At 41.6% G+C, this 144,179-nt stretch overlaps 1 protein-coding gene and 1 long non-coding RNA gene across 5 annotated transcripts; one reads left to right on the top strand and one right to left on the bottom strand.

Annotated features, from left to right (window-relative positions):
• Window positions 1-68,602: 68,602 nt before the first annotated feature.
• LOC105545788 lies at window positions 68,603-109,395 on the bottom strand. The gene is made up of 3 exons (XR_001006983.1): window positions 109,294-109,395; window positions 92,188-92,328; window positions 68,603-68,655 (listed from the first exon to the last, which is right to left on the bottom strand). It is a non-coding gene; the product is annotated as an uncharacterized LOC105545788 (long non-coding RNA).
• Window positions 109,396-109,490: 95 nt separating this feature from the next.
• ARHGAP36 (Rho GTPase activating protein 36) lies at window positions 109,491-141,080 on the top strand. Of its 4 annotated transcripts, none has more exons than XM_011988822.1 (12): window positions 109,491-109,693; window positions 132,938-133,096; window positions 134,337-134,402; window positions 134,909-135,144; window positions 135,390-135,582; window positions 135,804-135,859; window positions 136,093-136,243; window positions 136,784-136,932; window positions 137,109-137,285; window positions 137,525-137,622; window positions 137,755-137,861; window positions 139,821-141,080. In XM_011988822.1, the coding sequence occupies exons 1-12, from the start codon at window positions 109,636-109,638 to the stop codon at window positions 139,976-139,978; spliced, it is 1,608 nt and encodes a 535-aa protein (XP_011844212.1). In that variant the 5' UTR covers window positions 109,491-109,635; the 3' UTR covers window positions 139,979-141,080. The 4 variants fall into 4 exon arrangements, with proteins under 4 accessions (XP_011844212.1, XP_011844211.1, XP_011844214.1 ...); XM_011988821.1 differs by having other exon boundaries at window positions 132,702-133,096; XM_011988824.1 differs by lacking the exon at window positions 109,491-109,693 and adding an exon at window positions 129,917-130,078.
• Window positions 141,081-144,179: the final 3,099 nt, after the last annotated feature.

The raw sequence follows: 144,179 nt of genomic DNA, 5'->3' as shown, positions 1-144,179 counted from the left end.
TATACTATGTGTTAGGGTTCTTCAGAGAAACAGAACCAATAGGACGTGTATAGATACATTATGAGAATTGGCTTATGCGATTGTGGAGGCTAACAAAGCCCCACAATCTGCTATCTGCAAACTGTAGAATTAGGAAAGTAGGTGATGTAATTTAGTCTGAGGCTGAAGGCCTGAGAATAGTTGGGGGTGGGAGTGAAGAAGGGGTCTGCTGGTGTAAAGTCCAGAGTCCCAAAGCCTGAAAACTAGCAGCTCTAATGTCCCAGGGTAGGAGAAATGGATGTCCTAGTTCCAGAAGAGAGAGAAGAGGGAATTCACTCTTCTACCTTTATGTTCTATTTGGGCCCTAATTGACTGGATGATACCAGCCCGCACTGGTGAGAGTGGATCTTTTTTACTCAAGCTACTGATTCAAATGCTAATGTAATCTGGAAATACTTTCATATACATGCCCAGAAATAATGTTTAGTCAAATATCTGGGCAGTTTGTGATCTAGCCAAGTCGACGCATAAAATTAACCATCACATATATCTACCTTATAATCCAACAATTCTACTCCTAGATAATTATTAAAAGAAATAAAGACCATATATCTAGAAAAAGTCTTAAATAAACATGCTCATTGCAGCTTTGTTCAGAATAGCAAAACATTGGTAACAATTTGTGCATCAAAAGGAGAATGCATAAGTAAAGTGTGATACATTTACATGATTAAATAACACTCATAATAGTGGCTGCCTCTAGGTGAAAGGGGGATAGTTAACTTGAAAGTGGCATGGGGAGCTTTCTAAACTGCTAGCAATATTCTGTGCCTTTATATTGGTTTTAATTACACAGGTGTGTTCATTTGTTAAAACTCTGATCAACCTGCACACTTAAGATCTGTTCATTTTACCAACTGTAACTATATCTAAACAAAATTAATATTAAAATGCATGTTATTAAAGCAGTGTTTACAGAGAAATATATAGTTAAATATACAAATGTAAAATATATAGTATATATTTAAAGAAGAAAGATTTTAAAATCCTCAGGAGGCTGAGGCAGGAGAAGCGCTTGAACCCAGGAGATGGAGGCTGGGTTGCAGTGAGCCAAGATTGCACCACTGCACTCCAGCCTGGGCAACAGAGCAAGACTCTGTCTCAAAAAAAAAGTCAACAATCTACATGTCTAACTCAAGAAGATAAAGAATTGATAGATTCTGTGGCAAGACTGATCAAGCAAATAAAAGAGAAAAACCAGAATGTACCAATTTCATGAATTTCATTTAATATCCTACAGATACTAAAATGATAGTAAGTTATTATGAAGAACTTTATGCCAAAAACTTTAAACTTTGGATAAAGCAGACAAACTCATTTAAAATTTTTACCAAAACCAACACTAGAACAACTGAAAATGTGAAGAGCCCTGTATCTATTATACTAAAGAAATACAAAACCATGATTAAAAACCATGCCACAGGAAATAAAACAGCCAGTCCAGATGACAAGATTGGTGAATTCTTCTAAATATTTAAGGAGAATATCTCACACAAACTGCTTCTGAGGGAAGAAAAACAGGGTACATTTAGCAACTTGTTTTATAAGGCAAGCATAATTTTTAATTATAATATGACAAAAGACATTATTTTAAAAGGATAATTGTAGGTCAATATCTGTCCTGAACATAAATGCAAAAGTCTTAAAATTTTCAGCAAATTGTATCTAGCAATATGAGGAATTCTGTACTATATTATAAATATATAGTAAAATTTATTGTAGTAGGAGCAGTGTTTCAGTATTTACGAATTTAGGGTTTAAGGCAACTTTATAGACTATAACTACTTTGAATAATGAGAATTTACTGGAAATACATACAGCCATCCCTCAGTATCTATGCGGGGTTTGTTCCAGGATCCCCCTCAAATACCAAAATTCATGGATGCTCAAGTCCCTGATACACAATGGTGTAGTATTTGCATATCACTTATGCACATCCTCCCATATACTTTAAAGCATCTCTAGATTACTCGTAACACCTAATACAATGTAAATGTCATGTAAATAGTTGTTATACTGTATTGTTTAGGGAATAATGACAAGAAAAAAATCTGTACATGTAAGTACAGATACAACTGTCTTTTTTATCAAATATTTTTTATCTGTAGTTTGTTGAATCTACAAATGTGGAATCACAGATACCAAAGGTAAACAATATAATCATAATCCATAAGTGTTATTGTTTTATGGGTTCAGGTAAAGTGTAGAAACCCTACCTCCTTTTACGTTCCTGAGTCCTTCCCCATTTATGATATAATTGTCTTAAATATTTTTTACATATATTTAGAACCATAACAGTGTTATAATTTTACCTCCACATATCACATATAATTTAAAAACTCAAGAGAAGAATGAAAAGTTCTTGTCTTTACTCATTTTTTAAAAATTCTATGATCTTTCTTCCTTCCTGATGTCCCAAGATTTCTTTTTTGTCATTTCCTTTCTGTTTACAGACCCATTCTTAGAGGGTAGTTCTGCTGGTCACAAATTTTCTTAATTTTTCTTCATCTGAAAATATCTTGATTTCCCCTTCATTCTTAAAGGATATTTTTTCTGGATATAGAATTCTGAGCTGACAGTTATTTTGTTTTAGTTATTGAAAATGTTTTACCATTTTCTTTTGGTCTCTCTATTTTCTGACGAGAACTCTGATCTGATTTGAATAGTTTTTCTCCCATGGATAATGTGTCATTTCTCTCTCATTGCTCTCAAAATTTTTCTTATTTCTTTTTTAGTTTTCAGAAATTTGACTATGCTGTGTCTTAGTGTAGATTTCTTGGGGTGTACACTGCTTGGGGTTTGCCTAGGCTCTTAAATATGTAGGTTTGTGTCTTGTAACAAATGTGAAGAATTTCAGCTATTATTTCTTATAGTACTTTTCCAGCCCTTTCCTTTTTTTCCTCTTTTTTATAGGACTCCAGTGACATGTATATCATGTTGTTTATTATAGTTCTACAGGTTTTGGTGGCTCTATTCATCATTTTCAGGCTGTATTTTCTCTCTATTGGTTAATTTCCATTGTTATATTTTCCACTTTACTGATTTTTTCCTCTGTCTTCTCCATTCTGCTGTTGAGTCTGTGCAATGAATTTTAAAATAGTGTTATAGTGTATTTCAGCTCTAAAATTTTCATTTTTTCTTCTTTACATGTTCCATTTCTTTGTTGAGACATGCTCCCTTCCCTGAGTCTCTATTTTTCATTTGCTTCAAGTATGTTTGCAATTGTTCACTGAAACATATTCATGAAGGCTGCTTATAATCTTAGGTAATTCTAACAGTGGGAGTTGAACAATGAGAACACATGGACACAAGGAGGGGGACATCACACACCGGGGCCTGTCAGGAGGTGAGGGCCTAGGGGAAGGATAGCATTAGGAGAAATACCTAATATAGATGACGGGTTGATAGGTGCAGCAAACCACAATGGCACGTGTATACCTATGTAACAAACCTGCACATTCTGCACATGTACTCCAGAACTTAAAGTATAATAAAATATAGAAAATATATACATTTAGTGTGTACAACTTAGTGTTTTGATATATTTATACACTGTGATATGATCATTACAATCAAGGTAGTTAACATACCTATTACCTAACATAGTTACCACTATTTTAATGTTCAGAATATTTAGGATCCACCCTCTTAGCAAATTTCAAGTACTGTGTGCAATACAGTATTGTTAACTATAGACGCCATGTTGTAAATTAGATCTCCAGGACCAATTTGTCTTGCATAACGGACACTGTACCCTTTGACCAACAATTCCCTTTCTCTATACCACTCTATTCCCCTTTCTCTAAACCTCTGGCAACCCCATTCTACTCTGTGCTTTTATGAGTTTGACAATTTTAGAGCCCACATATAAGTGAGATCATGCAGTATTTGTTCTTCTGTGTTTGGCTTATTTCACTTAATGTAATGTCCTCCAAGTTTATTCATGTTGTCACAAATGACAGGATTTCCTTCCTTTTAAAGGCTGAATAATATCCCATTGCATATACATCACATTTTCTTTATCCATTTATCTGTTGGTAGACATTTAGGTTATTTCCACATCTTGGCTATTCTGAATAATGCTACAATAAACATGAGAGAGCAAATATCTCTTTGAAATACTTTTTTTATTTCTTTGGGATGTATATCCAGAAGAGAAATTCCTGGATCATATGGTAGTTATATTTTTAATTTTTGGAGGAACCGCCTCATTATTTTTCAAAATGGCTGTACTAATTTACATTTTCACCAATAGCGTACGAGGGTTCCCTTTTCTCTACATCCTCACCAACACTTGTTATCTTTTGTCTTTTTGTAATAATCATTTTAACAGGTGTGAGGTAATATCTCATTGTGGCTTTAATTTGCACTTCCTTGATGATGAGTGATATTGAGCACATTTTCATATACCTGCTAGTCATTTGTATGTTGTCTTCGGAGGAATGTCTGTTGAAGTCCTTTTCCATTTTTTAAATTGGAGATATATATATTTGCTATTGAGTTGTGGAAATCCCTTATATATTTCATTTGTGTTAATAAGAAGGAGTTGGCTCCCTAGCATCTCCCAAAGCTGACCAAATAAATGTGTTCTGGTTTTTTTTTTTTTTATTTAATTGTATTTTATTTATTTTAGAAATAGGGTTTTGTTCTGTCGCTCAGGTTGGAGTGCAATGGTGCAATCATAGCTCACTACAGCCTCAAACTCCTGGGCTCAAGCCATCTTTCTGTTTCAGCGTCCCAAGTAACTAATACTAGCAGCACACATCACCATGCCTGGCTAATTTTTTTATTTTTATTTTTTAAGAGACAGGTTCTCGCTCTGGACCTGGGCTGGACTGTAGTGGCACGATCATAGCTCACTGCAGCCTTGAGCTCCTGGGCTCAAGCGATCCTTCCACCTCAATTTCCTGAGTTGCTGCGACTATAGGCATGCACCACTGCACCTGCCTCCTTTACATTGTTTTAATATAATCATGAGTTCATATATCTAAACATTTTTATATGTTACAATGATTGCAGTTATTGTTCTTTTTAATGATCAAATTGTTCTATCTTCCACTGAAAACCATTCAGGCTGGCTTCTGTGTCCTTTTTGACAAAACCTAAATAGCATTTGTTAGTTTTCTTGCTTTCTGGCATGACAGAAACAAAGCTTTGAGTTATCGTTCTTGATATATAGAGCAATATTTGCATGATATGTAGAATCACCCATTATAATTCGGGGTTCATCATGTATATTTCCTGCCACAGACTCAGTATGAGCTATTTCTTCAATGAAATACTATTTAACGGGAAATAGTGTTTAGAGACCACAGTCTGAATGCTGTAGCAGTTAGTTTGCTACTATGGTTATATTTTCTAAGAGTTTTCTATGATCAGAGCTATTAAATAAATATTTGTTAAGAAGAATTACATCATGAGTTCATACTAACATTTCAAATTAAAGTATAGGATTATAAGGTTTTTATTTATTTTATTTCATTTTATATTCATATCTCTTTTCCCATGTGCTGAAAGCCTTAATTTGCTTTATTCTAAAATATTTATTATGGTGCTATGTATGGACTGAATGTTTGTGGTCCCCCTCGCTAAATTCCTATGTTAAAACACTAATCCCAATGTGTTGGTGTTTGGAGATGGAGCCTTTGGGAGATAATTAGATGTTGAAGGTAGGGACTTCCCAAATGGAATTAGTGCCCTTTTAAGAAGAGGCCAGCTAACTCTTGTTCTGCCATGTGAGGACACAGTGAGAAGGCAGCTGTCTACTAGACAGAAGAGGGCTCTCGCTGGAACCCAACCATGCTGGTACTCTGATCATGGACTTCCAGTCTCCAGAACTGTGAGAAATAAATATCTGGTGTTTATAAGCCACCTAGCTTATGGTGTTTTTATTATAGCAACCTGAACTGAATAAGACATATGGTTTCATAACCTTACCAATGTTATTACTAACCATATGGTTACTGAAAATGCTTTAAGATTTATTTGTAGCTGCTTTTGTTCCTAAGGTATATCCCACTATGGATGTATAGTTAAAGTACTATGTTTTACAATCACTTGAAATAATTCCTTTCTGTGTGATTAAGGTTATATGACCATCTCAATATAAGTTAAATTCATCAGTTTCATTTTGTGTTTTGATTTTTAGTGATTGCTTTGTCATTTTATTTCACTTTTTAATAATTTATAAAACAGCATTATGGTTCCAAAGACAAATATACAAAACACATTACATTTACATAGGTTTAGCTTCCTTTCTTGTTTTTTTCACCCTGGTCTCTCCCTCCTCATAAGTTGCCATTTTTATTATTTTTGGTTTATTCTTCCAGTATTGTTTTAAAATATGGACATAAATACACATTCCTATTCTCTCTCTTTATCACATTAAAGCTATCATACTGTATACATTATTCTGCACTTTGTTTTTATAACCTAACAGTAGATCCTGGAGATCACTTAATAGCAGTACATTTGAAGATTCCTCATTTCTTTATGTAGCTACATAAACTTTTTTTTTTTTTTTTTTTACTGTGTGGCTATGAGTAGGTTATTCAGTCTCTAAAGAGAGTACTTTCATAGGAACAGTGTCATGCAACAAGCCTGGGAACGTAGCAACCAGAGCACTAAGAAAAAGTGTCAATTCCAAGTTATGAGCAGTTACTGGCTTAAAGAGAAAACTGCTCAAATAGTGAAGGCAACATTTCAATACTGAGCTGTTTGTGGCAAAAAGGAATTGCATACTCAAACCAAAAGTGGGGTAAATTAATACAATGGGGGAAAATTACAACCATTGAAAGAGACTGATACCTTGGTTTATTAGGAAAAAAAATATTTGCTTTGGCAGGATGATTGCTACTTGTAGAACTGCCAAATTGGGGACTGAATGAAAAACACTCGGGTATAGTATAACTACCTCAGAGTCTTTTAATTCCACATACCAAGGTAGATATTAATAATAATATGTATGTTTTAATTCAGAAGATGTTTTCACACATAGCTGTGGACAACACAAAGCAATTGTAGAGGGAATTTGATGAAGTTGTCCTGACATTGTTTGTTCTCTCACTGGGTTTACCCTCTATTATTTCATTTCATCTTTACAACTACCTTTACAAGTATAGTGTTATTATTTTCTCTATTTGAGATGTGAGAATGTTCAGAGGTGTGAAATGACTTATCCAAGATCACTTAGGTGTCCAGTGAAAATAATTGTCATTCCTAGCCCAGCGTTTTTTCCTTGACATCAGAAATAGTACAGTAACAATCAAGTAAGCCCTAATCAAGTCGTCTAGTCAAATTTTGAAACATACTCACCCCATAAAAATGTTTGTGCTCACTCTAAGCTCAGCAGTTCCCTAAAGGGTCAAGGAATAGAGCAGAGAAAAGAGGGCTGATAATAATCATGTAAACCAACAAGATAATTTAGCAGCTGCAATAGTTATCTATTGTTGCGTAACAAATTACTCTGAAACTTGGCTTAAAACAACAAATATTTACTATATCAAGCAGTTTCTGAGGGTTAGGAATTCAGGAGCGGCTTAGCTGGATAGTCTGGCCTCAGATATTTTATGAGGTTGTAGTCAAGCTGTCAGCAAGGGGCGGAGAATTTGCTGGCAAGCTCAGTTATGGGGTTGAAAGAAGCCTCTATTTTTTGACATACCACGTGGACTTCTCTATGGGGCTGTTTGATATGGCAGCTAGCTTCCTTCCCCCAATGTGAGTGATCCAAGTGAGACAGAGAACACAAATGAGTGAGAGTGCCCACGGTGAAGTGGGCTCATCACTTTTGCCTTATAACATAGACCAAATCCAGTGTGAATACCAGGAAACAGGGATCATTGGAGGCCCATTTGGGAGGCTGGCACCACAATAGCTAATGCTGGGAGAAGTCTTACTGTGCATCAGACACTTTACTGAGCACTTTACATGTATTAATTTATCCATAGTCCTCACAGTGACACTAAGAGGCAGATACTATTATTATTCCTGTTTTACAGATGAGGAAAGTGAAGCTCCGAGGGGTTGTCTGAGTGAGTGAACTTGTCCAAAGTCACAGAGCTAGAAAGTGTTAGAGCCAGGAATCAAACCCAGGTAGTCTGGCACTATCTCACTAAGCTATATTGTCTCTATGTTCAGATATTAGTAAGTGCTATGAAGGAAATAAGATAATATGATAGAGTGACTGGAGTATGTAGCAGACCGGGATTTTTTGTTTTGTTTTGTTATGTTTTAAATTGTGTTGTCAGGGTAAACCACTCTGTAGAGGTGATACTTGAGTTTTGACCTAAATAGTGAGAGGAAAGCCACCCTCATGAATTGGTGAAGATACACTTTAGACAGAGGGAATATAATGTACAAAGACCCCAAGGCAGGAAAAATCTTGGTATATTGAAGGAACACAAAGAAATCAGTGTGGTTTGAGTGTATTGCACAAGAAGGGATGAGTTTAAGATCTCAGGTTTAGAGAAGACATTTATACAATCCCTTCTCTGTGAGGAGCTCAGAGAACCTTCTCCTCCAGATAGACATTTGTTACACTGGTCAAAATTATCAAAGAAAACCTTTAAAAGTCTCTGGAGATTGTCCAAATGGCTTACACAAAAGTGGGAGGGATTTATTCAACAAATTTGATCAAAACTTGTATGAACAATGGCAGGCCACAGCATCTGAGCTAGAGGCTGCACCCACCTCTCCTCCAGCTCTGTGTATGGAGGAACTATTCTGGGCAGGCAGAACAGATTCCACAGCTGCAACCAAGTAGGCAACTTGTGTTACCCCATTTCTCTGGTATTGAAGATCTATATTTGCAAGGCAGTATAAGCCGGTAAACAACAGATCCCATTTCCTGCCGTCTCTCCCATTTCTCCTATCTCCCCCATCTTCAGGCTGCAGAAATCTACATAGGGTGGTGGCAATCGCCAGGTGGTGTTGTCTGCTTCCTCAACCCACAGCACTCACTTCATTGGAAAGAGGTGGGTGGAGCAGTAAGTGAAGAACAGTGTCCTCCAATTCTCCTACAACTCTCATGCCATGGCATGGCACCCCTGGGAGAAGGGGTGAGGCAAACTGCAAAGACTGGAAGATATGGCTCCAGCAAAGAAGGAGATTTCATTTGGTTCAGAGAATGGTGGAATTCATGCCCTAGGGTGTGTTGTTGAAACTATAAAAATCAGTGTCTAGCAATGGAGGATAACAGCTTGGTAATAGCAAAAGAAGGAGACCAGCCAAGAGTTTAACAGGTAGATCCAGGAAAGAGACAGTCTAAGAAAACCCTGCTAAAATCACACTCATCTCTAGTGGTCAGGAAGACTTCCATGCTCAAGGCTGCACTTTCTCAGGTTGGCTAGAAAAGAGTACTTTCAAAATAATAGTCCTTGGATAGTTTCCCCCTTAACAGAGAAAGTAATCTCCAAGCCATACACAGATCCTGTGGTAAAGGGTGAAAACTACTGGACCTGGAAACTTATTTACAACTTTTGACCAGTCAGTGGCTAACTACCAAGCTATGCTGATCTAGAGGCAACCCCTAGGAAACTGGTCATTAAAATAAAAACAAGAGGGAAAAAATATTAGCAGGGACATCTGGGGCTACACACTGCAGGGGAAATAGACTTCACAGAATTAATCCAGTCATATCACCAAACAAATAAACAAATGAACAAACAACATGAACAACAAGCCCCAAAGGGAGATTAGTATCTAGAGTTGCTACAATATTTTATTCCAAAATGTCCAGATTTCAACAAAAAATATGAGACATACAAAGAAACAGGAAAGTATTGCCCTATACAAGAAAAAATAGCAGTCAGTAGAACCTGTCTCTGAGTGGACCCAGATGTTTGCTTAGCAGACAAAGACTTCAAAGAAACAATTGTAAACCTGTTCAAAGAACTAAAGGAAACCACATTTAAAGAACTAAATGAAGGTATGATGACAATTTCTTATCAAATAGAGAATATCAGTAAAGAGACAGATATTATAAGAATAGCACAGTAGAAATTCTGGAGTTGAAAAGTACAATAACAAATGAAAAATTCAATAAAAGGGCTTACTTAACAGCAGATTTGAGCAGGCAGAAGAAAGAACCAATAAACTTGAAGCTAGATCAATCAAGATTTTACAGTCTGAGGGACAAAAATAAGAATGAAAAAAAATGAACAGAGCCTCAGAGACCTGTGGAATGCCATCAAATGTACCACCATATGCATAATGGAGGTCCCAGGAGAGGAGAAAGGGGCAGAAAGAATATTTCAAGAGCTAATTGCTGAACACTTCCCAAATTTGACAAAATACATTAATCCACATATCCAAGAAGCTCAAGAAGACCTTCTCTAGTTTCTTCCTCCAAAGGCTTGGTGTCCTTCAGGGAGGAACTCCCTAGTTTCTCACCTCCCTGAGATTGGGTAACTTCTGGGTCTAGAGACCAGAAGAAGTGTTGGGCAGGGTGGTAAGAAGGTTTGCTCTGGAAAATTGAGCATGTTGGGCTCTGTACAAGAGTGTATGGCCAAGGGAGTTCAAAGGGGCTATAATCCAGTCCATTCTCCACTCCCCAAGTCATATACCTGATTCAAGGTTGCATCTACTGAGAAGAGCCGTGATTTTCTAATCTGCCTAACGTCTCAATGTGCTTTCCAAGCCCTGTGCCCATGGGGTTGCATGTATTAAAGGGACAACTTTTTCTAATTCTCTCAAGGCACTTTCTGAATTAGTGTAGGTCCTGATGTGGAAACAGTAGGGAAGTGGTGGGACTCAGGGAAGACAGAAAAGCCACTTCACAGAGGTGGATACCCATGCAATTAACCATGTGGGACTTGTGGTTTACTAAAACTTGGGCCATCCCTAAAACCTATGTTCAAATCTGCCTTAGCTTGAGAATCCAATCATGAGAGTGGCTCTGTTAGTTTTAATGATTCCAAAAGTCTTTTCTCAAAATACCTCTTTGTTACTTAGGTGAGGCAACCCAGACCTAGCATGGTAGTTAAGAGCTGTGTGATCTTGGGCAAGTTGCTTCCCTTTTCTGAGTCTCAGCCTTTTCTTCTATGAAATGGGAAAATAACAATCCCTACTTCATGCTTAGCAAAGTATTTGACACATAATAGATTCTCAATATATGTGAACTGTTATTCATGCTCAAAGTGTCACCAAAGGCAGGGGCAGTGTGTGACTCCTGACACAGTGCTCCTAACTGTACCCTCTCTTACCAGAAGGACTGGAGCCTCCAGGAATAGTCTTTTCCCTGGGGGCATTCATCCCCTTTTCCTTGGCTCTGCAAAGTAACTTCTGCACTCACTTCTCTTCAGGCTACATTGGCTGGCACTGGGGTTAGTGAGCACAGTCCTGGGCTCTTGGAGCTGGAAAGGGTTGCAAGGGGCCTCTGGTTTTCCAAAGACCACTGTGTGAACAGGCTTCAGATCAGAAGCAAAGGGGTCACTTAGTAAAATGCAGATTTCCCAAAGCCTTCCTACAGAGAATCTGTTTCTGGAAGCCTGTGTTGGACTTGGAAATCCGTACCTTGGACTAGTGTCCCAGATGATTCTTGTCCTCTTCTTCATACTCCATGCCTACAATTGTGGAATACACCCTGCAGGGCCCCAACCACCTATACCAGGGATAAGGAGACAGGTTGATGGGCAGGCAGGCTCTGGCTGTCAAAATGTTTGTCCCCATCTAAGCCCACTTCTTCTGCCTCCCATAACTTAGTGACATCACTAGGTTTGAGCTTCGAAGCCACAATATAGAAACCAGTTTTCTGCTTTATTCTCATGTCACCAACAGTGACAGCCATGCACCTCACAACTGAAAACAGCTCCTGTCTCCATCCGGCCCTCTTCATGCTTGGTTTCTCCAGACTGAGCAACCTTCCCACCCTCTGTGTAACTAATTGGCTTAGAGATATTACTGCCTCACCAGGGGGCTAGGAAACTGAGCTCTTGCCTTCAGCTTTCATTGCTTTTCCAGGCATGGCGGAGCAGTAGTAGGTGGCAGCTGTGCCCCAAAGTGTTTCCATTCTCTCTCCCTTCCTCCCTCCTTTCTTCTCTTCCTCTGATCCCGTCCAAGATTGACAGGCGTTATGGGAGCACTGTCAGTTTGCTGCTTTGAGTCCCCCAAAACCAACATGTTGAACATTGCTCTGTACACGTCATACAGAGGGCACATTAGTTTTGCTTGGTGAGCACACCCTAATTGGGTTCCCAGAGGGAAATTCTAATGCCAGTGCAGAGAATTAAGAACCAGCCAACAGATGGGGTGAGAAGCATGATGAGGAGGGTGGCAGCCAGGGCCACATCTTCTGGAGTCTATATCAACCATGAGACTGACAGGCTGGATCTGGGGGAAGCAGCTAAGTTCCCAATGGAAAGATTGGATCAGATGGCAGAATGAAGTCATTTTTCACAATATTTACAAAGTAAATATCTGCCCACTCAGGGATACCTTTGCAGAATATGAAAGCAGCCACTTTGGACCTGCTATTTTGTTTTGTTTTGTCACTTCTTGGGGGGTGGGGGAAGGAGGGTATTTTCCTCCTGGGTTCCTTGGACATAGACTCAAGTCTTGAGGCCCATAGCCCTATCCAAGATATCCCAGCCTAATAATCCCCAGCCTGTGGGTTGCAGACTCCTTACTGCAAGTAGTCCACAAATCCACATGCTTCAATGTTCCATACTTTTGTAATTGGGTAACTTTCTGAGGTAACTTTTTTATCTGAGAACCTTCTTTGAAGTCTCAGTTCTTAGTTTTTCTCTTTTCTCTAAGCAAGAATTATTCCCTTAATGATCTCATCCAGTCCCCAAGCTTTATTATCTTAATCCCTTCCCCTCAACTCTACTGCCAAACCCTCTCCACCTGCAGCCTTCACCATATTAACACCTTTATGTCATCCTTGACACTTCTCTTTCTCTCACATCCTACATGCATCTGTTAGAAAATTCTGTTAGTTCTACTTTCAAAACACTATGTATCCAGAATCCAACTGCTTCTCTCTACCTTTACGTTACTGCTATCATCCTAGTTGGAGCAGTTATCCATTTATTCCTGGATTTATGCAAAAGTTTCCTAACTGTTCTCCCTGCTGCCATCCTTGCCCTTTAAAGTTTGTTCTTAACAGCCAAGTGATGCTTGATTCTAGTTGAAATTTTTATTGAGGTAATTATAGATTCACATGCAGTTGTAAGACATAATTTAGACAGACCCATTGACACTTTGCAAAGCTCCCCAAATAGCAGCATTTTGCAACACAATAGTATAATATCACAACCAAGATACTGATACACTGATATACAAATCTCTAATTTGATTCTGATTTCTCGTTTTACTTTGTGCTTGTGTGTGTAGTAAGTTCTATACAATTTTATCACATGTAGATTCACATATTTGGCACCAGTCAAGATACAGAACATTTCCACAAGGATCCTTTGTGTTGATCTTTTATAGCCATGCACACAACCCTCCTGTGCACCCCACAGCCCCATCCCTAAACCCTGGCAACCACTAACCTGTCATCCATTTCTAATATTTGGCATTTCATAATGTTCTACGAATGGGATTATACAGTGGGTCACTTTTTGGGATTGGCCTTTTTAGAAATTTAGCATAATTCTCCAAGTTGTGTTTATCAATAATTCATTGCCTTTATTGCTGAGTAATATTCCATGGTGTATTAGTTTGATAGGGCTGTCATAACAAAGTACCAAAAACCACGTGGCTTAAAACAACAAGAATTTGTTGCTGTACAGCTCTGGAGGCTAACTGTCCCAAATCAAGTCAGCTCTCTCTGAAACTGTCTTGGTAGAATACTTCCTTGTCATTTCCTAGCTACTAGTAGTGGCTGGCAATCTTTGGCTTGCAGCTACCATCAGTCCAATCTTTGCCTACATTATCACATAACCATCTTCATGTCATCTTCCCTCTGTGCATGTTTGTCTCTGTGTCCAAATTTCCCCTCTTTATTTTATTAAGGAGAGGAGGGCAGGGAACTTCTGGGGGAAAGGGGGATCAAAGAGGAAGCTTAAGTGTCTAGGTTATATCACTGAGCAGCAGAGACTCTGAAGGGCAACAGTGGCCTGGAGTCTTTAGCCCTATGGTTTGTCTTATCTCTGGCTAACAGGTGTTGGATGCAGTTTTGTGGAGTATGCAAAGCAGGAAGGCTCTAAATGAGTAAATATCTGTTTATTTGAGCTACATTTATAACAAAAGAATGTGTGAAAATTTGAGCTTAGTACTGGTGGGCTTTTGAGCTAATAAGTCCCGGCTTGCTGTGAAAAAATAAACAAGATAGGGCTAACATACAGAGGACATCTTTGATTTATTTATATAACAGTGGGTGGTATGGAAACTATATTTAACATGTTGAAGATGTACCAAACTGTTTTTCAGAGTGGCTACATTCTCACCAGTAATGTATGAGTGATCCAGTTTCTCCTCATCCTTGCCAGCATCTGATGTTGTCACTATCTTTTATTTTAGCTAAGCTGATAGTAGTGTAGTGATGTATCATTTTGATTTTTTTCACATTTCTTTAATCACTAATAATGTTGAATATGTTTTCATGTACTTATTTGCCATCTGTATATCATCCTCAGTGAAATGTCTGTTTATGTCTTTTTTCTATTATTTAATTGCATTTTTTAAACTGTTGAATTTGGATTACTCCTATACTCTAAGTATTGTCCTTTTCTGGATATGTGGGTTGCAAATATTTTCTCCCACTCTGTAGCTTGTTGTTTCATCCTCTTAATAGGGTCCTTTGCAGATAAAAAGTTTTTTATTTTGATGAAGTCTTATCAATTTTTTCCTTTTATAAATTGTATTTTTAGTGTCAAGTTTAATAAATCATTGTCTAGCTTTAGACCCTGAAGATTTTCTTCTACTTAAAAAACTTTTTAAAACAGTTTTGTAGTTTTATGTTTTACATTAAAGTCCATGATCCATTTTGAACTTTTATAAGGTATGAAGTTTAAGTTAAGGGTCATTTGTTGTCTGTGAATGTCCAATACCTCTAGCACCATTTGTTACAAAGTTTATCCTTCCTCCATTGATATATTTTGACAACTTTGTCAAAAATTAGTTGGACACATTTGTGTGGATCCAATTTTGAGTTCTTTATTCAGTTCCGTTGAGCTATGTGCCTATCCCTCTGCCAATTCCACAATCTTGATTATTGCAGGCATATATTAAAACCTTCATATTATTTAATATATATTATTTATAATAATACTTAGTATTTAATATTTAATATTAAAGCTTTAATGTTGGGTAGAGTGATTATCCCTACTTTGTTTTTCTTTGTCAAGATCATTTTATATATTGTAGGGCCTGCACCCATCCATATAAATTTTAGAATAAGCTTTTCCGTGTCTACAAGGAAACTTTGCAGATATTTTTATAGGAATTGCATTAAACCTACAAATCATTTGGAGGGAGAATTGACATTTTTGCTATGTTGAATCTTCTATGCCATGAGCATGTTATTCCATTCCAATTATTTAGCTATTTTACAAATTACTTTCATTTTGTTATTTTCAGCTTACAGATCCTGTTCAAGTTTTGTTAAGTGCCTATGTCAGTATTTCATTTTATTTGGAGTGATTGCAAATGATATTTTGTTTTTAATTTCTGTGTATACATGCTCATTATTAGTATACAGAAATGGAATTTATTTTTGTGTGTTGATCTTATGAACTGAGACTTTGCTGAACTACCTATAAATTCTAGGAGTTTAAAAAATTCCCTCGGATTTGCTACTTAGGACATCATGTCATCTGTAAATAGGGAAAATAGGAATAATTTTGTTTTTTCCTTTCTAATCTCTAGGCCTTTTATTCATTTTGCTTGCCTTAATACAGAGGCCAGGATTTCCACTACTATGTTGAATGAGAAAGGCAAGAGTACGTATCCTGGCTTTGTTCTCAATTTTAGAGGAAAGCATTCAATCTTTCACCACTAAGCATTGTTAGCTATAGGTTTTTTTGTAAATGCTCTTTATCAAGTGCTCAATCATATAAAGAGACATACTGTGTTCATGGATTAGAAGACTTATTAGAAGAGTTAAGATAGTAAATATGTCAGTTCTCCCCCAAATGATCTATAAGTTAATTCCCCTCCTATTCCTATTTTTCTAAAACTTGTTATCATAAATGGGTTTTGAATTTTGTCAAATCTGTTTTCCACATTAATTGATATAATCATGATTTTTCTTCTTCAGCCTGTTGGCATGAGTTATAATATTTGATTTTCAATTATTCAACCAGTCGTGCATGCCTGGAATAAATCTCACTTGTTATGGGTGTATAATTCTTTTTTCACATTGTTAGATTCTGTTTACTAACATTTTGTTGAGGGTTTTTGCATCTAGTTCATCAGAGACCTTGTTCTGTAGTTGCTTTTTTGTATTATCTTTACATGTTTTTTTTTTTTTTTAATCAGGGTAATAATGGCCTCATAAAATGGGTTGGGAAGGGTTCATCCAGCTTCTATTTTTTGGAAGATATTTTGTAAATTCAGTATAAATACTTCTTTAAATGGGAGGTTTTCTGGGAGGTTTTAAATTATGAATTGTTTCTATGATAATTACAGGGATATTCAGATTGTGTATTTCATCTTGGTGGAGTTTTGATAGTTTGTGTTTTTTGAGGAGTTGGTCCATTTTGTCAAATTTGTGTGTATAGAGTTCTTTGTAGCATTCCTTTATTCTCTTTTGATGTTTTCAGGGTCTGTAATAATATCCTCTGTTTCATTCCTGATTTTGGTAATTTTTACATTATTTCTTTTTTCTGTCAATTTTGCTAGTGGTTTGTTAATTTTATTGGTCTTTTCAAAGAACCAGCTTTTTATTTCATTAATTTCATTTATTTTTCTGTTATTAATTTCATTGATTTCTATTCTTGTGTTTATTATTTAATTTCTCCTCCCTGCTTGAATTTATTATTTCATCCTCTTATTTCTTGAGATAGGAACTTACATTATTGATTTGAGATATTTCTTTCATTTCTAAATGATATAACACTAAATTTATAACACTAAATATATAAATATTTAGTGTTATAAATTTCCTTCTCAGTATCACTTTGGCTGCTTACCACAAATTTTGATATGTTGTATCTTCATTTTAATTCAGTTCAAGGTATTTTTTTATTTACCTTTAGACTTCCTCTTTGACCCATGGGCTATTTACAAAAGTATTGTTTAGTTTCCAAGGGTTTGTTTATCTTTCTGTTACTGATTTCTGGTTTGATTCCATTGTGGTCAGTGAACACATTCTGTATGATTTCAATTTTTTTAAATGTATTGAGTCTCATTTTACGTACCAGAACATGGTCTGCCTTGGCAACTGCTCCACAGTGTCTTGGAAAGAATGTGTATTCTGCGGTTGTTGGGTGAGGTTTTCCACACACATCAATTAGACCTTGTTGGTTGAGTGTGTTTTTCAGATATTCTATATCCTTGATGATGATTTTCTGTCTCATAATTGTGTCAGGTGTTAATAAGAGATTGTTGAATTCTTCAACCATAATTAAGGATTTATCTATTTCTCCTTTTATTTCTGTCCCTTTTTGTTTCATACACTTTGAGATTCTGTATTTTGGTGTACATAGGGCGATGCTTTAAAATCCTAAATTAGATTATGCTTTTCCTCACTACAAAACCTCACAATGATTCCCTATTTCATTTAGAACAATTGATCAAGTCCTTATAATATTCTATAGGGTTCTACAAGATCTGGCTCCCAGTAACCTCTCCAACTTCATTTCCCATTGTTTTCCCCCACACTTACTCTGCTGCTGCCACAATGGCTTCCTTGAACAGAACAGGCACACTGTCTCCTTAGGGCCTTTACTGTAACTCTTCGTTCTGCCAGGAATGCTCCTCCACCTTGGAATGGGGTGCTGGGGTACAGATATTGTAAAAATTGTTAGCTTTACATATTAGGGAAGCCAAAGCTTGGAGAGGGTAAACATCAATAACAAACAGTGTATAATTGGCAGAGCCAGGGTATTATGGAGATCAGAAGGTGAGCCTGAAGAAGAGCAGTGGGAGAAAACGAATGAAGCGGGATAAACAGCATCAGCTCTGGTTTTACATATAGGAAGAACTGATACCCCAAATTCCCTCATTTTAAAACCACTCTTCCAGCAGCCTGGCATTAGCTCTGAAATTCCAGCAGTATACTTCTTTGGGATAAGCATGTGAAGGCTCTTGTAAAGGAATCCTGCAGTATAAAACTTTGTATAACAGATTTCGTTTTAGAACAAACTTTGTAAAACTTAGATTTCACCAAGAGATTCACAAAATTATTTGACAATAGAACATCTCCCCAAACCCATGACTGTCTCACAAAATCCATTTCGGAAAACAATCATTGAAAGCTTTGTGTTTCCAGAAAATTCCTGCCAAAACATTAATATTATTAGAGATCCACCTAGTTATTAGTCTTTCCTCCTCTGTGATGAATTATTTTATCCAATTAACTTAGGAGATGCAAAGTATGGCAAAGGCCTCAGTCCTCCCCCGATTTTGTAAAATAAAGTTTGATTGGAACATAGCCATGTCCATTTGTTTCTGTATTGTCTGTAACTGCTTTTGCATTATCATGGCAGAGTTGAGTAGTTGTAACAGAGATTGCATGGTCAGGAAAGTCAAAAATATTTACTATCTAACCCTTTACACAAAAGTTTGTTGAGCCCCGGATTTACCCAATAGTAAGGCCCTGAGATTTATCCATTGCTGCTTAACAAATGACAACAAAAGTTTGTGGCTAAAACCAACACTTCATTATTATCTATAATGGTTCTGCGGATTGAGCGGGCTCAGCTGAGAAGTTCTCAATTTGCTTCTTTCATTCAGTGACCGTCAGATGGCAACTGGAGTTACAGTCATCTAGAGCTAAACTGGGCTAAACACTGAAAATGGCTCACTTACATAGCTGGCAGTTGATGTTAGAGTTCAGCTGGGAACTCATCAGGAGCTGTTGACTGGAGGACCTACATGTGCTTGCTCTTTTTAGGTTGGGTTTCTCACAGCATGGTAGGTATGTTCTCAGAGGGAGCGTTTCAAGAGTGTGAAGTAGATAATGCCAGTTGTGTTAAATCCTAGGCTTAGAACGAGTGATGAAACTTCTACCTTTTCCAGTTAGTCAAAGCACTCTCATGAGTTCAGACCCAAGAGGACTTGAGGAATAAACTCTACCTCTGCACAAGGAAAGGGCAACAGCATACATGGAAAGACATATTTACTTCTGATTATGTTGAAGACAAACTACCACCATCTTCAATGGAGAATCAGTATGAGGTACTTGAGGAACAGGGTGCAGCAGGTTTTCCTGGAAGAGATTTTCAGAGTGAATGAAGCCAACTGTGTTTTCACCCATGCCCATTTTATAGATAAATGTATTGAGGCTCAGAGCATTAGGAGAAGCTACTGAAAGTTGGTGTCTGTGTCACAGTGTTGGCAAGGAACTTGGTTAGCTTGCTGGAGGTGTGTGACTAAATCCAAAGAAGACAGGGGTCTAGAGCTGACAGACTGGTATGAGGGGGCTGATGGAACCTGAGCCTTTGAATAAAGCCCCTTCCTTTCCCTCACATTTCCTTACTCTCTACTGCTCACTCAGGTGCATTAGCTACTATGTAAATATCTAGGCCTTACAGACACCCTAGATTACTGCCACTATGCCTTGTAGGCTTCTGAAGTCTTTTTCATATCTAGACTCTGCACTCCAAATAAGCTGTGAACACCTTGAATATAGAGATCACATCTACAATTTGTTTCACTTCTGGCCTTGAGATGTCTCATATAGATGTGATATACACAGCAGGTAACTGAAATTGGGGGATTATTTGAATCCCAGCTAATTTCCCAGCATAGCCTGTGTAAGTAGTATTGTATGGTTTGGTCCCTGCACACTATACTAGCCTTATTTTTGAATGTCATCCATTTTCAGTAATTGTGTTTATGCCAGACATTCAGTCATACATATTCATTCTGTCTCTCTCTTTTCTCTCGATCTCTCTCTCTCTCTCTGTCACACACACACACACACACACACACACACTTCTGGCCTGATGAACATATTCTCAATGTTTGGAACACCCTTCCTTTCCACTCACCTACACCAGTCTACCTTTTTTGACATGCTTCAGAACTCAGCCTGAGTGTGTTAAAGAAAAAATGATTCGTGAAACCAGTTAAAGAATGGTAAGACAGACTTTATTCATGCGGACTGTAGTGATAGGCCTAGGTACTACCACAGAGAGGTTTTGCAGTAGGCGAAAGGAATTGAGCTTAACTCTGAATGCAACAAGGAAAAGTGGGGATTTATAGCCAAGCAGCAGCGGGATGGTCAGTGGATGGAAAATTACTAAGAGGAAACATCAGGGGTCAGGTGGGATCCTGGCTAATCTGACCTAATAGGATTCTTGCTGAAGATAGGCCAGGGTGATCAAACATCACCTGAGGGGTGATGGAGGTTGAAGAACTCAATAAGATGTTGAGGGTGATCAGATATTGAAGGTGGGGAGTTCTGGCTAAACCAATGAGCAGGATTCTTGCTAAAATTGTGCAATGCGTTGAAGTTCAAGAGTCAAGGCCTAGTTAGGAAGAGATTCATCAGAGCCTGACTAAAGTTGGATTAAGGAGAGGCTCTTTGTCGGGTGTTACTTCTTCAAAGAGATCCTTACTGATCTCCCAAGTACAGAGGAGATACCCCTCTTTTGTGTTCTCACAGCACCCTGTATTTCCCCCTCTTAATAGTTATTTTCTCACTGTTTTCTAAATATAATTACTTACTTGTCTAGCTCCTTGATTTGACTATGGTGCTGGAGGGCACATACTGTCTTTAACTTGTTTCTCTATGGATTTGCAAGAGGTCTGACACAACAAATGGATGCACTTTCTCTTCAGTGATCTCTACCTCATGTCTGCAGGAACCAGTTGTTTAGTGGGCAGACAGTGGGACAGTGGACAAGGAACATGTGTCCAAAATGTCATGCTGGATACCTGGAGCCCCTCTGAACAACTCTTAAGAGCTATTGCTGGTCTTGTCCCACAACCCTGATTGCAAAAACTAAAAGGCGTCTTTGTAAGTCTCCATGCATATACTACTCAATTTTCCCAGCCTCCTCCTGCCAACTCAGTGAGCGCTGCATGTGGATCACCTCTCCTTGCTTCAGATCCTCCAAATACACAAGAACTGTGGCAGAGCACTGGGAATGTTTGCCAACTTCTGAGCTTAGGCAGTCTGATCTGGGCTTTGTGACAAAAGGGGAGGGGTGCGGTAGCTCTGGGGTGCCACTCAATTGCAAGAGGACAGCTAATGTTCTTGGGAGATGACTGGGCCCCTAAGGCCATTTGTCAAGCAGGATGATTGTGATTAAATATAACTCACCAGTCTACAAGTGGCCCTCAGACAGCAGAAAGGATCCAGCAGGACATTGCATGTCACGAAGCAGCCCCAGGGTAGTGGACATCAACAGTTCTGTCCAATTAATCCTTGGAAACACAGTCAGAATTAATGGGGAACTTGTTGAAAGTTGATTGACACCTTTGGAAAGGTGAAATCCTTTTCTGTTCCCATTAAGTGTTGTTAAGGCCATTAGCAAAAATTGGAATAGAGAAATATGACCTTTCATGTGGTAGATTCAGAGACTGAGAAGATGGACGAGATGGAAATGTACTAGCAGCTTATAATAAGCACCTGGGTGGGGAGTGATAACTAAAGATTGAAAATTGACAAATGGGTTAAACTGACAGAGATCAAGACAGAGAGGGATGGGGTGCAGTTTGCATGCAGAGGTGGTGAGAGAAAGGAAGGAGAGCATCAATAATCCAGCAGGGTTGCCCACACGGAGGGTCCAGTATGGATTACTCAGAAGATAGGGAAAATTTGCTAGGTGGAAGAGAAGGGAGATTTTGTTACAAGATGAAGAGATCATTTTACAGCTGTTGAGAGGAGTAAATGATCTGGTCCTCCCCAGGGAGTTAGGATACCAAAGATAAATACTCCAGACTAAAAGTCAGGAGGTCTGAGACATCTGTTTATTCAGTTGCAAAGTGACTGAATGTCTCCAACCCTCCCCTTCCCACAGTTGGTTATGTCCTTCCAAATGACTAACGTGAAATTTCTTTGAAAGCTATCAAGCTATACAGATGTAAGGAATTATCATCATGATCATCCAACTGAATCAAGTGCAAAAGAATATTGCTATAAGGAAATATGTGAGATTTTAATTATTTCCTCTGATGGAGGTGAACATGTTTGCAGATAATCTTGAACAGCAACAGTGCCCAAATGATTTATCTTGGGCTTTACAGCCACACATCATGATATTTTGACGGAGGAAGGTCCGGGGTTGTGGGATATGCATCAACATGCAATTTTCCCTGACATTTTGCGTTGGCTCAGATTATGAAGCCCTGACAGTGGGAAGAAATGGACCACCAGAAAGTGTGCTTAAATTACCAGGAGCACTGTTTGCTGCAGAGACACTCCAGAATCTTCAAACTAGATGCAGCACGTGAGAATTGGCAGTTTTCCACCCACCGACCTGAGTTGCTGTGGTTAGATGAGGGCTTTCTTGCAGGATCCACCAGAGGCTGAGGCTTTGGGTCACAGTTATCATTTGAATGTAGACTCTTTGCCAGGTCCTATGCTAAGCATTTTACCTGCACCATCTCATTTAATCATCAAAACTACTCTGTGGAGTTAGATACTATGATTGTCTTTATTTTACAGAAAAGGGAACAGTATTAAAAAGATTAGTAACTTATCCAAGGTCACATCGCTAGCAAAAGACAGAACTTGGCATTAAACTCAGGCATTAGCTCCAGAGCCTGTGCATGAAACTGCCATACAATACTGCCACGCGCATACATGAATGAGCCTGAGAATCTGAGAAAGAAGGAGATGTGACCTACCTAAGGCCACTCAACTAGTTAGTTGTCCCATATACCATTTGTTTTTGCTGTTGGACCAGATCTAGTATGCTCACAGCAAATGAAGAATTTTAAAATTTCCATTTTATAGATGTAGCTCAGTTCTAGTAATAACGATGATGATGACAGTAACGACAACAGCAGTGGCAACTAATATTTACTAAACATCTGTTTTTGCTAAGCACCATAATAGCTACTTTATGTATATACTCATTTACTCAATTATTGAAAAAATGTTTATTGAGAGCTTGCTATCCACAAACTAGTGTGTTCACACAAAAGCTTGTGCACAAGTTGTTTACAGCAGTATTGTTCATAATAGCCAAAATGTGGAAAAAATCCAAATGCCCATCAACTAATGAATGAATACATGAAATCTGGTCTATTCATACACTAGAATATAATGCAGCCATAAAAAGGAATGAAATACTGATACATGCTACAACAAGGATGAACCCTGAAAACATTATGCTAAGTGAAAGAAGTCAGACACAAAAGGCCATATGTAGTATGATTCAATTTATATGAAATATCCAGAATAGGCAAATTTATATAGAGTCAATGAATAGATTAGTAATTGCCAGGATCTGGGGAGAAGGGGCAATGAGAGTGATTGCTAATGGGTAGGCGCTTCTTTTCAGATATGATGAAAATGTTCTAAAATTGATTGTGGTGATGACTACATGTTTCTGTGAATATACTAAAATCTATTAAATTTTAGACTTTAAAATTGTATGGTATATGAATTATATATCAATAAAACTGCTAAAAAAGAAGCCATTCCATATGTCATCTCCTTTGTCAAGCCTTTCCTGAGATCCTAGACAGGGTAGTCCCTTTTTCTGAATTTCTCCAGCACCATGTACATACCTCTACCCTAGCACTTATGCCCCTGTATGAAAATTGTCTACTTACTTGACTTTATACTTGACTCTAGAAGCTCCCCAAGGTCAAGGAACATGTTTTATCTATTTTCTACCTCTTACAATGTTTCCCTGTCCTGCCTCCACCCTGTTTTCCTCCCTTAATCTCTCTTTCCCTCCCTTCCTTCTTTTTTCAACCCAAATTTTTACTGAGCATCTACTGTGCTAGGTATTTGGGACTACAGCGGTGACTAAAGCATGGTCCTTGTCCTAGTGCACTTACAATCTAATAAGGAAGATAGACATTAAATGTGCATGATAAGTGTTAGGGAATAAAATCATTTAACTGGGAAGTCTGATCTAATCTGAAGAATTAGGGAAGAAATCTCTCACGATGTGTTATTTTACCTGAAACTTGAAAGACTAGTACAGATTAGTTGTCAGGGTAGAGAAACAGCATAGGGAATGCATTGAGGCTGGAAAAAGATTGACACCTTGGAACAAGTGAAGGAAGGGCAGTCTGGCTGAAATGATAGAAATGAAGGTATCAGGGGAGTGGAGTAGGTCATAGCTAACATAAGACTTGAGAGGAAGATAAAGGCTTTGTTGGCCAGACTAAAGAATTTACACTTTGTTCCACAGACTGTTTTTAAGTGTGTGTGTGTGTGTGTGTGTGTGTGTGTATTTTTCAAATGTTCATTGCAGCTGTTCACTTGGAGAATGTTTTGGAGAGAGCACAAGTATTACATTAGACTAATCCAGGCAAGTAATGATGGCGAGTAGGGTAATTGCAAGGGGTGTTGAGAAATGTGAATGAGAAGGGTTTGGGTCATAATATCAAAAGACACAATCCCCAAAGCCATAATCCCAATGTTGAAATCTTGAAAGACCACAATCTCTGAAGTCTGTAAAATGTCAAAAATCACATTGCCAAAAGATTGAAATCCTGACAAGATAATTCTGGGGAAAATAATTTTAAAATTATATTAAATACATGTATTTACATTTTAAAGGGTGATTTATTTGAGAACCACATGAAATCATGACAGAACACTTCATAGACTGGCCACTTTACACAATAAAATGGGTAAAAATAACATGGATATTTTTGCAAACGTAAGCACTCAGGTACACTAATGATAGTCACATGGGTATAAAAGTTATGAGAAGATGAAGCACATTCATAAAGAGAGCAAAAAGCAAAATATATAAATGCATATTACTATAGTTAGTAATTGTTTTCACCCAGCTTTATAACTGTGGTCTTCTGAAATACTATGAGGGACAGCACAAGTCTTGACAAGATGATTCAAAAACCGCCATGGGTCACCACCGCATATACAGTTACCCAAAGAGCTGAGATCTCAAGAAATTTTACCTTTCACAAATGCATATATACAAAAAGGACATCTCTTCATTTGTCGAGGGAGTTTCAATGTTTTTACATACATACACAATGCTTATACTCAAAGTCAGGGTTGTGACAATGCAATTTTGTGGAGTCAAATTTGCCAAAAAAAAAAAAAAAAAAAAACAAAAACAAAAAACATACAGCACATTAAAACTCTCTGAAATCTCTACACAATTATACTTTCAGTATTAGAAATGATGCAAATATGAAATACATAGCATAGTGAATTGGCACTGTGTGAGAAGGGACACAAGTCGTACATAATTGAATAATCTGACAAGGCAGATTTCTTGTATTTTTTGCCTGCATTTTCACTTCTATGATCTCTGAAACACTTGCTGCACTTGTATTTAGAGAGTGGTTGTGACCTACACATTTCCTAAGTATATGCTGTCCATTTAAAGCCTGATAATTGTTCAGCTGTTGCAATTAAATTATTTTCTGCTTTTGCAGCACCAATATTAATTAGCTTTTAAACTTTTATCTTTCACCATTAAGTAGCCTTGTATACTTCTCACAGCCTTTTTTACAAAGAAACATTTTTTTCAGGTCTCTTCTATTGTGTCATAAGAAGTACAACAAGAAGGAATGACATTTAGCTTCCCAATACTAAATCTGCATTAGTCAGGGTTCTCCAGAGGGACAGAACTGATGGGATACACATACAAATACTTGAGAGAGAATTTATTAGGGAAACTGGCACCCATGCGTATCTCCTTAAGTCACACTTAATTTCCAAATAAAACCAATAACAAGGTAATAGTTCCACCTAACACGATGCAAGTTATCCTATGTACAAACCAAAAATTCACTAATCTCTTCCCTAGAATTCAGCTTTCAGTGTTTCAGTATTTGGCATTTTAATCTTTCAGGATTATAATTTTCAGGCTTTTAGATGTTAGGGTTTTTAGACTTTAGGAATTTTGATCTTTTGGGATTCCAACATTTGGAATTATGGCATTTGGAATTGTGTCCTTCAGGATTATGATGATACTGTGTAATAGGTACAATCAATCAATTTAGTGTCTGACAGGATATGGGGAGTGAGCAAGGCCTCCAGAAAGATTCCTAGATATCTAGCTGGAGCAACTCAGTGAAAATGATGCCATTAATTTCAATAGACAATGCAGGGGAAGAGGTAGGTTTGGGAGTTATGTGGAAGTAAGGCTGTTTTTTGTTTTGTTTTGTTTTGTTTTTGATGTGGTGACATGGAGGTACCTATTGGCAATTCAGGTAGAGAGGTTCAACAAGAATCAGTTGATGTGTATGGAGCGCAGGAAAGATCATGTCTGAGCTGGAGTTATAGATTTCAGAGTTGTTAACAAGTAAAGAGTAATTGAAGCCATGGACCTAGCTTATTCACCTTTGTATTTCCCACAGTACCTGGGGTGGTGTCTGACACAAAGTATTTGTTGAATATGAAGTAAGAAGATGTCAACCATAACCCCCTTCAAAGGGATGGTATATATAGGACTCCAGGTTGGTGTGCACAGCAGATACACATTAAGAGCTAATGTTTCTTGAGCCCATATTATGCATCAGTTACTTTCTAAGCCTCATGTCTTAATTGTCTTAGTAACACTATGGGGTAAGTATTATCACTATCTCTATTGTTCAAAAGGGGAAATGGAGACACGAGGAGGTCACACAGCAAGTGGTAGAGTTAGGATTTGAATCCAGACAGTCTGAGTGTAGAACGTATTATTTTAACTACTGTTGTATATTTCCACTCTAACTAGTACTTGAGGCCTAAGTTATTGGTTTGTTAATTGGTCAGTGTAGGCTGCTGTTCATGGTTGAAAATTCCTTTTCATGTCTTTCTCCTTCTCTCTGGGTAGCACTTTTACCCCTATTCTAGACATTTTTGTGCTTGCCTCCCAATCCAGCCCATTGTTACTGGGATAACTAGATAACCACATTCAAAGGAATGAAATTAGACCTTGCAATGGTTTGAATGTGTCCCCCAAAAAGCATGTGTTGGAAACTTAATCCACAATGCAACAAAACTGGGAGGTGGAGCCTAATGGAAGATATTTAGATCATGAGGGTGGAGCCCTTATGAATGGATTAATGCTAATTATAAAAGGGGTTAAGGCTGTAGGTTTGATCTCTTGCTTTCTCTTGCCTTGTCTTGCCCTTCCACTTTCTGTCATGGGATGATATGGCAAGAAAGCTTTTGCCAGATGTCAGCCCCATGATCTTGGACTTCCTAGCTCTCAGATCTGTGAGGAAATAAATTTCTATTATTTATAAGTGATCCACTTTGCAGTATTCTGTTATAGCAGCACAAAATGGACCAGGACAGACCTCTACCACACACTATACACAAAAATTAACTCAAGATAAATTAAATGCTTTTATGCAATAGCTAAAAATATAAAACTCTTAGAAGAAAATGTAGATGTAATCATCATTCTTCTGAATGTCAAGTCCATTTTCCCCAGCACCATTTGTTGAAAGGACTATTATTTTATTTAGTTGTCTTGACATCCTTGTCAAAAGCTTTTCAAAGTCCCTATGAGTATCTCACTCCCTAGTTTTAACTTTCAGGATTTTTGGTCACTCTACAGTTTGCCTCAACTGTTGCTCGCCATCTTATGCAGCAGCAGAGTTAATAAACTGCTTGGAATTGTTTTTGATAAATGCCCTCAGGTGGAAGGCTTTTCACACTGGGAGAGTGCTGAATCAGGTTAAAAACACACAACCTTGCAAGTGGCATTTCCTGGGAACCACCAGACAGGTTAAATAATGTCAGTTCTCTGGGAATAATTCTTGGAAAGAGCTCCAGCTCCTTTCGGCTCTCTCTGGTGTCTGTCAGGCTGTTGGTTTTCACCATGAATGCAGATTATTATTCTTCAAGCCTACCGTTGTGCTAGAGTGTAGGGTATTGGACTAGGACAAGTAAAAACACCACAATCTCACTCTTCTTACTGAGATTCAGCCATTTTTCTTGAATAAATGCACCTCAGATTGCTGTAAACTCTTGGATAATTTCTAGAGTTGTGAAAAATTTGCTTCTGACAATTTTTGCTAGTTTTCTCATTACTTTTATGGAGAAGAGGAGTTTTGGAGATTCCTACTCCGCCATTTTTCCCCTTTACTTTATCAAACATGGTTTCCTTTAGTTCTTTAAACACATTTCTGATGGCAGCTTTAGAGTCTTTGTCAAATCCAACATCTGGGCCTACTCACAGATTGTTTCTGTTGCCTGCTTTTGTTCTATACATATGGTTGACTTTCTTCTGTTTCTTTAGTTGTCTCCTATTTTTTTGTTGAAAATTGGGCATTTTAGGTAACTTATTGCAGCAACTAGATATTGATTTCCCTTCTCTCTTTCCAAGGCTTCTTTTTGCCATTATTTGCTTGTTTAGTGACTTGATTAAACTATTTTAGTGAAATCAATTTCTTCTTCAGTGTGAAGACTTCAGTGTTGATCTTCAGAGAACACAGCCTTGGGCATGTGCACCATCACCCTGGGATGCCAGTGGTTTTATTGGACCTCTCTTTCTCCATCTCTCTGTCAAGCTATGTGCATTGTTTGGAATCATACCCAACTGTGAAGTTTCACTACTTGCTGGGTGATTGCTTTATTGTTTTTGACAAAGTCCTGGGATATAAATTGTTTCACAGATAAATCCAGTTGAATCTAGGACCCTTTTCACAGATAGTACTTGAGGCAAGTCTTTGAGGTTTGTTCAGATCTCAGAAGGGTTCATCTTTGCTGTCTCCTTCTCTGGTTCTCTCTGGTAAGCTAGTATGCCTATGTTTTAAGTTGTTGATCTTAATTAAGAGAATTCCCAGCCTCTCCTTAATTGCTTATCCCAAAATATCCATTGTTTTTGAAAGTGCCCTTAGGTTTGAACTTCTACAGTCTCTTTCAAACAAAGTTATTTACTTTAGGGAGAGCTTCAGAGCTGCTGTCCTTATGACCTGCCTCTGCTGCTGAGCCAAAATCTCTGAGCCACAACTCCAGAGCTGAGTGCAAGGACAGTGGCCCACTTTTCTTGGAATGATATTCATGCTTTATGATGAGGCTGTTTGGCAGGGGCAGTAGAGTCTGGTTTTCTCAACTTGCCTCTCTCAGTGTTGAACCTCTGCCCTATGAGTGAGATGGGGGCAAGAAAAATTGTGCCTCAGTATTCTTATCCTTTCATAGCTGGGGGTAGAGCCTCTGCCCTATGATTGTGTCTAGGTGGAGAAAGGAATACGTCAGCATTTTACTTGGCTACACTAATCTCTGCAACTCATGGTGAAGTGGTGGGGGTGATGATAAATACTGGTGGCTTGCCCTCCTGGTGAGATATTGAGTCACTTGACTGGGAGCTGAAGGGAGAGGAAGCCTTGCCTTCTTGACCTTATGCACCCAGAATGAAGTTTCTTTCATGCTTAGCTGGGGAGGGGAGATGGAAGGAATGGGTTATGGCTGAAGTGCAGCAAACTCCTGCTGTTATTGTCAAGATTTAGTAGATTTTCTTAAATAAATATTTCTTCACTTGCCGTCTTGCCTTAGGACAATTTTGAAAGACTTTTAAATGGTTGTTTGTTTTAAAAATAACTTTTATCAGTTATACTTGTTTTACTTGCAGGTGAATATCTTCATTGTCATATACTTTTTTGATGCCTGCTTTTCTCTATAACCTGAGGAAGATTCTGAATTCCAGAAAAACACCATTTGCAGTTGTCAACGCTATAATACATTGTGCCTGTATAATATCATCCCTAGACAATGTTCCCAAATAGATATTAAGTTCTTAGAGGAGAAGGACTGGATTTAATACAAACATGACACCCTGTATACTTAATGGACCCAAAGAATTCATCTAAAGAATGATGCACAAACAGTTAGCTGTATCTTCTATTTAAAAATGACTTCAACAATGGAGCATAACTCCCATCACTTAAGTCTAGGCGCTGTGTAGTAACTTTCCGTACATTATGGAAAGAGGAGAAAGAGCAACCTTACAATGGACAAACTTTAAAAAATTTTTATTTATTTTTTATTATACTTTATGTTCTAGGGCACATGTGCATGACGTGCAGGTTTGTTACATATGTATACATGGGCCATGTTGGTGTGCTGCACCCATTAACTCGTCATTTACATTACGTATAACTCTTAATGGTATCCCTCCCCCCTCCCACCACCCCACAACAGGCTCCGGTGTGTGATGTTCCCCTTCCTGTGTCCAAGTGATCTCATTGTTCAATTCCCACCTATGAGTGAGAACACGTGGTGTTTGGTTTTCTGTTCTGGTGATAGTTTGCTGAGAATGATGGTTTCCAGCTGCATCCATGTCCCTACAAAGGATACGAACTCATCCTTTTTATGACTGCATAATATTTCATGGTGTATATGTGCCACATTTTCTTAATCCAGTCTGTCATTGATGGACATTTGGGTTGGTTCCAAGTCTTTGCTATTGTGAATAGTGCCGCAATAAACATACATGTGCATGTGTCTTTATAGCAGCATGGTTTATAATGCTTTGGGTATATACCCAGTAATGGGATGGCTGGGTCAAATGGTATTTCTAGTTCTAGATCCTTGAGGAATCGCCACACTGTCTTCCACAATGGTTAAACTAGTTTACAGTCCCACCAACAGTGTAAAAGTGTTCGTATTTCTCCACATCCTCTCCAGCACATGTTGTTTCCTGACTTTTTAATGATCGCCACTCTAACTGGTGTGAGATGGTATCTCACTGTGGTTTTGATTTGCATTTCTCTGATGGCGAGTGATGATGAGCATTTTTTCATGTGTCTGTTGGCTGCGTAAATGTCTTCTTCTGAGAAGTGTCTGTTCACAATGGACAAACTTGACAAACATCTCAAGCTAGTTGATCAAGGTTAACAGCAATAGTGACACGTTATATTAATAGTGTATACTCTTGATATGATGTGAATGAGAATGGCACTTGACCTCTGAGGTCCTCCTGCCAAAAACACATTACCCCAGTTTGGTCATGAAAAAAAATATCAGACAAGTCTCAATTGATGGACATTCTGCAAAATACCTAGCCATCACTACTCAAAACTTTTAAGGCCATCAAAAACAAGAAGCAACTAAAAAAACCATCACAGCCAAGAGGAACTTGAGGAAATATTATAGTCAAATGCAATGTAGTATCCTGGAGTGGATCCTGAAACTGAAAAAGGACATTAGGTAAAAACTAAGGAAATATAAATAAAGCATGGACTTTAGTTAATTATAATGTATTATTAATATCAGTTCACTAACTATGACAAATGTACCATACTAATGTAAGATGTTAATATTAGGGGAAACAGGGTGTTGGGTATATGGGAACTCCTTGTACTATCTTACCAGCTTTTACCAAAAACAGTTCCAGAATAAAAACAGTTTATTTGAAAAAACAGAAAACAAAACAACAAACCTCTACTACAAGGAGGCAGGTTTTGTACTGAGCAGAAAAATACTCAGTCGACCTGAGATTGTGTTTTTCTTGAGATCCCTTGTGGAGTGGGGCCCATGGAGACCCAGAGAAAAAGGTAGCTAGGGTAGAATCAGACCTCTTGTTTTTTTGGCCCAATCGTTTCTTTCCTATGAATCTCTCTTAAGGAAACAGCCAGATAAATACACAAAAATGTCCATGCAAATATGGTTACTGCAGAGTGAAATACTGCAACGTCCTAAATGTCCACACTGGGGCGGTATCTCACTATGTTTGTTCTAGAGAGCATCAGTCCAATAAAATGCTCCACATACACAAACAGGAAACGCTGCGTACCATATTCCTTTCGAGAGTCCAATATACATTAGTGTAATAAGGCTCTGAGATGAGTCATGCTAAAAAAAAAATGTAAAGTTCTGTTAGAAATAGGGTTGGAAACTCATAACTATGGATCATTTTTTATACTTTTTTTTAAACAAACGCTGCTAATGTCTTCGCACTTTGTAAATTGTTACACTAAAGGTTGGGTTATATAGATTATGAAATATGTTTCTATTGGAATATTATATAGCAATTAGTGAAATCATGCTTTTATGAGACTAACGAATTGAGAAAATAGTCACAATTTTAAATAAGGAAAACAAGATACACATTTGTATATACAATATAATCTTAATTATTTAATGTTTTCTGTACATAAGAAAAGGACAATTAAAAACTACAAATTATTGTCGCTGGGTTGTGTAGTTATAGGTGATTTTAAATTTCTTCTTTATAGTCCTTTAATTTCATAATGGTTTACAAAGTAAATATATTATTTAAATAATCAGAAAACACATCATAAAGCAATATTTTGTAAGCGAAATCATTCCTACCCCTCATGCACTCTAAACTTATTTACTTTTTGTTATAAATAAGTATTTGTCAGAATTTCTTTGAAAAAGCCAGATTATATAAGCTCAGGAAAGGGAATGACAGAATGTCTTGGACAGGCTTGATTTAACTAGTGGAGCATTATAAAAATAGAGCATTTCTCTCTTATGGCCCGCAAGGATATGGCCACAGTAACCTGAAGGAACGAGCAGTCCAGGCTGCTAAGCTGATGCTATTTTTCGGCTAATGCTGGACCGTGATGCCCTTCTTTGGCTAAAGCTGTACTGTACCATCTGAGATGGCATTTCCTTACAAATAAATGTGTTTTTTCTTGAGAAAGAAATGAACACACAGGGCTTCAGCCTAATTCCCCATGTCAAAATGACCTCCAGAGGACAGATACTTTATCTTCTTGTTTGTGTGCAGGAATTGCTTCTAGGTTCCTCCTATGAGACTCCTACGCTAATGCAAAAATGCTCCTTCTCAGGTGGCTGGAAGGCGAAGGGCTGATCAGGCTGGCCACTTTCAGTGCCTCTCTGTGCAGAAACTCCGTGGCACTTACCAATGTCTGGCTGGCATGAGGCTGAGCACTAGCATGTACAGGATAGGAATTGCTGGATAAATGACCTGAAATGCATTTTCAGGTAATCAGTTTCATTCGTAGAAACTGCATTCAGTCAATTTGCAATGTTATCTGATATAATATGATATGACATGACATGTCTGAGAATAAAGTGCAAGATGCTGGAGAATGAGGGAAGCCCAGTAATAATCCTAGTTTTGCTACCAATTCTTTGTGTGATCTTGAACCATTGCTTCCCCTCGCTGGGCCTCAGTTCCCCCAAATATAAAACGAGTGGTTGGTCTATGAAATTGGTTCCCTGATCCAGCTACAATAAAACTTAAACTCCTTACATGAACCCCAGGGCCTTGCATGATCAGGCCTCTGTCTCCCTCTTTGCCTTCATCACCCACTAGTTTCTCCCTTACACTATTCCGACCATACAATAAGGACCTTTGCACTATCTCTTTCCTCTGCCCAGAAGACTATCTCCCAATATCTGTCCCTGGTTTTGTACCTGGGTGTTAGCTAAATGTCACCTCCTCATAAAGGCCTTCCCTGACTACCTGCTATGGTTATGGATTGTTTGTCCCCAGCAAAACTCATGTTGAAATTTGATACCCAAAGAGGCAGAGTTGAGAGGTGGGGTCTACTGGAAGGCGTGTGGGTCATGGGGGCAGATCTCTCATGAATGCCTTAGTGTTGTTCTCACAGTAGTGAGTGAGTTCTTGCTCTTGTAAGACTGTATTAGTTCCCACAGGAATGGATTAGTTCTCCCAAGAGTGGATTGTTGTAAAGCCTGGATGCCCCTCAGGTTTTCCCTCTCATGTCTGCTTCCACCTTGACCTTCCCAACCATGTTATGATGCAGCATGCAAGTTATTGCCAGAAGCCAGGGTCATGCCCTTGACTACCCAACCTGCAGAACTGTGAGATAACTGAATCTCTTTTCTTTATAAATTACCCAATCTAAGGTATTCTGGTACAGTAACACTAAATGGACTAAGACACCAGCTTATGGAATGGTGTCCTGTACCTTTTCCCCCATTACTCTCTTTCATATTACCTTGTTTCATTTCCTTCCTGAAAATCCTTACTTTAATATTTGTCTTATTTATTTTATTGCTGGCCTATTTATTGTTTGTCTTCCCCCACTAGACTCTGTAGGGAATCTTGTTGATTTTACTCATTTCTACATCCTTTCTGACTAGAAAGATGACTGGCACACAGTAGGTAATTGATAGATATATGTGGAATGATTGAGGAGGCACCTGACACTTGCTTATTTAACAAACACTCTGTGCCAGTCTTTCTATAGTGCTTTGCAAATTTCAATTTATTTAATTCTCATAACATTCCTATATATGAGGTAGACACTACTATTTTCCCACCTTAGAGATAAGGAAACTGAGGCAGAGAGAAGCTAAGTAATTTGCCCATGGTTATACTAATTATTACATTAGCTATGTCTAAACTAATTTGACTAAATTAATTTGGTTACATTAATTGTGTCTTCTAATATTACCAGCAATCCTACAAAATACATACTACTTTTACTTCATTTTATAGACAAGAAAATCAAGACTTAGAAAAATGAAGCAACTGAGTAGGTGACAAAGAAGTTGCTTGAATCCAGAGTGTCTGACTCCAGAACCCTGCTTACTCATGACTGTCTCATAACTGGCCTATGTGATCTTTCTTTTTAAAAATTTGTTTTTATTTCAATAGCTTTTGTGGCACAAGTGGTTTTTGTTTGCATGAATTAGTTATATAATGGTGAATTGTGAGATTTTAGTTTACTCATCACCTGAGTAATGTACATTGTACCCAATATGTGTTTTTTTAATCCTCCCCCACTCTCCTCCTTCTGAGTCTCCAAAGTCCATTATACCACTCTGTGTGACCTTATGTATCCACAGCTCAGCTCCCACTTATAATGAGAACATGCAGTATTTGGCTTTCTATTCCTGAGTTACTTCACTTAAAATAATGGCCTCCAGCTCCATCCAAGTTGCTGCAAAAGATATTATTTTTGTTCCTTTTTAAGGCTGAGTAGTATTCCATGGTGTATATATACCACATTTTCTTTATCCACTCAGTGGTTGATGAGCACTTATGTTGGTTCCATATCTTTGCAATTGTGAATTAGGCTGCAATAAACATACATGTGCAGGTGTCTTTCTATACAAAGGCCTGAAGGTTAGATAGGGCAGATATTGGGTCCACAGAGGTCATGTAGCAGGCAGAGCTGTATTGAGGTGAAAGGCTGGTTTGCAGGGAAACTGTGGTTATGGAAGGGGGAGCCCTTTTGCCCAGCTCACCCAGAGTACATGCTGGAGTAGGCTGGGCTTCTTTCCAAAGCTGGCTACATCCTGCCTCCCACTGGAGACAGTTCCATTAAGGGGCCAGGCCAAAGGGACATTGCTAAGGCCGAAGGAGCCTAAGTTCCAGAAAGAATTGTTGAGACACCCTGAAACTTTCTCTGCTCCAGGGACAACCATGACCACTCTCAGGTTGTACACCCAGCTGGAGAAACATCATACAGGCCTAGGAAAGGTACAGGAGAGATCCAGAGGTAAGGCCAATGGCTGGGACTGCTGGACAAATAGTCTGCTCTAGACACACTGACAAACTGGAAAAACTTATAACTGCACAGATAACAAAAAGATAACTCCACCCACTGAGCAGACCCATGGAGTGGTCTGGATGGTCACGCTAGACCCTGGCCAGCCCAAACAAGCCACATAGTCTAGAGAATGTATTTTCTCTCTGTTTATCTTCCCTTTTCCCCCATTGTTCTGCACAAGACCACCACACTGCATAAATCCAGAGTATGTCATTTCATTTCACAGTATATATAAATGGTGCCCCTGGAGTGGTGAGTAATGTATATGGTGGCTCTGGTGCTACCATTCACTTGTGTGTCTTTCTGTGAGTCCATTCTTATTTATCATGTTCAGCTACAGTGGCTACATCCTTCAAACTAGTGGTGTGTAGTGGCAAACAGGTATATGAAAAGTTGCTCAATATCAGCTGGGTGTGGTGGCTCACGCCTGTAATCCCAGCACTTTGGGAAGACGAGGCAAGCAGATCACTTGAGGTCAGGAGTTCGAGACCAGCCTCGCCAACATGGTGAAACCGTATCTCTACTAAAAATACAAAAATTAGCCTGCCATGGTGGCAGGTGCCTGTGAACCCAGCTACTTGAGAGGCTGAGGCAGGAGAATCACATGAACCTGGGAGGCAGAGGTTGCAGTGAGCCAAGATCGTACCACTGCTCAACATCATTGATCACTGGAGCAATTAAAATCAAAACTACAATGAGATATCATCTCACCCCAGTTAAAATGGCTTATATCCAAAAGACAGGCAATAACAAATGCTGACGAGGATGTGGAGAAAACGGAACCTTTGTACACTTTGGTGGGAATGAAAATTAGCACAACCACTATGTAGAACAGTTTGGAGGTTCCTAAGAAAACTAAGCATAGAACGACCATATGATTCAGCAATTTCACTGCTGGGTGTACACCCAAAAGAAAGGAAACCAGTATGTTGAAGAGATATCTGCACTCCTATGTTTGTTGTAGCACTGTTTACAATAGCTAATATTTGGAAGAACCTAAGTGTCCACCAACAGATGAATGGATAAAGAAAATGTGGCACGTATACACAATAAAGTACTATTCAGCCATAAAAAATTGAGATCTTATCATTTGCAACAACATGGATAGAACTGGAGATCATAATGTTAAGTGAAATAAGCCAAGCACAGAAAGACAAACATCACATGTTCTCACTTATTTGTGGGATCTAAAAATCAAAAACAATGGAATTCATGGAAAGAGTAGAAGGATGGTTATCAGAGGCTGGGAAGGGTAGTGAGAGGGTAACGGGAGGTGGGGATGGTTAATAAGTACAAAAAAATAGAAAGAATCAATAAGACCTACTATTGCATTGCACAACAGGGTGACTATAGTCAATATTAATTGTACATTTTAAAATAATGGAAATAGTGTAATTGGATTGTTTGTAACTCAAAGGATAAACGCTTGAGGGGATGGAATACCTCATTCTCCATGATGTGTGCTTATTTCACATTGCATGCCTGTATCACAACATCTCATGTACCCCATAAATACGTACACCCACAAAAATTAAAAATTAAAACATTTAAATGTGGTCTCTAATATTTAACTAGGTTGAATAATGAGGTTTTTTTCTGTTTTTTCAGCCAATATGTGTGCCAAGCATCCAGTGATCATGAGAAAACAAAGCCTTTTAATTTATAAATGTTGATACTGACAGATTGTAGGTATGAGACTGTAAGCCTTTCTGATCGTTTATTTTCTTATTGTTTGAAAAATTAATCACAGAACTTCCCTATTAGGTGTACTGTCAAGTATGTTTATTGGAAAATTAGTAAGTGCATAAAGACATTTATAGCCTTGTATGTGTTTCTGAGTCTACCACAGGTGCAGAACTTTCACAGAAAGTGCTTTCACATTCCCAAACCCATCTTTTGTCATGGAGAGACTGCTCTTTCAGGAATCTGATCGCTGAGAAGTTTGATCATCAGGCTCACTAGGGATTGCACCTGAAAAGAATAAGATTGTTAATTGTATGTACAATGAAATGTCTAAATAAATAAAGCCCTTTAACATTTGATTAATAACTATTAAGATCTGCTGAAACAGGATGTTATGCTGGATGCAGCTGGTTATGAATCACAGCAGTGCAAGAGTGTTTTATACATATTATCTCATATTTTCCCAATACCCCTGAAAGGAAGGAATGATGATTTCCATTCACAGATGAGAAACCCAAGGATCAGAGAAAGGAAGTGACTTGACTAAGATCCCAGAGTTGGTAAGTAGTAGAGCCAGCAGTTAAGTATTTCCAGTACACATCGATTTCATAACCTTAAAGACCATATAAGCCCAAATTAGAATGCTGTGCTAGAATAGATACTAAATTATCTTTAATTCAAATTCTTCTGATTTGTGGGTGGCATTTCTAAACTTTCTTTACTTTCCTGCCCTAGAGATACCAGGACAGAGGGGAGTCCCAGAGAGTAACCTTAACATTTTGAGACACTAGGGCATCCAGAACTTGCTGAAGATGAGAGGCAGAGTGAGAGGGGAAGGTAGCACAGGGATAGGTGCTGAGCCAGTGTGGAAGATCCCTGGAACACAACAGGTCATCTTGATACTACCGCCAGCTGTTCATCAGAGAAGGGAGTCCTGTGGCTTGGTGCTTTCCTTGGGCAGAACTGGCTTGGGCTTTGACTTCTGTTCTTCCTTCAAATTTCCCTGTAGAAACAAACTTGGGTCTAAGTCTTAGCTCTGCCATCCCCTCTGGCTGTGGAATCTCAAACAACTCACTTAACCACTCTGACCTTCAGTTCCTTGTCTGGGCTGATGTGAAGATTAAGCTAGCATCCAGTACAGTGCCTTGCTCACACTAAGCTCTCCATAATGAATATACTTATTCCTACTGGGGTCTTTCATTTCCACCCCAGACACCCCAACACTTTTCTCAGCATTCATTTTCTACTTGAAATGAGCATGGATCCTTGAGGAATGTCTGTGTATCTTCCAGATGGTGCTAGCCCCCACTCCCATCTCTACTGCCTTCAGGCTTCAGGGCAGCATGTCTGTATCGATCCATAGCTTGCTCTATTTTACCAGGTCTAGACCTGCCTGTCTCTTTGCTTTGATCCCTCCATACACACGTATATACCTATACCATACCCAGGTCAAGGTGGCATTGACATGGAAAAGAGTGAAGACCCCATCTCAATCAGACTAGAATCCTGACCCTGAATTAAACACCGACACAGCCCCTTACCTAAAAAAGGGGAAGGATTTCACTGAAGGACCCAAGCAAAGATATACAAAAGTCTACTTTAGAGCTCTCCTGCCCTATTTCATACCTGTACCATTTCTCATCCTGTTGGTATAGCATTTTTATCACTGCCAAACTGTACAAAATCTCAGTTATAAAATGAATAAGTTCTGGGAACTGAATATGCAGCATGATTATGATAGTTAACAATACTGTATTGTACACTTGAAAGTTGCTGAGATAGGAGATCGTAAATGCTCTCACCACACACAAAAAGGTAACTTTGTGAGGTGATGAATGTGTTAACCAATTTGATTATAGTAAACATTTTGCAATATGCAGTCAGCCCTTCATTATCTGTGGATTCCTTATCTATGGATTCAGTCAAATGTGGATTTAAATATTATTTTAAAAATATATGGTTGCAACTGTACTAAACATGTACAGACTTTTTGTCTTGTCATTATTTCCTAAACAGTGTGGTATAACAACTATTTATGTAGCATTTATGCTGGATTAGGTATTACAAGTAATCTAGAGATGATTTAATGTATCCACCAGGATGTTCATAGGCTATGTGCAAATACCACACCATTTTATAACAGGGACTTCGGCATCCATGAATTTTAGTATCCATGGGGAGTCATGAATTTTGGCATCTATGACGAGTCCTGGAACCAATCCCCCATGGACACTGAGGGACAAGTGTATATGTACATCAAATCATCATGTTCTGTACCTTACATTTATACATCTTTATTTGTCAGTTATATATAAAGCTGGGGGGGGGGGAAGCATCAACTCTGGAATCAGACAAATATCAGTTCAAATCCTGGCTTGGCTGTTCATCTGTGTGACTCTGGGAATGTTATTTAACTTCTCTGAGTCTCGAGTGGCTTCCCAGTTAATGGAAATAATACTTAGCCCTAGTTCATTCATCTATTCAACAATGTTTATCAAGCCCCTGACTACATGACAGGCACTGTGCTAGGCATTGGGAATATGATGATGAGAGGGGAGATAAACATGAATAATAACACCCATAAATGTAAAATTGCGACCGTTCAAAGTAGTGACAAAGGTACATGATATTATGAGCTGGTATCTGGCCTAAACAGAGAGGTAAAATTGACAGGACTTGCTTGGTGATGGATTGAACTTGGAAAACAAGATGGAGGAATGAGTCAGGAACCATTCTTTGCTTTCTGGTTGGCAACAGGTGCCATTCACCAGGACCAGCGGCAGTGGAACAGGGCCAGGTTTGGGGAATAGTTATGGCAGGTGGGGGATACACATGTGTGTATTGACTAAAAGTCCTTACTAGGTGTCAGGGACAGTTTCCCATTTGTCTCATTTAATTAAATCATGAGGGCAGCTTCATTAGGAGAATGACTATTCGCATTTTCCAGGAGTGGAAACAGACTCAGAGGATTGAAGTGACTTGTCCTGGATCTTACAGCTAGTTAGTGGCAGATCCGGGATTAACTTTCATTCTGTAGCCCAAACATGTGCTTTTTCCAATACTTCACCCTATGGGGCCCAGCAAAGCCTGCAGGGGAAGGGAAGGCTGGCAGGCCAAGGGGAGGGACTCCAAGAAGGCAGAAAGGGAGGTGGGAGTAGACTGAAGGAAAGGGGAAGAGGAGGAAAAAGAATTGTGGCAAAGGCAGGAGGAATTATCTCCAGTGACTTGATTAAGATTTATTATTTGGAGACAGATTGAGCAGGCCAAACTGAGGTTCATATTTCATAGGCCTACCACCACCTCCTTCTACCAAATTTTGGCCCTGAACCCTGAGGAGGTGGTGGGGAAGGAAACAAATGAGGAGGCAGTTTATGAAGTGGCTTAAGGCCCAAGGCTAATTTGAAATTAACATGGAGATTTCAGTCAGAGGAGTCAAGTTTCCAGGGCCGTGGCTATGCCCAGCAGCTGGGGCCCCAGGAGGGATAGAAAGCTGACCGTTTCTGGCTAGTGCTTTGGCCCCAACCTTCCTGTCACCTCCTCCATGCTCCTGATGTTCTAGGAAGCAATGAGAGTCACTCTTTTGGCTGTGGCTTCTCATGCCATCAGAAGCAGGCTTCTGGGCAGCGATGTGGGACAAGGACAAAGGAAGCTGTGTCTAAGAAATGGCTGGGAAGTAGGTTTAGGCAGATGGAGCTGATGTCTGCTTCCTCCTCCAGTTGTTGCTTGGCTTCCCCAAACCAATGTCCTCCTCACCTGAGCTTCTCACTTAGCCCTGTTCTAGTTTCTTTCCTTTGGGGCCTGCCTGAGATAGATACAAGTGCAAAGGCAGGAGATCACCAATATAACTTCATGGTGTATACATCGTCACCAGAGTACTAGGGTTCCTATATCCTTTCTGGGTGATACATTAGGAATCCACTAAGTCAGAGTTTCCTCTGGTTCTGACAACCTCTGGGAGTATGGAATATTCTTAGAGGTTAGAGAGTTTTCTGTGATAATTTTAAAATTGTGAGATGTTTTTCCTGTGGTTTCTCTTGGATATATTTAAGGTATACAACACAAGGTTTTGACATACATCTACATAGTGCAATTGTTACTATTGTGAAGCAAATTAACATATCTAATATTTTACAGTTTTTTTTGTAGTAAGAATACCTAACATCTAGTCTGTTAGCAAATTTCCAGTATACAATACAATATTACTAACTATAGTCCTCATGCTGTACATTAGCTCGCTAGACTTCTTCATCCTACATTACTGCAACTTTGTGCCCTCTAACCTACATCTCCCCATCTCCTCTTTCTGCTGCCCATGGTAACTATTGTACTACTCTATTTCTATATATTCAACTTTTTTTTGGTCCCACATATAAGTGCAGTCATGCAATATTTTTATATCTGTTTCTGGCCCATTTCACTTAGCATAATGTCCTCCAGGTTCATCCATGTTGTTCCAAATGACAGTATCTCCTTATTTTTTAAGGCTGAATAATATTCCATTATACACACACACACACACACACACACACACACACACACATATGCACACACACACCCCACAATTTTTTTTTCCTTTTTTTGAGTTATAATTATTTTTAACTTTTATTTTAAGTTCAGGGGTACATGTGCAGGTTCTTTACAGAGGTAAACTTGTGTCGTGGGGGTTTGGGAGTTTGTCATACAGATTATTTTGTCACCCAGTTGTTAAGCCTGATACCCATTAGTTATTTTTCTAATCCTCTCCCTCCTCCAACCCTCCACCCTCTGAAAAGCCCCAGTGTGTGTTGTTCCCTTCTATGTGTCCATGTGTTCTCATCATTTAGCTCCCAATTATAAGTGAGAACATGCAGTATTTGGTTTGCTATTCCAATGTCTTTATTAATCTGTTGATGGTCACTTAGGTTGATTCCATATCTTGGCTATTGTGAATAATGCTACAAAGAACATAGGAGTGCAGATATCTCTTCAATATACATATTTCATTTACTTTGGGTTTATACCCAGTAATGGGATTGCTGGATCATATGGTAGTTCTATTTTCAATTTTTTTGAGGAATGCCTGTACTGCTTTCCATAATGGCTGCACCAGTTAAAATTGTGTTTTTATCACAATTAATGTCTAAACCGAATAATAGAAGCCTATTCTGTATCATCCATCTGCATGGTCACCTTATAGCTAAAGGGCAGCCATAGGATTTCTGGACTCTCATTTACATCTGCCTCGATGTATTAGAATCAATTAGGCTGCATGTAACAGAAAAAATTCCAAAATAATAGTGGTATAAACAAGATAGAAGATGAATTCTGTATCATGTCCAAAAAGTTCAAAGATAAGATGTGCAGGTTTGGTGTGGCAGCTCCATGTTGCTAGGTACCACAAATTCTCCCAGATCTCCACTATGCTGTTCTGAAGCCGTGGCCATCATTCTCGTGATCCAAGTTGCTTGCCATAGCTCCAACTAATACTTGCTCATTCCAAGCAGTAAGATGAGGGAAAAGGAAAGGAAGGACCAGCCGCCTTCCCTTTTAGAAGATCCCCAAGAAATCACAAATAACACTTCCACTTGTATCTCATTGGCCGGAACTTGGTGGTATGGCTGTAATGGAGGCCATGGAATATAGTATGTGTTTTAGTTGAGCACATTAGGAGAGAAAGGGGTGAGTAGTGGGATGGATAACTAGCAGTCTCTGCCACATTTTTGTGTAAAAGAACTCATTACCTTCACAATGTCCTACTTGCATTGTCAAGGACTAATGAGGAAAGAATATAGGAGGACTTAATACATAAATGATGGCTTAGTCCCAGTGAAGGCCAAATGATATCCCTCAGGGCTGCAGGAATGACAGTTTAGCAGTAGATCTGATGGGGAAAAAAGTGGTGCGAGAGCTGAGTCATCGCCTGGCTCACAGTAATATAGCACGACGAACTCAAAAGAACCTGTATTGCAGTCAGCACCATAGTCACGATCTGAACAGCAATTTAATTTTAGCAAAACAACATCATCCACCTTGTTAAAAAGAACTGTTGTTCATTTGATTTTTATTGGTTTTGTGGTTTTGTTTACATTTCATTTGGAACTTTGTTTCAGCTTTATAATTGTATATCAACCATAAGCATAGGGAGTTTGCAGCTTATTTTCTCTTTGTACACAGTTTAACACTGTAATGAAGATGATTCAATAATTGGGATCTATACATATATATATATAATATATATATAGATCTATTATTATATATATAGATTCTATTATTTGATTTAGACATTAATTGTGATAAAAACACAATTTTAACTGATGCAGCCATTATGGAAAGCAGTACAGCCATTCCTCAAAAAAACTGAAAGTAGAACTACCATATGATCCCACTACTGGGTATAAACCCAAAGTAAATATGTATATATATACACACTTCTTTTGAAAGGTTGAAAGGAGCTGGCAACTCAGCTGGGAAATGCTTCCTGAAACCACTGGGGACCACTGTAACAAACAGGAGGACTGTGGGAGTTAGAACCCCAAACTAAGGCAAGGTTCTTTTCACACCACCACCCTAGTGCTGGTGAGGAGGAGGTAGAATTGTGCTGCAAAACAGGTGTTGAACCTAAACATAGCATGTGATCAGAGGAGTCTAACATTGGAAGTGCTCATAAAAGTCACATGGCATGCTTCCTGATGGAAGCTTGAGCCTCTCTATAAGCCAAGTGCCTGGGTCAGTGGGTGAGGATGAGGTTGGTGGTTTAGGATGACATAATGGAACATTTTGAGGGGAAGGTTGATTCAAGAATTATGTCCCTGAAACCAAGATTCCTTGGGATATTTTTTGAATATATTCATGTGAACATTTGATAAGCAGAAAGGATCCTGGGGTCAAACATGAAAATGTATACCCTCCCTTGGTAACCTCATTCTACCCCCCCGACCATCTGCCACCACCTGACTTGGCCTGGATGATGCCCATCCAGTCTCCTTTCACTGCATTGCAACCTAGAGGGCAACCTGTTTATCATGGGGGAGAGGGGCTGCAAGGGACGGTAGGGCCTCTTTTGACACTGGAGAATTGGGGTGTGGGAGTTGTTTCCAAAAGACTTGTTTTAGGCCACTTAGAGACACAGGGAACAAAAGCTCTTTCTCTCTCCTTCTGCGGCAGCAGTAAATCTTTCTAGCCCTGGCCACTGCCACCATCCTCAAGCACTTTCTTGGATTCTCCACCTGTTGTGAGGGAATTCCATAGGGCTCAAGATATCCTGAAAACCAAATACCACATGTTCTCACTTATAAGTGGGAGCTAAACATTGGATGCACATGGACATAAAGATGGCAACAGTAGACACTAGGGACTACTAGAGGTGGGAGAGAGGGAGGGGAGCAAGGGCTGAAAACCTATTAGGTACTATGCTCACTACCTAGATGATGGGTTCAATCAAACCCCAACCCTCAGCACCACGTAATACGCCCATGTAACAAAGCTCCACAGGTACCCACTGAATCTAAAATAAATGTTGGAAAAAATTTTTTGAGAAAGGTTCTTTTATCAGGATGAAAGAAGAATCAGTGCATACAATATAGAGAGCAAGACAGACTAAAAGACAGAGAAAGTTATTTATAGAAAGAGATGGCATATATATGTATACATTTGTATATATGTATATATACACATATATGTATATATACATATACATATATACACAGAGATAGAGATGGAGAGAGGGGGAAATATTTATTAAGAGAGAAATGGAGAAACATGGAAAAAAGAACCAAAGAGAAAAAAGAGGAAGAAGTAGAAGGGGAGAAAAGAGGAGAGAGAATAAAGGGTAAGAGAAAAAAATTAAAAGACACATTTAAATGCATAGAAAAGTCAAGTATAAGGCAAGAAGGGGCTTTGGGCCTCTGTGTTGCCTCAAGTATCAGAAAAAAGGACGACAAGAGGAAATGCTGTCATCGAGTCTGCTATGCCTACTGCTTGGGGAGAATTTCACCAGCCTGATGCTCTGTTCAGGAAGTTTCCAGTCCAAAAGGACCTGTTGATGAGCCAATGAATTTACAGGCAGCAGGACAGTGGAAGAGAAGAATTCATAACAAGCCACAGCATACAAGGTATCTGGAAGAGCTCAGAAAAGGGCTAAAGTTACCTTTGAGACAAGATGGTTGCAAAGAATAGCCAGTACATGCACAGACAATGTCTGTCGTGGAGAATCCATGCTGTGACTAAACCAAGGAGGAGTTTCTGGAGCAGAGGGTAATTTCTAGAGCTATGGGAATGGGATGTTAGGCCACTGGGGTGGGCCAACAGCCACGAACAATCAACCGTGCAGAAATTCTTGCTGAAGACTGATTCCCAGATTTCTCCAGCCTCCTGCCCACCCCTACTCCCTCAGACTCAGTAGCTGGCCTTTCTCCCAGCATCCTCTACTCACACCTATATCTCCTTTTTTTTAAAAAAATTCACAAATAATAATAGTACATATAATACATATGGGGTACAATATGATGTGATGATACATGCATACATTGTAGAATGATTAAGTCAAACTATTTTTTCGCAATATAGAAACAATCTAAGTGCACATGAATGAATAAATGGATTAAAAAATGTCACACACACACACACAGACACACACACACGAGTATTTTTCAGTCTTAGAAAAGAAGGAAATCTTGTCACTTGCAACAACGTGGATAAATGTGAAGGGCATTATGCTAAGTGAAATAAGCCAGGCACAGAAAGACAAAACCATATGATTTTACTTATATGTGGAATCTAAAAAAGTTGAACTCATAGAAGTAGAGAGTAGAATGGGAGCTACCAGGGGCTGGAGGAGGGGGTGGACAGGGAAAGGGAAGATGTGAATAAGAGGGTACAAAGTTTCAGTTAGACAGGAGGAAGAAGTTCTAGTGATCTACTGCACAGCATGCTCACTATAGTTAGTAATAACGTATTATACATTTCAAAATTGCTGGAAGAGTGGATTTTAAGTGTTCTCACCATAAAGAAAGGAGAAGTATGTGAGATGATGGATGTTAATTAGCCTGACTTAATCATTCTACATCTCCTTTTATTCTCTTTTCCCTCCAGGCTCTACACACTGTCCCCTAGCTATCCTTTATTCACCGTTATATGCTGAATATTCCAGACTTAGATGGGGTAGTCTCTGAAAAGGGCGTATTAACACATGCCATACCATTTTATCTTCACAGCAATTTTCTGAGTTGGGTATCATAATACCAATTTTAAAGATGAAGAAACTGAAACTCAGAGAGGTTAGGCAACTTAGCCAAGATCACACAGCAAGGCTGAGGTTTAAACTTAGACATCCCTGGCTACTCAGCCCATTCTCCTTCACTGTGCCAGACAGGATCCCAGGTACATTGAAGAAAATATTTCATAAATGAAATTCTACCCGTTTGAGACCCACTAGAGCCAGGGTGAGGGGGCTGCACAATGTAGTTCTGAGGAAAGAATCTTTGTGGGAACAAGATTAAAATGTCAGGCTGATGTGCCCACTGGCTGAGCTATCAGAGGTGAGGAGAGAACAAGCAATAAAAATTAATAGTGCAAGGACAAGTTAATTAAAAAACCCCTGCACATGTAGAGGGAAATATTGCACGTCATCACTTCCTCTCATAATGTACAATTGTCGAGCTTGGCAGGCGAGTAGCTGGATCTACACCTGACACAGGGTCCCTTCCAACCCTTTCACCAGGGCACAGGGCATCTGCAGGTACAGTTGAGGGGTCAATGAAAATTTTTTTCTGAGACCTGTTCCCCCCTCTTCTGGGTTCTCCGCTCACTGGTGACTACTCCAGCTCTGTGCCCAACCATCAGCTGCCAGTCACCCCATCTCTACTCTGGTTGAGTCCAGTTGAGGTGTAGTATCTTTTGGATGCATTTATCTCCAATAGGAAGCATCTGGGGAACTTAACTGAGGGTATGAGTCTGCACTCATGGAATTTTAGGCACCATTGAAGAGAGGCTTTGGGGTAAAGGGGATTTGTTGGCCTCCCTGCTCCTTGATTTCTCACCTGCATGGTGGAGCTGTCACCTTACTTATCATGCCAGCCATTGGACTAGATTAAATATATATCTATATGATTATATGTGATCTCATTTTATTCTCAGTGCAATCTTGTGAGGTATATTGTTACTATTTGATACATGACAAAACTGAAGCTCAGAAAAGCTAAGTAACTTGCCCAAGGTCACAGAGCAGGTAAGTGGCAGAGCTGGAATTTGAACCCAGGTAGTCTGGCTGCAGAGACCACACTCATAGCAATTATCCTCCACGGCCTCCCTACAAACAAACAAAACAAAAACAACAATGAAACTGAATGGAAAAGCATGCTGTTTCTGTCCCACTGCTGAAGAGATATGAAAATCCTGGTTCTATGGCCCATGGAGATCCTGACCTAAGGCTACTTCCTCCCTAATGACAGTGTATCTGAACTGCAAAGTACCATGGAGCATGTATGTTATTATACTTCTAGAAAGCTGACTTGGGAATACCAAAGTGGGATTCTAATCTAGGTTTTTTTGACCTCTAATCTCATTATTTCGAACCTTTAGACTAGCTCAACTTTTCACACTGGGAGCCCTGATAGGACACAAGTGGGTACTGGGAGATAAACCTGGGCTGTGGTCAGAGTTTTTGCACATTAGATAATATTTTCCTTTGTGAACACGTTTTCAATATATGAACATACTCATAGTCTTTTGTATTCCTTTTTGGATTATTTCTGTATCCTTGTAGGTTAAAAATAATGGCCAATAGGCATCAGGCTCTTACTCTGTGCTACGCACTGTGTTCACTGCTTTATATGGATGATCTTTTACTCCTCCACAATCCTATGAGGTAGGTACTATTATTAACTCTATTGTACAGGTGATGCAACAGAGACTCTGGGAGGTTGAATGACTACCTCAAAGTTACACAGCTACTAAGTGGCAAAGCTGGGATTTGCCCCTTGGCCTGCGTGACTCCAGATCTGAGGCTGCTATCCACTCCTCGGGGCAGAATTTTTGGAGCAGCTAAATGAGGTTTTTATTAAATAATAGAGAGATCTGTCTAGCAACTGTTCCATTGCAAAGATGGGGGAATTGATGCTGAGAAATATCCAGTGACTGGCTGAAATCACAGCCTGTCGGGGAGTTGAGCAGTGACTTGAAGCCTCCACAGTTCTTGTCCAGTCCCCAGATACTGTGAAGTCTTTGAGGGCAGGGCTGGGTCTGATCCACTTATCTCCCCAGTGTCTAGCACATAATAGGAATTCAGTTAACACATTTTTGGTGATGAAACGAATGTTTCTAATGACAATTTTTCATCTGGCCTGACTTCAATCTCCTTTTAATGCCAAGTCTTGCCGTGTTCTAGGTCGACAACAACCTCCCTCTAACAAATATGGAATATAGATGAGGGTCTGAGCCATCTGTGCTGTTTTGTTTGATTTAAGGTCATTGGTGGCTTCACCATCCAGATTTCACCACTGGCATCTCAAACATTCATTTCCTGCAGTTCCGCTTCTTACAGAAGAAAACATATGAAGGGATAGTCATAGTCATGAGGAAGCCAAGGCTACAGCTACCAAAACAAAAACCCAGGAAACAAACTGACGTAATAAAAATAGCACCTCATGGGTACTGAGGACTTTCCATATATGAGGCACTGTTCTAAGACATTTGTATGTACTAAATCATTGAATCCTCACAATAATCTAATGAGATAGATGCCATTATTATCCCTATTTAACAGATGAGGAAACAGACTCAGAGAGGACTGGCTACACAGGTAATAAGTGGTAGAATTAGAATTTTCACTATATTTGGCCATGTTTGACTCCAGTGTCTCTGTTATTAACCATAATGCTAAACTATTTACACTTATTATTAGGGGGTTTGTTGATGAATAGGCTATGGGGACTGAGCCAAGGAAGGGGCAATAACAATTCCTAGGACAGGGATTGTGTTTGATGAGGGTGGGGGTGGTCATGAGTTTGGCTTTTGAATATATCAAGTTTGAGGTGTCTTTGAGATACCCAGCTGGAGATGTAAAGAAGACAGGTGGATATGTAGTCTGAAATCCAGAGGAGACATTGGGGACTCTTCACCATATACATAAAAATAACTGACATTTATTACACACTCACTAAGTGCCAGCACTGTCCCAAGAGATTTATATGGATGAACGATTCTAATTTAATTCCCATGGCAGCTCTATAAAATGGGTGCTTTATTATCCTCATTTTAAAGATAAGGAAACTGAGATACAGAGAGGATAATGATTTACCCAGGGTCATACAACTGGTAAATTCTAGAGGCACGATTCAAACCCAGGGAGTCTGAATCATCTGAGGTTCAGCTTCCTTAACTGTAAAATGGAAAAAATAATTTCCAGCATGCAAAGTTGTTATGAAGATTATATATGTCAAAACCCTGGCACATAGTAAGACTTCTACAAATTAGAGCTACTACTATTAATGCATCTAATATTATGTAATACTTATGATTGTTTTACAATAACACAATTATTATTGTAACAGGTAGGACCTAAGGGTTCTCTCATTTTCTTCATTTTCTCAGTTTCCATGAGAAAATGAGCCTGATCTCTTGGGGCTACAATAGATACTGTTAGTAACTATCTCAGGAAGATTCTGAGGAACGAATGGGCCAATGTTTGTAAAGAATTTAACACAGTTCCTGGCACCTGGTACATGCTCAAAAAATGTTAGCTATTTCTGAGCCTTCGTCCTGGCCACAAAGTGAATGAGGTCACACACTGAGCTCCAAATTCCAGCTACTGACTATCTTTCAACTCTCTTTTAGCATCTTTGGTTTTAAAGCACATTAGATGCCCCAGCTGAACTTGTCTTCAGCTCACTTTAAGTCCTTTTTCTCAGTACTTTTGTGGCAACTCTGTCCTTTCCACTGGCAAGCCCTCCTGGGACTACAAGCACCCTAGGCCCCACCAACCACTCTGGACCCAACGACGCACTGAGAATCCATAAAAAAAAAAAAAAAAAATCTTCAAAATCTCTGATTTATTTGGTACCACCACTCTACCCACAAGGGGGCGCTACCTCACATATAATCCTTTGTTTTTGCTGCAGCGATGACTCAAAACCTAAGCCAGTGGCAGAATATGAACTCCATGTAAACAGACCCCCAAATTTGTCTGGAGACCAAGCCCCTAATGTTGGCCACAGCCTGAGACTCGTACCCTAGCCTTGAGATGAGTCGTATTCTGAGGACCATACAGCCTAATGGTTAAGGCCATGGCTTCTGGAGTCAACCTGTTTATTTTCTGATTCTGGCTCTATCATTTCCTAGTGCGTGCACTCTGAGCCTGAGATTTTAAGTGGAAAGAGGAATACTATTAGTAACTATCTCAGGAAGATCCTAAGGAACAAACAGGTCCATGTTTGTAAAGAGTTCAACACAGTGCCTGGCACCTGGTACCTGCTCAAAAAATGTTAGCTATTTCTGAGCCCCCGTCCTGGCCACCAACTGAATGAGGCCACACACTGAGCTCCAAATTCCAGCTATTGACTGTCTTTCAACTGGCTGTCTCATTTAGCATGGTCCTGGGATAGTGGCTGGTGGCTCCATGAACCTGCATTCCCACTAAGGGTGACACAATTTGAGGTTCTCTGATGCCTCTCTCCCATGTCCACCCTGGCCAGCTTCCGGCCATGTGCACCCTTATGCATTCAGGCCAAGGCTTCAGGTCAGTGTGCTAATTTTGGATTTCAGCTCCCCTGCTGACCTTGGCCTTGGAAGCAGGCGTAGATTACATGTTCCTGCCCTGGAGAGCAACCCCACCCTCCCCAAACAAACAGGTACATGTATGCTACACAGTGAAACAGACACACAAACTTACATTCTTTCTCACACACACACACATATACACACATACACACTCACCCAAACTCCGGGAGCAAATCCCTGCCCAGTGGGGAGAGAGTGAAAGGTAACTGAGCCCTGAAAGACAGCTGGGCAGCCAGCTCAGCCCTGGCCAGGCACTTTTCCTAGTAAGGGCATCCTTAGTGTGACAATATCCAGTTGAAGACACAGTCAATAGGGAGCTCCATGACTGTTTCCCTTAGCCCTGCTAGCAATGCCCTCAGAACTTTTTGGGTTCTGTATTTAGAGAGCTGCTGGTACTCAGTGACCCGGTCAGCCCGCAGCTGATGCCTGCCTACCTGCCTCTTCTCCCTCTTCCCATCCCAGTGGCTGTATCTGTGCCCATAAAGATAAGTGATTCGAATTTCTCCAGTCTGTGGTCTTCCTTAGTGCTGTGTGTGGCCCAGGAATGCCCTTTCCCAGTGTTGTTTGTAAATTTTGACCCTGCATGCTTCAATCCCTCCCTTGCCATTTCAGTTGTTTCCCCAAAGGGCTGGATGAATTCTAGCTTCTCCCCTGGAGGAATGTGTGGATAAGTCCTCCAGGGTCCCATCAGTTTATGAAGATGGGCTTCCCCTGGGTATGATTCCAAAACACCCGTGAATTCATTTCACAAATATTTAATGAGTCCCTATTAAGTGCCAAACATTGTTCTCAGTGTAAGATACACAGTTTTTAAAAAATGAAAGAATTCTCAAAGGAGCTCAAGAATAAGTGGGCTAACATGCCAATATGTGCTTACTACATGTTAGGCACTGTTCTGAATGTTTTACCATCTATTAACTTCAAAACCATCTGTTGGTCTTCAAAACCTCATGATATAAGGAATATTATTATGCCCATTTTACACATGAGTAAGCTAAGGATCAGAGAGGTTTCATCACTGTAGTGATTTGAATAGCATCCTCCAGATTCACATCCACCCAGAACCTCAGAATGTGACCTTATTTGTAAAAAAAAGAAAGAAAGAAAGAAAGAAAAATTAAAAAAAAAAAAGCCTTTGCAGACATAATTAAGAATTTTGAGATGAAATCATCTTAGATTTGGAGTGGGTCCTCAGTTCAATGACTGGTGTCCTTTTAAGAACAGGAGAGGACATAACACAAAGAGATACGGAGAAGAAGGCGGTGTGACAATGGAGGCATAGATTGGAATGATGTGTCTATTAGTCAGGGATCACCAAAGGCTGCCGACAATCATCAGAAGCTAGGAGAGAGGCGTAAGACAGTTTGTCTCTCAGAGCCTCTAGAAGGATCCAACCCTGCAGATCCCATGAACTGTGAGAGAATGCATTTCTGTTGTTTTAAGCCATCCGGTTTGTGATACTTTGTTACGCTAGCCCCAGGAAACAAATGCAGAGACTTACAGAGCTGAGATTTGAACTTAAACAATCAGTCTCCTGATTCTGTACCCTCAACCCCTCCTGTCTACTATCTCTCACTCCCAGGTAGGGAAGGTGGTTAGGGGGCCTCCACTGAAGAAGCTAGAAAAGTAATGCCCATGGTGACCCCAGATGAGTAATAGCCTGGCCCCTTCTGAACCTCGATTTTCTCATCTGTATCATCAGGAATTGGGGCTAGATGGCCTTTAAGTCCTCTTCCAGTTGTGGCATTTTTATGAGTCTATGATTCATAGTTTTGGGGGAGAGGTGGCACAGTGGCAGTCATGAGAGCAGGTTGTGGACGAGGGGATAGAGAATACACATTATATGTAATTGACTGATTTTCAAAAGGCCTGTGGATAAAATCCCATTATGGAAAATTTTTCATTATCTTTCCCTGTTGTTCTCTTTATGTCTGTTTTTCTCTGACTCCCCCGCCTTGCCTCTCTTGCACATGCATATGCATCCCTACACCCACACACATGCCCAGAGACTCCTCTCCAACCCTGGAGAGCAAGTTCATATTTATGAATTTTAAACTGGTGCAGAAGGAAGGGGCCAGTGTGTGAGTGTCCAGCAGTTCCTGGCAAGGGGAAAGGCATTGTGGGGAGGGGTGGGGAGGGCTCTAGAGATTTGGGACTGGAAACAGTGTTATTAAGTATGTTCATTAATGAGCCTAAGAAGGAAATGACTAATACATTGATGGAAGGAGGCTGATGGCACCAAACCACTTGGTTAATTAAAACCACAGAGGTCTTAGAGTGACTCTGAAAAGCCCCTGAGGATGGAAGTGGTCGATAGAAGGAAAATAAATAATAAAACCAAGAAAGACCTTTCAGGAGGTAATCATTGAAGGAATGTCTTGCACAGAGAGGTATCTAAGACTGGGAAAAGAGAAAAAGGACAAAATACCACAATTCTAGTCCCCTGTGAGCACTAAAAGCTCCCTAACACTTGCATGATATTTTTATAAATGTTGTGATGCCTGACCATAGATGTATGCCTAGCAGCCAATGGGAAAGGGTCTGGGCCTAGGTCCAGAGCAAATGAGAGGAGCTATGGCACCCCATGAAAGGCTCTAAATATTGGTCAGGTGGAAGGGCATCTGAGGGTCTTTTCCGTTGTCAACAGCCAAGTGGCAAAGAGCCTCCCAGGTTAGATATAGCTTTCTCCAGATTAGCTCCCAGAAGGTGTTTCAAACAAAATGACAAGACATGACTGCAAATTGCCACAGCAATAATTTAGGTTCTGGGTGGTCATTTGTGGAGCAATGATTGCTACCTCACAGTTTGTATACAAAGACCTTTGCCATAGAGACTGTCCTTAAGGTTTTGTCTCTTGGAAGAGTGGTAAAGTACAAACACTTAGAAGTCTGGACTTAGACGAGACTCAGCATGTTGTCCAACCTTGGTTTCTTCACTCATAAAATGGGAATAATTATAGTGTCTACTCATAGGGTTGTTTTAAGGCTCAAGTTAGAAAACATAGAAAATGTACCATGCTTGGCATATAAGAAATACATAGCAACCTTTGTCATTTCTACCTAGGAGTCTTTCCTGTATCTCAAATTTGACATAACTCATTACTTTCTCACCCTATGTCCCTTATCTCAGTTAATGGCATCACCATTTACTCAGTTTCTTAAACTATAAACTTCAGAGTCATCCTGTCTCCCTTTTTTCCTTCAACCCCCACATTCAATTGACCACCAAGGCCTAGTTCCTCTTCTTGATCCCTCTTGCCCCACATTGCCTCCCCCTAGTACAGGTCCTCATCATTTCTTGCCTGAATGACTGCAACAGTCTCCTAACTGGTTTCTATGCTACCATCTCTCCCCTCTGCAGCCCATTATCCACAATGTGCCCAGATAAGCTTTTAAAAATATGAGTCTGATTAGGGAACTGTGCCTTAGCTTAAAACTTTTTCGGGACTCCTACTTTCCTTAAAGATTAAGTCCACTTTCCTCACTTTTTCCTACAAGGAAATTCACATTCTCTTCCTATCCAGCCTCCTATCTACTCCTCATATATTTCAGCCTCTTTGAATCTCTTTTCCAAATATGTCATGCTGTCTCACTGTTCCATGCCTTTGCAAACGCTGTTTCCTCTACTCTTACCTGTTGAATCCGTACTCATCCAAAGCCAGGTTCAAATGTGCTCTCCTTTGGGATGCCCTTCCTGTCCCTCCCAAGTGGATATTTTGCTCTCCTCCTTGTAATCCCATAGCACTTATCCAGGACCTCTGTCCAGTACTTCTTTTGTTAGTTAAAGATGGTTTAAAGATGTACCTATTTATCCCACTGGTCTGAGTACTCCCTGTTCCCATGCAGTAGTGAGAATAAGCTGTCATAGTCCAAGGACTAGAATCAGGGCATCTGGCTATGGCCAGTCTGTGTCCTGGACTCTGCTTTTCTTATTTCTCTGCTGAGTCCAAGACAAACACTGTAACGGTCCCCCAGGGAACTTGAGAAACAGAGAAATCCAGGTGACAGGAACTGATGTTGAACAAGCTGGTGCTACTGGATAAAATCTCATAACAATCCCTGATCAGCTTCCTGTCATTAAGATAAATGACCCAGTGCTGGTGGCTCTGCAATTACCAGCTCTTCTAATTGAATGTTGAGACCCCTGCTTTTGGAAAACCAGTGGCTTCAGCCCTCCCTGCCCAACCCTAGGTGTATGTTCTCTTTGGTCTGTATTTAAATTCAACAGACAGGTGTTGAGTGCCTACCATGTGCCAGGCATTGTGCAAGGCATTTTAGAAACATATCTTCATTTAATCATCATAACAATCCTATCAGGAGGATATTATCATCTCCATTTGAAATATGATAAGAAACCTGATGGCTCCAGAGATGAAAGGATTTGCTTGAGATTACTTAGCTAATAAAGATGACAGATATCATTTAGTGAGTTCCTACTGTGTGTCTGGCACTGTGTAAAATACTCTATGGCCATTATTTTATCTATACAACTCTGAAAAGTAGATATTATAATCTCCATTGTATAGTTGGGGAAAACAGGGCTCAAAAATGAAATGATTTGACCAGTATCTCATGATTAGCAAGTGGCAGAGCTTGGACTATGAATCCATGTCTCTCTATCTTTAGATTCAGTAGTCTTTCTACCACACCACATGGTCTCTTTGACCCCCATCACACTAGAGTTCTCCAAGTAGAAGGGCTGTATTATCCATGGCAAAGAGAATCTGTTCACAGTGGTGCTGAGCATGTGGCACGGACATATTAACGAATGAAAGCCAGGATGCTCCAACCCAAATTTTAGGGACAGGTACTGCCCTGAAAACAGTCCTAGGGAGGGCCAGCCCATTTTGCACCACACTGCCCTGCCTCTTCAGGTCCCTAGGATAAGCATCTTTAATTCTCAGGGTTCTGGAGGAAAGCTATTTTCCTGGGCATGAAACGAGTTTTCAATGAGGAAACATATTCTTGAGCCCATTGCTCGAGAGACAATCTTTGTTGACAAAAATTGAATAGAAATAGGAGCTGAAGCTGAAGCCACAAATTTTTCCATATGGTCCTCTTTTGGGAGACACATGCATGATATAGCCGTCACGTCTACTAAGCATCCTTCCTGGGAGCCACTAGTTTCCTGTGTGGTCCTGGACTTCATTTCCACCACAAATCCAATGAGGTGATACACCAGAAGCCCTCTAAGGTTCTTCTAGTTTAAACCTATAGTTCTGGGTCCTCAAGAAGCCAACATTGATTGGCTGGTAACCTGTTGAGCGCTGGGAGTTTCTCGGGCCAGCTCCCAGGTCAGTGTCAGGAGCGCCATATACCTAAGTGGCCAGTTTTGGACATAGCATCAACTTGGGTGCTTCATCATCTTCCTGACAGGCTCTTAAAGTAAGTGGACTGATGGAGTGGACAGGAAAACGATGACTCTGGCAGACTCAGCAGGATCCTTTAGTCTCCCCACCACCAGCCAGAGCCACAGCCAAATGAAATGGCCTTTGGAACAGAACTGGCTCATTCCATTAAGGAGATGAGAGGTCTATTAATTGGAAAGAAAGTTTCAAAGGCAGGCAGGTCAGCAACCAAGGCCCATGGCTAAGCTCTACTCTCTGGGTAGGATAAATGGGGGCATTCTCCAGGCTTTGTAGTAGAGGTTGGAGAGCAAGAAGGCAGCTTAGCTCAAATGGAGAGCACCAGCCTGGCAAATGCAATTAGAACCAGTCAGGGCTGCCCTTTCCCACTCCCTATCCCTGCCACTTCAAATTCCCTCACATCGACAGAATTCCATGTCCTGTTTTCAAACCCCAGCCCATTCCCCATTACTTTCTGAATTTGTCTTCCCTGCTTATATTATAACTCCCTGATACTGTGGAACATTTCAAGCACGATAGAAGGCTCTCTCGTGCCTCTTCCCAGTTAATAGTCCTCTAAGAGGTAACCACTAATCCAGAATCATCTGGAGGGCTTGTTGCACGGATAACTGAGCCCCACCTTCAGAGATTCTCATTAAATAGATCTGGATGTGGCTCAAGAATCTGTATTTATAAAAAGTTCTGAGGTGCTGCTGCTGTTGCTTTGAGATGCGCTGTACTAGTCTGACTTCTATCAGCAATGTTCAGCTTGCTTGTTCTTCAATGTACTCTTTCCTGTCTGCCTCCTTTTATTCATCCTTACGTCTGTAAAAATAATCCATGTTGTTGAATGCACCAATAGTTTATTTTTACTGTATTTGTAGCATTTCATTGTGTGAACATACGGCATTTTATTTATCATTCTACTGCTGAGTGGACATTTGAGTGATTTCTAATTGGGGACTATTATGTATGATGTTGTTGCTATGAACATTCTTTTTTTGTCCTTTTTAGGTGTTTCTAAAAATTTTTATTTTATTTTAATTTTAAGTTCCTGGATACATGTGCAGAATGTGCAGGTTTGTTACATAGGTAAACGTGTGTGAACCCATGGTGGTTTTCTGCACCTATCAACCCATCACCTAGGTATTAAGTTTCACATGCATTAGCTATTTATTCTGATGCTCTCCCTCCCCGCACCCCCTGACAGTCCCCAGTGTATGCCAGTGTGTCTTGTTCCCCTCCCTGTGTCCATGTGTTCTCATTGGCTATAAACACTCTTGTACATGTTTTTAGGTGGCCATATGCACTTATTTCTCAATATACCTAAGTACAGATGCTAGATCATAGGTTAGGTTAGATCAAGTATGTATTTTACTTTGTTAGATACTGTCAAACAATTTTCTGAAGTGATTGTTCCTATTTGTACTCCTACCAGGAGAGTATATGAATTATTGGTGCTCCTTATCCTCCCCAAAACTTGTACTGATATCTTTTAAAAGAATTTAGGCATTTTGGGGTGTGTGTGTGTGTGATCATGGTTTTAATTTGCATTTAGGATTTAACTAGATTTCATAGTGTAAAATTGTTTGTAGTGATGGAAATGTCCAGTATAGGGCCTTCAAACAAATGACAGCTGGTATGGACACTGCACATACCAGCTCAGATGGTATGGAGGAGCACTGGATGAAGAAGGGATGGGGAAATGCTCAAGGTAAAATCCAGACTTCTTCACTTTTTTGGTTCACTATTCTCCCTTATATAGACAAGGCAATTCTCCCCTTGGAATGGAGTTGAGGCCTCAAAGTTGGCTTTTGAGCTTGGGGATACTGAGACTGTTAATGCCAATCCTCCAGATAGAAATGAACTTGGCATATTAGGGGTATAGAAGAAGGGTAATATGGTTTAAGTATAAGAATAAAAGGGAAGGATATAGATAATATCAGAGAGATCAGCAGGGACCATCTTTTAGAGGGCCTTGTTGGTTTTGGAAAAGAGCTGGGAGTTCATTCCAAGCACAATGAGAATCCAACAAAGGGTTTTTGAAGGGAGAGTGACAGAATATGATTTATATTTTGAAAATATCACTGTGTTTAATGTGTAGGGCAATGGTTCTCATCCTTGGCTGCACCTTGGACTCATCTGGAGAGCTTTAAAAAATACTGATTCCTGTGTTTCACCTCCTTAGATTCTGGTTCAATTGGCCTGGAGAACAGCCTGGAAATTTCAAGTTAAGACAGAGAGAAGGGGACATATTTGAGACATATTTTGGATGTGGGATATACTGGGTCTGTGGAGTCTCTGTGGACTATAGGGAGAAAAAGGGGTGAAAGATGTGACCCAGTATCTTACTTGGGACTTATAACAGATAGTGGTGCCATTCACTACAATAGGGAGCACTGAGGGAAAAGGAGCAGATTGGGGGTGGGGCCATGAGTTCAGTGTTGGCTATGTCAAGTTTAAGATACATGATCTGTTCAGGGAGGTAGACAGGACTCCATAATAGACTGGATTTGGAAAGGGCAAAGGGAGAGGAAGAGCCATGGAGGATTTCCTCTGCTTATGTCCTATATTTCAGTCTTTCCATAATCCTCATCTTGGTCATTTCCACTTCTCTGATTGGGATCCTATCTTTGTTCTCTGGGTACTAATAGCCTAATCAGGTAAAATTCTTCCTGCAAATGTGTTAACTCCATTTTATATCCCCTTGTGATGCCTTTCCCCAACTAAAATACACAAGTCCTAAGCCCTTCAAAGAGTAGCTCTTCTGATAGAAATTTGAAACCTCTGTGGATGATTGGTGGGGAAAGGTTGAGATAAACTGTGCTAGAATTTTGCCCCTTCAATTTCAGTGAGAATGAGATGGACTTATCAAGATAAAACAGGGTGTGCCCTGACTTCCTTTGGGAAAATTCAAACCCTGAGCTAGAAGTTTTATATCTATTATCTCATTCAGTATCTCAGATCACTTGAGTTGTTATTATTACTATTTTACAATTAAAGAAACCAAGGCCAAGGAAGGTTAAGCAACTCATTCAGAGTCATACAACTAGTCAGATATAGAACCTAGAAGCATATTTCTGCCATGAGGGCTGAGAGATTTTTATTTATTAATTCATTCTCATTGTGCACTAGAGTACGTGCCTCTGGGAATTCAGAGGATCCTGCATAGAGCCCTTCTGAGGAGTATCAAGGGAGTAAAGAGTTCCTTTAGATAGAAACTAGGTTGGCTGGTGGGCTGGAGTAGGGTCACCATTGGTGAGCTCCATCTCCTGGGTCCTGTCTTATAGTAATCTGTCACCACTTCTGCTCCTGAAACAGAGATCCCAAGAGCAGCAAGAGCCTTTAAAGAGCAAAGAGACTCATTCTAAAGGTAGGGAAACGGGGCAGGGAGAGACAAAGTAGTTTGCTCAAAGTCACAGAGCCAATTAGAGGCAGAATCAGGGAAAACCTTTTGGTGGGAGGTTCCCAAGAGCATATATCTCCAGAAGGATGCAGCTTTCTAAAAGAAGTAAGTGGGGGAAAGAGCAGAAAGAATCCTGGGGCTATAGCAGAGAACTCTACCCAGAACCACTGCAGTCATGTCCCACTCACTGCTTGTTCCCCGTGCCAGCCAACCCCACAGCCCTCGCTCAGGGCTGGAAAAAGACAGGACAGGGCTCCTTAATGAGAACATTTGGGAACCTGGGAAAGGTTAATGATCTGCAGCCTCGACCATCCGTCAGCTGCCCAGCCAGAGACAGTAAACACCGTTACTCATCTAATTAGCCAGGAAAGGCTGGGCAGGGGCTGAAGATGGGGCCTTGGAGATTACAAACTAAGTGTCCACTTGCTTAAGGTTGCTGAGAGAGGCTACCAGAGGGCACAGGCTGCCATTCCTGGAGGTGTTTGTAAGGGGGCTCACTCTTAACTGGTCACCCTGCAGCTCTGGCTGCAGGCATGTGGTGAAAGGCATGGACATTTACTGAGGGCCTCTTCTGTGTCAGGCACTGTACTGGTGAGTTCTACGTGTGTCATTTTATTGTGTCCCCCCCAACAACACTGCAAAGTTCTTACATTTACTGAGCACCTGCTGTATGCCAGTCACTATATATATATACACACACACACATATATATACATACACACACATATATATACACACACTATATATACACACACATATATGTATGTATATACACACATACATACATATATATATATATAACAAATAGTTGCTGCATCATAAAAAATAGTTTTTGTTTTCACCAGAAATGAGTCCAATCTTGTGGGCTACTAAAGGGAGTGATTGTGCATATTGAATGTGTGCCTGGGTGCTTGCATTTGTGTGTGTGGAGTGGACAGAAACCACCACATAGGCACGTGTATACTTCTTCCTCACGCTCTCACCCACACAAGCACAGCTTCTTGCAAAACTGAATGTAACCCAACCCACTGTGTATATATGTAATACCAGTTACTACATATGTACATATATATGTCTATATAGAGAGAGAGTCATATTTTAATCCTTCCAAGAATCCTAGGAAGTAGTTAGTATTGTCCTCATGATATGGTTTGGCTCTGTGTCCCCACCCAAATCTCATCTCAAATTGTAATCTCCAAGTGTCAGGGGAGGGACCTGGGGGAAGGTGATTGAATCGTGGGGTCAGACTTCCCTCTTGCTGTTCTCATGATAGTGAATGATTTCTCATGAGATTCCATTGTTTAAAAGTGTGTGGCACTTCCGCCTTCCCTCTCTCTCTCTCCTGCTCCACCATGGGAAGATGTGCCTTGCTCCCCCTTCATATTCCACCACGACCGTAAGTTTCCTGAGGCTTCCCAGTCATGCTTCCTGTTAAGCCTGCAGAACTGTGAGTCAACTAAACCTCTTTTCTTCATAAATTACCCAGTGTCAGGCAGTTCTTTATAGCAGTGTGAAAATGGACAAATACATCCCATTTTACAGGAGAGAAAACTGAGTGTGATTGGTTAATTTGCTGATCTATTCAGCAAATATGTATTCATTCTTACTCTGTGCCAGGCACTGTGCTGGTCCTAGGGATATAATGGTAAAAAGACACACATTTTGCGCTTGTGGGGTACCTACTGTCTAATGGTGGGGACAAACGTTAAACATGAGTTCCACAACTAGAAAACAGCAAAACTAGATAGGGATCTAGTGTAGGGAAAAGCTGTAGGAAGGATGATGAGGGGCCTGAGGTGACAGGTGCTGTGGCAATCAGACCAGTATACCCTTGCTCATAACTGGCCTAGTCTGGCTCCAGGAGACTAGGCCCTGGGGCAAATGATGTATTTCTGCTTGGGGAAGTGGGAGATACCTCTCTAGACATACGTGCTCACTGGACTCTGTACCAATGAGTGGGAGAGAATTCTCTAGACACATGTGCACATCGGACACATGTGCTCAAAGGTTCTTTGCTCTCCCAGCTGTCATGAATGATTCCAGCTCCAGAGAGGAGATATTGGGGTTAGGGATAACTTTATGATTGCTGAACAGTCAATGGAGTGGGCCGCAGCTGGGGAATGAGTATTCTTTGAGCACCTGGTGTGTGCCAAACACTGTGCGAAGTCCTGTGAAGAGGTAGCTGGGAGCAGTCAAAGACTGTTTTTTTCCAGGGAGGCTTTTAATATAGGTTGCAAATGGGACTTATTTTTGTGGAAATATTAAGGAAGATAGCCAGTTAAGAGCTGAATAGGGCAGTTCTGACTCATCAGCTCAGAAGCCTGGGACTCTTTGAGGGCTTCTTGGAAGAGAGAGAGGAAGAGAAGCAGAGCAACACACAGAGAGTGTGAAGGTGGGTAAGCAGAAAAGTGTGATGGAGAGGGAGAGAGAAAATAGGAGACAGCAAAAGATAGAGGAAAGAGACAGAGACAAAGTGTGATAGAGACTAAAGCAACAGAGAGACTGACAGACAAAATGAGACAGTAGAGGGAGTGAGAGAGAAAGAGAAAGGCTGGGGCCTGCAGTTGGACAGGAGGAAGCTCAAATGATGAGGTCACTCCTCACCCACTTTGAGGCCCTACAGACCACTGAGGAATCAGGTTTCAAATGGCTGCTGCATCATAAAAAATATAGTTTTTTTTTTTTTTTTTTCAACCAGAGATGGCTCCAATCTTCTGGGCAACTAAAGGGAGTGAATGTGCATATAAGTGTGTGCCTTGGTGCTTGCATTTGTATGTGTGGAGTTGACAGAAACCACCACATAGGCATGTGTATACTTCCCCACACTCTCACCCTTACAAGTATAGCTTTTTGCAAAGTTGAATGCAACCCAAGTTGTGAAGGGAATCCTCTTTTTCCAGTAAATGATATTTTCACTCCATTTAGGAAAGGTCTCCACTGGAAGGTGAGCTCTTATCATTTGAACCATAAGAAAATGTCATCCCTGAACCAGGGATATCAAAAGACCTGGACTCACATCTATACCCAATCAGGATTTAGCCACTTATTAGCTCTGTCATCTTGAGCCATGTGGTCAACTTCTCTGGGTCTCAATTTTCTCCCCAACAACGAGGTAGTTGTATTCAGTCCTTGGACACTTTCCCACTTGAGCATGTGCAAGAAACAGGTGTAGCCTGGGTCCCCAAGGAAATCTATCCTAATGACCTTAATTTGAAAGGGTGGATGGGGGAAGGGGATCAACAGATGAGATCAGAAGGCAGCGTGGAATGAAGCAGGGGTATAAATAAAGTAATGCCTAAATAAGTCGACTGAAATGGAATGGGCCCCTGGAAACGCAGCCCTTGGTCTAACTCTCTTTGCCCAGTTGGCTGGCTCAAGGGAGGAGCCTTCCACCTCTCACACCCCTCTTGGCTCCCATCTGCCTTCAGCCTGTCTTTCACTTGCTGCTTAGTAGGGTTAATATAGTCTGCTTTGCAGTAGGGGAAATGCCTTCACACCCCATTTTTACTTCCAGGGGTAAATTTCAGTTGTGTGCAATAGAATATGCCAGTGTCAGGAAGGATTAATGGGGACTCCCAACTGAGAACCCAGCATGCATAATGGTGGGAGCAGAGATAGAGTGAAAAGCCTGATATGGGGTTCTTCAGGCCAGTTAAGGGTGCTTTGGGGAAAAGTGGTCATATCTTACTTTATTAGTTATGGGCAAAGTTAATCTCCTCCTCTGCATCCCCAAACCCTCTGTCCCAGACCAGCTTGTCTTACTTTCTGACTGGATTATTGCAACAGCCTCTTCCCAGGCCTCTTTGCCTCTAGCTTCTTGGCTCTATTCCATTCACCACTCTTCACCTTTATCTTTCTATATCCCGACATTGATCATGTATCCCATCTACTTGACTATGCGCTATGCAAGAGAAGAGATTGAGTCATCTTGTTAATTGCCTAATTTCCTTTGCCAAGCACCATGTTTTTCATAAAGGAGATGCTTAATAAATGTTCGACAGATGATTCAATGAATAAATAAATATCATGGGCCAGTCACTATGCTCATCACTGTAGGATGGTCCTCTCATGTGCTCCCACAGTCGACAATGTTTGCCCCATCAAAGAACTTATGCTATAGTTTGTAATTGTTTGTTTATGAGACTGAGAATTCTGTGAGGACAAGGACCACATCTGTCAGGTCTACCTTCCCAGACATACATTATGCTCAGCACCCTGCACGGTGTTGAATGAATGCATAAATCAGTGTTCCACTGGAAATATATTTTACCTCGATTTCTAACTGTACATTCAGCAGTTACTGATAGGACACCTACTATGTGCAAGGCCATAGTCTAGGCATTAGAAATTTTTCAGTGAACAAGACAGACAAAAGCCTCTGCTTTGATGGAGTTTATATTTTAGTGAGGAAGACAGTCAATAAATCAATGGACACATATTTATATAAGAAAATGTCAAGTAGTGATAAGAGCTATGAAGAAAAATGATGTAGGGCAAAGGGGTAGAGAATGGTGGAGAGGATTCCTATTTTAGCTTGGGACTTCAGGGAGGATCTCTCTGAGGAGAGAACATATAAAAGACCTGAATGAGGTGAGTGATGAGGCATTCCAAGCAGAGAGGACAAGAGTGCCAATGCCCTGATGCAGGAATGTGTTTGGCAAGTTTCAGGAATAGTAAGGAGGCCAGTGTGCCTAATGTACAGTGAGCAAGGAGATGGGCAGACGAGATCAGAGAGCTAGGCAGAGGCCAGATCATGTAGGGCTGTGGAAGTCATAATACAGTCAAGAGACTGCTCTAAGTAAAATTAAAAGCCAACAAAAGAATTCAATGCAGGCAATCAACAACAATTTATGTATTTGTTATTAAATAGTAGATCTGTGAACCCTGGTGAGGAAAATCCTGGAGGCAAGAGGAGACAACCCAGTTAGAAAGCTAGTGCAATAGACCAGGTGACGCATGATGATAGCTTGTCCAAGTGGTTGGATCAGGATATGTTTTGAATACAGAGCCAACATGTCTGGATAGTTTGGATGTATGGTAGGAGAGAACCAGAAGATTCAGGGATGATCCTGAAGATTTAATCCAGTTCAAGTCCCATTCTTCATGGTTCGGTTCAAAGCCACCTCCTCTGGGAAGGCTTCCCTGACATTCCTTACCTTCCTACCATGGAAATCAATGTCTCTCCCTAGATACTCATGTCACTTTGCAGCTCTATAATGTTAATAACAGCATTCCATCTTCCGGCAGAGCTGAGATACCTGTTCACATCTACCACTCCCACTCGACTTAGACCTCCTCAGGGACCCTGTCATGATCATCTTTGTAGTCTTTACCAGACCCTGTAGAATGACTTATGCAGAACAGTTGACCAATAAATACTGGTGAGATTGGATAGATTAACTAAATTGAAGCTGTTTATTATTGCTTCCAGTGTATGGTTGCAAAACTCTCTAATCGTAGAATGTAAGCAGAAGAATTATTTCAACATCACCAGCTTTTAATTACTAAAGTCCATTTGATGGATGTCTCTGCTTGAATTATTGACATCATGAGGATTAAAATGTGGTCCCTTGATTAAAAAGAAGTTCATGTGTTGAGTGAGGGGCGTGGAGACCGCCAGAGGGTGGGATATTTAATGAATCCTTTTCTCTCAGCTCGTGTTCAGCTAGTGAAGCTGTCAGGGAAAGTGAAAACTATCTAGAGGAGGATCAGGCTGATATTTATAAAAACGGCAGAAGTGAGAGGAGGCAGAGAATTTGAAGCCTAAAAGTTGGAGCACATGCACCTGGATTGAAATTTTAGCTCTCTCATTGACTACTTACGGCTCTCTGAGAAAGTGTTAAAAAAGTTGTTTCATTTGCTTTTAACTGAGATACAACTTGTATACAAAAATACGTAAATCTTAATTGTACAACCTAATGGATTTTTAGAGATGTATACACCCATGTACCCATCTCCTATAAAAATGTAGAACATTTCCAGCACCTCAGCAGGCTCCCATATGCTCCTTCTAGTTAGTATCCCCTGCAGAGGTAGCTATTATGATAACTTCTATTACCATGTAGCCATTTTGTCTATTTTTAATCTTCATATAAACAAAATTATACAGAATGTGCTCTAGTGTCTGGCTTCTTTCTGAGAAAATCATTTAAACTCTTTAGGCCTCAGTTTCCTCAGTCTTTATAACAGAAATACTAGTAGTAGCAGTTATATCAAAGAGGTGTGAAGATTTCATGAGATAAAACATATAAAATGCTTAGGATAGTGTGTGCTGAATAAATATTAGTCCTTTCCTTCCTTCCCTTCCTTGTAAGTTCCCACAGCTATGATAAGCACTATTGGGCTACAAGAGAAGTATAAAAGGCAGTTAATACCCTTAAGGAACTTACAAAATAGTTAGACGCAAGGATGTAAAGTGCTTGGTAAGCATAAAGGACAATATTAATATATTCTTAATATAATGAATATAATGATGTCAATTACTAATCCCACTGCTGAGTGAAGAGAAGGCAGGTGATACAGTGAAATGATCAAAAGATTTCAGGTTTTGAAATCTTTGGACTTGGGTTCTAGCACCAGTTTCCCCAATTACCAGCTGTGTAACTTTGGGGATGTCACATAATGTTGCTAAGCCTTAGTTTCTTTATATTTAAAATGGGAATAGCACTATTTTATCTACCTCATGGGATTGCTGACAACATTGAGTGCAACATGTTAAGCGCCTGGTACAGGACCTGAAATATAGTATACATTTAAACAATGGTATTTGCTGAGAGGTTTTTTTTTCTGCTTTGGGATACCAGGATTCATAAAGATCCAGAGCTTTCACCCTACCAGGGTTAGCTAAGTGGCTTGCAAGGCCTCATCTACTGCAGTTGAATAAGGTGACTGCTGAAGTTCAAAGGGCCACTTCTTCATTTACCCCTCTACACTTCTCCAGTAGACACTTGTGACAGTACCAGGGACCACTGAGCTAAGGACTCTTCCTTTGCCTTGGGGAGCCCCCAGACTTGCTCCTTTCTTGTTCATAAGGCTAAATATCTAATGATCTAGGCCTCTAGCTGGGACCCTTTGCAGCCCTCAGGCAGGAGCCATGGTTGGTTGGTCCCAGTGCAGCAATAGGGGGACTCATTGTGATGGGGGAGTAAATAAACTTTAAAAAATAAAGACAATGTTTTAGGGCAGTTTGAAGTTCACAGAAAAATTGACAGGAAGGTTCAGAGATCTTCCATATACCGTCTGCTCCCACACATGCACAGCCTCCCCTGTTATCAACATTTCCTCACCAAAGTGGTACATTTCCTACAATTGGTGAATCGCTACATTGACATATCATTATCCAAAGTCCACAGTTTATGCTAGGGTTCACTCATGGTGTCATACATTCTATGGCTTTGGGCACATGTATGATGACATGTAGTCAACATTATAGTGTCATACAGAGTAGTTTCACTACCCTCAAAATCTTCTGCACTCTACTTATTCATCCCACCTTCCCCTCAGTCCCTAGCAACCATTGATTCTTTTACTATTTCCATAGTTTTGCCTGAGGAATGCAATTTTCATAGCCATTTTGAAGCCAATATTTGAAAATCAAAATTCTTTAAGCACTGTTAAGCATCACAGTGTTTTGCGAAAATATTTTCAGAATGGTTATATGCAGTCTGCTTCCTACTGCTCAAAAGATTTTTTAGAAAAAAACTTAAAAATCAACATGTCTTAAAAATATTTTTCAAACCAAAACAAATGTCTCAAAAGCTATTTGCAGATACGATGATTAGTAAGATGATTCAGCCCTGAGGAATATTTTCTCTAGTGTTATTCTGATGCTTACACTTTGAGGATTTGATTTAGTCAGATTATTTTCTCAAAACTATGTTTATTTTCTATCTATCCTGAAACTCAGCTAACAGACCAAAGAAATTCAAACCTTAAAGCTACAACACAAAACATTTATCGAATAAACGAATCATTTTTTCCTTTTTTTCTTGGCTGCCAGGAAACTCAGAGTTATGTTAGGTAGAGGAAACTGTTTCACCCTTGGTTCTCCCTTTCTCCACATGATTTTCCTATCATTCCTTTGATCTTTATTTATCTGCCCTATTTCTCTGAATTTTTATGTTAATCTGTTTCAAATCCATTTTGGATGTAGATGGAACTACATCTACGGATGAATCTATGGAAAGATGCCCAGTTGCAGTAGTACTCATATAAATGCAAATTTTAAAATCCACAAAATATTGCTTAACACGCATTTGAATGGCAAAGTTATAAAGCCAGATAATATTATGAGCTGATGATGATATGATAAATCATATATTAAGTTCTGTTTGTTGGAGCGTGAAGTGGTAGAGCCACTCAGGAGAGCAATCTGAAGGTGTTTAATGAAATTAAATATGCATAAACTCTATGAATGAGTTTATAATTCTGTAACAGAACCATTAAGGGACATGTGCAAGGATGTTTATAAAATCATTGTTTGTGATAGCACTGAAAGCAATCTAGATTTCTATCACTAAAAGACTGAATAAGTAAAATGTGACATATGCACATGCTAAGGATACTATGTAAAGTCAGAACTCTAGTAAAGATACACATCTTAGCCCTAGCTACCATAATAAAATGCCATAGACTGGGTGGCTTAAATAACAGAAATTAATTTTCTCACAGTTCTGGGGGCTAGAAGTCCAAGATCAGAGTGCTAGCACGGTTGAGTTCCAATGAGGGCTCTCTTCCCAGCTTGCAGATGATTGCTTTCTCACTGTATCCACACATGGCGCAGAGAGAGAGAGAGAGAGAGAGAGAGAGAGAGAGAGAGAGAGAACTAGTTCTCTGATATTGCTTCTAGGGAGAGAGAGTTAGTTCTCTGATATCACTTCTTATAAGTGTACTAATCCCATCATGAGGGCTCTGTAATCATTACCTCATCTAACCCTCCCAAGATCCCGTTCTAACTACCAACACATTGGGAGTTATGGCTTCAACATATGAGTTCTGGGGGGACACATACTTTCATTCCATAACATTTTGCCCCTAGCCCCCCAAAATTCATGTCTTTCTCACATGCAAAATATATGCAGTCCATCTCAACAGACCCAAAAGTCTTAACTCAGTCCAACAACAACTCTAAAGTCTTAAGTGCAAAGTATCATCTAAATATCATCTAAATCGTGTATGGGTGAGACTCAAGGTACAATTTGTCCTGAGGCTAAATTTCTCTCTAGCTGTGAACCTGTGAAACCAGACAAGTTATGACTGAACTTGCTTTGTGTTTTTTTCACTGAGATTCTGGAAAGGAGATCCTTGGAGGATCGTGTATGAGTGAGACTCAAGGTACAATTTGTCCTGAGGCTAAATTTCTCTCTAGCTGTGAACCTGTGAAACCAGACAAGTTATGACTGAACTTGCTTTGTGTTTTTTTCACTGAGATTCTGGAAAGGAGATCCTTGGAGGAGCAGGGGAGAAATTGGGGATATTTTGCCTAGGGTTGAGAGATGTCTTGGCTGTCTTTAGATGTCAGAGGATTTGTCATTTGCAGAGACAGAACTGTGCCTTATAGCTCCAGAGAAAATCCCTAGGCTGTAGAAATAAGTCTTCAAAGAGATAACATTACTTAATGGGTAAAACAAATCAAAAGCACAGTAATATTAATAGCTGCTGCTTCCATTTACTGATCACTTACTAGGTGCCAGGCTCTGGGTTGAGCATTTTAAATTCATTATCTTAATTTGTTCTCTCAGAGATGCAATGAACTAAGTGTTCAAACTACCCCTTCAGAAAACTGGCATAGGAAAAAAAACCAAAATTGACTATATAGAAACTTTGTTCCTAGAATTTAATCAAATTAAAATGAATCTTTTCAGTAGTAGAACTGTTTTTTCCACTAGATTTCAGGGCATGAAATTCCATTAAGACATAGAGCATTGGCCGGGCGCGGTGGCTCAAGCCTGTAATCCCAGCACTTTGGGAGGCCGAGACGGGCGGATCACGAGGTCAGGAGATCGAGACCATCCTGGCTAACCCGGTGAAACCCCGTCTCTACTAAAAAATACAAAAAACTAGCTGGGCGAGGCGGCGGGCGCCTGTAGTCCCAGCTACTCGGGAGGCTGAGGCAGGAGAATGACGTAAAACCCAGGAGGCAGAGCTTGCAGTGAGCTGAGATCTGGCCACTGCACTCCAGCCTGGGCGACAGAGTGAGACTCCGTCTCAAAAAAAAAAAAAAAAAAAAAAAAAGACATAGAGCATCATACTATACCTGTATCTACCACCCATGTGATGATCATTTCCTGAACTCTGAGGACCAGCTCACAGACTTCCTTGACACTCCAAGTTCTGTCCTCATCCTGGGTGTCCTCAACAATATACACATGGAAGTCCCACCCCAAACACCCTGGCCTCATATCTCTCTGACCTTTAACTTCTGAGCGCCTCAACCACTCCCATTCACTTGGCATCACTGGGCGTGGCTTCAACTCCAATATCCCACTGAGGCCCAAATCTCCTAATGAAGGCTGAGTCCATGCCATTTGCTCTTTGGCTTCACTGAGGGGTCCAGCGCTCAAGACCTTCCTTTTCTCTTCACTTTTTTCCTTGTCCAGCCTAGATCTTGGAGCATATTGATTTAGTATTGACTGCCTCTTCGTCCCCTTGCCCTCCAATGACCACATCTGCACTGTTTAGCCTCGGTTTTGAGTCTCTCCAAACCAGTGACTTCTCTGATGTCATAATGGCCACTGTGGGAGAAAGGAGCAGCACCCCAAGTATTGTTGCCTCTAACAGAATTTCCAACCTCAGTTGGTCCTGCTGGCCACCCTGCAATCCTTTCACGTGCCTCAGGTCACCTCTTTCTCCAATTTTCCTCCTATCTGTACTCCAGGTTTTTTCATCACTCCTCTCAAACAACAGCCCCTTTCACTCTACTGTCACCACACCCCATACAATGGCTCAGACTCCTACTTCATAAAGGAGATCGAGGCTAACTTCAGCTCCTTGCCCCCATACCTACAAAGGTCTCTTTGGCTTCACTAGCTCTCACTTCACATTTCTCTTTTACTTTCAGAAGAACTGGCCCTCATCCTCTAGTTTCTTCACCTTTGCTCTGTACACCCTCCTCTAATTTTCCTTCTCCTATCTCCCCTAGAACCTTGCTTACACTATTATCCATTCTCTTTCCTGACTCTTTATTCCCTCTCTCCCTACCAGTTTCCTAACCTCAGGTTATTCATATGCTCAACTGTCCCTCTTCTTTAGAAATCTTTTCTTGGCACCACTGCCCCCTTCATCTACTATTAAAGCTCCTCTCATCTTTTAAGCCTAAAAAAACAGTAGTCTATACCCAATCTCAGCTTTATCACTTCCTATTCTTTTTTCAATTCAGTGTAATCAATCATACCACTCCACTGTGCTACATTTACCATGATTGCTCTTTAGTCTTGCTCTTACTTTTTATTACAGTTGTATTGAAGCATATAATAAATTGCACATATTTAAAATATATATTTTGATGAGTTTTGACACATGTATACACCCATGAAACTATCACCTCAATCAAGATAATGAACATATCTATCACCAACAAAAGTTTCGAGATACCCTTTGGTAAACCAAACAGCCCACACACAGTCCCTAAGCAGCCATTGATCTGCTTTTATCAACACAGGTTAATTTGCATTTTTTAGAATTTTATATAAATGGATTCAGACAGGATGTACTCTCTTTTGTCTGGCTTATTTCACTCAAAATAATTATTTTGAGACTCATCCATGTTGTGCATGCATCAACAGTTTGCTCTTTTAAATTGCTGAGTAGCATCCCACTGTACAAATATGCCACAATTAATTTATCCATTCTCCTGTTGATGAACATTTGGGTTGTTTACAGTTTGGGGCTGTTTTTAATAAAGCTGCAATGAGCATTTGTGGGTTAGTATATATGCTTTCATTTCTCTTGGGTAAATAGCTAGGAGAAGAATGAGTGGGTTGTAAGGTAGGTATATGTTTAACTTTTTAAGAAACTGCCAGATTGTTTTCCAAAGTGAACATACCATTTCATATTCCCATGAGGAATGAATGAAAATTGCAGTTGTTCTACATCCTCACCAACATTGGTATGGTCAGTCTTTTCATTTCAGACGTCCTAATGGATGTGTAATGATATCTCACTGTGGTTTTCATTCACATTTCTTTAATGACTAATGGTGTTGAACATCTTTTCATGTGTATATTTGCCATTTGTATTTCTTCTTTTGCGAAGTGTCCATTCTAATCTATTGCCTATTTTTAGTGTATTGCCTATCTTCTTATTACTGAGTTATAAAAGTTCTTTACATATTCTAGACACAATTCCTTTATTGGATATGTGATTTGTAAATGCTGTCTCCCACCTGTGACTTACCTTTTTATTTTACTAATAGTGCTTTTTAGGAAACAATAGTTTCTAATTTTGATGAAGTCCAATTATCAATTTTGCTTAAGTTCTCATGCTTACTGTATTCTATTTAGAAAATATTTGCCAGATGTAAAGTCACTTAGAGTTTCTATTAAGTGTTGTGCTGGAAGTTTTATAGTTTTAGCCCTTACTTTTAAGTCTTTGATCCATTTTGAGTTAAATTTTGTACATAGCATGAGATAAGGGCTGAGGCCCTATTTTTTTGTATGTGATAATTCCATTGTTTCAGCATTGTTTGTTGAAAAAGATTTCCCCATTAAATTGCCTTGCCATCTTTGTGAAAAATTAAATGACCTTATATGTGTAGGTCTATTTTGGACTCTCTATTCTGTTCTATTGATATATAAGTTTGTTTTTACACCAATACTATACTGTCTTGATTATTATACCTTTACTATAAATCTTAAAACCAGACAGTTATTTGTTTTTTGTGAAAGTTGTTTTTGACACATCTAGATCCTTTGAATTCCTATGTAAATTTTAGAATCAACTTGTCAATATCTATAAAGAAGCCTCCTGGGATTTTGAATGAGATTATGATGAATCTCTAGATCAATTTGGAGAGAACTGAAATCTTACCATTATTGAGCTTTCTGATCCATAAACATATCTTTCCACTTATTTGGGTCTTTGAAAATTTCTTTCAGCAATATTATGTACATGTTTTCCATGTTGTTTGTCAAATTTATTCCTAAGTATTTTATATTATTTGATGGTATTGAAAATAATATTTAAAAATTTTCAATTTTCTTTTGTTTGTTGCTAGGGTAAAAAAAAATTGATTTTTTATATTGACCTTGTATCCTGCAACCTTGCTAAACTCACTTATTACTTTTAGTAGCTTTTTTGTAGATCCCTTTCGATTTTCTACAGGAGATGATCCTGTAGTCTGGGAATAAAATATCTTTGTTCCAAATACATATGTCTTTTATGTATTTTCACACCTTATTGTATTCAGTATGGTCTCCAGTAAAATGTTGAACAGAAGTGGTGAAAGTAGACACCCTTACCTTACTCCTGATCTTTGGGCAAAAACATTCAGTCTTTCAGCATTCAGTGTGATATTAGCAGTAGGCTTTCCATTTAGCAGTTTGAAGATGCTCTCTTCTATGGCAGGTTTGCATAGAAGTTTCTATCTTTAACACCAGGAGTGGACATTGAATATTGTAGAATGTGTTTTTGCTACATTACTAAGATAATTATATGGATCTTCTTTGTTAATATGGTGAATTATTACATATTGACATTTTCAAATATTAATCCAACTTTGCAATCCTTGAATAAATTTCACTTAACTATGATGTAGTATCTTCTAAATGTATTACTGGGTTTGATTTCATAAAACTAGTTAAACATTTTAATGCATATGCTTGTAACAGATATTGATATATAGTTTTCTTTACTTGTATTGATTATGACTGGTTTTGGTCTCAGGGTAATGCTGGCTCATAGACTGAGTTGTAAAGTATCCCCTCATCTTTATATTTCTGGAAATGTTTGTGTAGGGTTGGTATTATTTCTTTCTTCAATGTTGGGTAAAAATGACCAGAAAAGCTATCTGATCCTATAATTTTTTATGCAGAAAGGTTTTCAACTACAAATTCTTTCTTCTTGAGTGAGCTTTGGTAGCTTACATCTTTTAAGAAACTTGCTGATTTCATCTAAGTTGTTGAAACTATTAGCCTAAAATTGTCTATAATATCCTTTCATTATCTGTAAAATCTGCAGTGGTATCACCCCTCTCATTCCTGATATTAGTAAATTGTGTCTTCTTTGTGTGTTTTTTTTTTTTTCCTGAACAGTCTGGCTAGAGGTTTAACAATTTTATTGATCTACTCAAAAAATTAGCTTTTGGTTTTATTGATTTTCTCTATTGTTTTTCTGTTTTGCATAATATTTTATTGATTTCGACCCTTATGTTTATGTCCCTCTTTCTCCTTACTTTGAGCTTAATTTGCTTTTACTTTATAGTTTCTTAAAGTAGAAGTTTAGATTATTGATATGAGCCCTTTCTTCTTTTCTAATATAGCCTTTCATAGTATAAATTGTCCTCTGAGCACTACTACTTCAGCTGCAATCTGCAAAATTGGTATTTTGCATTATCATTTTTATTCACTTCAAAGTATTTTCCATTTCTTATGAGTTCCTATTTGACCCATGGGTAACTTAAGTGTATTGTTCAGGATTTTTTTTTTAATAGTTGGGAACTTTTCAGATGTCTTTCTGTTACTGGTTTCTAATTCAATTCCATATTGATCAGAATATATTTGTATAATTTTACTATTTTTAAAAAGTATTCAGGTTTGTTTTATGAGCCAGAATATGGTCTATCATGATAAATGTTCTATCTGTACTTGGAAAAATATTTATTCCAATACTTTGGATGAAGTGCTCTATAAATGTCACTTAGGTCAATTTCATTGAAAGTGCTTTTTAAGTCTTTTCTAATCTCACTAACCTTCTACTTTTCTATAATTTGTTGCTACTATAGTTTGGATACACCTCCAAGCCTCAGGTTGAAATTTAATCCCCAACGTTGGAAGTGGAACCTAATGAGAGGTGTTTGGGTCACGGGGGCTGATACCTCATGAATAGATTAGTGTCCTCCCTGAGATGAGGGAAAGTGAGTTCTTGCTCTCTTAGTTCCCGCAAAAGCTGGTTGTTAAAAAGAGCCTGGAACTTCCCCACACCTTGTTTTCTCTCTTGCCATGCAATCTTTGTACTTGCTGGCTCCCTTTTGCCTTCTGCCATGAGTGGAAGCTCCCTGAAGCCCTCATCAGAAGCAAATGCTAGCTCCATGCTTCTTGTATAACCTGAACAACTATGAGCCAAGTAAAACTATTTTCTTTAAAAATTACCCAACCTTAGATATTCCTTTATAGCAACACAAAATAGACTAAGACAGAAGGGTAGTGAAATCTCCAACTATAATCGTGGATTTGTCTAAGCTCTATCAGTGTTTGCATCATGTATTTTTGAACCTCATTATATAAGATTATTATGTATTTTTAATGAATTAACTTCGTTAACATTATGAAAAGACCCTCACTGGTCTGAAATCTACTTTGCATGTATTGATATAGCCAGTTTAGCTTTCCTGTGTCCATTGTTAGCATGGTTAACAGGTTTCTTTCAGTGCTTTTAAAGATATTGTTTTCTGATGTCTTAAAACTTGCATCGTTTCCAACAAGAAATCTGCTGTCTTTCTTATAATTGTTCCTCTTTAGGTAATGTGTCTTCCATCACCTGCCTAACCTACCCCACTCCCTGTCCCCTTGTAAATAAAGCTTCTTTTAAGATTTATCTTAAAGATAACATTTTATCTTTATCACTGATTTTAAGCAATTGGGTTATGATGTCCCTTTGTGTAGTTTTTCACAATTTTTATGCTTGGGATTTGTTGAGATTCTTAGATATGTGGGTTCATAATTTTTATCCAATTTGAAAAATATTCAGCCATTATTTCTTAAAATATTTTTTTTGTCCTCCCTCCTCCTTTGATGACTCTGATTATGTCTATGAGGCTGATTTCAATGGTCTCACAGCTCACTAACACTATGTTGATATTTTTTACTTTTCCTCTCTTTGTTTAATTTTCAAGTTTCTAATGCTATGTCTTCAAATCCAGTAATCTTTTCTCTGCAAGTTCCTTTTTCACCATTTATCCCTTAAACACTGATGTTTTATTAGGGATCATTTTTATGCCACCTTTTCTTCTCGCTCTGCACACTCACACACTTCTAGGGCTTCAGTTACCATTTTTATTTTGATCACTGCCAAAACTGCATCTTTAGACCAGACCATTCAGTATTCTAGTATTTCTGACTGCCTATTTGACATCTTCCCCTGCTTAACCCTGCACTTTAGCTTATACAGAAACTATTATCTCCTCCTGTAGGTTTTATCACAGTAAATAGCAACACAAAACAACTGGTTACCCAGACATGAAACATGGGTCTCATTCAAGACCCTTTTTGAAGGCTTATATATTGTTTTAGGCATTTATGTATACCTATGTTTCTAGCACAATGATAGCATATTAAAATGCTTAGTAAATGTTTATTGATGTATAAAGTTATTTTTCCATGGGTTTAAAATTTGTAAAAGTCATGATAGGATTTGAATCTAGATTTTTACGAATTTAAATCCTTGTTTCATCCACTACATGATATTATCTTCAAGGTAAATAGTCCAATTCCTTAAATCTTTATTTCTTGAAACTTCTCTATTCTTGTACAGTCTTTCCATGTGTATTTTAAAGTATGAGACTTTTAAGTCTGGAAATCTATAGAAAGTATGGAAGTTTGTATTTTCTAAAGATCGCTATAACAATGTCATATTCCATGTGCTGTTTTGCAGTGCCACTACCTCATCAAGAAGTAGAGTCTATTTTTCTACCTTTTTGAGTCTGAATGGGACCTGTGACTGCTTTTGCCAATACAATATGATAGAAGTGATGCTGTTACAGTACTTGGAATAGCTCTTAACTGCTCTGGAAATTTTCACTGATTTCTTGAACGCCAGCCAACATGTGATTACCCTAAGACCACCAATGCTATGAAAAGCTCAAGTCATATGGAGTGGGCCTGGAGGATGAGATGTCATATTGAGGTGGGGCACAAGGTTCCAGACCTTGAGGTGACTGACATGTAGGTGCAGAAGCTATCTTGAAAGTGGAGTGTCCAGTCCCAGCTCTCCAGCCAGCTCCACATGAATGAGAAACAAACCACTAGGCAAGGCCGTCTCAAATTTCTAATCCATGAAATAATGAATAACATAAATTTGTTGCTTAAGGCCACTAAATTTCAGATGGTTTGGTACACAAGAACAGACAAGCAAAATGGAAGAGAAGGAAATATGACTAACATGCCTATAATCATGGAAGGTTTAGACCAAAATCTTTTTTTCCTAAGCCCCAAAATACCAAGAAAAGGAAGTCAACCTAGAGGGTAAGAAGATTGAATAAGGATATATAAGAGGCTTCCTTAATACCCTCATCAGGAAATAAATACATAGAGCTTGAGACACCTACACCTTTAAAATGGTGAAGAAAAAATATATATGACTTCCAAACAGGCAAAAAGTAAAATAAAATAAAATAGGATTGCTTTTCAATAGTACAGATGGCAAAGAGCAAGAAGAAGATGCAGCTATTTTGGAGGGCAGAAAGAGTATTCCCCAAAGTCATGACTAGCTTGAATAATGGGTTAAATATAAAAGAATTTAGCAGTCATTAGTGAAAAGTGATGCAATTGAGTTCAACCTGCATATGTATACAAATAATTAAAATGACCAGTGAGAAAATAATTTAGGTGCCAGTAACTGCTTAGAGATAATAACTTCTTAAACCACATTATTAGAAGTGGAAAATTCCAAATGAAGAAGGCTGATCAGCTTTTTTTACTCTGAAAAAACACCTGGAAGATTGTCCTCAGTTATGTGAGCAATTGGGAGAATTCGAGGACACAAAGCCATACCACGTGGAGAAACTGTTGACTTTTTAGGTCTGTGTCAACCAGGAAAGTCTTTGAAACTATATATTTAGATGCATTCTTGAAATTCTGAACATCTCACACAATTCCTTAATACCTAGTCCCAGCCTAGATCCACTGTAATGGTGTTCTTCAAATCTAACTGCATAATACTCTAAAGGGGTCTGGAAAGGCAGAGCCCAGAGGCAGAATTGCTTCTGGGCTTTCTCATTGCAAGATTTGATTAAGGCAGGCTTTCCCGTAAGACTTCTGAGGTAGACTGGGGTGGGTCTTGTTTGGATGTCCCTGTTATCTCACAAACAGGAAGGATTTCCAATTTCCCACTTAGAAAGAACCAGCAGGCCTGGGGTCAAGGTCAGTTGGACGTGACTTCACCAGAGTTTTGCCCCTGTGTGCTTGCTTTGTGATGTATGACTCATCATAATTAAATTTTGAGCTAGATTAACTATAATTCCTGCACTTATTAGGCGATCAGTGTTTAAAGCCCTTGTAAAAGAGGATGAGCTGTTCATTCTGATAATGCAATTAACTACCCAACAGAGCTAATATTTTATTTTAGGGAAGAGTAATTTTTGATTAATGATGCATTTTATTTCCCAAATCCCTGCAGCAGTGGGTCACATCTTCGGTGAGAAAGCCAAAGAAAAAGGGTAAAATTAGAAAACTTGGCGTGTTTGGAGGCAGATAAGTGTGGATTCTACAGAGCTGGCTGCTCCCTTGGAGCCCACTCCCAATTCCTGAACTTCTGCTCTCTTGGGCACACATGTACCCCAGGATTGTCCACAGCAGAATACACCTCAAGAGTATTTTTGGGGAGCGTAAATCTCCCTTGTCCCAATTTCTTCTTACAGAAACAGGATATAACATCAGCATTTCTGAAGTTCTTTGGCTATGGGACGCTATTTAATTCCATTATTCCCAGAGCAAGATCTATGTGAAGAGAGGACTGGTTGGGAGGGATCCAGAAATGCTTCCTGGAAGAAGTGATATTTGAAAAAAGTGCTGATTAATGGCTTGTGTGAGAATTGGGGTGCACTATTTGGGGTCAAGGACATCAGTTAGAAGGTTATTTTAGGAATCCAGTTGAGGTATCAGCAGGGAGATAAAGAGAAGCAGACATATTCAGCCAATATTAAAGAAGTAGAAATTTCAAGACTTGCCGGTTGATTGGATATTTAGAGGACAGTGAGTGGAGAGTGTCAAGAAAAAGGTCTAGGTGCCTAATTTGCATGATGAAGCATATGATAGTAGATTAGGTGGAAAAGCATGTTTGTGTGGGAAGTTTATTTCTTCTGGAATGGTGGAAGAGATTTCGAGTTGGAGTTAACTGTGGTACATCAAACTAGAGATGTACAATGGGGCAACTGGATTTCTGGGACATGGACTCAGAAAAGAGAAGATACAGATTTAGAGGTTATTGGTGAAGTGATTGCAACCAGGAGTGTAGACCATATTGCTCAGGAATGGCATCTTCAAATTAGACTATGAGAAGAGGACCAGGAACTAAACTAAAAAAGACTAAGTCCAAAGGAGTAAGCCAAGGAGGAGCCAGGAAGGAGACTGAGCAGAAACAGGTATCAGTGGCTTTAACTTTGGGGAACTGAGGACCACTGAAGCAAAGGGCAGGAAAAATACCTTGAACAAAATGAATCTGCATCCTCAACAAGTGGAATTCATGGGAGATAGGCTGGGGATGACACCACATGTTTAAAGTTTAGCACAGGTAAGGGCATAGAAGGTGAACTGGGAAAGGTGCCAAGGCCAAAATTTCAGTGAACAAACTTGAGCATTTTCAAGTACGGAGATTTCTCAAAGAACTAAAAATAGAACTACCATTTGATTCAGCAATCCTACTACTGGGTTTATCCTGAAATGAAAATAAATCATTATTTTTTTAAATGCCTGCACTCACATGTTTATCACAGCACTAGTTACAATAGCAAAGTCACAGAATCAACCTATATGTCCATCAACGGATGACTGGATAAAGAAAATGTGGTGTATGTATACACCATCGAATACTACTCAGCCATAAAAAGAATGAAGTCGTGTTTTTTTCCACGAAGATGGATTGAACTGGGGGCTATTATCTTAAGTGAAATAGCTCAGTACCAGAAAGATAAATACCACATGTTCTCACTTAGAAGTGGAACCCAAACAATGGATACACATGAACATACAGAGGGAAATAACAGACATTGGAGACTCCAAAAGGTGGGAGAGTGGGAGACGGCTAAGGATTGAAAAATTACATATTGACTACAATGTTCACTCTTTGAGGGGATGGGTACACTAAAAGCCCAGACTTCACCACTAGGCAATATATGCATGTAAGAAATCTGGACTTGTACCCCCTAAATATATAAAAATAATTTTTAAAAATTGAGCACATTTTCTCTGAAAGCAACTTGCCACTATTTGCTAACCTGCCAAAAAGACTTAGTGTGGCCTTCCCTCTTTTGGAACCAATGTAGGCATCACTATTTTTTCCCTTGGCCTCTGGATCCGAGAGAGCAGCGTCCATCCTTTGTGCCTTCCTCAAATCCTTCCTGCACAGCCACTGCTGCTGGCCTCTGAGAAGGATGGAAACTGATGCTGGGCCCACAGTACTCCAAACTTACCATGATCTGGCCCAAACATATATTCCCATCTTATCTTTTTCTTTTTGTATCCAATCCCAGCTCCATCAGAATAGAATTATTCACTGATTCCCATCTAATCCGTCTGGTTTCTTACCACTGTGCCTACATCATGCTGTTCTCTTCCTGGCAGTGCCTACACCCACCCAGTTCCTATTTCTTCAAATTCTGCTCGTCCTTCCTTGGTCGGTTTCATATACCATGAAGTTATCCCACATCCCCCAAACAGCAAACAGATCTGAATCTTTTCTCTAGGCTACCAGAGCATTTTACTCTTTCATGGCACGAATGCTACTTTGCTATGTATTTGGAATTAGCCAAATCTGTTTTAAATTCCTCCCTGTAGACCATGAGGCTCTGGACCATATCCTGCCTTTCTTTACATCTTATCCATCAGCACTAAGTACAGTGCCTGGTACATATGAAATATTTAATAAATGATTATATAATGAATAAGTGAATGCACAAATGAACGAAGAAATGATTCGTGGAAGAGCCCAGTGCTAATCTCAGAGAGAGAACTTTCTCTTATCTGGCTTCCAGATTCCAAATGGAGTCTTATTACAAGTCTTGGATGTTGTCTTATTCCAGTAAGAAAAAGGTTTTGCAACCATGTCATGTTGAATCTCTCAATGGTCATGTGCATAGTTACTCATTTTCTGTATTTTCCTTTCTCCATATCCAACTGTAAGCGAATGCTATGGTATAGGAGAAAGAGCCTGGCTTGGGTATGGGATGAAGTTGGATTTGAATTCTGACACTGTCTTTTACTCACTCTCTGTGATTCTATAACAGGTCATTGCACTCTCTGTGTTCTGTAAACAGGAGTGTCCATCTCTGACCTGCCTCCCTTCCAGTACTGCTGTGAGGCCCCAGAAAGATACAGAATATACAGCTTCTTTGCAAAGCATAGACTCTGGGCATAGGTGAGGAATTATCATTAATGAGGTAATTAATCTGGCTTGAAATAAGGAAATGTAGATCCTGTCCTGGTTGGACCAGGCTGCATTTTTAGTCACTATGCTGGCTCTTGCAGAGCTCTGGGATATGGCTTTGGGTTATGTAGATGACACTTGTTAATGACAGAACAGTCTATAAGGGGAAAAATCTCAGATATGCTGGGGAATCCAAGGTAGCTAGATTGGCTAGTGACAAGCAGAGAACAGACTCTGCCTGGAATTGGTAATGAGGTCGCCGAAATGGAAGAGAAAATTGAGCCAAAGTGTAAATGTTCAAGCAGTTTAGGGAAGGGGTGTGTGTGTGTGTGTGTGTGTGTGTGAGTGTATGCATGCACCCATATGTATGATGGGGAGCAGGGGTCTTTAAGAACAATGAGTCTTGTCATTTGCATAATAGCTCTTCACAATTTGCAAAGCATTATCATAGCCACCATCTCTAAGGTCAGAGAACAGTATCTCCTTTTCCAAGATAACCTCAACTAGACCACCATCTCAGTCTTGACCTTTCCTTCCCTTCCTTTTTCTTCTCTTCCCTTTTCCTTCCCTTTCTTTTCTTTCTCTTCCCTTTCCTTCCATTTCTTTTCTTTCCCTTTCTTTTCCTTTCTCTCAGTCAATATCTCCACCCAACCTTAGTTCCCTGAGGACGGTTGTACAAACTGAGTCTCAGAGAGTGAGAGGAGCAGAGATGGAACTTCAATTTTAGGCTTATGCCCTATTTTTATTTGGTATTTACCTTTTTATTATATATAAAAACAACAAAGCCCATTGCAAAATGTTTGAGGGGAGAGGAAAACCCAGACACGTATGAAGAAGAAAACGTCATTCATCCTTAACGATCAATATTGGATCCATATTTCCTTCCAGCTTTTTTCTATGCAATTTGACATGCTTGAGATTCTGCTAAATGTAAATTTATAAATTCCAGTATACTTTCCAGTGCATCATGATCTGTGTAGTTTCCTTTTCTACACTAGACATTGCCTCTTCCAAACCACTGTTGCCTTTAAAGCCCCACTTGTCAAATAAGGTGTGTAGTAATGCCCCTTTGGCCTCTTGCAGCTGAAGTGAGAATCCTTTGAGATTCTAAGGGTAAGGGTATTTTGGAAATCTCAGTATGTGATTTGTGGAGGGAGTCTCAAGTGCAGGGTTTGGGGTTGAATAGCAATAGGCTACTCTGGCTCCTTCTCAAGTAAGCTCCCCTGTCCACTCACTGGAGATGAATGTTTCCAGGAGCCTCCCTCCTAAGCACTCCTTTGAGCATTCTGGATATGTCTTCACCCTCTCATCCTTTCCCCCTTTATCCTTTCTCTCCTGTCTCCACTTTGACCTCAGGTGACCCTTAAGCAATAACCTGCAATGGTGAGTGGGATTTGATATTAAATATCACTTGAGAGCACAAGCAGGACATCTTGTACTTTTCCAAACTCACAGTTTAAAAAACACATAATAACATTTATTCTCTCATATTTGTTTTTGTCCCTATTGGGTTAATTCTTGTTCTGCAGATATTTGTGTTACAAACTGACTATTCTTAGGCCAGGTGCGGTGGCTCAGCACTTTGGGAGGCCGAGGCGGGTGGATCACCTGAGGTCTGGAGTTCAAGACCAGCCTGACTAACATGGAGAAACCCCGTCTCTACTAAAAATACAAAATTAGCCGGGCATGGTGGTGCATGCCTGTAATCCCAGCTACTCAGGGGGCTGAGGCAAGAGAATTGCTTGAACCCAGGAGGCAGAGGTTGCGGTGAGCTGAGATCGCGCACCATTGCACTCCAGTCTGGGCAACAAGAGTGAAACTCTGTCTCAGAAAAAAAAAAAAAAGAAAGAAAGAAAGAAAAAGAAAGAAAGGAAGGAAGGAAGGAAGGAAGGAAGGAAGGAAGGAAGGAAAGAAGGAAGGAAACGAAACTGACTATTCTTAATGTATCTGTAGATGATAGAAACTGAAAAGAAGAGGTCCCAATAGTAAGAGTTAGCATATGCATGGAATATTAACTTATTGATTAATTGATTTTAATCTATTATTATCTTATACTTTCAGTAGTGGCAGAGTTCTTCGTTGAGGGAGGTGGAGAGGTGTGATGGTCACTGGTGGCTTAGTCTCCTGGGAACTTAGCTCATTGGGATGCCAGATTAATGCATCCTTGATGTGGGTTTCTTGCATTGGAGTGAATAAGGTTCTGATGATTAGGTGACCTGAGGAGGGAAGGGAAAAGAGTGTTTCTGTCTCCCAGCTAGTCATGTCTTTGATCGATAAAACTGTGGTTATGTAGCCACTCATATTCATTTTACACATCAGATATTAATCCCACAGCACACAGCAGTATTTCTCAATGTGTGGTCTATAAATTATCCATATCAGAAGCACTTTAGTCGAGGCCTGGGGATCTGCATTTGAAAAGCATCCCAGATGATGCAGATGCACACCAAAATCTGATCCCCAAAGCTCCAGTCTCTCAAGTACTCTGTGAGAGAAAAGGATGCCATGGTTAAGGAAGTTTTGGACACGCTGCCTACTATATCCACCTCTTAAGAGGTTCATAATGCACATTAGCGTATTAAAAGCTCTGAAAAATCTTTCAGTAACAGAACAATCTTATGTCCACTAACATAAGATTAATTAAATTATGATACAGATACAATAAACTCCTATGCTGTATTTTTTTTTTTTTTAATGAGGCTGCCCTCAAAGAACTAAGAGGCAGCTTGGTGTAGATGTTAAGAGCATAGGTTCTGGAACCAGACAGACCTGAACTCAAATCCAACCTCTGCCATTAAATAACTGTAATCTTAGGAAAGTCCTCTGAACTGTTTTCTTTTCTCTACAGTGGGAATAATAATAATATTCTTCATCTCATGGAAGTTATTGTGAGTTTTAACTGAATGAAAATATGAAGTATTTATAGAATTGTATTTGGTACATGGAAAATGAACAGTAATTATTAGCTCTTATGATCACTGACATGGGAAAATGCTCATGATATGTTGTTAAATCAAAAGCAAGGCCAAGAACAATATATATAGCATGCTTTCATTTGTGTTAATAAACTGTACATCATAAATAATTTCATAGATAAGTGTGGAAGGATAATCAGTACTCTGTTAATAGTAATTACCTTTGGCCTTAGGTACTGGGAGGGAGGAACGCTGTCAATTTTCACTTTACGCACTTTGGTAAGTTTTTTTGTTTTTGTTTTTGTTTTGTATTTTTCTCCCCAGCTTTATTAAGATGTAATTGACAAATAGAAATTGTATATATTTACAATGTACAATGTGACATTTTGATATATGTATACATTGTGAAATGATTGAATCAAGCTATTTAACATATCCATTACCTCACATACTTAGTGTGTGTGTAGTGAGAATATTTAAGATATACTCTCTTAGCAATTTTCAAGTATACATTATTATTAACTGTAGTCACTATGCTGTACAATAGATCTCCAGAATTTCTTCTTCCTAACTGAAACTTTATATCCTTTGACCAACATCTCTCCATTTCCCCTCCACCTTTTGTTTTTATTTATTTTTTTAAAAATAATACATCTGGGAGATAAAAGGAATTTTGCCCAGAACTGAACCCAGTATGGCCCGGATAATGGAAAATAATCAAGTGTTAGCACGGTTCTCTCTTGTTTCCAGAGAAGCAAATTCAGCTACGTTTAGCTTTTATTGTTTAAATTTTTTTTATTTTTGCCAGCCTCACCATTCTTCTGACTCATCCAACTGTGTGCCTACTGATCTCCTCTGCCTTCTCTATGCTGACGGCTGCTCTGTATATAAGCCTGTCTTTGTACATGTGAATTTTGAATTCCTAATGCTGGACATTGCATTTCACAGAGGTCAGCCCATGCTCCAGCCTACTGAGACTGTTTTGGATCCTGAGTCTCCCATCCAATCTGTTAGCTAGATCCTCTAGCTTCCCAGCATCCTCACTCTCAGAGAGCATGCCATCTGTCTGAGCTGTTGGATAAGAGTGGTGACTTGACTGACACTGATGTAAAGATCTGTGACTTATCACTAGAGACCCTGATCCACATATCAGCAGCCACCTGCTACCTCTGGAGTCTCACCTGCAGTCTGTATTTCTTCACTTTATCTATAAAGGGCTCATGAGAGTCTAAGTCAAAAGCCTTGTTAAAATCCAGATGCATCCTGTCTACAACATTCTCCGATCTACAAGCCTTGTAACCTTATCAGAAGAGTAAATTAAGTTAGTTCTGCCATGACTTGTTTTCCTAAAGGCCCTACTTAGTGTTATTACTAAAAAAGATTTGATTTGAGCCCAATAGTGGTTTCAATTTAGACATATTTACCGTATTTCCCTACCTGCTCAGTGTCCCTCCCTGTCCCCCCAAGGCCTGCCTGGTGGCTGGAGTTAATTGGATGCATAAATTCATGCAAAAGGACTAGTGGAAAACAAGGGCTTATGTGTACTGTTTGCAACGTAGTAACAAGAAAGAATTGCTCAAAAAGTAGAAATGTTGACATATATGTGTGAATTTTGGATTCCTAGTCCTTGACATTGCATCATGATAGATTGAGGGCCTATTTTGGCTAGAGAAGGATTTTGATGCTCTTTACAATACAACAGGAAGGTTGTTTATCATTCTACCTGTGACCTGGGCTTAGTAATGGAGGTCTATATTAGTTTCTTAGGGCTGCTGTAACAAATTACCACAAATTTTGTGGCTTAACACAATAGAAATTTATTATCTCAAAGTCTGGAGGCCAGAAGTCCGATATGTTTCCTGAGCCAAGATCAAGGTGCTGGCAGGGCTGAGCTCCCTTTGGAGGCTCTAGGGGAGATGCATCTTTTGCCCCTTCCCACTTCTGGTGGTTGCTGGCATTCTTTGGCTGGTGGCCACGCCACTCCAATCCTAGCCTCGATGGTCACGTTGCCTTCTCTTCTTCTTCTGTCTGCAATCTCTCTGACACATTTATAAGGGCACTTGTGATTGCATTTAGGGCCCAGCTGGCTAGTCCAAGGTAATCTCTCTATATCAAGATTCTTAATTTAATCACATCTGCAAAGTCTCATAGAAGATAGCATTCGCACATTCTGGGGAATAGAACATGGATTTTATGGGAGGGGGAGCATTATTCAGCCTATCACAAAGACTAATAACAAATTACTAATGCCTTCCCCTGCCATGCTCTCCTCAGCCCCTTGGTTTATCTAAGTATGAAGGAGACAGCTGGAATAAAGAAAAGCAAAATATTGCAGATGTCACTAGACTTTCTTTCCTCTTCTGGCCCCTGGTGGTATATCCAGTTGCAGATCTGTTCATGTACCTGTCCAGGTTCTGACCATACACACTCTGCTGGGAAATAGTGCAGTATAATCCACTCCTGAAATTCATCTTTGCCAGTTTTCACTCATTTGGGTGGCTTTCGACCTCCACAGCATAATTGCTGACACAAGTTGAAACTTTAACGGGGGGAAAGATTGATTGGCTCACCAATAACATTTGTCTCTTGGGCTGGCAGTGAGCACAGAGGAACCATTTATGCAATCTAATTATTACGTCAATTGGGGGATGGAGTAATGTTTCCCAGATGCCATTTGGCACCTGGAAAGCTGCAAATCAGCACTATCATATAAGAAACATTAATATAGACCATTGATTGGATTCATTGATCCCATCCCCTCCCCCATCCGCCTTTAGCTTCTTATTTTGGTTTGGAGTGAAACGCAAAAGCTTTGCTTTGCTTCTCTTAGCTGCCATGTTCAGACAGGGGATCGGATTGATTAGATGTATTTTACAATTAAATGTACTTAAGGAATGATGTGCATTTCTGAATCATTGTCCCTTTTCCTGACCTTGAATCATTCAAAATATCTACGGCCAGTAGGACTGAGATCCAGGCTCCAAAGGAAGCCAAAACAGACAGGAGGGAAGAGCAAGGGGCAAAGTGCTGTTGCAATTTCTGCATCCTGAGCCTGCATAATATGTGCTCAGAACTTTTCACTAGGCTTTGCCGGTTCATTGTTGCAACAGTTTCTTGGTGTTAGATCATTGTAAGCCCCCAATAAGGCTTAGTTTTTTATTTTTAATGATTCTTTTTGTTAGTAACTAAGTAATCTGTTGGGATTAACCTCAACAGAGTGCAGGAGAGCCCAAGGAAAGAGGATGTTAGGATATTGGGGAGGTTTATTATACCTCTTTAATCTTCATTTCCCTTCCACAAATGTAGGCAGATCCCTGCAAAATCTTTAAGTGACAAAGTCTTTCATTACACAATTGGAAACAAAGCTTAAAATATAGCTAATCCAGGGAAAAGGAACATAGCTACTTAAATTTATACTAATGAGTAAATGACTGCTACTATAGACTCCTAGAGGGTCTATTAGATTTGGAAAGGGCTTCACAGCCCCAAGCCTAAGCTTGTTATTTTAAGGAGGGGAGGATTGAGAATTGACTTGCCCAAGGTCTTACATAAATTTTGAAGTACATTTTTTTTTTTTTTTCTGAAAGAGAGTTTTAATATGGGAGCACCTTAAGGGGCATTGTAAACAGACATTTGTGATCAGTTTTACCAAGGGCCAGTTCTGGGGGATTCCAAAGCCAACTATAACCTCAGGTCAATTTTTAAAGGTAGTTGATCACTAGTGCTTAAAACACACTCTTCCCCCTGGCTCTGCCCTGGCGGGATTCACCAAAAGTTCATGTGTCTTATTCCTTTTTGTTATCTTAGCATCTAGTAGAGTGTCTGCCTCATAAAAGGCATTCAGTGAGTGTTTGATGTAAGACTGAATGTTTTCAGAAACAGGGAAGGCTTTTCACTGTATCCTCCATACTCTCTCATTCTGCCTCCTGTGTACACATTGCTTAAATAGCTGTTCAGGTTAGAGATTTTGCCCTTGGGTGGGACTAATAATTGTGTCAATGGTCAGAGACCAAAGTGAAGAAGGCTACCCAGCTCACCCAGGATTGAACCCACACCCCTAGCCTTCCTTAAAGCATATGAGGAGATAGTCAGACTATAATCTGAGATGTTAGAAGCAAATATTATGGAATCCATGTATCTCTGAAGGCCAGAGTCACCAAGTCTATATCTCTGACCATTGCGGGCATCCTAAGTCAGGGAATCCAGCCTGCAAGTGGGAGCCGGCACACCTTCTCCAATAAGCTTTTCTTACTTTCTTGGGAGGAACCCCTCCCTGGTTGTGGTTGGGGCTACAGAGAAAGAGTAAAGGGGGAACCATAGGATTGTGGATAAGTTACTCAGATACTCATGGCTTGTGGGAAGGAAGGAAGAGTTTGATCTGTCAAGACCTGCCCTTAGCTTTAATCTCACAGTGCCCATGCCCACCAATTCTACTTGTTTATTCTCTCCCTTTGCTGGTTCACCTACACTCACCTGCAAGGACTGGGCCCAGGCATGGCCCCTGGCCCCAAGCATGCCTACCTCTGAGCTGCCTTGATTAAGTCCCACTGCTCATGCCTTCTGTGTTCATGGCAAAAGTTTTCAGTCAGGGATGATAATGAGGAGACAAGGCAGCCCTTGGGGCAGGGTTACCCATCAGCCCTAGACAAAAACAAGATCCAGCAACAAAGCCCATTCCTGTTGGCTGATGGCTCGGCATTGGCTGAGAGTCCAGAGAGCCTTCAGTTGGTCTGAACCAATGAAAAGCAGCCAAAGATACACTCTCTCTGGCCATTAAAGAGATATTTCCACCTACGATTGGCCCCAGGGTACTTCACCTCAGGGTTCTCCTATTGGCCTGGAATAGCATGCTGGCAGCTAGGGCACCCTGTGGTGAGCAGGCACCTACGTAGGCATGCAGTAAAGCACAGCCTGCTGCTGGGCACTCAGGGGACAGGCAGATAGAGGAGGAGGTATCAAGATCCTCTCTCTGCTTAACTGGTGACATCTTGGGGTCCACCCACTTCTCCTTTTTGTGCCTCTCCCCTCGGGCTGGGCCTGCTCGCTCTCCTGGTCCCATTCCCCAAAGGACTTCGATTCCCAGGTATGGTGGTGACTGGCAACACAGGGTAAGATGTAGCCTTTTCTTAGGGTTATTTGCATTGTTGTAGGGGATCCTGAAATCTGAAAAGTGGTGGTGGTCCAAATACATTGTAGGTTCATAGAATTTTGGTGCCAAAAGGGAACTTTGAAATAGTTTCCATTTTACAGATGAGGAAGAAAACTGAGATGGACTCCAAGAAGTAATAGAATTTGGTCAAAATCATATAGCTAGTTAGTGGCAAGTCTCCTGACCATAGGCAAGGGCATTTCTGATGCATCACAAATGAATCTTAAACTGTGGTATTTCATGAACATTTCTACTGTTCTTCAAACCACTGTTTTTCTGTCCTTAGGAAACTCCTAGTTCCACTGGGGAGATCTTCAGATCACAAATTAATGACTTAATTAACATTTACAACAAGCTTTTGGCTGTGTCTTCAGTGTATGAAGAAGGGGGCTTGTGACATGGGCTTTCTCTCTGTTTACCCTCTTTTTGTGATTACCAACTCACAGTAGTGAATTGACTGTGACTAGGGCTCTGGAGTCATGTAATCAGCTATCTAGCTAGGAAGTTGTACAACTGGTGACTCTGGCCACTAGCACCGTGATGTTTGAGCCATCACTGTTCAAGATGCAGCAAAGAAACAAGTCAGTTACTAAGTGGAAAAAGGTCTGAGTCTAAGCTACTGCCATATCAATACCAGTGCTTCATTTTTCATGCATTTAGCCTCCAAATCCCCTTTAGGTTAGAGACCTGGGTTTATTTGTTCATATATTAGGTGGGACCCTGAACAGTCCTGAAATCCTGGCCCTGGGTAGCTCTGTATCATCAACAACAATGATAAGCATAAAGGGTTTGGGATTACTCAATCCAGCTTTCCCCCATTGTGTCTGTTTTCTTCATGCTTCTACCTTTCTCATTCTCCTTTTTCTTATCCTTTAAAGGCCAATTTAAGTCCTGCCTTCTCCAGGAGCCTCCACTTATAATGCTACCCACGTCAATCTTTCCCTCTTTTGGATTCTTACTGTCTTTCCAGCCTATCCCTCAAAGTGACATTTCATTATATTCCATTTGTATTTATCACTATTGGTTCCATGTATATCAGCCTCATCTTCTCAACAAGAGTATAAGTTCCATAAAGGCAGGCTACACATTTTATCCTTGCTAAGTGTGCCCACAATATCTGGTGGATGTTCAAATTAGACTAGAATGATAGCTTTTGTGGTGACATGGGAAATGCTCACAATATACTTAAGTGTCTAACTCAAAATACAAAAGTCTATCATCACAATTTTATAAAGACATGGAAAATAAAAGCAAGCAAGCAGAAAGGTAATACACTCAAATGTGTAAGAGGTGGGTGGGATGATAAGTGAATCTAAACATTTATATATTTACCTAACTTTTCAAAGTTTCAACAAGGAGCATGTATTACTCTTATGAGAAAAAAGACAAAGATTATTTAAAAGAGAATCATAGATTCATGAACTCTGGAAAGCAGAGCAGAAAAAGATGGAAGAGCTCATGTAAGTCCTGTCTTACTGTTTTAAGATGGAAAAGCCTGGGGCAGAGCTATGGGAGATGCCTACCTGGTGACTCAGTTTCCATATTCTAGGAGTAAACAACCCAGTTTTCTGGAGCTCTAAGGCTGAGCCTCCTAACCTCTCCTCAAATCCACCTTCCCCTGAGCTTCTCCTCTAGGCATCGGTCCTGGAAGTGGCTGCGTGGTTTTCTCCTGATGAGGTCTCCCATGATTCTTTGGTGTCTCCTGGGTGGGGGAGCCTGAGGGTTTGGCTTTGACTCATGCTCTAGTCCCTTGCTAGCCTCTCCTGGAACTCACTGCTTTGCCTCTGAAGCATCCCAGGACAATAAGCTGTAGTATCCACACTCCCAGGTGGCTGGAAGTAAAAAACACCTAACTGTACCCTTTCCTAGAAATATATACTTACTGCACTCTGAGTACTTGCTGGGAAGGGTGATCTTGAACTAATTCCACTCAATACCTTTGCAAAGCCTTGCTGAGAACAATACTATTTAAGGAGGGCCACATGAAATTGGTGCTTGAAGCCCATCCATTCCTTTCCAACTGGACCCAACAGCCCCAGGTACTTGCCATACCCATAACTTTCCCTTCTAGTTAGGCCTACCCCACTCATAGCCAGGAAAAGGGGCTGGATGGATGTTTTATGCAGAAGAGTGGCCCAGGGATGGCCACTTGACCCCAGGCAGGCCATCTATGTTCTGGTAGCAGACCTATGTGGTAGATTTTTCTACTAGTGTTCCTCTTGCCAGCGGTGGAATCTGATGTGCCCACAATTGGTTAAAGTGATGAAGACTCTTGTTAAATGCACATTTGTCACTTGGGATGATAAACACATGTAATTCATTGTGTCCTTCTATGCTTCCATCCTTCCATCCATCCACCAAATAAGCATTGGGCTCCTATTTTTTATTTTCACTTCCCAAACCACAAAGCTCTGAAAACCAAAAACTTTCTCATAAGTTTGACGTTAAAACTCATTTTAACTTATATTATGATAGTCTTTCTTTATCCCACTTAGTGTGAACATCCATATATTTCATGACAAAAATATTAATGTATTTGATTATGGGGAGCTATGCCGCAACCTGCGAGAGGTGTTATGTGATATTGGCAAATACACATGATTACCTTGATAAAATTCCCCAAATTCTGTATTTTGAAACATTTGGCGCCAAGGATTTGAGATAAGGCACTTTAACCCTATAAGATCTAAGGAGCGGGAGGTGGTAGATACCCTACCTGAGTTGGCCAGGAACAGAAGAAACCACTCAGTGAAGGGAGTAGGCATTCAAGTCTTTAGAGAGAGAGGGCTTGCTCAGGTTCAAGCCAAGGAAATCCAGTTGGGTCACTCAGCCATTAGTCCAAAAGGAAGGAACAGGGCTGCAAACAGAAGACAGAATAAAGACTCAAGAGAAAGATGGAACTGAAATGGAACAAGAATAGTTTGAGAATGGGGAAATGAGAGGAAACTAGAAAGCAGCTGGAACAAGGTGTCTTTAACTGCAGTCAGTTGGCTGGTGGCTGTTAGGTACCAATTGGAGTCAGGTTAGCTTTAAAGTTGGAAGATTTTGGCAGGCAGATACTGAGAGAAATGAGACACAGCCTCTGTCCTCTCTTTGCCGAGAGTCTAGAATCTGCAGGGTCCTGAGACAATGGACAGAAATTGGAGTCACATTAGTCTGAAACAAAGATTTGGCTTTGACTTTTTTCAATCTCTGTATTTTTAAAGCTTTATTTTTAAATTGTGAAATATACCACACATAAAGAAAAGTGCATAAATCATAAATGCACAACTTGTTCAACGAGACACCCGTGTTAATTGTTACCCAGTTAAAAATAGAATATTATCAGCATCCCTGATGCCCTACTTGTGTCCCTTCCCTAATCATAATTCCTTTCTCCCCGACTAAAAGGTAACAACTTTTTTGACTTTTCCAAAAATCACTTCCTTGCTTTTATTTATACTTGTACATCTTAGCATGCATTCCTAAACATTATAGTTTTGCCAGTTACTGACTTTTATGTAATAATTCAGTATGTATGCTTTTGTTTCTGGCTTCTTTCATTCAATATTATGTTTGTGAGATTCATCCATGTTGTTGCATAAAACTGATATTGTTCCTTCTCATTGCTGTATAATATTCCCTTTTGTGAATATGCCACAATTGAGTTTACCATTCTACTGCAGATGGGCATTTCCAGTTTGGGGCTGTTTGACTAACACTACTATGGTTATTTTTGTTTGACTTTTGGTGCACATGTGCCTGCATTTCTGTTAGTAGTGGAATCACTGAGTCATAAGCACACATTCCATTTGCTGAATGCTGCCAGTTTTTCAAAGTTTGTACCAATTTGCACTCTTTCATTGCGCCAAATCATTATTAACAGTAAGTATTGTCAGACTTTTACATTTTAATCACTCTGGTGGGTGTGCAGTGGTATCTCGTTGTGGTTTGATTTGCAATTCTCTGATGACTGAGGTTGAGCATCTTTTCATATGTTCATTGGCCTTTTGGATATACTCTTTTGTACAATTCCCATTTAAGTCCTTTGTCCATTTTATCCTACTAGATTGTCCTTTTCATATTCATTTCTAGGAGTTCTTTATGCATTCTAGATGCAAACTCTCTGTTATATGTGGTACAAATAAATTCTCCAGCACTGTGGCTTCCCATTTAATGCTTTTTGAATCTCATTTTATTCCTGTAATTTCCATCAAGCTTCCCAGGCTGAAATGTCCCCCATTTTGCTAAGGTCCTAACAAGCTCACCTGGGCCCTGAGGGATAGCTCACTAAGGCTGCAGGGCTGTTCTCTCCACCTTCCCTTCCTTCTTCCCTCCCACTTATCTGCCCTGTCTCGCTCTCCCTTTCCTCAAACTTTGCCCATTCTTGGGGGGCTGCTTATTATTCACAGATGGATAGAAACAACCTTCTTTTAACCATGGTGCCAAAACTGTCAGATTTGCCACATGCTATTAATACGTCAGAAAACCTTCACTCTGGAAAGCACTTGGAGATTATGTAGTTCTAATGACGAGGAATCGAAAGCTCAGAGAAATTAAGTGGCTTGCCCAAGATCATACTGCAAGTTAGTGGTCAACTTAGGACTAGAACTCAGGTCTCTTGCATGCATGCCCCAGCTTTTTCCACTCCATTATGCTAAGAAAGACCAGAGCACACAGCTGCACATTGACTGGAGCATTTTTTTTTCTTCTGAAAATAAGTGCTGTCTGTGTCTGTGTAACAACGTAATCGGTAGAGACTATGGCTCATGTCTGTCTGGACCCAGGTTGAGAGATCACATCACCTCTGCTACTTTCCCATCTCCTGGCTGTCAAAGCCTGAAGGACAACAAATGGCTTGAGTAATGAGATGAGTTAAGATAGTGTCTCCCACGCTGAATTATGTGCCAGTTCAGGACTACAGGATTCTGCCACAATCCATTTACACAAGAAATTAAATTGAAGATCGCAATGTAATATTCATATATTAAATCCTGGCGGACAATCAAAGTAATTAAGGCCAAATGTTCTGAATCATCCTGTGGCATCATGAACATTCTATTGCTGGGTTTTTAGAAGGACTTATTTCTACAACCAATTATCTTGGAAATCATTAAACCTCCTTTGGAATGTGAATAATTTGAAAGCTACCATGATACCCAGTGCTACTCAAACAACTTTGCCCCCATAAAAGAATAACTCTGCTAGATAGGAGTGCTGGGTAGGCAAGGAAAATCTGATTTTCAAGAAGCTAAGGTTAGGGGATAGGAGCCAGTCTCTGACCACCCACCTCTCTGCATTGCGTTTTTCAAAAGGAGTGGCTATATTTCATCCTAAATTGAAGCAGTTAAACTGATGCAGGCTACTGGGCTAATCCCAGCTACAGACTGATCTGCTTGCTGTGTAGTTCTGTGGCTCTCACAGATACATTCTACTGATTAAAACAAAGCAAAACAGAGTTTGGAGAAAGAGGATGGCTCCGTCTAGCCCCACAATGATGAATAGGGTCAATCTTCAGACCTTCTCCACCACACCCCACCATAGGCCACCTTGTCTCTTAAAGCTTCTCCACATACCCTCATCTCTTAGTCCCTGTTCTTCTCAGCTTCCCTTTGTCCACACCTCTGTTATGCCACTCATCATAAAGTCCTTGAGTTATTTGTTGGCTCCCCTTCTGGAGTAGAAGCCCTTCAAGGGCAGGGGCTATGCTCTAATCTTTCCAGTGTTCCCACACGTGGTCCAGTGCACGTGTCAGAGAAGGTGCTTTGTGTATGGTTGGTGCATGTGTGAAAGTCTAAATATATAACAGACAAATGACCAAGAGAACTCACAAACTTATATAAATGTATCTCTGTTTGGGAATGACAGGCTTAGTGTCATGGCAGCATCAAAGAGAGGAACCGATCTTCCTTTCTCTTCCAGTAAATGTTTCATTTCTCTCCAAAACACAATGCTCTCAAACCATCACCAACAAATAAAACCCAATCATGGATAATGTGTAACTAAAAGATAAACAAAAAGTATTAAATTAATCTGTGCTTTTTCAGAGTTGTACTTAGGAAACAATCAAGTTATTTTACCTGAGCTAATTATAAGACTTCTTTGCATCTTGAATATTGCATACAAAAAAAGGTCTCTGATTCATCAGTTTTGCCAGTGGGAATAATTAAAAGTGTGCATATATAGTAATATTCCTACCAAATTATTTCTTCTCATAAATATTTATCCATAGCCTAAGTTTGTTGATGCTGAGCAGCATCAGTATTCCTTGACTTTGGTTCACATACTGCCCCCTTGACTGTACCACAATTCTGATTCACAAATGAGATTTTTGGGAGATATTGGACTGTATCTTGTTCATGTCTCTATCCTTAGTTCTAGCACAGAGCTTGGCACAGAGCACGCACTCTCTGTAGAATGAATGAATGAATGAATGGAATACTAAGTGAGGCAGTAGCCTTCAGGGATGATTTGCATCAAAGTGAAGTTGTACAAAGCAAGCCCCATTCACTGCTATTCTCTTTGTGACCCGTTGGCTACAGCATCCCTGAGCTTTTAGGGCAACCCGATCCACCCACCCAACCAGCATGCCCCTTTCAAAGGCAGTTGTGCTACCCCTGCATGTGCCCAGCACTAGCCAGAGGGGTTGGTGCAGTCTGTGTGTCAGCCCAAGCCAGGTGGACACACCAACAACCACCTGTGGCTTTCCTGGGTGGGCATCTTGAGCCCACATGTTTCACATCATCATGCACCTACCTGTCAGTGCTGGAAACTGCACTAAGAAATATTGATACTGCACAAAATCATTAAACTGGGGCCATGGCTAAATACTTATTGGGGCAGACAGTGACGCCATGTTTGCTCAGAAAATTCAATCAAGTTCTGTGCAATTACTGCGGGTTTAGATTTGAACAAATTAGCTCTTAGTCATAGAATTTCAGAATGTCAGAGCTGGAAGGACCCTTAGAATTCATCCGGCCCTGTGTAACCCTGAGGTTTTCAAACTTCGCTTTTGCAAGAAACACTTTTTAACCAAGGAAATCTTATGACGCTCCTCTTATTCGAGTAGGGATCCTGATGCGTAGCCTCCCCTTCTCATCTGCTTCAAACTGCAGAGGTGAAAAGGAAAGTCCAGTGAAGTTAAGGAGGATCATGGCATACTGGGGGAAAAAGTTCTAGTCTTGGAGTAAGCATCAAGACAGACTCCAACTCTGTCTTAGCCAAGGGACTGATATTCAGCCGTTTACACTCATGCCTGAAAGGGGTCTTTTGGATATGATCATTTAAACTGGTGAGAGAAGTCTGTTCCCAGGAGGGGAGATACAGTAACTAACAGACCCTAGCAGGAGTGAGTTTATTTAAATGAAACACATTGCTACCAACCTTCATGAAGCCTAAAGAAAAATCCCAAGGGCGGGAGACCCAGAATGGTAAATGCCCATTATTAGAGTATTTCACAAAGGCAAAGAGAAGAGAGGAGGAAAGGAGCTAGGCCAAACCTCCTCCTCCCACCCTGGTGGATGTCTGCTTGTGTACCTGTCTATTCACATGTCCATCTTTTGAGGTGCCTTTGTGTCATCTTTCACAGTGGTATATCTAGTTCCTTGGCAGTTTCTGCCTGGAGCCCATCCTGTGTTCAGGTTGGCTCTCCCTTTCTGCTGTGAGTCTGTCGCTGCCTACATCTCAAATCTTTCAGCTCCTCTGTGTCCAGATGTGCTATTTTTCATGTGCTTATTTGATTCAGAATGTGTGTCTGTGTCTGACTGATTTTACACCACAAGAATGGCTAACAGTGAAAGTGGGAGGGAGGGAGAAAAAAAACCATTTCTGGTCCTCCTAAAGACTTCAATCTCCTCTTCTATGTTTCTTAACATTTTTCACCTATTGTTTTCCCAGTATTCTTATCTCCCTCATCCTTTTTTCTTTCACTGTGTTCCTTTATCTCTGGTTGTTCTATTTTTATATTTCTCTATATACTTTTCTTTTGTATTTTATTTATTTCTTCCCCTTTCTCTTCCCCTACTTGTTTTCTCTCTAGATTTATCTTTCCCCATATATTTTCCTTTTTTCTTATTTTTTTCTTTCTCTATATAACTTTTCCCATTTTTGGGGATTATTTCTGAGTCTGCTTTTGTTTATTTTTCTTCTTTTCTTTTCTTTTCTTTTCCCTCCCTCCCTTCCTCCCTCCCTCCCTTCTTTCTTTCTTCCTTTCTTTTCTTTTCTTTCTTTTCCTTTTTTTTCAGGGTTTCACTTTGTCACCCAGGCTGGAGCACAGTGGCATGATCATAGCTCGCTGCAACCTTGACCTCCTGGGCTCCAGTGATCCTCTTACCTCACCCTCCTGAGTAGCTGGAGCTATAGGTGCATGCCAAAACACCCTGTTAATTAAAAAAAAAAAATTCTATTGATGGGGTCTTGCTATGTTGCCCAGGCTGGTCTTGAACTCGTGGGCTCACCTCTGCCTTCCAAAGTGCTGGGATTACAGGCGTGAGCCACCGCACCCAGCTACTTCTTACTCTTTCTTCTTTTCCTCTTAGCTCCTATTTCTGGGTTTCTCTTTTAACTGTGTTCCTTTTCCTCCATGTGTCTCTTTTCTGTGATCCTTTATTTTATTCATTTTCTTTCCCTGTCTTTCTCCATGTCTTGTTTTTCTGTTTCTCTTTCTCTTGCCCATTCTTCTCATCTCTCTGTCAGTACCTCCTTGTGTATGAATCTGTCAGCCTCTTTTGTGCTTTGTTCTCCCCAAAGATGCTTCAAGCCTCAGGAGAGGGAAGGAGTTACCCTTTTCTGCCCTGGGCTAGGCTGTGGGTGGGTGGGGTTCATTATCTGTCTTTTCACTCAAGGATGGGTGGGGTCGTTTGCTGCTCCCTGGAACCTAACCAACACATCCTTGTTCCCCGCCCCCAGGACCCCATCTGCAGAGTCACACTGTGACTCCAGCTGCTGTGCTGCTTGCATTCCCTGCACGTCCCATGCGGAGTGATGAGCCCCCAGGTGCAATGGGAGAATTCATCAGCCACCTGACAGGGCTAACAATTTACTCCTGAGAAATAATCCATATCCAGATAATGGATCACCCCTGACTCCCTGAGACCATTTGTCTTTGCACTTAAATGGCACCAGAATCCAGGGGCAGAGCTAGGCACTGTATCCCAGGTTCATTGGTAGATGAATAGGCTGGAATAATAATGTTAAGGATTATGATAAGGAACACTTTGCATTCGCATGGTGCTTTTAAACGCTATAGATTTGGAGGAGATTAACCTTCCTTGGCTCATCTCTTTTGCATCTCACACACTGTGGACCCTGCTTGCAGATTCAGAAACAGGGGAATTTTAGTGACTCACCCAGTCTCATCTAGCCTGTTACTGGCAGAAATTGGAGGAAAACTATTTCCTGACTTCCTGAGACTCTTTCCTCTGAATGTTACATGGCCTTCCAATCTCTGGGTCCCACTGTTTTTATCCAAGAAATGGAAGCCGATACTAAAAGACAGTATACTGGAGGGGTTCATAGATCTGGCTTTGAATCCTGGCTCTGCATTAGCTAGCTGTGTGGCCTTGGGCAGGCTGCTTACTCACTAGAAACTACATCCTCCTCTTTAAAGTAGGGATCCAAATAAACCTTCCTCGTAGGACTATTATGAGGATGAAGAGAAATTATGCATGCAAAGTGCTTATTATAGTGCCTTCCTTATAGTAAAAGCTCCATGAATGTTAGCTATGATTATTACTACTGCCTGTCTCTTTGCAGGATGCTAAGTGAACTCATACAAATGCATGAGAAAATTGGTCTAGAGGAGGGGAAGAGATAATTGGTGGCTTCCACATAAGTGTCCCTGAGGCCATTGATGGGGGAAGGGATGAGGAAGAGTGAATTCTGATTGCGGGAGGAATTACAGATTCTGCTTGGGGTGGGAGGTCCTGCCAGCTCCGGGAACAGCCAAAGAGAAGGAAGGAGATTGGGGATCTGTGTTCAGGCTCCAAACATATTTCATTGCTCAGCAGGGTCAATTGTTGGCCTTTAGTCCCAGCCAGCTAAGGTTCCCGTTCTCAGGGTCTCAGCTGTTTCTGTTTCCCTGGGGTGGTTCTCTTTCCCAAAAACTGGACAGAGGAATATTTCTTTGGGGGAATATTGAAGCCCAAAAGGTTTTGTGGAAGGCCAGCACAAACGAAAAATAATGAATTCTTGTGCAGGAGCCTTTTGCGTAAATGGGAGTTCACAGTACAAATGTAAGAAATATTATTAATATTCCCAATAATAACAGTAATGATCACTCTTTAAAGCTTGTTCTATGGAGTGCCACTGCTAGAGGTTGACACATCATCTCGGATGGTGCGAAACATCCCCAGGGTCCATCTGCATTCAGAACCACAGCCCACATTCTTCTCCCCCTTTACGGAGACCTCGCTCTCCCAGAGTCACACACATAATTTAGCCTTCGGTGAAATGATTCTGACGCTATAGAGGCTCCCTGGAGAATGGATGCTGTGCGGAGGCGGGCAGTGTGGGCTCCTGACTTCAAGCTGCAGCAAGGCAAGGAATTGATACATCTCCTAAGCTCCAAGGGCTCAACTCCTTTGGAGATGAGAAGGGCTTTGTCAAAGTCTGATGGTTATTAATAATTCTCTCAACCGAAGAGAGCCCCGTGCTTATCAATTGACAAGTATTTAGTGAGAATCCTCTGTGGGGGATCTAAAGAGGTTTGGCAGAGCTGACAATGTGGTTGAGGAGACAGACCACAGACATAGAAAGATTATTGACAATAAAAGCAGTCCCTTCAACAAAGAGATGCTAGCAGCTGAAGCAAAGTGGAAAAAAATGTAGAGTCAGGAGACCTGACATTACAATCTCTCTGAAACTTGGTTTCCCTATCATCTTAGAAAGGCAGCCTGCTATCATTAAAAGAATGTTCACTTTGGAGTCAGACCAACCTGACTTAAAATTTCAATTACCTCAGAAACCAACTAGGGGTCATTGAACCAGTTACTTAACTCCTATGGGGCACAATTACCTTATGTATAAATTGAGATATAATAATAGCCCCCACCTCATAGTGTTGTGGTGAGAATTAAATGAAAGCACACATGTAAAATGCTAAACATAATGCCTGGCACACAGTAAACATTTAATAATCTGTTCTTCTTATTATAATATGCAAGGGGAAAGCAGAGAATGCTTGGAAATAGAAGGGTTTTATTTTCCTCTTCAGCTCTTTATGTGCGTGACATTAAATTTCATATGAATGCAAACCAAAAAATACTTATATGTAAACAATAATTATAATATCACTGTATGATACCTTTTATATGCCTCCCCAGTATTGCTCACTAAATTTGGTATGATCAAATTTACAGAACAGTGAAATAGCAGAGGAGACAAATTATATGCTCCTTGTGATCTTGAATTCCTTTCTGAGCTTCAGTTTTCCCATCTGTATAATGTGGCTAAGAACACCTACTTCACAGTGCGGTTGTGAAAATTAAATTAAAATGTGTATAATGCACTAGGCAGAAAACAAACATTAGCTCCCTCCTCTTCTCTCATCTATAAAAATGAGAATAAGAAAAAATCATCCTCACAGGGTTATGATGAGGATGAAGACAGGCAAATACACAGGAAATGCTTGTAAACTGTAAGATCTCCCATAATAGTCTTTACAGAACATTTGAAGTGTACCAGGCATTGTGCAATTAACAAATGTTAATCAATTAGGTAAACATTACTTAAGTGTCTACTATATGGAGGACACTATTTTAGGTATTGTGAGTGATCCAGAAAGATAAGGGCCATCAGAGTAGATGAGCCCCTCCACATAAGAATAGAGCATTGAGGACAGGACCTGAGCAATGCTCCCATTTAGGGTACCAAAGGAGAATGCAGAGCTAGAAGGAGAAATCAGAGGTAAGAACACCAGTATAGCACAGTGTCCTCAGAGCCAAGGGAAGAGTGAGTTTCAATAAATAGAGACTTATAATGTAGCATTGTGCAAAGAATGAAAATAAAAATAGGACAGAGATGTGTCCCCTTGGAGTAGGCCTCCAAAAAAACATTGGTAACAGTATTGAGAGGGGCTGTGTGTGTGTGCAAATATGGAGGGGGTAGGAGCTGTCTTGCGTGGATGGCAGGAGTGTTTCTCCAGCATGGCTGCTCTCTGGTCCTAGGCAGATGCATCTCTGATGGCACCTTCCTGCCTTACTGCTTAGTTTTCAGTCTCATAACTCTCCTGGGATCTGAAGGGTAGAACAGCAGGACAGTTATAAGCCCTGGTGCTTGATAGCAGGAGAGGGTGTTGGGCCACAGAAGTCAGAAGAGGGGGTCCTTGGGTGGGGCCCAGACCCAAAGTAGCTCAGAAGATAAAGTCAGTCCTTGGTATCTTTTGTCCTAGGGCCAATTTTGGTGTTCTTATGGTGCCTGGGATGGAGGAATGCAGGGAGGGAAGGGCAAACAACCCCTTAGTTAGGGAAATCTAGGACTCTGGAGCTAGCCTTGCATCTTTGTTTAAGGCGTGGGTTGTCCCAAGATTGAGTTATAATGGAGAAAGACCTATTTGCATTGACAAATGGCACTTAATGAAGGGAATGATTAAAAGTGAGGAAGCTACAGGCTCAGAAATGTCAGTGGTTGTTGTACAAGAGAATTCCTTTATTGCACGTTCCTCTCCCCCTTCTCCCTCCTCCTTTTTGTTCCCTCCCGCTATTACTCATCATCCTTCTTCTCCTCTGCCCTCTTCCTGCTTGCTCCATCCACCTCCACCCACAGCAACTGATGAGATTTCTCATGATCTACAGTCAAATGCCATTAATCCCGACAGGCTCACGAGGGTCCACCTAAGCTGTCCCATGAACCAATCCTGTGAGTAGACAGACCAGGGGACGCAGCGGGCAGGCAGCCCCCCACCCCGCCCCCTCACGAGAAATGGCAGTTAAACCAATAAACCAGAGTGGTTGTCCCTAAAATAATCAATAAATCACTTGGGGTCCAAGAGAGGTGGAAAGCTCCCCAGCAAACAGTGCTCAGGATATTTTCCATGACCTTCTCTGCCTTGAATGTCCATGGCACACTAGCCGCGCGGGCCAGGACTGACTCTGCTCTCAAGGTGCCGCTCCCAGATTCCGCCTGGCCCTCTCAGTTTCAGAGGGAGGTAATTCATTCCAATGGGATGTGACAGGTGCCATCTTCAGGCGCCTGGCTCAGATCCCAGCAGCATGGACTGTCGCTGACTGCAAATCCCCCAAGTGCCACGCTGGTCTGAAGAAAGCAAGCCCTGGGGTGGGCAGATGACCTTTCAAGAACCCAGGAAGCCAAAGTGGGATAACAGTGTGATGTAATGGACCGAGCCCTGGACTAGGATGCTGGACACCTGGCTTTTAGTCCCTTTTCAGCCACTAACTTGCTAGGCGATGTTGGGTAAGTCATTTTCCCTTTCTGGATCTCAGTGCCTCCTTCCCACCGGCCCCCGTGATGAGAGGAGGTTGGACTAGATTATCTCTAATGGCACTTTCAACCCTGATAAGCAAGTTTTGAAATTAAAGAAAACATTATTTTTTGAAAATTGCCAGCTCTAATTAGAATTTGTTTAAGGACTCCTCTCGGTCTCTAATTTAAGCTGCTTGGCCATCAAATCCTTCACTCTAAACTCCAATGCAGTACAGGCAGCCACTTACCAGCACCCAAGCTCCATCTAAGACATCACAACCACTCACAGGTGTAGCCTTCCCCTCCTGCAGAGCTAGTTCTGTGTTTGGGGCCAGGTCATCCTGATAGAGTCCTGAGGTAGAGCACCGTGGGAGGGATGTACCACTAACTCTCAGATTTTAGAGTAAACCGGTGGGGTGGCTGCCTGGGAGGAGATTCCCCTTAACTTTGTATTTTCAGACTTTTAAACATATGGTAAATTTGAAAGAACAGCACAATAAATACTTGTGTGTGTATATATATATGCACAATAAATTCTCTATCTATATAATATATAGATATATATATATTTATCTATCTATATAATATGAATATAAATAAATATATATATATACACACACACACACACACACACACACTTGAAAATATGTTGCAGATATCATGACATTTCACTACTAAGAATAAAATGTTCTTAGCTGGGAAGATTCTCAGGCTTTCTAAGGGCTTTGGAATTCTCTGCAAGGTGAAAGTCTCCAAGTTTTGGAGTCCAAGGGAGGGGTCAAGAGACATATAAGATCTAAGGCCAGATTTTAGGCTGGATATGGGTAGTGTGAGAGGGAGCCCTGCACAAAAGAAGGAAGCACAAAAGTGGTTCAAGAACAGGTTCCAAACAAACAAAAAAGGCAGTGACTTTAGGCAAGTCACTCCCCTTCCTCAAACTTCAGTTTCTTCCTCTATAAAATGAGGGTTGTGCTAATCTCTGTCCTGCCAACCTCCCAAAGCTGTATGCAATTCAGATTGAAAATACATATGAGAGTACGTCGGGAGCTGATACACTTAAATATATAAAGGCAAGTGCTTTGCAGGGATGACCTTCAGAGGTAGTAAAGCCCAGGAGTCTATGGCAACACATAGAAGTGGACAGTCCCCCTGCTGAGCCCCTAAACTCTTGTTATCGAAAGCCATAGAATTTTCATCTAGAACGGAAATGTCAGTGGCTTGCATGTCTTGTAGTTTTTCAAAGGCATAAGCACACACTTGAGTTTTTTCTAGTTCTTTTTTCAGATAACACCATTTTCTTATTGATTATGGCACAAAACTAAAAGAAAACCTCCCCATGCTTTTTGTTCTTTCTGACTTTTTTTTTCTGTGCCCCCCTTAGTTCCCACCATTCTCCCTACCCCACCCGGTCGAGACTTCTGGAGTTGGAAAATTCTCTCATCCTGCCTACCCCTAGCTCAAAGAGCAAAATGCTTTACAAAATTAAGTGAGCATTTGGGATTTTTAACTTGATTTTATCTTTTCATTCAACCAGAGGGGTATGTGTGTGGGAGATGCACTTGTCAACTAAAAGCAATTTCTCTGCCTCCTTGGGGACTGAAGCGTAATTGTTGCTCTGTCTTTCTGGTGTCAGGATGAAACTTGCATTTTCCTGAGTGGTGTCAGCACACTGACAGACAGCTCCTGGGATCTAGCAAGGAGTACCGAAAAAGAATGGGCAGGGGGCGAGAGATGTGGAGGCTGGTCTCAGCTCATCTCTTCTCCCCTGGGTGACTTTGGGATAGTCACTTACTTTGCCTCACTTTTCTAAATCTAAGAAAATGGGAATAATTCTCTCCCATATCTACCTCACAAAGATGGTGCCAGGACTTTGTCAGGTTTCAGTGATATGAAAATGTTTAGAATTAATAGAGCTATGGGAAAAAAGTGCTGCGGAAGGAGTGTACCCCTAGAAATGCTGTTAAGTAGCTAGAAAGGAACTTCAAGATTTCTCTGTATAACCCCATTTGAGAAATGAGGAAATTGAGGCCCTTCTGAGGTTCAAAGCGGTCCCCCGAAGCACCCGTGATTTAACTGACACGTTTACCATTTGCCCAGTTAAGTCTTTCACAAATAGAAAACCAGGGAGGCAGGGTCTTGAGGTCCTGGGGCTTGGAGTCCCTTTTAGAGAACAAATATGATCCCTGTGCGCTCTGTGTGGACCTTCTGATAGGGCTTCTCAAAAGGACATGCTGGGGGGCAGGGTGCTGATCTGCCAATTCCCTTCATGGGCCCAGAGATAAGTACTTTGTTATCTCATTCCTGAAAATGCAGAGACCTTCCTAACAATCTGTAGAGCAGGGGTGTCCAAGTTTTTGGCTTCCCTGGGCCACTTTGGGAGAAATGTTGGGCCATACATAAAATACACTAACACTAATGATAGCTGATAAGGTAAAACAAATGGCAAAAGAATCTTATAATGTTTTAAGAAAGTTTACACATTTGTGTTGGGCCGCATCCAAAGCTGTCCTGGGTTGCATGTGGCCTGTGGGTCATGGCTTGGACAAGCCTGCTGTAGAGGGAGGTGGGCGGCAGGACTGAGATTCCCACTTCATAGAGGAGGAGCCTGAGGCTCATGTTGGGAAGCAGACACACATTCACCTAGCCAGTCAGCCAGTAAGTCCAGCCTCACTCTTGGTATTTTAACTGCCCTTTCCACTGTGCTCTCTTGCCTGATGCAAGGAACCCAACAAGTAGAAAGTTCAAATGAAATAACCTGACTGGGAAGTGCTATGTAGACATATACACAAGGATTCTTAGAAAATCCAAATGAATTACTTGTATGGAGTATGCTCATTCTGAACACACCTAGGCCCTGTGAGGAGTCATGTTTCAAGGTTTGGTCAATTTTCCATGCTACGTATTTCCCCATGCACCCAAAAGAAGTAGAGTGGGGTTAAAGTGACCAGTTTCCCCATTTGGTTGCCCCAGTGTTTCTTGTGGCTAGGGTGCCGCGGTGTTCCCTGTAGCTACGGTGCAATGGGAGGGTTTGCAGGGAAAGACTTCTTTCTTCTACATTAGAGTTTCTCTAGCTTTAATGGGCATAAAACCCCCAGGAAGGGCCTGTTAAAAGTACTATTTTCTAGTCTCCATGCCCAGAAATTCTTGTTTAGTAGGACTGGAGTGGGAGCAGGGAATCTGCATTGTTATATGACATTCCAAGTGATTCTGATGCATCTGGTCCAATGGATTGTACTTTGGGAAACACTGATCCACGACAAGGTTTAAGGGCCTTTAATTCCTACAGTCCCATTTAAGTAGCAATTATATGCCCGGGTGTCAAGCACTTTTGGGCTTCAGGAAAAAAGTTAAGAAGGTCTGAAGCCTATCTTCTAAAAGTCAGCAAACCCCCAGATTCACTTCATCATTGTGGCTAAAGACCTCTGGGAAGACAATGACCCAAGCTAGGAGCAGGATGCTTGGCTTTTAATTGGAATTACAATAGAAGACGCTTAAGCAGCAGCAAACTGTCAAGCTGTAGGTCTTGGACTGTCAGAGTGAGGACAAAGATGTCCTATGTGTCCCTTGTGAGCACATACCGTGGGATGAGGGATTACAGGTCCAAGCTAGCAGGTTCCTGGCTGCTCAATGGGGGCACTAAGAACTCCTACGTCCTCAGAAAGGAGGAGTCATAACTTGTTACGTGCTCCTGCACAGGAAGGGAATTCTGCATTTTACTCACAGGCCAACTTTCTCAGCCTTTTCTGGGTCACCAAAGCCAGCCCAAGTGCCCTGTGCCACTGGCACAACCCCAACCTAAAGGCCCTCACCATTCCCCTGTCTAGCCGAGTCCTTTATTCAGCAGAGACAAAGTTGTAGATTTTTTTCTAAGTAGAATTTTCTAACTCCAGAAAATAATATATGTTTATTAAAGAAAAACTGGAGAATACTAAGATATGAAAATAATAAAACAGTTAAAAATTGCCCATAATTGCATTACCTAAATACAATCACGACTCAGATTCTGGTGTGTTTCCTTTTAGCCTTTTATTCTGTATATAGGTTTATTATTTATTTGTGCTGTTTATATTACAGTGTGCACACATTTTGCATCCTGCCTTTTTTTCATTTAAAAGTATCATACGTGTATTTTCAGATTATCATATAAGCTTCTAAATTATACACTTAAAAATAATTGCATAATAATTCATTGAGTGAATCAACATTATTTGCATAGCTCAATATCTGGCACCTAGAGGACATTTGATAAATATTTGTTGTATGAATTAATGGATTGATGGATGAATGCATTTCCTTATTATGTTTATTATGTCCTTCTACCCCAGGATATTTAGTTAAGGATAAAGATTTTCAAAGGGAATGTAACACTAAGTAATTAAGTGGCAGAGTAGGCAGGTCAAAGAAAAGGGAGAGGGCAAAATTGCTAACTTAGTTACTAAATCAATTTTTAAAGCATTTCTGACCTCTGTATTTTCTCTTCTCTTTTTTTCCCAAAAGAGTAGATGCTTTGGTCCACCTGGAGCTTTTTCCATAGCTATTAATATACCCATTTTACAGGTGAGGAAACTAAGCTTCAGCGAGATTAAATAACCCTCCCAAGATTACATGGCTAGAACATAGCAGAATTGAGCTTCCAATCTAGGTTCGTGAGTTTCTGTAGCTTTGTTCCTTTACCACATTACACCTCTTGAGGAAAAGGCAACAAAGAAGGACAGCTGTCATGGGTTTGTACCTCATGTAGAGCTGCCCTGGAAGCAGAGCAATTTCAGTTTCCAAGGACTCTTGGATTGGACCAGGCAGGCAGATTTTGTGCCATGAGGGAGCCCAAAAAAAGCTCATTCAGTTGGGAAAAAAAGGAACCCATTGAGGCCCTTTCAAAAGCTGGTGCTGGATAAGCTCATGGGAAGAGGTAAGGCTGAGATTTCAATATCCAGGGCCTGAAACTGGACATTTCTAGATGTCAGGCTTGTTTGGCTTGGATGACTAAGTATTTGTAAAGCAGAAATTGGTAAAAGAGTAGGTCTGGTGAGTGTTTGTTGTCTGTGATTGCTTTTAGAAAACAGAGAAAATTGGAAATGATTTAGAAATTGGTACAAAGGCAGAGAGGTACCATGTTTCCCAGAAAGGAAGGAAAATGAGTGGAAGACCTTTAAACTCTGAAGATAGCTCTGCTTTGCTAAGAATTGTATGGCAAAGTATGGGCAATTTTTCCATTTTATGCACCCCTTTTGCCGCGTTAATGCTAATATCAGTGGTTAGCAAAGCAAATATAATAACTGCTCTCCCCAACGGATCCCATGATTAAGGCTTCCACTCCTCTGGCCTGCAATCGAGATGTTGGAAGAAGATTTTCCATATTTCTTTCTACCTCCTCACTAGCATTTTGATCAACAGAGCCCCGTTCTCCCAGTGGAGAAAAACAAGGCACAGAGTCATGTCTGTACAGCTACCAATGGCGAATTGGGAGAGAAATTAATTTGGGCCCCTGGGCTTGAAGTAAAAAGGAAATTTCGGTTAGACGCCCTTCCTGCCCAATGTGGTCCATCTCTGGTGGCTGCTTCCACCCCAGGATTTGGGGGGCAGGGCTGTTTTTACCACCACCAGAGGCCCCAAACACTGAACCCATTGTGGCATGTGCTCCCATATGTATTTAAAATGTAAAAATACAAAGCCATAAAAGAAGTGTAAGAAAATCCAACACAGTACCACCCCCTGTTGAAATATCAAATATCAAATTCTTTCTAAAAATAAATGTTGGTCCCCCTCCCATATCAGTGCCCTGAGCAAAAGCATTGTCAGTGGAATCTGTAAGTCGGCAGCAAGTGGGGGGTACCCATATTTGTACATACTTGACACTGGGTTCTTTTATCTCAGTTGATGATCAACCCCCTCAATACAAATGTTCCCAGGCAGGAGAGCATCTCCCTCTTCCCTGCAGAATTCCCAGGACAAGGGAAGTAAGATTACTCTCAGATATGGGGCTTCTTGGGGGAGGCGGCAAAATCATTTTTCCTACTCACATTCTTGGTCCTCTAGAACAGAGCAGTGATTTAAATCAGACTTGGAGCTACTCGGGGCTGAGGTGATGCCTGCCCTAAGAGAGGGGTTAAGGGTGGGGGTGGGAGGGTCCCTAAGGGCTGAGACATCAACTCCCCTTTAGATTCAGGGATCCTGGGGGACACACTGCTTCCCGCTTAGACTAGGCCTCTTGAGGGCTGAGATGACGCTCCGCTAAATCGTGGAGTTTTCTAGAGCTTGGGATACAGTCTCGTCCTCAGATCTGAGGCTCCCTGGGACAGGTGCGCTACCTCGCCTTCAAATTCCAGCCTTTGGGGACAGGCCTGCTTTTATGTGCCCAATCAAGGGCTCCTGGGGAGGGGGTGGGGGACAGGGACCTTCCCTCCCTCTCAGATTTGGGGCTCACCAGGGCTGAGATAGCGTCTCCCCTCAGGCTCTGGGCTCCCTGGGGTAGGTGCAAGGTCCCGCCCTCAGAGTCAGAGCTTCCCCGGACAGGAGCTGTGTGTCTCGGCCTCCCTTCGCGTGGGGCAAGGGGCTGCGGGACCAGCGGCCTCTCTTCTGACGGGGGGGGGGGTTCCCCTGAGGCCCTGCCCCCTTCGTGACATGCTCGAGGTGTCCGGTGACCGAGACACTCTTAGCTGGGTGCAGGGTGCGGCTCAGGGCGTGGTCACCGGGGGCTACTTAGGGCGGCCAGTGCAGGGGACGACGCAAAGGTTAACTGCGAGCTGCCGGGCACTCAGCGCGGGTCATGGCGTGGATACTGGACTGCCTTTTCGCCTCGGCCTTTGAGCCCCGCCCCCGCCGTGGTGAGTTGGGCCCACCGAGTCGGGGGGCTGGGGTGCTCGGCCGGGGGCGGCCGGCGGCTGCAGCCCCGGCTGGGCGCCCTGGGGCTTGGCTGGTCGCCCCCTTGCCTCCCTTCCTGCTGGCTTTTAGCTAATTGTTCCTGGCTCAAGGGACTGCCCCGTCGAGGCCCCGCATAAATCACCAGCTTTGCCGGGAACCGCGAGCAATCGCGCTAATGGCTCGGCGGTACGCGGGACGAGCGCGTGGGCGGAGTCGTTGGCTCAGCCGCCCGCAGGGACAGCCAGAGCCTTGGGGCCAGACGCGCAGGAGCAGCGTCCCACAACTCAAGGACCCTAAAGGCCCAAGGATGAATGTCCCTGACAGGGCAAGCCAGGCCCCAGGGACCCTGAAGGAGGCGGGGGTTCATTTTGCCTTGAAGCTTGTCCCCTTGTCTCAATCTCAAACACAGAATATCAGCAATGGACCCCTTAAAGTCTTCGAATTTAACCCCTTCATTTAAGAGATGATGACACTGAAGATAGGAAAAGCCTGCCTAAGGTTACCCAACAGGTTGGCAGCATACATGGGTCAGGTTAGGATCTGCCAGCTGCCCACTGCCCCAGACTGCCCAGTAGTGGATCCCTAGGGTCTTTAGTCGGGGTCTTTCCTTGGGTACTTGAGATCAATGCTTGGTTTCCCTATTTCTGTGGAATTAAGGACACAGTGTGCAAAGATCACAGCACCGGCATATGTGGGTCACATTTCACCCCTTTTCTGGAACTGCTTCTACAAAGTACATTTTGACAACTGATTACATTTTCGTCCTTAAAGTTTCAGGAGACTGATACTTTCTTTTTGACATACCCCAGGACCCCCACCCATACTGTCCTTCACTCCCCCTTGATAAGCCCCACCTCCTTCAGGCTGCCACCTGCCCCCACAGCCACCTGTTTTTCCATAGTCTCCACCTCCAAAATCTATATTGGTGAGAGTGCGTCATTGGGCACCAGCCATAGACCAAACCTGGGGTTGTCTCCTCTTTCCTCTGCCCCCTGACAGGCGGGGGAGGGAAGTCAGGGAGAGGAGGGGCCTCAGCAACTTAATTCAGCAGAGACCTGTTTTTAGTTCTTGCCAGCCCCAACACCCTACTGAGAACCATCCTAGGAGTCTGACCTCCTGCTAAAAGACTACGGCATGCTTAGCCAGTTCAAGTACAGCCTCGGGCCAGCAACAAGATCTCTGAGAAGGAAAAAGATCTGCATACACACAGAGTTTAATTTTTTCTTTTGCATATTTTTAAGGTTTATATGATCCTGGTGAATCAAAAATATAAGGGAGTTTTATAAGATGTCTTTTGAGGCCTTACTGCTCTAACAGTCTACCCTGAAAAAGGGGGTGAGGGAAACATTTCACCCTTGCTTGGACTAGAAGGTCGTCATGTGACTCCAATGAGATCAAGGACATGAAGGCTTCTTTATGAATAACCACATAGAAGGGAGTCCATATTACACCAGGAAGCCCACTCCCATCTGAAAACAGCAATGTCTATTAGAATTAGGAGGCTTTTCCTTAAACTGAACCTAAAAAACCAAATCTATGTCCTGGGAGCTTCCACCTTCTGGCCCTGGCATTGACTTCCATGGTCCTCCTTCCTAGGAAACAGTACTAGCTCTCTCCATTGTCCCACCCCCAACTCACCCTGTTCTTACCTAGGCCAAACTTCCCCAGTTTCGTCATCTGTTTAACATGTGACATAGCTTCAAGGCCCTCACCCATGTCTACCTGCTTTTCTTTGAACATGCTCCAACTTATAAATGTCCAATGACTGGGCCAAAAGAGGTTTTCCAGCTGTGCCCCTATAAATATAGTCCTGGATGGCTGACTTTCCCTCTTTTGGAAGCCTACACCACACCCAAGGTACACACATACGTAGTCATAAACACACACATAACATACACATTACCACACCTATGCATGCCCACGTGCAAAGCCATGAACACACACACGCTTCACATGCACTACATACTTTCTACACACAGCTTAATATACTCACATTACCCGTGTATGCACCGCTCACAAATCCCATGCACAGCCACACAGTTCACACAAAGACTTTATTTACATTGAATTACTTTCAACGAAAGCTACTCTTTTTCCTTAAGTAAACCCAAGTTCTTTTCAGAGTCTCCGTTCTGTATTTGGCGGTTGAACTCAAGTGTAAGACCTTATATTTGCTGCTGCACTTCTAGTCTGGTGGGACCTATTCCCCAATATACCCCTGCAGCACACCACTGCCTACATCAGCTCTACTACTTATACAAGAGCAGCTGATATATGTGAAGCACTATATGCTGGGCCCTTAGGCTCAGTTCCTTACATGTATAATCTCACTTAAGTCACAGGGCATCACTTTGAAATAAATAATCTTTGGGTAGTTTTTTGACTGGGCAAGAGCTCACTTCATTGCACTCCCCCTGAGAAATGCTGTACAATGTGAAGTGTAACTTTGTGGGTAACTATTGATATTCTGCAGGGCTGTAATTGCCTTGGTGCCTCCCTTCGAATGTCTTTCAGAAGTCTTCAGGCACCAGAGATGGGGTTGGGGGAGGAAGCTGTCACCTGACTGGGCAGAATTGGGGCAGTATCTAAATGTTCCTTCATCCCCATTACCCTTGCCCAAGAGATAGTTGGTATGTCACAGTATTTTTTTTTTTTTTTGAGGGGCAGGTTTATTTTGTCTTCATTAGAATATCATCACTCTTTTGTTGACGTTTGCTATTTTTTTTTTGTTTGAACTCTTTTTTTAAAAAATAAATTTACTTTAAATTCTGGGATACATGTGCAGAATGTGCAGTTTTGTTACATAGGTATACATGTGCCATGGTGGTTTGCATCAGAACAATTTTTTGAGGGCGACAATGGGCAATGGGCAACCATAGGAAGGCACTTGGAAGAGGCATCATTGAGGTCTGGGAGGAAAGAGGGCCCAGAAAGGCCTTCTTTCCCAGGGAAAGAGACAGCACAATTGACCCACTTGAAATTCTCTCCCCAGTTCACTCTTGGCATTGGATTTGGCCTCAAACAATTGGACTTCTGTAAAGCAGCCAAAGCTCTAAAGCTGAAGGGACCCTGGGGCCCACTTTACATACAAATTTGATCTTTTCTTGGAGATGGGACCGAATCGATTTGCTGAGGCCAGGCCTAGTTGTGCTGCAGCAGGATCAGTTTCCAGAGATGGGGCGTGACTGCCAATGAGACACCCCATTCTCCAGGTCAGGTCCTCAGATAAGCACCCCCATTCACCAATGGCAGGACTTCCCCAATTTTCTTTATTACTTGTTTGTACCTCAAAAGACATTTCTCCCAGAGAAAAAAAAATGTGATGCTCTAGAGCTTAGCCCACACTTTACCCATCGTGAGGATGAAATACAGAATCTGTGTGATGAAAACCGGCAGAAAATAATACTGTTGCAAATGTATCTCAGACTCCAGCAGTAGAGCTGACATTTATCAAGCTTAAATATCAAATGACGGAAAGCATCGAGCACTGATAGAGCAAGACACCAGGTCCCTGAGGGTGATTATGGCAACAGTGAAAGTAAAATCATTCCTTTTTTTTCACATCTAGCTACTACGACAACCTAAATGTCCAACAATAGTGGAATGGTTAAATAAAATCTATGACATATCCACTTATTAGATTGCATAGAATCATAAAAATTATTTTTGTGAAGAATATGTAACAACATAGAAAATGGTACGATTATAACTGTCAAATATGCATTTTTGAAAGACTAGAAAGAAATCGGCAATAAGATAAAGTTAGAGAATCTATTAAGGTGGTGGGATAATAGCTACTTCTCTCTGTTTTCTAAAGTCTATGAAGTTTGTTCTTCAATTACTAATTTAAAAAGGCATAAAAAGGCAAATTTAGGACCTGTGATATGCAAATAATCTATACAGTGATCTAGAATCCCACTATACATAGTTTAAATATATTTTTTCTTCTAATTGTAGTTTAAATATAATGACTGGATCAGGCCAGCCAAACATGATCTTCCCAATGATCATGAAATTTCCACTAACTCTGGGTGGGAAGAGGAACAACTGGTTTGAATCCCAGGCCAGCTCTTTTAAGGTTGCTGTGAGAGAGTTACTTAACTTCTCTTAAAATGACATAATAATGTCTATATTTTGTGGTTGTAAATAATAATAATAGTTCTTATTACTGCTGTTGTAGATGTCATTATATTAAATGCTTTCTATGGTCAGTTATCAAAAGAAGTTTTATTTTTTCCAAATGTTTACTATTTGTAAATACCAGTCACTCTACATAAACTATCTCTAACCGTAACAACTGTCTGAGGTTAGTATTATTGTCTCTATTTTAAGGACAAAAGCTCAGAGAAGTTTAGTAACTTGCCCACTGTCACACAGTGGCTGAGCAAGGATTACAATCCTTTTTGATCTGACTTCAAAGCTTGAGTGAAATTAAAAGAGAGAAACATTTGCAAAGCTCCTATGCTGACATGTGGCAGACATTTACTAGGTGGTCAACATGATGTTGGTGATACTTTGCCCAGGGCCCAGATGCCGGTCTTTGACTTATTTGATTATCTATAAATTTATTTCTGTGAAAAGGAATTTCAACTGAAAGATGCAATACAAACACACCACCTGTGTCCTCATAGATGGGGCTCTGAGTCACTAGGAAACGATTTCTGTTTCCTGCTGGCAGTATCATTTGCTCTCACATGTATCAGCAGAAGTAGGTAGATGGCATGTTTGATGAGCCTTGGCAGCTACTGTCACGTCTCAGATACACTTCTTGAGCAACCACGCGGCTTCCTCGGGATGGGTACCCAATACTCAGCAGCCGGTAGGTCCCTGCTTATTAAGGAAACTTACTAAGTGGCATGGGCATATCTGGAACCCCTGCTCTAACTATTCTCTGTCTGATGTGGTTGACACCTAATTATTACCCCTCCCATTTCCCTTTTCAAAGCTGAGGCTCCAGGACTTCCACAGAAGCAGACAGGGGTAGGAGCTGGAGAAGTTTTTCGAAATTCTTAAATCCTCAGAGGGACTCACTTGCAAGGAGGTATCTGGGGTCAGTGAGGGTAGCATGCAGGATAAATAGAAGGGATGAAGAAGAGGGAGGAGTTGAAGGCACCTTCCAGAGTCTGGGAACATCTAGGTGGGGACCTCTCAGAGCTTTTCCTGCCATGAATCTCAATACCTCTCTACTCTGTAGTCTTTTTATCCCTCCCTGGGATTATATCCACCACCACCACCCCTCCCCCGTCCCCAATTTCTTGATCTTCCTCCACCACTTCCTGCTTAAGTGCAACTTTAGCTTGCAATGACTTGCTTTTGTCTCTAGAGGGAGGCAAAAGCACCAGGGAGGAAGGGGTTCAGACTGGGGTCTTCTTCCACTTCACTAGTTTTGGCAAAGGGTAGAATTTATTTTCCTTTAATTGGGAACACATGAATAAAAACTAATCAGAGATGTATTTTAGGTGCTGCATAGCATATCTCAGAGAATCATCATATCTTTCTCTATCATCCCATCTACCCCTCAACGTAGGTGGCTGCTACAAACCGGATGGCCTTAGGCACTATTATTTCTAGAGTGAAAGTGAGGAGAAAACAAAACAGCAGTCATAGGGCAATCTTAGCCAGGAAATAATCATGCTCTTACTTTCTGGGGCACAATGGCACATATTTAGGAGACTGGGTTGGGGCTGGATCAGCAACTGGGGTGGAGGAAGTCTGAACAGTGAGCAGAAAGTTTGAAACTTTCCTGTGTGGAGTATTATATCCAAAACCTTGGTCTCATTAACACTGCGAGGAGAAACTGCAGAGTGAGAATTGGACTTAAGGTCCAATTCTTCTGGGGCTGCATTAGGCTGATCAAACATCATCCTAAAAGAAGAGGGACTATTTCAAGAGTGTCAGACAAGCCAGTAATGAGGAAAATTGGCAGTTTAGTCAGTTGGCTCCACTCCCTAAACACCATGGTTGAGATACTCTGGGCTACATGAGAAGGAAAAAAAGTGCAGAAGGGAATTAACTAACCTTTTCTTAAACATTTACTGTATCTGTTAAGCACTTGGCTGATGGTTTCTATGGTTTACCTCCTTTAGTCATCTGAGCAATTCTAGGCAGGTGTTAACATCTCCATTTTACAGTTGAGGAAACTGAGGCTCAGAGAGGTGAAGTAACCTTGCCAAGATCACACAGCAAGTAAGTGCTCAAGCTGGGATACCAACACAAAGCTGTCTCATTCTGAAGCCTGTGGTCTTTCTCTGCCCTCCCCACATGGAAAAAACAAAAGCCCTGATTTTCAAGGGCTTTACTCTCATAGGGAAACCATGATCTCTCTCCCCACAAAAATCCACATTTTGGTGCCCTGCTCCTCCAGATTCTTAGATTTAGGGTGAAATCAAGCAAATCTCTGTTTATATTGGACCGTAATGGGAGTTATTAAAGCATTTTCCACCTTTGCAATTCCCCATATAATCTTCATGTTATGGGAACATATTTCCTGAACTCCAAAGCGAGAGAGAGAGACTTATGATGGTGATTTTAAGCTCCAAGGAAAGAGTGTGTGTGTGTGTGTGTCTATCCCATGGTGGTGGCATGTTGATAAGTGTTCTGATAGCCCCTCTTATTGCCCCATTTATATGGGTGGGGGGCATCAGAGAAGGATAGCTTTCCATTATGCTAGTAGTCCCTGGCCCACGACTGCATCTTTGGAGCCATAGCCGGGAGCTTTTGGCTTCTTCAGAGTTGAAGTTTGTCCTCCATTTCACAGGCAGGAACACTGAGCTGGAGTGAACCAGATGGTCTTTATGAACCGAAGTGGAACTGACACAACAGGATTTAGATGGGTAGTCTAGTGATGTGTTTATGCATGTGTGCGTATGTGTGTGTGCTGGTGTTGAGAAGCAGGGGCAGACCCTCTGAGGAAGAGAGGCCTCACATGAACAGCTGTGAGGAGGTGGAAGTGAAGCCGGTATATTCAGAGGAGAGTGAGGAGGTGTCAGATTGGCCCCACAGCAGCAGGAAAGCTGAGCATCTGAGACCAGATGCTAGGAGATACCAAAGTTTGCCTGAACACCTTGTATGGATTTCAGTTTAATGAAACCAAGGGGCTTCAGGTGGTCTATGCCCTGCCTGAGTAAGACTGATGTATTTAGGCTCCCCTTTTCCCCAAAAAAGGAGACTTTCTGGCTACAGAATACTTTGGGCAATGCTTTTTGTGCCCACCCAGGATGAGGTGCTGACCCAGGCCCAGCTGGGGGGAAGCTTTATGGATGTTCCAACTGTTTTTCATCCACGCACCAGGCTCATTTGTGCCAGATGAAAGGGCACAATAATAACAGTGGCAATTTAAATCGTGCTTCTCACTTTCCCCCCTGAAAAGTGGCGAAGTGACTCACCACTGTTGAATTGTCCCTCTCTATCCACCCCCTGACCTGTTTGCAGCAGTCTAGGCTGGTTCCCTGGGGGCTAAGCTGGGAGCCTGGGAGCTAGTGCTTCCAGAGGCCTTTTAGCTGTGACTGGGATGACATCATGCCCCCCCATAAATGTGTTCCCCAAAATGCGATGTATTGCTTTAATTTGGGTTTCTCAGATGAGGCTGCTTGGAAGGCATTAGAGCAGCATGAGCCCCATTAGGAAAGTGCAGTGCCCCCCGACTCATGAATAATATAAAATGGGGTCCATTCAGTAATCTTTTCTGAGGGAGAAGCTCTGCTTGTTTTTCTACATGCAGTTTGGTATGGAGACGCTTGCTCTATTTGAAATTTGCCATATACCAACTTCTGGTAGTGATGTTGTAAAAATGGGTCTGGGGGAGCTGTGAAATGATTCTCTTACTCCACCCTGATTCTTCACCTCCATTTCCCCCCATACCCAATTCCCCTGACCCTATGACTGGAAAATGTTCATTTTCAACTCTTTCTTTCAGCACCAGCCTATGGAGAGCTCCCAGAACTGGAGCTAGTGAGGTGCACTTGTGCCTAGAGTAATTACAGATTTTGAAGTATCAACAAAGCAGGTAATTAGGTGGAGAAAGTATCCGCTGTCTGGGAGACAAAGAAAGTAATTATGCTGACTACTCCTGGTGCTGTCAGTAAACTCAAAAGAAAGATTTGTAGAGAAATGATAATGTTTGATAGAAACTTCAATGTCTAGCAGGAATCAGGGGACTCTCAGTAAAGCCACCTGGTATGTAATAAAGGTTTAGGAAATATGGTAGACCTGAGTTCAAATACCAGCTCTGCCTCCTAGGGTCTGTGTGATCTTGGAGAAATTACTTAACTACTCTGAGCCTGATGTGTGAAGTGTAAAAATAGCAATAATTATAGCTCTATCTACCTTACAGGATCATTGTAAGGACCCAAGGAGATAATGCATGTCAGAACACTTAGCACAATGCCCAGTACACAGTAGGTACTTAACAAATGGCAACATTATTAGTATTATTACAACTATCCTTGCTACATACCAGGTATTCTCTACAGCAGTTTAGAGTTTAAAAAGGGAAATAAATGATTGCAGTTATGTATGATCATGTCATGAGAAGTATGAAGGGTGTAATTGTGGTGGCTCAAAGAAGCGAGCCCTCAGTTGAGAGGGAAAAGCACAGAAGAGCAGAGAAAGTTTTGTGATTCTGGAGTTAGGTTTTAAAAAAATAAGTAGGAGTTTGTCACAAGGCCCAAGGGGAAAGGGCTTCCAGGCAACTGGATCTGCCCACACAAAGCCAAAAAGGTGTGAAACAGCCAGGCCCTGAGCAAATAGTTGGGCTCAGCTAGGCACCAACTGGGATCTCCTGGGCGGGGGAGGGGTGTCAGGTCAGAGACCAAGAATCTATCCAGCTTACTCCCACCAGCCCCTGTATCGCGCCCTAGGCGCCCTACCTGGCCAATCACGTGCGGCGCCCTCCTCTTCTTTCCTCTAAGCAGTCAGGTAAATTCACATCCTGCCCCAGCTGGCCACAGAGGTGGGCGGGCAGGCGAACCCCCACGGTGAAGATCAGACCAGCGGGCACCTCTGCGGGGGTCGCGGCCCCTACTTCCTTTCGCCTCTCAGTCCCAGCCCAACGTCCCACTCGTCCCCGCCCCCAACCACACACACGGTCACTTGGGTTCTTTTAGACAACCCTGTACTCTCACACACCGCACCCATACACTTATGCGGCAATCCGCCTTCAAGACACACACAACCCGTTCATCCAAGCACTTAAGCTGACCACATGCGTCCACACCACACACATGAGAACATCACACCAAAAGACACACACCGCACCCTCACATGCATAAACCTTTGAACACACACCTCAAGTAGATTGACGTACAGAGAAATCTTGCACACGAGCATATTCACACACTACACACTTCAACAAACACCACCTGTAAACCCACATTGACACACTGCATCTAAGCATAAACACACACCACACACATGCACACAAGCTTCAACGGGCACACACACATCCACACACTGCACACACATATGCACTCACCACAGCACGACCACAAACCCCGGCAGGAGCAGCACACACCCACCTTCAAACCGCACCCACATAATCCCACTATAATCGGGCAAAAACATACAACCTATAAGCGTGCACACACAAACACATGCTGCATGTCAAAGCGCAAACCAAATACACACCACACCAAGCACTCCAGCTAAAACGTGCTCTGCTCACACACCCCCCCCCACACCCGGCCACACACCGAACGCACACACAGATCTACCGCACCCGCGCGCGCGCACACACGCTTACATGCATACATACATACACACACAGCCCGCCCCCGCCTTCCCTTTGGGCGGAAGAGAAGGGGGCGAGGAGGAGAGGAGGGGAAAAAAGGAGGGGGGATGAGCGAGCGAGGCGGGGCGGGCACAGAAGCTCTTTTCCTTTTGACCTGGGGTGTTGCCCCCATGTTCCCCATTCCCAAGCAAAGGGAGTGAGTGAGTTCGGTCCAAGGAAAATCCAGGCAGAACCCAGGAAGGTCTGGGGAATCAGCGAGCGGGCGCGAGGGCTCAGCGGGGACCCTGACTCAGCGCACCGTCGACCCCGCCGGAGGCTCCTCCTCCCGGCACCCTCCCCCAGGCCTTTTCACTGCCTTGACCTCTGCCCCCCTCCGTACCCCCACCCTCAGCCAGGACACGTGCTTCTCTCCTCCGCCCACACCCGCACCCCCACCCCACGCCCCACTGGAGAGAACTGGCCACTGTTAAGGGTGAAGAGCTTTATTGGTTTCAAGAAGTAAGGAGTTAAGACTGGCAGACAAGCTTTTTGCGAAACCTGTTCTAATCTAGCTTGAAGACTTTTCTTAATGGAGAGCTCACTCTTTCTCAAAGCATCACATTTTCTACGTAAAGGGCAATGGCTATTAGAAATCCCTGACCCCGCGCTGGACACATAGTAGGGCGCTCTAAATGTTCCCCCCTCCCGCCTATGTCACCACATTTGGCAAGGCTGTCTGCAGCCTAGCACTGGCTCGTGACAGCTGTTGGGCAGGCAGTCAGTCGGTGAGCTCTTTTCTTAGCCCATTAGCCCTCCTGAGAACAGCAGCTTCGGACTGGGCGCCACCGGCGGCAGGGGGCGATAGAATCGCTAAAGGTGCTTTGCACTTCTGGTTCTAGCGGCACAGCCCCCTTGAGAATCTCTGAGGTGCCCTCCCTCCATAAGCGGACTATGTGAGTGGTGGAGGCGGGGGTCACTCCGGAATGCTCCGCGGCCAGATGACGTTCTGGCTCCTGTCCTCCCCTTGCTTCTTTTCTGTGGAGATGGACAGCAAGGGAAATGGAGATGGACCTCTCCCTCCCACTACTCCGTGGCGCATTATGTAAAGTGTCATGCAGAAATACCCAGGCTTCAGAGTTCTTTATAGGTTCGAATCCCAGCTCTGCCACTTCTTAGCTGACTAACGTGGCAAGTCGCTGGCTTAGGTCGTGGAGTAGTTGTGAGGCTTAGAGTAAGTGACATATGTGAAATACTCCTTCCAGTTAATATACAGAGGATGTCAATTCCCTCCCTCTTTCTCCATACTTCTTCCAGTTAATATACAGAGGATGTCAATTCCCTCCCTCTTTCTCCCACCCTCTTCAAAAATATAAAGATATGGGAGTTTAAAAGAAAGGGGATTAGAGTCTGGGAGGGGGGACATGGCCACCAGCTGATGCCCCCAAGCCAGGCCAGAAACACAGAGGATGGGAAGGAGTTCAGTTAACTTGCAATATGCTGTGTTTAAGGGAAATGCCTGCACCAATGATTTGGTGATGCCATTTACTGGCCACAAGAGAATCCAGGTCACACCTCCAGTCCTTGGAGTTGTGGTGAGGTTCTTCTGCCCATCACCTCCCCTCCTTACAAGGACTTCCTAACTCACCTCCACTTGTATTCTTTTCCTTCTTACCAAGATGCCACATTAATATTTTTAAACTTCTTGTGAGCACTCCTTGGGTGCCAGGAATGTCTCCTGTTAACTTATGTCCCGCCAGCATCTAGCACGGTGCCAGACACACAGTGCAAGCTCTATACAGGCAGCAAGCGATGTCCTGGTTGAAATCCCTAGGAAACATTGAGACTCGAGGGTACATGAGGAGTTATCACAAGGAACCTAAAGAGAGGACCCTAGGCACTGCAGGGATGGAGGGCAGTGGCTTTGGATAAAGAGTTATTCCATTCCTCCTCAAAGCCCTCCACCTCTAAGCCTGCCTGGAAGAGCATTGCTTCACTGCGGCTGAGGCTTCCGCAGGCAATTAAGAAGAAAGCCTCTTTCCTGGAGGGCAGAGGCCCTGGCCAGCTAGAGGGTGAGTCACCACCTCAGTTAGGTGGTAGAGATGGCGCTAAAGTGGCAATGAATCAGTCCAAGATGGCATGAGGAGATTACCTGAGTGATGATGAGAAGGGGGAATGAGGCAGGAGCCTGAGCCCTTGAGGCTAGGACTGAGTGATAGAACATCTATATTCATATGCATAAAGTCAGCTCCTAACCTACCTCCCCAGTTCCACAACCAAGTCCCCAAGGATAGCATTGGCACCCTCCTGGAGAGGGGAATGTTTGGGAGACTTGGGTTCCAATCCTGACTCTGCTACTTACTATGTGACCTTGGGCAAGTTATTTTCCCCTCTCTGGGCTTCAGTGGCAAGGTAAGTGCTAGGTACTTTACCTATGTCATTTCACACATTCTTCTCCACGGTAGTATTGGAGCACTAATTTCTCTATTTCGCAGTTGAGAAAATTGAGGCTGAGTGATATTTAGTTATCTACCTTCTCTCTATATCATGCGGTCTTTGTGTATGCATGTTACCAGACAATCCCTGTAATCCAAGCCTCTTCTAGTATGCCAGTTCTCTGCTTAAATTGGATCCCTATGTACTCGGGTTCAAATCATGTCTCCCAGCTGCCCCCAATACCAACCCATGTTGCCAGCTACCTGGGTGGGTTTTCTTTTCCTCTCCGGCGACACCCTCTCCCACCTCAATTCAAGATTTTCCCTGGCACATAGGTCTAAAATCTCACATTGAAAAGCAAACATCACCAGAAAGATGTACTCCAATGTTTTGTGTTTTATCACAGTGGAGGGTGCTGGTTGCAGGATGCTGCAGTGAGGAAGGGGAGCAGAGCTTCCAGGGCCAGAGGGAGGGGCTGCAGAGAGAGAAGAGAGAGAGAGATGGAGGGAGAGAGAGAGACAGAGGGAGAGAGAGAGAGACAGAGAGAGAAAGAGGGGATGCCAGGGACAAATTGGACCAGCCTCAAATTGCTACTCCCTCCCTTTCTCCACCTCTACTGATCTGGTGTTCTAGAATGTATAAAGGGGCAGCACCCAGTCCACTTACAGCAGGAGGAGAGGGAGAGATCCTCTCCTCTCCTCTCCTTCAGTGAAAGGGCAAATTGTCCTGAGTATTCAAATTGTACTCCTGTGTTGGGTAAGATTTATTTAATTCTGGGGGAGCAGGGGAGGGCAAGGGCCTCATTGTGGTAGCAATGATGATGAGGTGGCACTTAAATTGAAGAGTGCCACCAGTGCTGCTTAGAGCCAGACACTCTCTCTCTTTACTAGAGGATAAGTGAAACTTGACACGGCTTCTGGATCTCATTTCCAATCCAGGCACCTAAGAGCCATATCTCTGAGCTTTTGGAGAGTAAGTCCATGTCTGCCTGGGCTTCCACAGCAGCTATACTTGGAGCCAGCAGCTGTACTCTATCCTTTCCCTTCCTTTTTCTTCCTTCTCTCCTTTGCCAAGGCTCTACTTCCCCATTTTTCCCTCTTGCTGGGCTCACCCATAGTCTCTTATATTCTTGACTCTCTCTTTCTTCTCCACTTCTGTCCCTGTTTGTTGACAACACTGTCCCTTGTGCATTTACTTGGCCCAAGACAGGAGAGAACTCAACTGGGGGGGTGTAACTGTGTACTTGAAATTCTCCCACTGAAGATCTTTTGTTTCTAACCCCATATTGCCCTTGTTGCATCAGATAAGAATAGTTAGCTCTTGTAATTTATATATTTTTGCTTGGTTGAACGTTGACTTGTATATATGATTGGTGGGCTGCAGTTTAGAAGAGAGTATTTTTGGAAGAGGTATTAAAAGGTAAGATGGTTTGGGCAGGTGTGGATGGCCTTCTGACTTCTCCAAGTGCCTAGATATGCAAAGAAGACAGTACATGAAAAATTAAGAATATAGTAGAGGGGGTAGGGGGGGGAGACCATTGCCATCCAGGTCGATGGAGGACTTTGTGAAGTCAGCTTCTGTTTTGTTCTTGCTGATCATTGAACTTTGAACAAAATGACCTTTTTATCTCTGAGTTTGGAAGACCAGAGGCCCTAGACAGGAAGACCAGAGGCCCTAGACAAGAAGGGGAAACAAAGAGCAGAAAGAGTGAGGCAAGGAGGGGAAAGGACTATTCCATGTGCAGTCCTTGTGTGCAAAGGGCCAACAAAGAATGTCCCCTGCCCTCAAATGCCACACCAGTCAAGGCAGAAGGGAAGCAAAGTGCTGTGGCAAATTGTGTGCTGAGCTGGGATCCAGGAGTACAGGACCTTCATCTTGGCTCTGCCACTAATTAGCTGTGTCCTTGGGTAAGTTTCTTAACCATCTGAACCTCCATTTCTGCTCTTCCTTCACTTGTACCGTGAGGTTGTGTGGTATGGCCAGAGGAGGGGAGATTCAGAGCACTTAGAAGGAAGGGACCCTTTGGCTGAATCTTGAAGGAAAGCTCTGCTTTGAATAGGGGAGAGAAGATTGTGGGGTACATTGAGAACCAGTGGGAGTGGCCCAGGGAATTCAGCAAACAGGTATGCGTAAGGCACTGAGCTGGCTGCTGGGTAGAAAATTGCTATGAATCAGCCCCCTCCCCACCGCGGCAGGCTTTCCAGAGAGTGGGGGAATCTGAGCGGCAGAGCCAAGCGCTAGCAGTGCCTGCAGCTCCTCTCAGCACTAGCCGCGGTCGCCCGCCGGACTGTCGAGCAGGTCACGCAACCTTTCCCTGGCCGGACCAAGAGGCTCGCCAAGAGGTAGTGCAGGGGTAGGGCACCAGTGGCCTGAGCGCAGCCCACTGCGGGGTGAGAGAGGGAGGTGAGGGCACTTCCACGTGGAAGGCCCGACGTGAGGGAGGGAGAGGAGACCTGAGAGTGTGAAACAAGTTGCCCAGGCTTTTGCGTTCAATGTCTTAAACGTAAGAGCGCGCAAGAAAAGATTTAATTTTTCTAATTCTCAGCGGGGCGGGCAGCAGAGAGTGGTTTCCGCGCGCCGCGGGGCTTTGTTTAACTTTACAGGTTCTGCGCTGCCTGGAGCTACCCAGGGGCAGCACCCACGCAGCGCACCCCAACCTAGCCTAAAGGCCATACTCTGCAGCGCAGTGGCAGCCAGAGACCCTGGGCAACCCCGAGAGGCAGAGGGCGCACAGTCGGCACAGAGTGTGCACAGTCTTCTGTCCCTAGCTCAGAGCCGAGGGCACGCAGCGGGACGGGTGCTCGGGCGGAGGGTCGGGGGTGGAGATAGGCTCAGTCCTCTGCACTCTGGTGCCCCAAGGCCCTTGGGAGGGCTTGCGGTGGGGGGGCTCTCTCTTCAACTGCGAATAGCAGCCGTGTGGCCCTGTGTCCCGGAGTTAGCTAAGTCCAATGGAAGAATCAAGGACTTTGCAGATGTGAGAGTTGTGTCTCTACAGTGCCCTTAGATAAACAGAATGATAATAAATTATACCAGTTATGTTTCGGGTTTGGAGACGCTCTCTGACTTGCCCAAGGCCACTCAGCTGCTTAGTAACTGAGGAGGCCTCCTGACTCCTGGTCTAGGGATTTTTCTGATTGCGTCATAGCCATGAAAGTGGTCCAGTTTTGAATGGGAATGGATAGATGGATGGATGGATGGATAGATAGACAGATAGATATTGATATTTTTAAAAATATGCTTATTTGAATGTAGTTTTAAAATACCATTCCTGCCATGAGAAACAGGGAAAAACATCTCCCACAGCCTCAGTTCCCTATGACAGCCACTCAGACAGGATTTTGAAAAGAAAACTGACAGAAAATTGGATGCTCGTTGGGGAAGATACAATCAAAGGAGAATAGAGGGGGTGGGAGTAGGGGAACAAAGATGGAGGAGAAGAAGCTCTCAGCACGGATTCTGAGAACTTCCTTATTCTGAAGGTTTCTTTGACATGGTCTCTGTTCAGATGGTTTCTGGGAGTGTCCCCATCAGTCCTTTATTTCTTATGCCCACTCTGTAGAAGCCACAGATGTGGTCTGGAGAGGCAAATATTGATGACCCTCCTTTTAATTAAGTCTCATTTCCCTTTTTCCCTCTCTTGTAGTGAGTACATTGGAGAAGGGAATTCTGTGTGTGTGAGTGTGTGTGTGTGAGAGAGAGAGAGAGAGAGGGAAAATGAATATGTAAGAGAGTGTAAGGCTGTATGTTCGTGTACATGGATGTCTGTGAGTGGGAGTGTGTGTGTGTGTGTGTGTGTGTCTGAAAGGCAGTGGGTCTCAAAGAGGGAAGCTTTGAGAGGCAAGGTAGATGAGAAGAATGAATCAGAATTTACAGAGTGCAAACTAAAAACTTAGAGCTGACTAGGGATCTGTCCAGTGCTGGTGGGCCTGGGGAAATAGTCAATTCTTAATATTCCTTAAAAGAAAAAGGAAAGGAAACATATTTAAATTAGTGCAGAGAAGGATGATTTTAGACCCATGGGCCTTTCCTGATAGTCTTCAGACACTTGACATTTATGTGACCTTTGACTAGGCTGCAAGATCCCAGGGCAGGAATGGGGGCTTTCTACTCCAGATGGCTCTCCCCTTCCCTCCACTATCTCTAACCTGGGTGGCTTCCATACTGTGCCAAGGAAGCCAAAGTTCAGGACTAAATCCCTTTTGTTGGCCAGTTAGCTTTTATCTACATTGCATAGACTAGACTAATTCCCACATATCACACAGTTAGCTGCTTTGCATCTCTGATCATGAAAGACCCAGTGAAGATACAGTTCATCTTATCCCATCTAGAAGTGTGCTTCCTGCTGACAGTGGGTGAGTACCCATTTTCATCTCCAAAGGGTGATACAGAGGCATTCTTCAGCAGGGGACACTATTTGCCTCATTCCAGATAGTAGCACTTCTGCTAAGTCTTCCCCTCAAGTTTGGCTCTCAGGTATTTTGGAGGGCAATTCCTCACTTTGCTTGCTTGCTTGCTTGGCATAGTAATGTACCCTTTGGAGAACACTTTCATTCTACCCTATCTTTTATTTTATCTTCACAGCCACACTTAAAAGTACCATGATTCTTATTTTGTAAGGTCATGGATTTGAGGCTCAGAAAAGCAAGATAATTTGCTCTCTGTCAAATAGTTAGTGAGTGTGTAAACTTACATGGAGCGAAGCTGGAATTTGAAGCTAAGTTCCAGTCTATATCTCAGGACCTTGCCAGGATACCATGCTGTCAGATTGGGGGTGGGCTGGGGTAAGAAATGTAGTGAGATGAATACACAGGGCTTTTGGTGTCTTTCTCCTCTGTCAACTCCTCTCCTCTACCTTTCATAATAGTCTTTGTTTTTTTTAAAAAAAATACTATTCCTGTAAATATATATACACACACACACACACATACACACACACACACACACATAAACACACACACACACATACATACATATCCATGTATCTGTCTTTCTTTCTATCTTCGTTTCCCAAGGAATGGCACAGAGCAATGTATAAAAATATCTCAAAAATCCAGCCACATCCTTAGGAAAGAAGGTAGTCTTGGTTTAGACTTTCCAAGTTCCAGGCAGCAGATGTTGGTGATGAATACCAAGAACTGCTATGGTTTGGTGGGAAGGGCAAGGCTTGAGCTGGGGATAGGAAGGGACAGCTGGTTCCCAAATCATATTCCTCCACGGCATTTTTGTGCAACTTTAGGTAAGTCACAGCCTCTCCAAAGCCTTAGTTTGTTGCTTTTGTAAAATGGGGAGGAAATATCCAACCTACCTCTTTCCCAGGGGTTGTTGTAAGAATAAAGTGGCATGATTCATTTATTCATGAATCACAAATAGCTGTTTTAATTACAAGACTCTCAAGAGCTTATAATCCTATGATTCACCTGACAAACACTTACTGAACACCTATTGTGTGCTAGGGTCTCGAGATAATGGACATATGGAAAGCTTTTAAGAAAATGAAAAGCAGAAGACAAATTAGACATTAAAAACTTTTACCTCCTATTGATAGAACATTTTATTTTTGACTTCTTCCACCACAATGTAATAGAAGGAGCAACCAAAAGGGGAAAAAATGATATGCATGACACAGCTTATGATGCCAACACTATTATGCACCCCGATACATATTGCAGATAATAGTGAGAATATCTGTATCTTGGTGTACTTGATGTCACATTGCCTTGTTTACACTATTCTTTGGGATGTTTATAGCAAAAAAAAATGTCTTTCACCATCCTGAGCTTCAGTTGTTTCTTTCGTCAATAAAATTTAAAAACAGGATTCCATGGAATGATGACTGTACTTATTTTACAAAGATGCTGTAATATGTGGTGGCTGCCTGCCGTCAGATATGACCTCCCTTGGCTTATGGAATCAGGCTTTGATTATGTGTGTATTGTTTTGATTTCTTTATTTAGCAATGCAGAATCTTGCAGCTAGTGAAAGAAAATATGAGTGCGTCAATGGCAAGAGCCCTGAGACTGAAGAGAACTGGGTTCTTGTCCAAGCTCTGCTGTTAAATTGCTGTCTGGTCTTGGGAAAACCCCTGTCTCTCTGTGAGCCTCAGTTTTCTGACCTGTATAATGGAGGTTTGGGACCAGGTGATGGCTAAGATCCTATTTCTGAAACATTCTAATATTCTAATGTTCCTGAAATTTTCTTATTTTTTTGAAGCCAGGGCTTTTCTCCATATATTTTAACAGTAATACTACCTCTAGTTTATGACCTTCTGCTATAACATGATGGGCTGACTCAATGTATTGATGAACGCTGTCCGCAGATTTAATTATCTTGGAGCATCATCACCACATTTTATAAAATGAGCCATTTTGCTCATTGCATCAGCAGCCTTTGCTGAAATGGAGGTTATGGGATAACAACTTTAAGGCTAACTCATTAACGCTCCGGGATGAATAAGCTAATGTGTCAGCAGACCAAATTGGTGCCCAAATGTTTTCATATAGAGACCCATATCTCTTTCCCATGTTGTGATATATTAATGGGGATATCTTTATCCATTGCCGCTGTCTGTAGTCATTTGAGTAATGTAGATGCAGTACCTTCTGGGCACCCAGCCCCATTCACTATCAATTTCCTAAACTTTGAGGCACTCTCAGAGGCTTGGAACAAAATTCTAGTGATGCCGTAAAGTACCTAATTTATAAGGATTTAAACCATGGCATCAGTGCAGTCCCTACTTTTTTTTTTTTCATAGGTGTTTACTAGTAGGCACTGCATCATTCCTAACTATTTGATGGGGGCAATGGAGTAAATTAGTCGTCCAAATTGTGAAGGCTGTAGATTTATGCCTAGTTGAAACCATTTCAGTCCTCACAATGTTCAAGTGGGTAACCTTTCTGACGTTAATTTGTTTCTCCATCTGTGTGCCATGCATTTTGGGAGGATGTGAGAAACAGGCTTGATGCCATTCAAGTGTGTTTCCCCTTTTTGTATTGATGGAAACTTGATTTGTGCCTGTCCGCTCTTTGTTCAAATTCTTTCTCTTGGTATCTGCTAATATTCTTGCCCCTTTACTGATCCAAATCAAATCGTGTGTGTGTGTGTGTGTGTGTGTGTGTGTATGTATTTTGCTAGTGACAATGTAGAATTGGATGGTTTGAAAGAGAAACAAATTTTGAGACATACAGGCATTTTATTAATCTGAATAATAACATTTGAAATATTAACCTATGCAGTTAGTTTTTCTAAATTTTATAAGATGATTTTTTAGATACTTGACTCCGATGAAATTGGAGAATGAAGAAGATCTATTCCTCAAAATCTCCTAAGATCTCTTTACATAATTCAAATTTAGTGGAGATTGAACAGAGTAGGTTGTTCAATGGATTGATACAAATTCTAATTTTATGTAATTACTTTTGAAACATGATTTTTTTTTTTGTAAACTCTGGCCCTATGCAAAGAACCTTCAATATTAACATGTTTATTAAAAACCAATGCTAAATATCACACATAATATTATTAATTCAACTCTCAGACAACCACTGAAATGGATACTGTGTCATTTCACCATTTTATAGAGAAGACCACTGAGACTCAGAGAATTCAACTGACTTTCTTAAGATCACACAGCTAAGAAATCTAGAGCTTGGCTTTGAACTCAGTTCTATTTGGCTCTAACACCAGTACAGGTATTTGTCTAAAGATAGTGTTTCTGCAAATGTTTTGAGTTCTAGACTGAAACTGAGCTGGTTTGCTTTCATCTTCCTTTTGAATCTCATGGTCACTTCAGGCTAGTGCCATGGTATACTGAAGGGGTCAGGGGAAAACACTTTGGAGCAAGAGAGATCTCTTGGCACCTCTTTCCTGTAGGGAGCCTCCTTTTGTGTTCAGCTTGAAATGTCAGGCCTGAGGATGAGTATTCAAACCTCAAGAACCTGTTATGTGCCTCTCTCATAGTGCTAAAGCCTGCCTACTCATTCCCCCTCCCCACTCCACCCATCTGTTTCTTGTCTGGGGACATTGGTCTTCCTAAATCTGCTTCTGTATTGTATGCTACTGGCAACTTGAGAAGGTTGAAAGCAAGTAAGGCTATGCCAATTTTTCTGGTAGAATTGTAGCATATAACTGCTCTTAAGTTTAGCCCTGTGTGCTGGAGCAGGGAGGCAATGACAAACGGTTTATTCTAAGGCCTTTGATTTCCTTCGGAATTGTAAGCATCTAGGCTGACTCATCTCTCAAAGGCTTTTTTTCTCTCTCTCTCTCCTTTGGGGCTGTTGTTGATTGGGGATTTTACTGTTTGTTCTTACCTTATATTTGGGGGAGAGAAGGGACTGATTTTCATCTTACTTTTGGGTGAAGGAATCAGCTCTGCTCTTTGGATGATCAGATCTGGTAAGCTTTGATAAGAAGAAATAACTGAAACTCCAAGACAGGTACAAAAGACGTCTGGATTGGGGAAAGGGAAGAGGGGAGTAATGTTAGAAAAATTAAGTCACAGCTAGGCTGTGTGTCTCAGAATGAGACCCTAGATTAATAGGCTCTGGACCTGCTATTTTGAATGGGGGATTGCTAGAGGCTTAGTCTGGAACTGTGGTTAAATGCATGTGCCTTTGGTTAAAATGGTCATTTTGCAAATTGCAGTTTGGTGGTTGGGGTTAGGTGTTCATTTTGGATCCAGGGGATGGAGCTTTGCAGTTGAAGCTTTAATAACTATGCTAGGTGTTTTCCTCTTGGCTTAGTTCAAAAGCCGTAGGAAAACTCCTCATCTTTTCTCTTACTGCACCTATTTCTGACATCTGTGATCCTGGCTATTAGGGAAAGTGGGCAAAAGAGTTTTGGAGACAAAATTCAAGGTATGGTTTATTTGTTTGTTTGTTTGTTTTTTGGACAGAGGATAGCTCATCTACTTAGATTATTGCATGATAAACCCTTACTTAACTTTTCTCTCTCAAAGCTGCATTGCGTGATCTTTGAAATTTAAGCTCCCCACCCCCCAAATCATATATAGAATGTCATTGTAGATTCCATGGGAAATATACATTCAGTAAAGTAGTATGTAACTACTTCCTTTCTTGGCAAAAGGTTTAGTTCCCCATCTCCTGAATTATCTTCTCTATCAGGAACCAGCCATATTTACCCAAACCATAAACTTGGGAGCTATCCTAAATTGTTTTCTTTCCATTGCAATTAAAGATGTTCCCTAAGCCCTGTCAGTTCCATCCATGAGATTCGTCCCCTACTCCAGCCCTAGTGAGACTGACTTGTGTCAATATCCCTTGCCTCTTAGCTCATCTACCTACTTCCAGCTCTCTACCCAAAACAGGCTTTTTCATGGCTTTCTGTGATTTTTCCAAGGTGCAGCCCTGACTCTTTCACTCCCTGCCTAAAACCCTATTGCCTTCAGGAAAAAGTCCAACTCTTTAAGCTGGCTTATAGGGCCATCCATGATCTCATCCCTGCCCATCCAGATTTATCTCCTTCCAGTCCCTTTATGCAGCTTCAAGAATATGACAATCTCTCTCCTATCTCTTTTCCTTTGCACAAGCTGTTCTCTCCGGACGCTCCCCTCCTCTGTCTCCAGGCAAACTTAGATGTTTTCTCCTTTCAGCTCTCACAATACTTTGTTTATATCTTGGAGGTCTAACATCACAAGGTTTTGTAAATTGTTGCTAACCTGTGTATCTCTTTCACTGCACTGTTAAATCTTTAAAAAAAGAAATAGTATTACCTTGTTCATCCTTTGAATCTTTGGTGCCTGGCACAAAGTGGGCAATTAATACAGGTGTTTTTTTTTTTTCTTTAATGAAGGAATGAATGAACAAATGAGTAATAGAGAATGTGCAGGAAAGGATGCTGTGTGAGGTGCAGGGGCATACCCCGTGGGGGATGCTTTGTAGTCTGGAAGTAGTGTAAGATAGTGGGCACCATGGAGAAGGCACATATAAAATAGGTTTTACCATTACGCTAAGACAGACTCCACTTTGATCACCAATTCTGTTTAAGGAGTCTCACTAGAAATGGTCTGGAAATGATGTTTGTTGGTTTTGGTATAAATGATTTTTTTATGAAAAAGTAATATAATCAAGTTGTACAAAGTTTGGTAAATAGAGAAAAGGCAACAGGCAAACAAAATCTCACCAGTTAATGCAAATGCTGTTAGCATTTGGGTGCGTTTCCTTCAGTCTTATTTTTATGCATGCTTTTCTTCACATAGTTGCAATCAAAATTAATACAATTCTGTGTTTTGTATTTGTTGTTTAAAAACTCTGTAAATGTCACTTTAATGATTGCATAATTTTTCCATACTGTGGCCATTACAAAATTTATGTAACTAATATCATTGCTGGGCTAACTTTTTTTTCCCTTTTTTGTTACTATTATGGTTTATGTGGATATGCTTTTCCCTCTCTGTAGGAAGATTTTATTAGGATAGATTCCTAGAAGGGGAGTTACTAGGTCAAAGGGCTTGGGGACGATTTTTGGCTCTAGACCCTCGTGTTCAGTTTGTTTTCTGGAAGACTTGTATGAATTTGCAGCTCTCCTAACCTAGATGAAAGTCCCCTTTTTATCCAACCTGGACAGCATCGAGTACCATCAGGGAAAGAAAAAAAAAAAAAAAAAAAAACCTCTAAAAACATTCTAATTGATTAATTAATGGAAAATACTTTTTAATTTTTGTTTCAAAGTGCTTTTGTTAAAAAATGTTTTTCTCTTTTATTTTTTCTTCATGTTTTCTCTCTTCGTACTTTTTTTTTTTCTAATTAGGTTTTCTTTTTCCTGGACTATCTGTTAAGGGCTGATTTTTTGAAGTTGAGTTTTTTTTTCTTTTTTAGCAAAAGCAACCAGAGGCTGCTCTGCTTGAGGGTGAAGCCGCCTCCCAGTTTTCCCTCCCCCTCTACCCCCACCCCCATAGTTCTCTCCACCAGGTCCAGTGACAATTGGATGATGCAGCCTTGATAATCATCCGATTCCAGAATGGGTGGCTGCGTTCCTTTTCTGAAGGCAGCAAGGGCACTGTGCCCCAGAATCATGCCCCCTTTGCTGTTGTTGTCCGCCTTCATTTTTTTAGTGAGTGTCTTGGGAGGAGCCCCAGGACACAACCCCGACCGCAGGACGAAGATGGTATCAATACACAGCCTCTCCGAGCTGGAGCGTCTGAAGCTGCAAGAGACTGCTTACCACGAACTCGTGGCCAGACATTTCCTCTCCGAATTCAAACCTAACAGAGGTAAGCTGTACCCCGGAGTGTGGCATCCTCGCCTTCGGGAGAGTGGACCCTCCGGGCAGGACGGGGCGGATTAGGGGTCTAGGAGGGAGGGAGGGGCTCACGCCTGATCTCGGACTTGGTCAGTTCTCCTGGCGTCTGGGGAACTGAAGAAGCCGGAGTTGAAGGCTGTTTGTTGAATTGCGGAAGGGGTAAAAATTAGTTGAGTTTGGTCGAAGGCTGGGGGTTGAGGGGCAGTAAGACAGAAGGCAGATATCAGGGACAGACAGGTGGACAGAGGGCCGGTGAAGAGACAGACGCACCAGGTGCGGTGCGAGAATAAGGCAGAGCGAGACGGAAGCGCAGAGGGACACTCTGGAGAGAACTGGGAGAGATAAAGACAGCGCGATCGAGAGACAGAGAGTAGAGGGAGATAGCGAGACAGTGTGTGAGAGAGAGACGCTCCTAGCCGGGCGGTCAGCGGGAGGGCGGTGCGGGCGCGGGGGCGGCGGCAGGAGGTGCGCGGCCAGCGCTGCCCACCTCAGCTGGCTGCCGGGGAGCGAGCAGGACGCGGCGCAGGACGAGGTTCGAGCGCACCAGGGAATCTCAGGGGTACGCGCGCGGATTTGGCAGCGGAGCCCAGGCGGGTAGCGCGGACCCAGGCGCGCCCCAGAGGTATTGGAAAGTGCTGGGGGTGGCAGCTTCGCTAGGCGCACACGGCGAACGCAGCTTGAATTGAGTGAAGCAAAGGGCTAGGAGCCCCCGCTGGCAGTCACTGATGCCAGATTCGGAGTGCGGGGACAGCCAGGTGTCGCCGCTTCTCCTACCGCAGCGCAGGGAGCCGACGGCAACCTGGTGCGAGCGCGCCCGCGGTAACTTGGCGACCCTCACCCGCGGTGGCGCTGCAGGAGAGCCCCTCCCTCCCTTCTCCTGTTGTGTGATCTGGGGGCTTCAGAGCCCCGGAATTTATGTTTTAAGTGTTGTATTGAGGGACTACGGGTGCGTAGCAAGATGCGCGGTGCGCACGTGGCGCATTAGATTGTCTGGTTTGGTTAAATTCTTGGAGTCTGATACAAGTGAGATAGGCTTGGCCTTGTTAGGTGGGGAAACTGAGGCTCACAGAAAGCTAATTACTTTTCGCCCGCTGGACAGAGCTCGCCTCTTTGCCACCCCCTCCCTCTGCTGCAGGTCAGTGCGTTGGGATATTTTAGTCACTTATCAAGTCCTATTTGTAAGTGTATCTTTTCTTTTTCTCTTCCCGTAGCTTTGCCTACTGACCGTCCGAACACCTTGGATAAGTGGTTTCTGATTTTGAGAGGACAACAGAGGGGTGAGGGGGCTCTTGTATTTTCTTTAGAAAAGAAATAGAGTGCTAACCTCCTGTGTAGTGTGGCCCTGGCTATTGGAGACTGGGAGGCGTCCACCGTCCCAGGAGACACTCTCTTCAGCTCCCAAACCCCACAGGGGGTGATATCAGGAAATGGCGCAGTAGCTGTAGGTGCTTGGCACGGTCCTCTCAGACCTTTCTGGTGGACTCACCCCACACAGATAAACCCGAAGAAATCGCCCTCTTTGCCTCAAGGTAGTCACCCCCAGGGAAAATTTAAGGCAGGGACCTCGAGCCTCGTCGGGGTGGTTGAGTGGAGCTGAGTCCTTTCGCCAAACCACTGCGGGGTCTTTTTGGCTAGCTCCCCAGGGAGGGGCGCTGCGGGTCTGGAGAGGTGGGGTTGGCTGCGAGTGGTTGCTGGGAGGAGTGCTACAGCCCCTGCAGTTCCTCCGGATTTAAGCGCTGCGAGGCTTTGACGTTTCTCATTCTTTCTCTCCGTGGCTCCTCAGCTGTATCACTCAAGACATTTGGCATTCGCCTGGAAGAGGTCCTGGTGAACGAGTTTACCCGCCGCAAACATCTTGAACTAACAGCCGCGATGCAGGTTGAAGAAGCCACCGGTCAGGCTGCGGGCCGTCGTCGGGGAAACGTGGTGCAAAGGGTGTTTGGCCGCATCCGGCGCTTTTTCAGTCGCAGGCGGAATGAGCCCACCTTGCCCCGGGAGTTCACTCGCCGTGGGCGTCGAGTGAGTTAAACCCTCCAGGTTTCAGGCAGGGGCCTCTCCTGAGGTATGCAGGAATGTGAGGCCGGAGGGTCAAGGCCTGTGCCCTCAGAGGCAGGGGGGAGCTGAACACAATATGTTGAAGTGCTGTCCTTGGCTTGCCACAAAGGGAATGTATCTTGTTCTAAATGTCATACATACAGTACTCAGGAAGGTCCTAATTGACTCTCTTTATTGCCCATTTTAAGATAATCTGGATTTCTCCACAGGGTGCGGTGTCTGTGGATAGCCTGGCTGAGCTGGAAGACGGGGCCCTGCTGCTGCAGACCCTGCAGCTTTCAAAAGTTTCCTTTCCAATTGGCCAACGACTTCTGGGATCCAAAAGGAAGATGAGCCTCAATCCGATTGCGAAACAAATCCCCCAGGTTGTTGAGGCTTGCTGCCAATTCATTGAAAAACATGGTAAGGGAGCTGCAAATGGGTAAATCAAGGAAGGAGGCAAAGGGAAAGGAGGGATGTTCTAGAAATGGGGGGAGAAAGGAGGTCGAGGATGAAGGGCTTGGATAACATTCCCCTGACACCCAGTGGAGGTCGGGATGCGGGGGCGGGAGTGGGGGGAAGAAGGGAAATGCCATGGGAAAGGGATTCAGAGATGCTTAGCAGCCCCTGGTCTTTTCTTTCAGGCTTAAGCACAGTGGGGATTTTTACCCTTGAATACTCCGTGCAGAGAGTGCGTCAGGTAAATTGGTTATGTTTACATGTTTGTTCCTCCAATAAGAAAGAGCAGGAGGAGGTGGGGTTCCCCCATAGACCTGACTACCTGGTGGGGGGAGGAGCAGGGTCTTCTTTGCAGCCCCCAGACCCACCATATTGCCAGCTACTTCCACTGAAGCCTGGAACCTGTTGAAGGAATGACCAAGATGGAGCCTCTGGTGGGCCAGGCAGATAGTCCATGTCTTCTCCTTTTCCTAGCTCCGTGAAGAATTTGATCAAGGTCTGGATGTAGTGCTGGATGACAATCAGAATGTGCATGATGTGGCTGCACTCCTCAAGGAGTTTTTCCGTGACATGAAGGATTCTCTGCTGCCAGATGATCTGTACATGTCATTCCTCCTGACAGCAAGTGAGTCTTCTGACCTCCCTACTAGGGCAAGGAAAGGAAATATTATTGGGGTCTAGGGGTTCTAGGGACAGAGCTCAGGCTGGAGGACTTCGAAGAACTAAGGCAGAATGAACATAAGAAGATGAAAAAACCTCTCCAGAATATATACACTTACTATTTGTCAATTAAAAATAAAATGTTAATAAAAAAACTTATTTGGGTTACTTTCTTTGTATTTCAAAATGTTCCATTATAAGTCTGTTGCTTGGATATTTCTCTAGAGCTTCTTGAAGATGTGTGTGCCCTCTCAGGCCAAAAAAAAAAAAAAAAAAAAAAAAAAAAAAAAAAAACCAGGTTCTGTAGAGGAGATCTCGTTTTTACGGGAGCACTTCTTGCTTTCAGAGTTCCTGAGCTCAAATGCTTTGGAAATGAGCAAAGGCAAGATGCCTGGGTACTTTCTCCATAACTGCCAGCAAGTTTCAAGCAGAATCTCACCTCCCTTGGTATCAGTCTGTGGCCAGGACCATCCCCCTGAGACAGTCCCTGTTTTCCTTCCTCTAGCTTTAAAGCCCCAGGATCAGCTTTCTGCCCTGCAGTTGCTGGTCTACCTGATGCCACCCTGCCACAGTGATACCCTGGAGCGTCTGCTGACGGCCCTGCATAAAATCACGGAGAACTGCGAGGACTCAATTGGCATTGATGGACAGCTGGTAAAAAGATCTGGGAAAGAGTAGTGAAAACTGTAGTATGGGACATATGTGGGAGCATATCAGCAAGAGGGTGGATGGAGAGGAGAGAGAGAAACAAGAATAAAAAGAGACATATTCATTTGTACAACTCCCAGTACTACCTCAGCGTCAATCACTTTCTGCTTTCCTTTACCTAGGTCCCAGGCAACCGTATGACTTCCACCAACTTGGCCTTGGTGTTTGGATCTGCTCTCCTGAAAAAGGGAAAGTTTGGCAAGAGAGAGTCCAGGAAAACAAAGCTGGGGATTGATCACTATGTTGCTTCTGTCAATGTGGTCCGTGCCATGATTGATAACTGGGATGTCCTCTTCCAGGTAGGTGCAAGTTTTGGATGCACTTGTTTTACACATCCCTCTCCTGTTCACAAGGCAAGGCACAGTTGTACCTGCATCTTTAAGGGTAGCCAAAACAGGCAGCCACAAAATCATCCAGTCTAGAAATTCCTCCCACATTAGCTGGCCTTGGTACCTTTAGTACTGGGTACCTGAAAGAGATGAGTATAAATGAAAAGGTGCTGTGTAATGATGGCTAATGTTGCTAATTCTACCCTCAGGTGCCTCCCCATATTCAGAGGCAGGTTGCTAAGCGTGTGTGGAAGTCCAGCCCGGAAGCGCTTGATTTTATCAGACGCAGGAACTTGAGGAAGATCCAGTGAGTGTTTTTTGGGTTTGTTTATGCTTAGCCTGAAGCACCTTCTACTATGGGGTTTTCCAACTCCCGACCATCCTTATATTAAGTAATGCAAGTACACAAATTGACTTTTTCAAAATCCTTCCCATTCAGGAGTGCACGCATAAAGATGGAAGAGGATGCACTACTTTCGGATCCAGTGGAAACCTCTGCTGAAGCCCGGGCTGCTGTCCTTGCTCAAAGCAAGCCTTTTGATGAAGGTCAGTTCCCTGCTGGAGGTCAGACCCTTGCCAAAGGTCAGTCCCTTGCTGAAGGTCAGGCCCTTTGTGAAGGCTAGGTCGTTGCTGAAGGTGAGCCCCTTGAGGAAGATGAGTCCTCTGAGGAAGATGAAGAGCTAGTATTTGAATATCTTAATCAAGGAGTAGTCTTTGGGGGAAGTTCAAGGTCTAGAAATCCCAAATAACTTTGAGATTCAGGGCCCACATCTTGAAGGAATACCAGAGCTTGGTGAGGAAGATGATGATGATGATAATGATGACACTTTAAATTTTGATGATCATCCTTCCCTTGGAGATATTCTAGAACCAGGTTATGAAATTCCAGAACTCACTGAGATCCCAGACTTTGAAGAAATGCCATATTTTGAGATAGTCCCAGACCTTGAAGGAGCCCCAGGTGTGCAAGAAATCCTGTACCCTGGAGAAAACCCAAACCATAACCTAGAAGAAGGACCAGATTTTGAAGACCACCAAAATCTTAACCTTGCAGAAGTTCCCTATCTTGATGTAATCCCAAACAATGAAATCCCAGACCATGCAGATGCTTCAGATAATGACGAAATCCAAGATTCTGAAGAAGATCCCAGTCTTGAAGAGGTCCCAGCTGTTGATGAAGTTCCAAATGATGAAGCCTCAAATGCTGAAGAAATCCCAGACTATGAAGCCCCAGAGGTAAATGGGATTTCAGACTCTGAAGAAGACCTTGATTCTGAAGAAGTCTCAGCTCTTCATGTGGTCCCAAGCCCTGAAGAAGCCCCTGGTGGACGTGAAATCCCAAATCATGAAAAATCTCCAGAGGTTAATGGACTCACAGACTCTGAAGAAGATCCCAATCTTGGAGAGGTCTCAGGTTTTGATGGAATCCCAAATGATGAGGAAGCCTCAGACACCAAAGAAATTCCAGACCGTGAAGAAGCCCCAGAGACCAATGAAATTGCAGGCCCTGAAGAGGTCCCAGCTCTCCAAGTAGTCACAGGCCCTGAAGATGTCTCTGATTTTGACGAAATGCAAGACCATGAAGAATCCTCAGATGTGAGTGGAGTCCCAAACAACGAAGAAGCCTCAGATATTGAAGAAATTCCGGGATGTGAAGAAGCCTCTGATGGTGGAAACCAAGACTCTGAAGAAAGCCCCAGTCTTGAAGAAGATTCAGTTCTCCATGTGGCTCCAAAACCTAAGGATGCCCAAATTTGCAACAAAGTTCAAGATTATCAGAAAGACCAAGTCAATGCATTTGAAGAAGTAGTTACCACTATGGCTCCAGAAACTGAAGATGTCTCCATTTTCAGTACAATTCCAGACCCTCCACAAGACCTGGCTGTCAACCTTGAAGAAGTCATGAATGTGGAAGAAGTCCCAATGCCTAAAGATTTAGACTCTAAAGAGGTTCAGAATCCAAAGGCAATTCAGTTTCATAAAGATGCAGATGTTGCATTCCCTGTAGATACCACTCTCCTTAAAAACAAGTCTCAGCCTAGCCAAGTCATGGACTACAAGTCCTCCCCAGAGCTGTTGAAGAGCAACACCTGCTTTCTTTCTTCCATGCAGTGCTGTAAGCTTTCAGCTCTAGCTTTGTTACTCATTTGCTTGGTAAAATTAGTCAGGTTACTTGCAGGGTCGTGGAGGTTATTAGGAGGTCGCCCTCTTACCCGTCTCCTTGGTAGTATTATACATTCCCTCTGAGCACAGGGTATCTGTCTTACTCTTTCTCTTTCCTAACTCAGCTCTTTTCCCAGTTCCCACAGTGGTCCTAGATTCAGAGATCTGTGTTCTGCTGTCAGGTTGTAGTATTCTTACATGTCAAATGCGGATAATCATTCCTGTCCTACCTTCTTGCCTCATACTGTATTTGAAACTCAAAATTAGGTCTTAGTGCCTTGGGTGATGTGCAAAGTACAAGGTCTAGAAACATAAGGAGTTAACATTGTTACTATTTTCCAGGTTCCTCTGAGGAGGCAGCTGTGCCTCCCGGCACTGCCCGTTCCCATGATGATGAGGAAGGAGCGGGTAACCCCCCCATTCTGGAGCAAGACCGCCCATTGCTCCGTGTGCCCCGGGAGAAGGAGGACAAAACTGGCGTCAGCTACTTCTTTCCTTAGATGATTTTCCTTCTATAAGGTGCCAGACAGGGGAAAAGAGTGGGGGTAGATCTGGGATGTCACAGGAAACATTAAGGAGAGAGTTGAAGGTAAAGATCTGAAGGTAAGAGGGAGTTCCACCTGATGCTCGGGTCAGGATGAGAATTCCAAACACACTGCCAGACCCTTCACTGGGGATGCTTGGTCTCTTCAGCTGGTAAAAGCAGAGCTGTTTCTGTATCATGCCCAAGCTCCCCGGTACTACCTTGACTTTCTCTTTTACCCCTGATCTTGGCTTTCTCTCTCTCTCTGCAGACTTCCCTTTAATTGATGTGACATTTGTGGTAAACACCTTTCCCAGGGAACCTCACAAATCTTGAGGTGCTTTCCCTTCCCCAAATGGGATTGCATGATTTCCCTGACTTTCCTACCCTCCTCCCAAGAGCTCAGTTGGAAAGGCCCTCAAGAGGCATGCTAGAACATTAGGTCAGCCTACTGACAACTGACAAAAAATTCATGCGAAATCATGTCACACCAATGCATAGCCGTGTCCCTGCAGCAATTCCACTGTCTTAGGATTTCCCCCTCCAAATTATTCAGACCAATGGTTTGCCAAACGGCCTCTCCCAAAATTCTGTGCAGTTTTGCTCAGGTCACCCCAACAGAGAAACCTCAGGTGTAGATCTAATTAGTGTTTCTGGCATCCAAAGTTAGAGGAAAAATTAGATTTTATTACCTGGATCTGCGTTAAAGACAATTGATGTTCACACCCTGTTGTCAGCAAAATAGCTAGTTAGGTAAGGACACATAGTTCCAAGTAGCTAAAGTCACCTGATTATAAATGTTCTTAACTATCGTCTCTGTAATTCCTTTATACAGGACAATACAAAATTGCGGGACATGCTCTGGTAAAACACAGATATGGGTTATGTATGACATCCAAAATTACAGCTGATATTATGGGTAACAACTGCTAAGGTCCATAGAATGAAGAATGTATTGTATTGAGGGATAGAAATTGATCATATAATGGGTAACAACTGCTGAGCTCAAAGATTTGTGATTGTTAAAACCTCCCTGGCATTTAATCATTAATAAACATCTGTATTGTGACAGCAGCATATTCATGGCTTACTGTGTTTTTTTTTCTTTTAATTTGAGGGGTGAGTTGGGAAGCTCTGAGTAGAGAGCTGAAGGGGTAAAGGAGAGGTGAACAGAAATAAAGAGGAAAGGGTGATGTAGAATAAAGAGAAGAAGATGACATGGGATAAAGGGAAGGGGGTAACATAAATGAGGGGGTGGAGTGATGTGTAATAAAGAGGAGGGAGTGAAGTGGGAAAAAGGAAATAGGGTGATTTGGGGTAAAGGGGAGGGAATAGAGTAGAATAAGTGGGAGGGGGAGACATGGAATAGAGAGGGAATGACATGGGATAAACGGAAGGGGGTGACATGGAATGAGGGGGTGGAGTGAGGTGGAATAAAGGGGAGAGGATGATATGGAATAAAGGGGAGGGGCTGATGTGGAATAAATGGGGGGTGAGGTGGAATAAGGGGAAGTAAAATAGAATAATGGGGAAGGGCTATAATGGAATAAAGGGAGTGGAAGTATTAATATTAAAGTAGAAAAGGTTAAGGGGAGATGAAGGAGAAGTAGGGGAAGCAAAGGAAGCTTAAGAGGAGTGCCTATAAGGGGGAAGGGAGTGAAATAAATGAGGAGACCACTAGGTATTTTCAACTGAGAAATTCCCCCTGAATCAGTGAAAAATAAAATCCTAGAAACATCGGCAGACATATGACTTCCAAGGGTCAGAGGAAGAACACACTGCTGTCTGATTGATAAGACTTTCAACTTTTCTTGAAAACTTATGGCTTCATGACATACTTGGAAATTTTCCATGTTAGATACAGGGCCTTAGAAAGTGGAATGGTTTGTGTTATTTACTTTTACACATTTTGCTTTAGGATATTTCCTTGCATAGAGCTTTACAAACTGAAGACTTGTAGCATTGTCCCCTCCTACACTAATACATTCTGTAAATAATAATAATCATGATAGTTAACACATGTCAAGGCTTCCAAAGTGTCTGACACTGTTAAAAACTTTACGTTCATCATTTAATTTAATATTCACAATAACACTATGAAATATATGCTACTGTCATCTTCAATGTATTCTCGAAGAAAACGAGGTACAGAGAGGTTAAATAACCTGCCCAAATTACACAGTAGGTTAGTGGAAAAACAGCCAGTCTTTAAAGCTGGATTGTTTAAACACTAGATTATACTGGCCCATTCATCTTGGGATTTTGCCTCAGACTCAAAGATGCATTGTGATGTCTGCAGCAATTTTTTTATATTGGGGTTTGGACTTTCAACAAGCAAGTTTCAGGTTTCTTCCTTACAGGTCCTTTCTCTCCAGAAAGGACAGGCTATTAGACAATAACTGATATTTCAGGCAGATTCTAGCAGTTATACCTGGGGCTTACAGATATCAGAGGCAAAAGAAAATGTAGGAGCTCACCCATTCCAACCTTCTTGTTATATGAATAGTCACACTAGGGCTCAGACTTGGGAAAGGTCAGAGATCTGGGAGTAAGATTCAGACAGACCTTCTGACTGCATTTCCAGGACTTTACGGGGTCAAAAAAGTAAAATGTGTCCTGTGAAAAGTTTACGTGTGCTTTCATCATTCAGCTTCAAAACAAACCAACCAGATAACAAAGAAGAAAGTAGATTATTTGAAAACATTGCCTTCACTCTCTGGCCTTCCCTGAAACCAGGTTTTCTCCTAATCTTACATTTTTTTCCCAGTGCCAATTCCTAACCAGCCCCAGGGACTGGGCCTGAGAGTGGTTGTAGATGTGGGCATTGTCCTTGCTGTTCTCCACACTGTAAGGACCCAGCTCATAGGCTTCCTGACACTCCAAGTCCTGTCCTTATTCTGGGTGCCGCCAACAATCTACACATGGAAGACTTACCCCATATACCCTGGCCTCACACCTCTCTGACCTTTAACTTCTTAGTACCTTAACCACTCCCAGTCACTTGGCATCACTGGGCGTGGCTTCAACTCCAATATCCCACTGAGGCCCAAATCTCCTAATGAAGGCTGGGTCCATGCCATTTGCTCTTTGGCTTCCCTGAGGGGTCCAGTGCCCAAAACCTTCCTTTTCTCTTCACTATTTTCCCTGTCCAGCCAAAATTTGGGGCATATTGATTTAGTATTAACTGCCTCATCATCCCCTTGCCCTCCAAATGCCACATCTGCCCTATTTAGCCCCAGTTTTGGGTCTTTCCAAACAAATGCTTTCTCCGATTCCATAATAACCACAGTGGGAGAAAGGAGCAGCACGCCAAGAATTTCCAACCTCAGCTGGCCCTTCTGGCCACCCTGCAATCCTTTCACGCACCCCAGGTCATCTCTTTCTCCAATTTTCCTCCTATCTGTACTCCAAGTTTTTTCATCACTCCTCTCAAACAACAGCCCCTTTCACTCTACCCTCACCACACCCCATACAATGGCTCAGACTCCTACTTCATGAAGGAGATTGAGGCTAACTTCAGCTCCTTGCCCCTACACCTACAAAGGTCTTTTTGGCTTCACTAACTCTCACTTCATATTGCATAGCACTACTTCTTATTATATAGCACTCCTTCAGCGTAGAAGTTCCTATTCTAGTTTCTTTTCCCTTGCTTTGTCTCTCCTCCGCTTTCCTTCTCCATTATCCCCAACCCTAAAACCTTGCTTACACTATTATCTCAGTTCTCTTGCTTGATTTTTAAATCTCTCCTTCTCTACTAGTTTACTTACTTCAGGATATTCTCATGATCAAGTGTCTCCCATCTTAGAAACAATTCCTTGATCCATCACCACCCTGTAACAATTACTATATTGCTCTTTTTGCCAAGCTCATTGAAAGAAGAGTCTATTCTATTCTGTATCTTCCTTCTTTTTTTTTTTTTTTTTTTTTGACAGGATTTTATCTGTGTTGCCCAGGCTGGAGTGCAGTGGCACGACTGTGATTCAATGCAACCCCTGCCTCCTGGGCTCATGCCATCCTCCTCCCTCAGCCTCTCAAGTAGCTTGGGCTACAGGCACATGCTTCCATGCCCAGCTAACTTTTTCTGTATTTTTTGTAGAGATGGGGTTTTGCCATGTTGACCAGGCTGGTATTGAACTCTTGAGCTCAAGTGATTCGCCCACCTCGGCCTCCCAAAGTGC

Source organism: Mandrillus leucophaeus, unplaced genomic scaffold, assembly GCF_000951045.1.
Source record: "Mandrillus leucophaeus isolate KB7577 unplaced genomic scaffold, Mleu.le_1.0 Scaffold339, whole genome shotgun sequence".
In the NCBI taxonomy this organism is placed as follows: Eukaryota; Metazoa; Chordata; class Mammalia; order Primates; family Cercopithecidae; genus Mandrillus; species Mandrillus leucophaeus.
The sequence above is the reverse complement of the archived record's forward strand: the minus strand, read 5'-3'. Positions and strand labels throughout refer to the sequence as shown.

What these genes read in the sequence shown, in the direction of transcription:
- ARHGAP36 (XM_011988821.1), top strand. Translation starts at nt 132,844, where the DNA reads ATGGGTGGCTGCGTTCCTTTTCTGAAGGCAGCAAGGGCACTGTGCCCC. An exon ending in CGAATTCAAACCTAACAGAG is followed by an intron (nt 133,097 to 134,336) that starts GTAAGCTGTACC and finishes CTCTTCCCGTAG; the next exon opens with CTTTGCCTACTGACCGTCCG. An exon ending in TTGGCATTGATGGACAGCTG is followed by an intron (nt 136,933 to 137,108) that starts GTAAAAAGATCT and finishes TCCTTTACCTAG; the next exon opens with GTCCCAGGCAACCGTATGAC.